The sequence below is a fragment of the Pelmatolapia mariae genome, linkage group LG23, assembly GCF_036321145.2.
Source record: "Pelmatolapia mariae isolate MD_Pm_ZW linkage group LG23, Pm_UMD_F_2, whole genome shotgun sequence".
Taxonomy (NCBI): domain Eukaryota; kingdom Metazoa; phylum Chordata; class Actinopteri; order Cichliformes; family Cichlidae; genus Pelmatolapia; species Pelmatolapia mariae.
This window is the reverse complement of record NC_086246.1, coordinates 11526202-11648097: the sequence shown is the minus strand read 5'-3', so window position 1 is coordinate 11648097 and position 121896 is coordinate 11526202. Positions and strand designations below refer to the sequence as shown.

General features: G+C 40.6%; 2 protein-coding genes and 1 long non-coding RNA gene across 3 annotated transcripts; 2 read left to right on the top strand and 1 right to left on the bottom strand.

The window, feature by feature from the left end:
- Nucleotides 1-687: 687 nt before the first annotated feature.
- Nucleotides 688-2944, top strand: LOC134621087 (uncharacterized). The gene is made up of 4 exons (XR_010092184.1): nucleotides 688-865; nucleotides 1686-1734; nucleotides 1903-1965; nucleotides 2363-2944. It is a non-coding gene; the product is annotated as an uncharacterized LOC134621087 (long non-coding RNA).
- Nucleotides 2945-17748: 14804 nt separating this feature from the next.
- On the bottom strand, nucleotides 17749-22948 carry LOC134621133 (carboxypeptidase O-like). Its single transcript, XM_063467571.1, has 8 exons — nucleotides 22883-22948; nucleotides 21158-21259; nucleotides 20973-21077; nucleotides 20367-20483; nucleotides 19982-20075; nucleotides 18832-19034; nucleotides 18107-18191; nucleotides 17749-18014 (listed from the first exon to the last, which is right to left on the bottom strand). Exons 1-8 carry the CDS (start codon nucleotides 22946-22948, stop codon nucleotides 17749-17751), a joined length of 1038 nt encoding a protein of 345 aa, XP_063323641.1.
- A 21850-nt stretch (nucleotides 22949-44798) lies between these two features.
- Nucleotides 44799-113123, top strand: LOC134620519 (cholecystokinin receptor-like). Its single transcript, XM_063466717.1, has 5 exons — nucleotides 44799-45204; nucleotides 62440-62688; nucleotides 96859-97120; nucleotides 108099-108226; nucleotides 110351-113123. Exons 1-5 carry the CDS (start codon nucleotides 45084-45086, stop codon nucleotides 110926-110928), a joined length of 1338 nt encoding a protein of 445 aa, XP_063322787.1. The 5' UTR covers nucleotides 44799-45083; the 3' UTR covers nucleotides 110929-113123.
- Nucleotides 113124-121896: the final 8773 nt, after the last annotated feature.

The following is a 121896-nucleotide window of genomic DNA, read 5'->3' as shown; positions in this document are numbered from 1 at the left end:
CCTTGAGTCTGTCTCTTTAAGAACAGGTTATAATGTGTCAGTCTGGCAGAGAGCTGCTTGAATGTCATTGTGTAATCAAGAAGTTTGAGAGTTAAGGTTTACTATACTGATGATAACTGGGAGAAGGTTAGATAAGACACAACGTCTCATAAGCAATCTGGAAACTGTAATGACGCTACAAACTGATAAAAAAAAGAGCAAAGGTCTTCAGAAATTTCACAATAAACCTTCAGAAAACGCAACAGTACATCAACAAGAATTTACAATGTTACCAGGGACTTCCTTCCACTCCCAAACAACACTGGACAGAAGAACATGCCTGTTCATATGTCTGGAAAAGTCCTGTCACACACTTTCAGTATCAGCTGATGCATCAACAGCTCCAGCGTCAGAGCTGGCTGATGTTTCACAGCTTTCTGATGATGCTACAGTTTTTATGTTTGATGTTTTATAGGTATTCAGTTATCTGCCTTGTTCACAAACATTAGGCAGCTTGTGTGTCTTCCATGTTCTGCACTGTAAAATGTAATATTGTGTTTAATTAAAACTATTAAATAGGCTGAACTCAATTTTTATCAATTTGTTATTAGAACTCAATTTAAATAAGTTACCAGTACTTTTTATGCAAAAATGCTGATAAACTCGATTAATTTGAGCTGTCCTAACTTAGAAAAAATAAGTAAGCTGGAAGTTTTGCTTCTCAGGGCGGAAGGATGAAAGATGTGTTTTGAAAATGCCACGTGACTACCGTCCCCCTCCCTCCCGGATCAGTCCGCATGTTCATGGCACCAGCATTTGTTATGGAATATATTGAGCAAACCTGGAGATATTATTGTTGTCATTGCTGTGGATCTTTACTGACTTGGTGAGTAAATGTTTACTCTTATTCAAACTGATTTTGTGGCTTCTCTTAGTTTAGCACCAGGTTTATAATCTTGCTAGCTAGTTAGTGTTAGCCTAGCGTTGCTGCTGCCGCTGGGCTCATGTTACTTAAAAATTAACACCACAGCCTTAAAAACCTTACATAAAACTATGTCGGTGATTTTTTTTGTTGATTGTTTGAAATAAATAAGTGAGATAAGAGCCCAGACAAAATTCTTTGGGAGGTGCAGCCGTTAGGGGTGGGATAGGTGTGGGGGGTGGATAACGGAGCTCTCCGAAAACGTGGAAGCACTTTTGCAAATATGTGATATTTTGATAAATTAAGTAGATATTTGAGCATTACTCAGCTACATTCTCGCCTGAAAATATCTTAAAAGGTTATTTTGTGACCCAGAAAGGGTAGTCTGGTGAAAAAGAGGATCGCATTTGTCGGCTGCGGTTGTCGGAGCCTGTGCGTACTTGTAAGCGCGGCAATGGCGGAGGAGCACTGCTGAAAAACGTATTACTTTTTCTGGGTCACAAAATAAACTTTTAAGATATTTTCAGGCGAGAATGTAGCTGTGTGAATTTCAAATATCTGCTCGATTTATCAAGACATCACATATTTGCAAAATGCTCCGACGTTTTCATGCTTTGTGGCAGCTTTAGAACATCTGTGGCATCTATTAATGTCAAATCTAGCCTTTATTTAACAACATAAGCAAATTCTATGTTACAATGATTGCACAGCCATTAAGGATCAAATCAGTTTCTGAAATATGTTCTGTTTTTTCTCCCTCTGCTTGCTTCTTACTGTCTTTGAGGCTCGGGACCAGCACTCCTGTTGTTGGACAGGAAGACATCAACTCAGTGGTAAGTGTTTTGTTTTTCCAATTTATTAGCAACTGTCAGTGACATTTATATTAATCAGGCTGAACTTTAATCATACTTTAGATCAACCTGTTTTACTTATTGTTTTGTTTGTGCTTTGGTTTGGGGAAGTTGTTTCTTTACTGATCTTTTCCTGTCTTCTGTTATTAGACTTGAGATATGACTGCACTATGCTGTTGCTGTGACTCCAGTTAATTCTACAAGACATGCTGTGTAAGTAAACAAACAACAACAGTTTGGTCTGCATTTCTTGAAAGATCACATCCCCCAAACTTAGTTTAGAGGGTCTACACTGTATATAGTGAAGTCTGCAAGTTTTCTAACAGCAAAATTTGTTTTGTGCCCAAATCATTTTGCACATCATTAGAATGAAAGTTATTGCCCATGTTTGCATAGACCTTTTTAAAATGATGCTTTCATGACAATATTGTGTGTTGTGTGGGGGTCACGGCTATCCAGACTGACAATTTGGGACATTGAATGTCACCTCTCCGGCGGGGAGGGAGCCTGAGATTGTCTAAATTGGAGTCTGTTTTATACCAAATGCAGGAAAAAATGTTTAAGAAAGCAATTAAGTTCATGTTCCAAAAATATGATTGTTTGCTTGCAGGACAACAGGAGAGATGAGTCCTCCGTCACAGATGGTGTGGTCAGTGAAGGTGGTCACCTGCAGGATCAAGCTCATTGCATCTCCAACCCACATCCACTGCCACTGTACTTAAGGGAAGTTAAAGACTTTCTTCTGCACCTACATTTGGATCACCTCGATCCATGATAGTCATTCAGGCAGTAATGCCTGGACTGGAAACAAGCCATCCTTAAAATATTACAACATTCCAGCTCATGTGTTGGAATGAAAAACGAATGTGTTGTTTAAATTAGAGACTGCACTTGTGACAGAACAATAAATATTTTATGTTGATTATATAAATAATGTAAGTACAAAACAAACTTGTGGTAGGCCTAAACTTATTTTCAGAATAATTACATCTGAGACTTTGTTTCGTTGTAACAGTGATGGCAATATAATTTTTATTCAGCAGAACAGTGTCCAGTATGTTGGCTGTTGTACTTTGTTGTGTTTGAAAATAAAAGTTGTGCTCATTTTAACATCATTACAAAAATTGTTGTTAATTATTTTTAATCATATTCATGGTACCACAAATTGTTTTTTCATTTAGTTGAACTTGAAATGTTTGTCAGTAGGTAAACAATTAGTATTGTCAGAAAGTCAGAAATATCAAGTTATTCTTAATACTGCAGACTTGCAATGTATAAGTTGTCCTAACAGTCATCCTAAGTAAGCTTTACTTAGTTTTTTTGAGGCAACGAGTTTCCATAATTTTTTTGAGTTCTGGGAACTAACACGGCTGTGTACATTTTGAGTACAGTGTACTCAAAATGAGTAAGTTGCCCTAACTTGGTCATCTTACGTAAACTTGATCCAATTGTTTTGAGTTCTGGGAACAAATGAGCTTGTACAGAGTACTCAAAATAAATACGTTGTCCTAACTTAGTCATTTTTAGCTAAGCTTTACTCAATTTTTTTGAGGCAACGAGTTTCCATAATTTTTTTGAGTTCTGGGAACTAATTAGATTTTACAGTGTGTGTCAGAACTGGCAAGTTCATGTACAACACTGGCTGTAGTCAGTCAGTATTAATAAGATAATATCTCTGCCAGTTTTTGCTTCAAATGGTTATGAGCTCTCTTCAGAGCTAAAACACTGTTTATAGCAAAGTCTGTATTTTGGGCAGCTCTGAGATCTTCTGAGATCGACTAGCTCTGGCTGTGAAACACTGCCCCCTTATGTCAGTGCATCTGAATTACAAGTGACAGCAGAGTTCCAGTTAAGCTTTCCTGTTTTATCTCTCCATAGCTTCTCTGATGCATACAGTGCCTTCCTATGGGAGTCCCTATTTTGCATTCTTGGATCTCGTTGACAGTAAATCTGGATTTGGTGCTCCAGGCCTGTATTCAACAACTTAAATGTACTTCAGTTTAATTAAACTACAACTGCATCCTCCAGCCGCTTCCAACTCCTTGTTGACCTGCTTTGTCTGCCTGATATTCTGTTGATGGAAAATAGAGCATAGACTAACCTGGGTTGGCACAGAACTTCCTTCAGATGCGGGATATAGAGTGTGGGGTGTTTCAAGGGATCCCATGCAGATGAAAACACGATCAACTGAGCAGTCTCTAAGTCAGAAGGCAATTTAAGAAAGCAACAAAATGCACTCACTTTGAAAAACAGTCAACTATGTTAAGCATGACAGTATTACCCACAGATGGTGGAAGTCTGGTCAAGAAATCCAGTACAATGTGGGTACAAGGGCGTCCAGGTGTTGGAAATGGATGCAGTAGACCAGGTGAAGGAGTTTTAGACCATTTTTTCTTGCACAGATGGTGGAAGCAGACAGATATTCTCTAACAAAATGCAAGCAAAAAGGTTAATGTTCAATTTTTACCGGGATGACAGGTGAATTTGGAATTTCCCATGTCAGTGATGATAAAATGAAACCGAGCAAAGAACAGAGCCCGTCTGGCCTGTTGGATGTTGAGCCTCTTCATTGCTTTCAGGTAGGTGAGGACCTTGTGATCAGTTTGCTCAGTGCCCTCTAGCCAATGCCACCATTCCTCCAGAACTTACGTGGCTACCAACAGTTCACTGTTTGGATGAGTCTGGTTAAGTGAGGATCAGAGCAGAAGCCAACAGTTCCTTAAGTCTCTTGAATGCCTTCTGAGCAGATTCGTCTGCCCTGATTGGACCAGTTGTTGGTGTAGCCTATGAAAGAGACAGTACTTTTGTACTTTTGCCACCTCTTCTTAGTCAGAATTATGTATGTACAAAGTTTTTTCTTGACCGCTGCCATCAGCCTCCGTCACATTCTTTCTCAGTTTTATACTTTATGCACATGTTTTCCAGAAGTAACACGGAAAAAATATTAAACATGGTGTGAAATATGTGTGCAAAACACACATATTAAGCAATAATGAGATGCAGAGTCTTCCTGGACCTCCAGAAAAGGACACAGAGTGGCCGATTAACTAGATTGTCCTTTACTCACAAATGAAGAAAGATCAGGTCAGGTCAGTCTGTCTCCTTGAGTTTCTAAATCATAATGTCAATGTTCCCCTCTAGGAGAGAGCTCTTTGAAATGCATTATTCAGTTCAGAAGTTAAAGAGTTAACTAGATGTTTAACTACACGGGTAAACATGTTGTCACTCTATGAGCATAACAGGGAGAAGGTTAGATAAGAAAATGCATTAGAAAAATCTGGAAACAGTGTAAGCTGATTAAAAAGAGAAAAGGTCTTTTCAGAAATTTCACAATTAACCTTTAGAAAGTAATCCACTCAATCATGTGATTCCACTGAAAAAAAAGAAAAACAAATGTTAAACACCCATCCATCCATCCATCCATCCATCCATCTTCTCTCACTTATCTGGGGCCAGGATGTGGGGGCAGCAGCCTGAGCAGAGAAGCCCAGACCTCTCTCTCCCCAACCACTTCCTCCAGCTCATCCGGGGAAACACCAAGGCTTTCCCAGGCCAGTCAGGAGATATAATCTCTCCAGTGTGTCCTGGATACCGCCCCGGACCCTCCCAGTCATTAGTATTTATTCACCAATGGAGCACCAAGACAGATGGGCTGGGTGTGTGGTCATGTCAGGGCTCTAGAGTGCGACCAATGCGACCAAATTTTTCCGTGGTGCGACTAAAAAAAACATTTGGTCGCACCGGTGCGACCAACTGTTACCAACATTTGGTCGCACCTGTTTGGGTAACAAAAAAAAATCTCTGCAACTCTCCATGTGGTCAACAACAGACACACATTATGCCCCTATCGTGGACTAAACCAATCAGAGATAGTCAGGGGCGGGACCTCTCTGATTGGCCGTGGTCCAGTGGAAAGTGCAGGTAGAAGAGGGAGGTGAGTAGCTTTAATAAGGCGATATCAATTCATTAACGGATTCCACACAAAGACGTAAACACAGCGCGGACCCGACGCATCAGAATCAGCTTTGTCTTTCTCGGCTTTCTCACCGGACGGCCCGCAGACGGACACGCTGTCGGAGCTTAGCGATTCTGATGCGTCGGGTCCGCGCTGTGTTTACGTCTTTTTGCGCTGATTCTGAGCTGCAGGTTTTGTCTCTCCAACCAAAATTCGCCGAGCCAAAAAGAAGCAGCAAACTACGCTTCACATTTGATTAATGTCGTCATGAATTCCCTCTGACTTTTGCTGTTTTGCTTCCACCACGATAAAAATTACACTTCCTACACAGCTCCCTGTGTGTACTTCAAGAACAGTTTCCCGTCTCAAATCTCTGTTTTCTGGATTATTCATTCGCTTATTACCCACCAGTCTACCGTTGTTTACAGCGCTGTCTTTTCTTTTTTCATGTAAATGACGTCCGACAAGAAAGCCTAATTTCTGCTGTTTAATACTGAAGAAATTTAAACTCCTTAAAATTATGCAAAATTGCAGAATATTGCAGAATATTTTTAAGGTTATCTGCTATAAAAAGCCAGACCAGGAAAATCTCCTTCATGTTTTTCTGTGTTTTATTCTCAGTTACTATGACACAAAGGCATCTGCTGTGATGTTCACAATTCTGATGAAGTCTCACAAGTGTCAGTACTGATAAATGATCAGAATTATAATATTTCTGACTGTCTGAGGCTAAACTGAATCGAATCAGGACTTTGAGAACCGGAATCGAATGGATTATAGAAATCAGTGATGATATCCAGCCCTAGTGAGCAGCCTAGGCCTGAGAGAAGTGGATGTAGGTGTGGGTAATAAGAAAAGATGAAAAGAACTGTTGATAACTTTTGTGTTAAGGACTGATCCGTCTGAAATTCATAGCCAGCTCTGACATGGTGCCATCAATCTTTGAATGCTGAAAAAGCAGCAGTGTATCCAGAAAACACACTTTATGCTGCAATAAATGCACTGCCCAAGTGTCCCCTCTCCCCACTGCCTTTCAGCAGCATGCAACAGCAAACAGGTCGTCAGAGGAGCCAAGATGATGATTAAGTTTAACATTTTCTACAATATTGACAAAGCACTTTAAGCACACGATTGTTAGTTAATAATTTAGAAATGAATATTGTCTGTATGGACTTCCCCCCAAAGAAAGTGCACATGTAAAACTGCGGTGTTAAGCGAAGCGGTTGAAAAATTTGAGTGCGCCTAACTTTTGTGCCGGTACGCCAAACTTTTGTGCCGGTACGCCTAAATTTTTTAAGTTAGGCGTACCGGTGCGCCCATGTCAAAAAGTTAGTCTAGAGCCCTGCATGTGATATAAGATTTATACATAAAGAGCGTAAATCTGGGGTGGAGTTTCAAGTTTTTCCTCATCTAATGTTACAAACGTCCACTTTAACGAACACACAAAAATGAAAGTTAAAAAAAAAAGTGAAAAAATAAGTGTAAAATAAAAAAAATGTTGTTAAAATATTGTTACATAAGAACATTATCCTGGGATGAAGATTAAGCTTCAGTGTTATTCAGCCTCACATTAGCAGGCACACACTGACAAACCACAGCAGCAACTGTGATAAAAAATATAAAACAGGTTCTAATACTTTCAAATACAGCAGAGTTCAGGTACAGTATACCACAGACATAAACAACCTTTTCCTCACGTCTGATATGAAGCTGGTCAAAATCTGCAGAGCTCAGATCAAACACAAGGCATTTATTGGCTTCATCCAATGAGGCTTTACATTTTCAAAGTAATGCCATTATTGAATCCCCGGGGTTCAGTATAACCTGAAAGCTCCACTGTAGAGTCCTCAATGTAGTGTTTGCATCCTGTTTTTAATTTATTTTTAGCAATGCAATGGAACATACTTGGTGTTTTGTTTTGATGCTCCTTTAAAGCGATTAAAAAATGAACTACTCTGGCTCTGATGCAGCTGCTTCTCTCTGTTTGTAGCCGCGAGCACTGTCCTGTCTTGGATCTGATTGGTTACATGTCATGAGTAATAGCCTATCAACACTGATGGCTAGTGCAGAGGAGGGGATTGCAGACTGAAGCAGCTCTGGTTAGTGAGCACAGCTGTTCTTTAAACCCTAAAATATTATGATTTCTTATGTAGATGACAGACATGGCTTACTTAACTCTCACAATAAAAAAAGCAGAATAATGCATTTTGTTGCAATATACAATTTATTAATGTAGCAATGATGCACATGAACAAAGGCATGTCAGTGTCAGGTGATCTGATTCTCTGAGTATCAGCCAGTAGGCAATGCAGAGCTTGGAGGGAGCCGTGATTTAGAACCCCACTGAACAGCCTCCAAATGTTTATCCTGCTCCCTCTGAAGGTGTTATGGCCTGGGTGGCCTTGACGGTCAAGTACAATGCTCCAGTCATATTCATTAACAGCACGTCTCCTCTGTAATCCATGCACTTGATAAGTGAGTTAAAATTTAGTGGCCTGGAAAATATTTTTAAGGCTAGAGTAACCTGTAAGAACCCTTTGAGTGATATTGTTATAATATACAGGCTTTTACCTTTACTGTCTATGTCCACAATTTAGAGTTTTTGAATGCAGGCTACTTTATTAAAGCAGTTTAGGGGGACCATAGCAAAAGCTGAATCAAATAATGATTATCACTGAAATTATCTACTCTGAGCTAACGCTGATATTGAGAGCAGTGAGAGAGCAGAGGGTGGGCCTGTCCAGGCCTGAAAATGCACATTGTGACAGAGAGTGCACTTGATGTGTTTTTGTTTAGTTTTATTCTTTTTGCTAAGCAGTTTGCTCAGGGTATGGCACACTTGGGCCAGGAGTCAGGTCTTTTTGCAGCTCCTCCACTGCACACACTCTCCCCGTCAGTCTCCCCCATATATATATCTATCTATCTACATATATATATATATATAGACTCTATATATATAGGGGGAGAGTCATTAGTCGCAGCACACACACTTGTCCCCTCTGCTGCCCCTTGAGTTCTCTGTACCACTCCTCCACTGCAGCAGGCCAGAGAAAATTTGTAATTGACCATTTTTTAAACTAAAATCACCATCTGAAGTTCAAAAGTTAAAGGTCTCTCAAACAGGGTCTCCTGAGTGTTTATAATTGTTATATTGTCATAAAGAAGTAAAGTTGCATAATGCTCACCAATGTGTTTTTTTTTTTATTCAATTTTAAGCCCGCTGAGATTAATTAGAGTAGGAATGCTGTATTTTCTTTATTCTGAGCTCTCTCTGTCTCAGTCTGTCTGCTGTGTGGTTATACACTGACAGTAAAATGCTTGCATGTTAACTACACCCCAGCAACCCGAGCCTTTCTTCCCGCGCCTTTGCTGACAAGTGCATCGTGTCTATTTGGGAGCTACTGCTCATAAGATGTAGAGACAAGACCTGTCTGAGCTCTGGCCTGTGTGCTCAAACTCAGTATGTGTGTCCCAGATAGAGAATCAAAGCTCACATCATGCTCTCTTTCTTCATTATGATAGATGAAAGCACTACTCTTGGATGAGAGAGGCAGGCAGTTCAGTTGGACTCAGACACAAGCCTCAGCATTTTAAAAACACTGTGTGTGTGCAAACACACGATACCTCAAGTCCAGTGATATGTCAAAGTTTGGCTCGTGCAGAGCTGAGAAAAAAGATTAATCTTGAGGATTAAAGCTGCATTAAGTTGGATGCTTAAAACACTCAGGGTATTTGGGACTCGTTTCAGGAGGCACATTCAGCCAAAGTTTGCACTGCCTGACAGTTTTCTGTCAAACATTTTATGGTCACTCCAACAGTTTATCTCAACCTTGGACTCTTTGCTTTATGTGGGGGAATAAATTTGGAGCGTACATGTGGGGAAGAAAAGCTGTGTCAACATCTGGGCAGCCTGCAAAAGCTGAGAAGACAGGCAAGTTTTTGATGCACATTCCTGGACGCCGTAGGGTTCTTATAGGTCAGATAGTTTTAGGAAGTCGAGTGCCTGCTCCAACTGCACTCACATTTGTGCAAGTATGTGTTTGTCCACATCCAAAGGTGGATGCACCAATAATTTGACCCCACTCATTCCTCATCACTGTCATCATCTTTATTTTGATGTACACTTGGAAAAGTGTCTGGTATGCTTTCATACTCTGTCCTTGGGCTCAAAATATAAAGGTTTCTATATCACTGCATGGTCCAAAGACTGGGGCCAAAACATGACAGACCACAAGTGAATAAATTTTAGTTTTTATTTGACAAAAGCTAAAACATCAACAGTGTTTCTGTAGCAGAATGCAATGATTTGCAAATCTCATGAACACACTTTATTGATGAAAGCACACAGAAAACATATGAAAGGTTCAAAATGCACCTTTTTAACACAAATATTGGCTCATTTAGAATTTGCTGTCATCAAATTTTCAGAAAATTGTCACAGGACTGTTTAACCTGTAGTGTCCCCTCTTCTTTGAAAATGTCTGTAAACATTTGTGAACCGAGGAGATCAGCTGCTTGACGTCTGAGAAGGAATGGGAAATAGGATGCCAGCTGCTCATCAGTCCTACAACATTCAGTCAGTTCAGTGTTAGCCAGTGGATAGAAGCTATTCCTTAATCTTGCAGTGCATGAATTTAGTAACCTATACCATTCCCCAGAGGGGAGAGGAGAGAACAGACTGTAACAGGGATATGTGGTGTCCTTCACGATGTTACAGGCTCTTCTGCTGCATCTGGACCAGTGGATGTCCTTCAGATGGGGCAGGGGGTGGGCAGTGTACCCCCATACCATCAGAGATACAGCCTTTTGAACAGAACATTGATAACAAGTTGGATGGACCCACTGCCCTTAAATCTAGAGAAGGTGGAATTCATGTTTTCTAAAAAGAATGTCAATTTATTTGTCTGTCCACAAAAATTGTTTTGCCTCTAAATGATCTTTGGTCCAGAGAAGAAGGAAGCATTTTTTGATCATGTTCACTTATGGTTTCTTCTTTAGATGATAGAACTTTAGCCAACATTTGCGGATATGTTTTTAATGCAGTGCCTCTCGAGGGCTCGGAGATCACAGACATCCAATATTGATTTGATTGATTGATTGATTGATTGATCATACTTTATTCATCCCGAGGGAAATTGGGTTAAGGCTGCCAGCCGTGCCAGCGCCGTCTTACCCTTCCGACCATACATACATTACACAAACATCACATGGGGAAGACAGGTCAGAGAGGTATAACATGGAAAAAGCACAACATGAGGAAAGATAAGGAGAAAAAAAATAACTCCCCCCAGACTGAGCTCCAATAGGGAGATCAGTTTGAGAACAGAAAAAAAACACCTCTGCACATAGCACATGAAAAAACTCTTAATACACCAAAGAAACACATGACAAGCAACAGGGGTGGGTAAAGGGTGAGAGACAGCCGATGTAGACAGTACATCCGGGCCTGCAGCCTATGCGCTGGTCTCCTTGATCCACCGTCAGCATCGGAATATATTTACAACTACAAGTTACATTTCTTTTAGCAATTATTGTTTTAATATCATAATTCCCACCCTCCTCCTTTATCCGGGCTTGGGACCGGCAAAATTGACCCAAAATAGGCACTCTGGCGGAGTTACTTTTTTTTTTGGCTTTTTTCTTTTTTCCTTTTTAAGTAGTTTTAAACCACACAGGAATAAGGGTAAAAGAAGAACATTTTAACCATAATGTTGTTAACAAACTACATTAGCAATCTAAATGGACCAAAAACAGACAGTAGAAATAAACAGTGGCAATGCGAAAAAATGCTGGGGACTAGTCTGGTCCTAATTCAGGCTGATTGGGTTTTTTTTTTGTTTTATGTTTTTGTTTCAGACATCCAGGCTGTGCTGGCTCACAGAAAGAGTGGCTCATCCTCATTTTTGTCAAGATTCTCTACTGCAGGTTCAGCAACTGTAGCACTTGACTTAAATGAGTATGCAGCTGATGTGCCAAAAAGCTGCAAAACATTGTCAGGCAGCTGGTGCTCATAGCAAGCCTCACCAGACAGCTTCAGTCCATATCGGATGTACAGGATGGAGTTAAGGCTCTGCAAGGACATCCGATTTCTAAGTTTGCTTTTTACCACACTCATCTGGCTGAATACTCTCTCAACTTCAGCATTTGAGTGTGGCAAGGACAACACAGACACAGCAGCCATGGCAAGTTCTTGAAATGGGTTGATATCAGCTGCATCCCTGTACTTCCAAATCTCACTCCAGAAGTCCATTGTGTTTTTTGTCTCATTCCATTTACTAAGATGGATGGTACGCCATTGATGGACAATCTTATCTATCGCTTCAGGGGAGAAGCCAAGGAGTTTAGCAATTTTTTCTATTTCTCCAGGGCTCTTGTTGTGCTTTAGAGTTTCCTCCACATTGAAAACTGACATGTACTGCAATGCTTCAATATTGTCCAGCAGTCTCACCCTCAACTCATTAGTAAGGGATATGGTAAAGGCTACACACTGCTTTCTGACATTTTTTTCATCCTCAGGCGCAAGGTGCAACTCAGCTGCTTTCGACTCAAAAAGGTTACCAAGGTATGGTTTGGAACTGATGTATCCCTCTATTGGCTCTTTGAGTACATCAACATTTGCCAGTGGATTCAGCACCCTGCTGCTCACAGACTTGATTAGGCTAACCAAGCTGTAAAGTAGTTTAAGAGGATCTACCTGTTCTCCTTCAAAAGCCTTGATGGCGGTCTGTATCTCTCCCAGCACTGACTTCAGAAAAGTCATGTACAAGATATTTTGAGGGTCATTGTACATGGAGTATAAAACTTCAGCCATGTAGCAGTATTCACTGGACTTGGTGACTGCAAAATGCAGCCTAAGCTCATCCCACTGGTCCAAAATGCGTGAAACCACAGGTTCAATGGAGAGCCAACGTGTGGCACACACCTTGGTTATCTGTAAAGGTTTCTCCCCACAGTTGATAGTCTCATAAATGGCCTTGTAGGCCTCCCTGCGCTTTGGAGACACTGAAAACCAGTTATAAGTCTCTCGTACCAAGTACTCCACACTACGGGGTATGGTGTCATTGGAAGCATGACTTACAGCAAGCTGCAGACAGTGGCATACACAGCGAATAAGAACAAGATCTTTGAGGCCATACTCCTCCTTCAGCACTTTATGGACCCCATTGTTAATCCCTGTCATCACAGATGCATTGTCGGTTCCTATCCCCAAGAGATTGTCTTTTTTAAGACAACACTTCTCAAGGAAACCCACAACAACACGAGCTATAGATCTGGCATCTCTTCCCTCGAACTCAACAAGCCCTAGAAAAGTGGACACAATTGTCTGCTTGGTGTCACTAAAGTACCTTATGACAACCCCCAGATACTTAGAAACACTTATATCTGTGGACTCATCGAGGAGGAGGCTGAAACGCTGATCACCCACATCTGCAACCAACTTTTTCAGAAAGTATGGTGCCAGAACACCATTAATCATTTCTGTGCACTTTGTCCTGTGCATTTTGAAATGGGTGGCAGCAGTGGAGTCTGAGAAAGCAGCTCTACATGCCTCTCCAATATGATCACATGCCAGCATGGAACAGTGTTCAGTGATAGCTAATGCCATGGTGGCTTCAGCCTTTTTTGAAGAGTCTGTTTTTTTAGTAAGAAACGGCAGTTTCATTTGGGTGGAACTGTTATAATGCTTTGCCTTTTGAGTATGTTTTTGTGTTAGCATGTGTTTTTTCACATCACTCAGTTTGGCATAGAAATCCGCCTTGCAATACAGGCAGTATGCACGTGTATCATCTCCAATAAACTGCTTCAACCAGCCCTTAAATTCAGGGTTTGATTCCCACTCTTTCCTGTATTTTTGAGTGTACAGTTTAGACTGAGACATGATGAGCTAGCTAGCTAGATGTTTAGCTTATGTCACAGAGAGGCACACACACGATGGAGGAAATGAGCAAGTGACTATGTTGGAATGATGTTTTAGTGTACTGATTTATTTTAGACAAAGAAAAGTGAACATTTACCGCTGCTCTCGCTTCGCTCATGCGCGATTCATTTGCAGTTTGTACGCGTAAGGGTGAACAACATCTGCTCTGACCGCTGCTGGGGGCAACTGCTGCGTGAGGACTATCCACCGCCTGTGAGCGCTTTGACTTGGGCGATGTGCCCACGGAAGCACCGGCTGCTTGTTGACAGTAAGAGCGATACGTGGTTTCATGTCAAAAAGTCGTCATAAGTCTCCAATAACACCAGCAAAAGTCGCCAGATTTGTCGCTAGTCGCTTTTTAGAAAAAAAGTCGCTAAGGGGATCTGAAAACTCGCTAAATATAGCGACAAAATCGCTAAGTTGGCAACACTGCCTGCAGTTCAAAAAAGCGCCCCTCCGACAGCCAAACCCATCTGTTCTCTGATTGGATTGTTACATTTGTGATTGACATGACTTTGACCAATCAGATGAAAGGAAGAAAAATAGGGTCAAAATTCGTACTTGTAACTTGCAGGGTTTTGTTTGGCTAAGTCCACACACAAATCTTTTTTACACACACACAAATCTTTTTTACACACACACATCTTTTTTACACATACAAATCTTTTTTACACATACAAATCTTTTTTACACACACACAAATCTTTTTTACACACACACAAATCTTTTTTACACACACAAATCTTTTTTACACATACAAATCTTTTTTACACACACACAAAATCTTTTTTACACATACAAATCCTGATTTACAAGTACAAAACTGATTTACAAGTACAAAATATTTATGACCACATTTTGAGCCCATACACTCCGCCTGGTCTCCATTTATTCCACCGTGCTCGAGATTTTAAAAAGAGAAGAAGAAGAAGGAAAAGAAAAGCAAACAGAACTCTGGGCCGCCTCCAAGTTTCCTAAACGCCCCTTCTCCGGCTGTTATGAAGGAAAAGGTGGCGGGCTGATCGGCTCAGTCACTCAGCGCAGGTGTGAAACCAGAAGCGAAGAGAGGATGGCTCTGCGGCCGGGGAACGGGACTGTGGCGGAGTGGGGGAACCTCAGCGTGGAAGTTAGCGACTACAACGTGAGCTACACGAACCGCTCTGTCCTCAGCAGACCCGCCAGAGCCAGAGGTAAGAGCACACAGTTTTCCACATCTGAATCATCCAGGCTGAGGTGTTAAATTGCTACAGATGGCACCAACACCTGGCCCCAGACCCGGTATAAACAGTGTTGGGAAGGTTACTTTTAAAATGTATTCCATTACAGAATACTGAATACATGCCCCAAAATGTATTCTGTAACGTATTCCGTTACGTTACTCAATGAGAGTAACGTATTCTGAATACTTTGGATTACTTAATATATTACCATGCTGTTTACAACTACGTGAATGTACTATTGCTGTGATTTATTACTGTTACTGAAGGTCCGCGGCTCCGAACCGTAGTAAAGGGACATCTGGCTAATACGGTGGGTTCCGTGTCGGGCTGGTAGCCGAAAACTAGCTTTACTTTGTTGTCTGGGTCAACTTTGCTAGCGAGAGACAGAGAGAGGCGCTGAAAGGCTGCTCCAACGGAACTTATTGTTTCGGAGGAAAACACGAACACAGTGTACAGTTGAGTCTCAATAGCTTACTTACAAATGGGCTCGTCAGGCACTCTTCTTGGCTGCAGTGGTTATTATTATATTTACATGCTTCCAGCTCCCGTTTTTGCTCCGTGACAGCTCGGACTTTCCTTTCTCTCGCTCCCTCGCTCACAGACACATAACGTGTATGGCAGTCCATTCTCCCTGCAGCACGGACTACACTGCCCATGAGGCTACATTCTTTAGGGCCATGCCTGTAGCATTCTGCCTTTTAGCTTAGCACAACAACAACAACAACAAAAGCGCTCTCTCACCCAGGAAACACGCAGAGAGAGAGCGTGTCACCCAGTAACCATGGCAACCGTAACGCTGCCGCCTGGAACAACAGAGCGTAGCTGTCAAACAAACCCAAACAGTCCTGACCCGCGACAATATGAAACAGGAAAGTACCGCCGTGTAATCCATTTATTTCAACAAAGTAACTGTATTCTGAATACCACCTTTTTAAACGGTAACTGTAACGGAATACAGTTACTCATATTTTGTATTCTAAATACGTAACGGCGGTACATGTATTCCGTTACTCCCCAACACTGGGTATAAACAGATAAGGTGTTACACCCTATTGTGTTTAATGTTATTATTATTATTATTAACTTCGTTCCTCTTCAATATTGATCTTTTCATAAAAACTAAATATGAGTGATTATTTTAAAAAAGCAGCTTTCATTTCTTGTTAATAGTGTTGTTTCCCTTCAGTTTACAAAATGATTAGTGACTAATTCCCTGGTTAAAAAATGCAATCAATAGACCTAATGTAATGTCCTAACTTAGATGATGCAGAACACTAAATAATGCACTTTTACCTACAGATTTTTACCTACAGATCATTATCCCCACAAAAGGCAAATGGTTTTTACCACAAAGCCATTTGCAATCAGGTTTTCTTTTTTTAATAAATTTTCCTCATGTGTGTAATTAATCACCCAGCTTCTCACTGTTTTCCATTTTTTTTCTCTCTCTGTCTGTATAATTAACCCACCTGTGACTAAATGTGTGATCAGACACTTACTGCCAGACAGCCAGTTGATGCCTGATTGTGAAACTGGAAACTGTTAGTGGGATTGGTGCTGATTGGTGCTTGGTGTTTGCATGCTTGTATGCTTTGGCTCTGATTCTAACTTACCTTCTGTTCCTTTCTGTGCAGGAAACCAGACCTCGTGAGAGAATTGTCTTGTGGAGAGTCAAAAAGAGGATGATCGCTAATGGAGATAGCGGTGACTGAAGCTCCAAGCAGAATGATTGTTGTGCATTTTGAGTCCACCAGCTTACATCAGACATGACACATTTTGAGCAAAAACTCTGTTGTTCAGTGGATAAACTATAATATTTAATCTTTAATTCCACACTATAAGAAGTTTAAGGGAAATGCATTTAAAAAGCTGAAGCGCTACAGTGCAGTCGATGCACACAGTACAAATACATTCTCTGAAGTCACACATTAAAGTGGGCCTTGTTTAATCTACAAAGTAGCTTCAGTTATTTAGTAACAATCAGTTTCATCAACTCAAAAATGGGAGAACATTTCAAATAAAGCCAAATTAGCTTTTACAGTGTAGATGTAGATTCATATTAATTAGTAACTGTCTTCAGCCATGGGTGGAGGTTTTGTTTGCACATTAGGAGGTTGGGCATTAAGCGAGGACCAGAGGGATGCTCACCCTGGAAACTTTATGCAGAGTTTTGACTCATTTGAATGCTTCATTTATCTTTTGTTTACTTTGTGTTAGAAAATGTATTTATGTAAAAGAAAACACAAAAATCTGCAGTCACTGTGCTGACGGTTATGTTATCTGTCCCTTGCATCACTCCTGAAATCTGTTTTCAGTACAGAATGTCTATTTTAATCATTTGTGCATTCCTTTAGACTTACATATGATATATGAAGGAGACAGAAAGAGCTTGGAGCCTCTTAATATACATAGATTAATTCTGTATCTTCTATATGTTATTTTATAAAACAATATCCATCAACAAGAATAATTACAGGCACACTTTTAAAACTGTTGTTGAATCAAATGTCCCTCTGTTGTCTGAAAATATCATGTAAATATCAATGTTGTTAAATAATAAAGTTTTATGTACTTTTATAAAGGGCATTCAAAACACTGAGATGGATACAGAAAAACGTCCTGATAGTCTTGGGAATATTTCAACACACCAAGTATTGGCAACTCATTAAAACTGCTATAACTTCTAATCATTTTCTTTAAACTATGTGAAAAAGCACAGTGGCTGAGGAGATGCTCTGCAACTACACTTCATGGATTATAAGAACTTTTGAGCACAAAGAGTTGTACATCAACTGCACTTTTTTTAGAAAGCAATGAAAGTTTAAAACTTTATTTCTGAAAAATTACTTGAAGAACTAAATATGAGTGCCACAAATTGCAGAATGACTGAAATCAAACAGCTCTCATCTCAGGGTGGCTCCAGTGACACCTGCTGCTAACAGTATGCCTGAAAGGGTCACAGCAGTGTTGGCTACAGCACCGTTAAACGTCTTGTCGTGGGCGTAGGTGATGATGTACAAAACTCCTCTGTAGGCCTCCTCGCATGTAGGCTGGATCTGATCCTCAGGAAGCTCAAACCTGTATGTCCCATTGTCTCTCAGCTCAAAGGTGTAGGTTAAAAGGATCCCCTGCATCCGAGCCCAGTCAGTGGCTGAACCAGCTATGGGGTCTGGAGAAAGAAAAGCAGCAGTTATATTTTTTAAAAAACACAGAGATACTGGCAATAAATTTAACTGGCTAGCAATTGATATATAAACCCACATAGTACATCGGGCGGGGTTCCTACAGTGTAGTTTGTTTGGTGAACCTTCCACATTGCTTCTGTTGCTCCCTGACCAACCATCATCTGAGGAATCACAAAGAACTTGTCATACAGTCAGTGAAATATGGATCCAGACAACCTTGTTCTTATTCTGTATGAAAAATGTAGTGGTGATATGGAGATTTCAGTAGGCAATAAATACAGATTTAAATGTTATCAGTTCCTTGAGTATCCCGTTGTCTTAGTAGTTTTCCATCTGTCTCTGTTGGTGCATTGTTATCCCTCCTGTGCTGTTTCCTCGTTAGTTTTTTTTCTGCTTCTGTGTTTTACTGGTGCTCCAGCATTCAGTCAGCTTTTTGGAATTTCTGGACTGCTCTGCACATACTTATTAATGGCACTGGTTATGTTTTCATCCTGCCTGCTGTGTTTTGGTCCGCATGCACACTCAAACATGATTGCACTAGGCCTTATGTATATTTTAAACTCTATAGTTTGTGTGGAATCTTGTTATCGTCATTATTGAACGTCCATTTACCTGTTTGCCATTCCACTTTTATCTATTACTCTTTTACTAGATGAATTAACAATAATTACTCATTCTGCTGGCTGTTTGCCTTTTTAATATAAATGCATGCACGATTAGTCATTGTCAGGCTATAAAGATGCATATGTGTGTGTATGTTAATTAAAAAAAATGCATCATTGCATTTGTTGGTATAAATACCAGTTCATCATAGTTGGGAGCGGTGTAGTTGGGGTGTCCATAGGGAATCAGGAGCATCTGGCCATAGGAATGGATGCTGAGGAAACACAGGAAGCTGTCCTTTCGGCTTCCTACAAAGTCAGTTACAGCCCTGATCTCGAGCTCGGACATAGCTTTGCTTCCAGGGTAGAATTTTGAGCAGCAGTTAAATGAAACCCCAATGGCTGTGAATAGAGGCCAAGGAGGATAATATGAAAGACATATAACAATAATACCTCTGTTTTCAAATTCTTTTAACAAAGGTTAACCTTTTTACATAGCGTGACCCGTTAGGTTGTAAAATTTGGCCAAAAGCTGCAGTTCCTCTAATAGCCACTAAAGGCTGCTTCCCAGTGAAACCTCATGTGTGACTCCTGTATTAAAATGTCCAGAACATTAAAAACCATATTGGCTTTTTCCACCTCCTTTTTTTTTTTTAAAGAGACAAGTAGTTAAACAGTGTCTCACCTACCTTAGATGAACAGCAATACACAACACATTACATTTTATTTATTTATTTTATGAGAAATAAGCCAAAATGCAGAAGCAGTGTGTAAAAAAAAAAAAACGAAGCATGCCTTACTGCTTCTGTGGAATTAGAAGGGTAACTAGCACCAAGGTCCTGCTATTCAAATTCACACTGATCATCAGCAAGTGCAAGCACCTCTAAAGAAGCAGAGGTTTTGGAAGTTTGCTGGAGCATTCATGTGTGTGTTAACAAAATGCTAAGATATAAGCTTAGAGAAGTAATTGTTCCTATCTATTGATATGAGAAAAGTTATAATGCCATTTCCACATAATTTGAAATCCATCATTACACAATGAGAAAGGTTATTCAAGTGGAAAACATTCATAAGTGTTGCCATCTTCCCAGAAGTAGTCATCTTAGCTAATTCACTACATGGTCAGGGAGGTGATGGTTTGAGTTGAGTCAGCCATACACGCCTGTATACCAAAGTATTCTACAGTGAAAATGAGACCTCTATCTGAAAGCTAAAGGTTGAATGAGATTGTGTCATGCAACAGGACAGTGATTCCAAGCACATCGGCAAATTAGTAAAAATAACTGAAAAAGAAAAGAATCAAGATGTTTCAATGGTACAGTCAAAGTAAGAACAGCTACATCACTCACTTCCCCAGTTGGCATCAAAGTTGCGGTTGAGATCGGTGCCATAGCAGCTGCAGTCCTCAGGACCTGGTGACCTGTTCTTCCTCCACAGTCGAGTCTGAGTGGAGCAAAATGTTCAGTCAGTCATACATAAAATGGCAGCACAACATTTTTGTAGATATTAAATGCTTCCTGTGATTGATGCTGTTTATTATTATTATTCCATGTGTCTTACTGTAAAAACATTAGATTATTTTGTACTTGAAGGTTTTTGAGCAATAATCATCCGACTATTTTCCTGTTCATCTGTGGTTTGAGATCCTGAGTGCACAACCCTTGAAATGTAATTGGATAACTATCTATCTATTTAATATTTAATTTAATATATCTATTAAACACGAGGACTGACTGTCTCATTTTCCCACGTGTAGATGTAGCCGTCTATATTGAGCACTGGAGTGACGTAGAAGTCCACGTTCTTCATCATCTCTTCCATTTTGGCATCTGTTTTGTATGTCTGCAGAATCTGTTTGGAACAGACGAACACACATCAGGGGCAGGCTGACACACTGGAGGACATTTAGTTATTAAATTATATTCATTTTGTCAGACAGGATGTTTTCTCCTCACAACAGAAGAAAAAAAAATCAGGACAACAAATGGAATAATAAGATTTGTTGTAAATCTCTTTTTTCCTCTTTCTTTTCCATCTCTCTTTTTGTGTGTGTGTGTTTTATTTTGTTTCACTCTTTAACGTCCACCACATCCACATTGGCGACCAAACTATACGTTCATATGTTAATTTTTTTCAAATATTTCAAAGAACATTTAAAAGTAGAAAGAAGCTTGGCCTGTTTGGAAAACCTGTAATACCAAAATGTATAAGACATTATTTGAAATGAAATTTTTATTGTTTCTAGAATAAATGTGGCTAACAAAATCCCCTAGCATTAACTTTACCCCTAGAAGGGTCCCATGAGTCCTGGTGGAGGTATATTGACAGCAGCTCTCTTACCTCTCTAACAAAGTACTGGCAGAAGGCTGGAGCGATCCATTCTCTGGCATGTATTCCACAGTCCATCCAGATAGCTTTCTTTTCCTTTCCAGTATTCAGGCCAATCTGGAGAACAAATATCAAACATCCGTGTGCATCAGTATCCATTTGGCATATGCCAGCTTGTGATCTGAAACTTTGTTTACCTTGAGCAAGCTAATATCCCTGCTTTCATAGGTCTTTCCATAATTCACAACGGTTACAACATCAGGGTGATCCTTTACCATCTGTTCCATCCAGCTAGTGATCTGCAAAGTGTAGTACCAACATTGACAGCATATGAAAACTCTACTAAATTTTCACTGGTTATTTATCCATGAATTTGCCCATCCATCATACATACATTTTGATTCAAGAGTTTATTTGAAACTTTTGGAGTGATCTTGACTAATAGTTCTGCAGACTTTCCAAAGGTCTTTCAAAGTTTCATTTGGACAATGGTTTCTTTTTTTACTCATTTTCAGTCTAAGCCACTATAAATTATTCAAGTATAACAAGATGCCTAACTCAAAGGGTAAACCAGTGTTGCATCTCTAGAATAAACAAATTAGCAAAGAACCAGTTTTAAACTAAACTTATGGAATGCTGAAGCCAAATAGTCATCAATCTATACAGAGGAGGTCAAGAGAGAGATACAACAGTCCTGGACTGTCTGAAAAATGTGAAGGAGCCTCTGTTGTGGTTTGGAGTTGTATTTCAGCCAGTGTTATTGGTAATCTTGACAGATTTGAATGAACATCTAAATGTAGAAAAGTACCATCAGAAAACTTATTTTTCAGCCCCAAAATAATCCCGAACACAGTGCCAATGCAGTTAAGCATACCTGGATAGACAAATACACAATAGAACACTATCAGTCATGGACTAGTGTCCGCAGACCCTGAAATTGAAACTTATATAAGCAGTGTGGAATCATCTTGATGGAATAAAAGACAACCAACATCCAAAGAAGAGCTTTAAATGTCTTTGGTGAAGCCTGGAGAACACACGGAAGCCTGTTTGTGTTTGTATATGCCATTTAGGAAGTTATTATATATACTATATTTAAAGTTTCAATATATTGAATGAAACTCGAATATATGGAATGAATCTTGAATATATTGAATGAAAGTCTGAATATATTGAATGAAAACTGATGTTCCAGCAGCTCTGGCGCCATCTTGTGTTTTAGATGTGTAATATTATAGCATGCGATGTTGCTGCAAGAAGTAGCTCTGTGAATAAGTTAGCAGGGAATCAGTATTCCTATGTAAAGAAAACATAAATCTATAGAAATGCTTGTAATGTACAAACTAATACGAGTAACAGGGTACAGTATGGTGCTGCAGACGATAAAATTTAGGTGCTGTTTAATCATAGAAGACTGAATGTACTGAACCTTTTGTTTACCTTACCTGCAGTGTTTAAGGAGGAATATGTGGAAAACTCAAGAATATAGTTTTAGTGCCAATTAAATTAAATAAATCACTGAGTGAAGTGCTAAACATGCAAAAATAAGAACTATGTAAAGCTGGACCTTCCCTAGCCTGCTCAACGGCCAGGTCTGGCCAAAGTTAAGAGAATTCATGGGGTCTGTGTATTACGGAGCCCCGCAGGGGACATGGGAGAAAAAAAATTACGATGAACTTTTGCGAGATCTCGCAAAACTAACTCGGGATCTCGCAAAACTTTTGCGAGATCTCGCAAAAGTTGAATTCCAACAATGGCGGCAGCTACTTAGTTGTAATATTACTCTTTCTGGGTCACAAAATAAACTTAAGATATTTTGAGGCGTGAATGTAGCTGTGTAAACGTCAAATATCTGCTCGGTTTACAAGACATCACATATTTGCAAAAGTGCTCCAACGTTTTCGGAGATGTCTGACACCCACCATCTCGAAGCTAACGGGAGGTCGAGACCTACTACAGCTGGGGGGAACACCGCTCTCCCGGGACATCGTGCCTCGACCTCCCGGTCGGCTTTGAGCTGGCGGCCTCCGAATGCGGCTAAAACTTTTGCGAGATCTCGCAAAAGTTTTGTGAGATCCCGAGTTTGTTTTGTGAGATCTCGCAAAACTTTTGCGAGATCCCGAGTTAGTTTTGCGAGATCTCGCAAAAGTTCATCGTAATTTTTTTTTCTCCCATGTCACTTGCGGGGCTCTGTAGTGTATTGCAGTCAATATTTTCAGTACCTTTAATTAGTTATAGGTACTGGGAATAAATCTGTACATCTGGTCTTCTGACAGAATATACTGATTTATTGACTAAATTTCATCACCAGTAGTACAACAGTGAACCCTGTTATTACTATTCTTCTTCTTATTATTATTTGAACCCTCCTTCCCTGTTTACTTATTCATGGGGGGGTGGGTACTTCTTGTAGCGACATAACATGCTATAATACACATCTAAAACACAGCATGGCACCAGAGCCTTTGTAGTTAGCTTTTATTCAATATATTCGGGTTTCATTCAATATATTCAGACTTTTATTGCGATATATACGTATATAGAAATAAAATGATATATATATATATATATATATATATATATATATATATATATATATATATATATATATATATATAATAAATATAAGTGTGTGTGTGTGTGTGTGTGTGTATCAGCCACCTCACCTCTGTCAAAGGGTGGTATTTATAGTGGTCGTACTGCACTCTGTTGCACATAAAAAACAAGAGAAACATGAGAAGCAGTGGAAGTGGATCATACCTAGGGATGGTTACCGGTATCCGGTGCCATTATGGCACCGGTTCTGACATAAACGGTAGTAACCAGACCGAAAAGCAGTGCAGATTTCGGTGCTTTTTTTTTCCTGAGATGTCATACACTTTGGATTCTAGCCAATCATTTTACCTTTCCAAGAATAGTAAGCGGGCCCAGGTACGTACGTTCTTTTAGAGCAGATCTACAGATTAAAAATGCCCAAGGCGAAGAGGTCAAAAGTCTGGCTGTACTTCACAGCAAAAGATGCAAACTCACCAGTCTGCAACAAGTGCTTTAAGGTGATACTGTGATACTGTGCAAAGGAGGTAACACCTCGAATCTGACGATGAACCTGGCGACGCATAGCGTTTTTTAAATGCCGAGAAATGCACCGTATTTGATAGCTTGCTGCGAGACCTCACATCGAGCACATCTACTGCGGGTATGGTGCCTCGGACCTGGAGTTAGCAACATCCCCCAAGACCCGAAGAGTAGAGTCCTGGCCCCTAGCCCTGCCAGTGTAGCAGAAATGATGACGGATGATGATGGCAGCAGCAGCCGTTCTTCTCTGGGCGAGTAGCTTAATGTTGTTCATGTTTAATTTACTATGAGTAGGCTAACCACGTTATTAAATTAATGCATGTAAGGTGAACTAGCAAACACCGTCATAGTTACATGCGGCTGTCTTCTTGTTTGATGGCAGATACTCCCTTCACCAAGGCTAAAATGACCAAAGAAAAAGTGGAAAACACCTAGACATGAGAGGTTTTTGGACAAAGTTTGTGTTTTTTCCATTGTTTAAGCACTGCTTCCAGCCAAGAGTGATACCATATATGCCCTATAGCTGCAGAAAAGGCTAACATTGTTATCTTTTTACAAAAAAAAAAATAGCTAAACATGAGAGGTTTTTGGACAAAGTTTGTCACGGGGTGCCGAGGCAGTCAAAAAAAGTCACTAGAAAGTCAAAAAAAACAAAACGTGCACGAAAAACACTGGCACACAAAGAACAGTTCACTAGTAAGTCAGGGTGCTGACAGTACGGACGGCAACGGCGGCGACAGAGAAACAGTTCAGGGGGCCGACCCGGAGGTCGCCGGCACAAAAGTTCATAAGTCAAACGGTCGGGGGGCCGACCAGGTTTGTGGCACAGGTGACAGAGCTGGTCTGGAGGCCGGCCGTGCGGAAAGCAACGGCGGCAACGACGTAGAAACAGTTCAGGGGGCCGGCCATGCGGAAGGCAACGGCAGCGACGTGGAAACAGTTCTGGGGGCCGACCATGCGGACGGCAACGGCGTTGTCGTTGGTGAAGGCGATGACTGAGCTGGTCCGGAGGCCGACCTTGCGGAAGGCAACGGTGGCGACTCAGGCGAAGGGGGTCTGGGGGCCGCCCATGATGGCGATAGCGCCTGACCAGTGGCCTGGAAAGTGGCCAGTTAACCGCAGACCGGACCAGGCGACGCTGATGGCGAAGCAGAAGTGGAGGCTGTTGCAGATGAGGATGAAGACTCGGAGGCTGCTGCAGACGAGGATGAAGACTCGGAGGCTGCTGCAGACGAGGATGAAGACTCGGAGGCTGCTGCAGACGAGGATGAAGACTCGGAGGCTGCTGCAGACGAGGATGAAGACTCGGAGGCTGGACCAGACGAGGCTGAAGACTCGGAGGCTGGACCAGGCGAGGCTGAAGACTCGGAGGCTGGACCAGGCGAGGCTGAAGACTCGGAGGCTGGACCAGGCGAGGCTGAAGACACTGAAGCTGGACCAGGCGAGGCTGAAGACACTGAAGCTGGACCAGATGAGCCGGAGACGGTGACGCTGCAGGCGGCGGCGTGGAAGACGGAGGCGCTGCAAGCGGCGGCGTGGAAGCCGGAGACGGAGGCGCTGCAGGCGGCGGCGTGGAAGCCGGAGACGGAGGCGCTGCAGGCGGCGGCGTGGAAGCCGGAGACGGAGGCGCTGCAGGCGGCGGCGTGGAAGCCGCAGGTGGTGGCGCAGCAGACTGGACGGATCCCTTGGACTCTCCAGCGACAACAGGAGACGAAGGCCGGAGCGGTCCCTCGGACCCTCCAGCGGAGACATGAGACGAAGGCCGGAGCGGTCCCTCGGACCCTCCAGCGGAGACACAAGATGAAGGCTGGACAGGCCCCTTGGACCCTCCAGCAGAAGCCATCACAAAGCCAGCAGGCACGGAGTCCTCTGGCAGACACGAAGGCAATGGGTGCTGTGCTGAGCACTGGCTCTGCCCAGACAGTGCTGACACGGAGTAGTTCTCTGAGGGCTGCTTAATCTTCAGGGGTCCAGAAACAGCTGGGGACTGAAACCTAGCTTCTGGGGAGGCCCTGGAGTGCATAACTGTGCCCGAAGCAGCTAAAGCGCGAGAAACTCCCTGATTGGAACTTAGATTTTCTCCCTGCATAGAGTGAATGTGTGAGACTGGTGACAGAATAAGTGACGGAGCTAGCGGTGACAGTGGAGCCAGAGCTACGGGTAGCGGGGACACTGGAGCTACGGGTAGCGGGGACACTGGAGCTACGGGTAGCGGGGACACTGGAGCTACGGGTAGCGGGGACACTGGAGCTACGGGTAGCGGGGACACTGGAGCTACGGGTAGCGGGGACACTGGAGACTGAGCTACGGGTAGCGGGGACACTGGAGACTGAGCTACGGGTAGCGGGGACACTGGAGACTGAGCTACGGGTAGCGGGGACACTGGAGACTGAGCTACGGGTAGCGGGGACACTGGAGACTGAGCTACGGGTAGCGGGGACACTGGAGACTGAGCTACGGGTAGCGGGGACACTGGAGCCTGAGCTACGGGTAGCGGGGACACTGGAGCTACGGGTAGCGGGGACACTGGAGCCTGAGCTACGGGTAGCGGGGACACTGGAGCCTGAGCTACGGGTAGCGGGGACACTGGAGCCTGAGCTACGGGTAGCGGGGACACTGGAGCCTGAGCTACGGGTAGCGGGGACACTGGAGCCTGAGCTACGGGTAGCGGTGACACAGGAGCCTGAGCTACGGGTAGCGGTGACACAGGAGCCTGAGCTACGGGTAGCGGTGACACAGGAGCCTGAGCTACAGGTCACACTGGAGGCACTGGAGCGTGAACTACAGGTGACCCTGGAGGCACTGGAGCGTGAACTACAGTTGACCCTGGAGGCACTGGAGACTGAACCGAGGGTGGCTGCTGGGCAGCTAACTGAGCTGGAGGTGGCTGCCGGGCAGCTAACTGAGCTGAAGATGGCTGCTGGGCAGCTAACTGAGCTGAAGATGGCTGTTGGACAGCTAACTGAGCTTGTGGCTGCTGCTGAGCAGATAATAAGCTGTTCACATTACTATCTGCAGCACAAAACACAGCCCCTGAATGAACAGTCCCACAGTTCGACACAGAAAAAGAGTCCTCACTCACCACAGCCGGCAATTTAGAAGTCCGAATGTCCGGCTGTGGGGTGGCGCGCCGGCGGCGCGATCGTCGTTTTCTCCCCGCAGACGGCTCAGACGGGCCGGGCAAAACCACATCCGGCGGGTGAGGCTGACGCAGCTGCTCCGGGGTGGCTGTGGTCTGTTGCTGCTGGACAAAGTCCTCCCGTGCTTCATACAAATTGGCCAATAAGTCCAAACATCCTCTGACCTGGCGGAGATAAGGATTTCCTTTGAGGATCACCTCAATAGCATTTATCCCCACAATCCTTGCTCTCATATTAGAGGTGTGGGTTATCCACTCGACCAGGCGTTGGACTCGCATCAGATCGCTCTCCCCGGGTAAGTCTGCTGGATCCATGTTGTGGCTGGTTCGTACTGTCACGGGGTGCCGAGGCAGGCCGTGTGAATTAGTAACGGACCCAAGATGCAGACTGCGTAGTAGTGAGCGAGCTTGCAGGGAGAATGACCAGGAAGACGGAGGAAAATACACAGAGTGACGGAGGGAAATAACACAGACGAACCAGCAACGAGGACGGGTAAACACACACTATAAATACACACACCAGTAATCAGGGGATGGGAAACAGGAGGGAAACACACCTGGGAGACATAACAGCTGACGAGGCAGGGGAAACGTAAATAGAACACACTGACATAAGACAGAGACCTTCAAAGTAAAACAGGAAACACATACACGTAATGACACAGACTCAGAGACGCGGACTAAACACAGAGACCTACTACACTAAGGGGATACACAAGCAGGGAAGACACGAAACAGAGGGAACACAACTAAACCCTAGGAAACCCAAAACAGTCATAATACAAAAACTATCAAAAGTAAAAGTACACAACCAAAAACACTGGGTCACCGACCCAGGACCATGACAAAGTTTGTGTTCTTGATTCTTTAAGCACCGGTTCGAGCACCGTTTAAGCACTGGCACCGTTTCAAAAGTACTGGTTTGGCACTGGTATTGGATAAAACCTAAACGATACCCATCCCTAATCATACCCAGTGTTGGGGAGCAACGGAATACATGTACCGCCGTTACGTATTTAAAATACGAAATATGAGTAACTGTATTCCGTTACAGTTACCGTTTAAAAAGGTGGTATTCAGAATACAGTTACTTTGTTGAAATAAATAAGATCCTGTTGAGACTTTTCAAAATAAACTGAATCACGTGAAAGAGCAGATTATTTACGGATGAGAAGTAAAAAAGAGCCGCCAGGTGTTAAAAAATAAACCTTAGACTCAAACGTTAGAACAAGCTTTTCCCCACAGCACGCCGTGTAATAAATACTCACAAAGAAAACGGCGTCCGTTACAACTTATGTCTAAAAATGTATAGTTTCATGCATCGGTTAAAACACTCGACTCCAGCTACATAACGCACAGCTGGAAACACTTCCCGCAAGACGAGCTGCCCGAGATTCACAGAATTTACAGAAAATGTTACATTTTTGTGATTTATATCGTTATCGGGACGATAGAATTCTTATATGGGGATATGAGATTTTGGTCATATCGCACAGCCCTATGTCATTGGACTTCATGGATTGATAAAGCTTGGGGAGAGAACAGGACTACGTCACCCACATTTGAGACATTACGAAACCAAACATAATTCAAAATAATTATATATATATATATATATATATATGTATATATATATGCTCTCATTCCTGTCAGCTCAGAACAGGAAACTGAAGCTACAGTTCAATATTGGACAGTAGAAGATTGGAAAAAGCATATTTCCACGATCGTGGCTCAAGAGTTGGCAGTTCGTCTTGTGATTGGAAGGTTGCCGGTTCAAGCCCCGGTTTGGACAGTCTTGGTCGTTGTGTCCTTGGGCAAGGCATTTCACCTACCGCCTACTGGTGTTGGCTAGAGGGGCCGATAGTGCGATATGGCAGCCTTGCTTCTGTCAGTCTGCCCCAGGGCAGATGTGGCTACAACTGTAGCTTGCCTCCAACAGTGGGTGAATGTGAGAGTGAATGAATAGTGGTATTGTAAAGCCCTTTAAGGGTCTCGAAAAGCGCTATATAAATGCAATCCATTATTATTAAGAACCTGAAAGTACAGTAACTGATATTTTGAAGGTAGTTCATCTATTTAGAAAAATTATCAAACTTATCTAATGAAGAAAACTCACCTCTCGATTGTTGCTGTGCCCACTGCTGACAGCAGCACCACAAAGCTCAGCCTTACAGAGATAAGCATTGTCTCTTTGTGAAAGTAAAAAGTCCTTGTGAGTAACAGTCGGCTATACTGATCGCAGGAAAGCCCTATAAAAAGACACACATTTGCCTTGAACACAGACCACTGTAAGCATGCTATCACTTGTTAATAATTGATCTGAACTAACAGTCCTTCATGTCCTTTAAAATGGAAAATAATGTATATGTAATCCATTTAAATCATCAACTGCATGAGACCATAGTCGAAAAAAACCTGTTAACTCCTGTGTAAACTTTTTGCTGCCATCAGCCGCTGTCACGTTCTTTCTCAGTTTTATACTTTATGCACATATTTTCCAGAAGTAACATGGAAAAAATATTAAACATGGAGTGAAATATGTGCACAAAACATTATGGAATAAAATGGACTTCACCCTCTTACAGAAGCAATAATGAGATGCAGAGAGTCTTCCTGATCCCCCAGAAAAGGACACAAAGTGACCGATTAACTAGTTATTCGTTTATTCACGAATGAACAATGATTGGTTTATATTTTAAGTTGAGTCTGTCTGTTGGAAAAGCTGGAATCAGCAATGACGCTGCAAGCTGATAAAAAAGAGCAAAGGTCTTTTCAGAAATGTCACAATGAACTTTTAAAAAACACAATTGTGAGTATTACACCACATTACCCTGTTAACAGGGATTTTCTTCCAGTCACAAACAGGACTGGACAGCAGTCAGTCTGTCAAGAACATGCAGGTTCATATATCTGTGGAAGTCCTACCTATCCACTGTGATGATGCTAACATTTTTATATTTACTGTTTTTGAGTTACTCAGTCAGTCTTTTGCCTACTGAAAACAAAACAGAGACTTCTAGCATAACTTCACCTACGTTCAGAGGTGCATGGAGAGGAAAAGGGTCTACAGAGGTCAATGCATTTTGGCCTGAGTAATGCAACTGTTGTGCAGGCAGCACTTTAAATACCAGATGTTTTTAAGAGAAAAAAAATCCTAATGGGAAAAAAATTGGAAAAAACAGAAGAATGTCATGGTTAGTGCTACGTGGCAGGCAGGAGGGAGGACCCAAATGAAGGACTCAGAAACAGCAGGTTGAACTTAAAGGGAACCCCGGCTATTAAGACATGTTTGCGCTAAAATATGTACTGTGCTTTCAATAACATATATGTGGTATTAAAATACACCAAATGTTTTCCCTTTAAGCACATTTTATATAAAACCGATTTACCAGTAGGCCGCCATTGTTATTTACTTCTCAATGCACTCTGGGCAGTGACGTCACACGGTTGCACCGCATAGAGTTCACAGTTAGCAGCGCACTGGAAATGGCTTCTGTTCAACCTTTCCAGTTTGAACCGAGCAATCCGAGAGAGAGAATGAAAATAGTAAATCAGTACTTAGTTTAGATGAAGATTAACACAATCCGTCACACGAGGACGCGAGAGTGAGGGAAAACTACTGGTGTCTATGCGGCTGCTTGCCAATGGCAACGGGGACTGAGAGCGTTTGTTGTAAAGAGCTCAATTTTATGGCAGCAGCTATCCATGGTATCGCATAACTGCATGATAAAAACAAGTTTATTATACAGTGAAATTACGATATCGTTATTTTTACAGATTCTCCATGCAACACAGTGCACCAAAACCTTGAAGCCGTCGTGCCAAACTAGGTATCCCCGACAGAATTTGTTTCCCCTGCATCGGGAGCATACACTGGCCTTTCGAAATCATGGACTAACAGTATCCCACGTTCGTGAGTTTTAGTTCATAAACACTTCTTATAATGACTAACTACTCCAGAAATTTTGGAGATGTTAGCTCTTTATACAGTAAAGTTACAGTGGGATACAAATAATATCAGGCTGATCATGCCACAAATTTGTTCCCCTGTCCAAAGACTTAACGCTCCTGAAATTTGGGAGGTTTTAGCTCAGTACAGTGCTGTACAGTTACAGAAGGATACAAATAATGATCAGTCAAAATGTCATTGGTTTATTTAAATAATCCTGTCCGATGTTGTGCCAAGGTCCCAACGCAGGGGAAACAAATTCTGTCGGGGATACATAATTTGGCACGACACCTGTCGCCACTGGCAAGCAGTAGCCGCATAGACACCAGTAGTTTCCCCTCACTCTCGCGTCCTCGTGTGACGGATTGTTTTCATCTTCATCTAAACTAAGTACTGATTGACTATTTTCATTCTCTCTCTCAGATTGCTCTGGTTCAAACTGGAAAGGTTGAACAGAAGCCATTTCCAGTGCGCTGCTAACTGTGAACTCGATGCGGTGCAACCGTATGACGTCACTGCCCAGAGTGCATTGAGAAGTAAATAACAATGGCGGCCTACTGGTAAATCGGTTTTATATAAAATGTGCTTAAAGGGAAAACATTTGGCGATACAGCTGCTGTATCGCTCATTGCCAACGCGCCAAACTGTGTTTAAAAGGTACCGCATCCGCATCTGCCAACGGAATGAGTTGCCACCAAAAAAAAACAAACACAAAATTACTCTCGCAAAGATAAAAAAAAAAAAAATACATATCTCTCCATAACAAAATGGAGCCCGAAAGAAAAAGAAATGTTTCTGCTGTGTGGGATCATTTTGATCTTTTAACTGCAAATAAGGTAATACTTTGTCTGTCTTTGTTTCAGTGTAATCTATCAGAATAGGAAAAACAGCAATGTGACTTGCAGTGTAAATTATTTATTTCATTTTATGCAGACTAAATGTCACATCTGTTCTGTGGAGCTTTCTTACACAAACAAAAGCACCTCCTCAGTGTTTAGGCATTACAGAGCCAAACATGAAAATGAGGAGACAAACACACTGAGAATGAACACAGGTCGGGCTATATTGACACTGAACAGCTTTATCATCATTTTGTTTTTATTAATATGTGTTTTATTATTTTGAAATCAAGCATCTAGGAAGACTGTTCTGGACCAGGCAGTCGTGAATTTTATTATAAAGGCCTGCCAACTCCTTAGTATTGTGGAGAGCGTCGGAGAGAAACATTCCAAGATCAGAGGATCCTTTAACGTACTGGGGGAATAGGAAGACATCTTATCCGAACCTTTTCGGATAAGATGTCTTAGGATAAGCTGGGAAAATGGTGTCAGAAAAACGCAATAGACTGAATGCGTAAACTTATTTTTCTGAATAGAAATTTATAATAAACTCTTGAGTCAATTACATTTAAATGGGTAATATTACATTCACAATACTTTCATTTTAATTTTCACTTAATGTCATTCACAATACATTTTAAAGATGTCTACAATATTTGCAATGTAAAAGATATAAAATGATTCCATGGAGTGTACAATACCTTACAGTGTATACAAGTATGACTAGGTATTTGAATCAGGGTCTGTTGAGTCTCAAGTAAGTTGCCTGCAATGATATTTAAGGTCCAGCAGGTGTCAGTATGGAGCAAAACAGCAACACTGTGTCGACACAGTATCGATACAGTTTGGGGAATGTGCTGAAACGCTTCACGAGGCCTCATCTACCCATCACTACTGCAAATCGAGCAGCATCACTGACTTTCAGCTTGTTGTGTTTGTGGATATATGACTGACTTTAATTATCCATAAAATCATCACATTCTCTGTAAGATTAAGGTCAACTATTGAACAGCGTATATTTTACAGTAAAGGCTTTAAAACCAAGTTAGTACAAACATCACTAATGTTTGTAACTTTGCCGACATGTGGCCAACAGTAATGTTTTAATGTTCTTCTTTATTAAACATTTGCACATAAATAAGTGACATAATATTCAGTACTTACTTTTAAAAGTTTACTCTTTCGCCGCTCCGCTTCAGCCGTTTTTTTCGGCAAAATTATCCACACCCACCGCCGCGCTATGAATTGTGGGATATATGGGACCACGAAGCGTACACCGGACCACGCTTGAAATTTGGGGAAATCGACGGCGCATTTGGAGTACACTTCGGATTGGGACAGCCGTCGTTGCGTCGCTGTGATGTAATAGGCCTCAAAATGCATACTCCGGAGCATGCGGCCGCTGGATTGGGACACAGCCAAAGACACGGCTTCACACAGAGACATGACTGACTCGGAACCAGACAGAACAAAGAGACAAAACCTAAGGACTAGAAATCACAGAACCATGAACCAAAAGACTAGTAATGATAACCAATGAAGAAATCAAAGCTTAATAATTGTACAAAAAATCAAAACACTGGGTCACCCACCCAGGAAAATTTTTTTTTAAACACCCAATCATCAGTATTTATTCCCCAAAGGAGCACCAACAAGGATGGGTTGGGTGGCAATTACAATTACATTTTTAATGGACAAATATCATCAGACACAAATAATTGTTGTTGTTAAAATATTATTGTTACATAAGAACATTATCCTGGGATTAAGAGCGAGCTTCAGTGTTATTCAGCCTCACATTAGCAGGCACACACTGACAAACCACAGCAGCACCTGTGGTAAAAACAAACAGCTTCTATTAGTTTAAAATACAGCAGAGTTCAGGTACAGTATACCACAGGCATAAACAACCTTTTCCTCATGTCTGGTATGAAGCTGGTCAACATCTGCAGAGCTCAGCTGGAACACAAGGCATTTATTGGCTTCATCCAATGAGGCTTTCCATTTTTAAAGTAATGCCATTATTGAATCCCCGGGGTTCAGTATAACCTGAAAGCTCTGCTGTAGAGTTCTCAATGTAGTGTTTGCATCCTGTTTTGGATTTATTTTTAGCAATGCAATGGAACATACTTGGTGTTTTGTTTTGATGCTCCTTTAAAGCAATTAAAAAATGAACTACTCTAGCCCTAATGCAGCTGCTTCTCTCTGTCTGTAGCCACAAGCACTGTCCTGTCTTGAATCTGATTGGTTACATGTCATTGGTAATAGCCTATCAACACTAATGGCTACACAGGGGTGCAAGGGAGGGGATTTGGAGACCGAAGCAGCTCTGGATGGTGAGCCAGGTTCTTTAAACCCTAAAATATTATGAATGTAGATGACAGACATGGCTTACTTAACTCTTACAATTTAAAAAAAAAAAAAAAAAAAAGCTGAATAACGGATTTTGCTGCATTTTACAATTTATTAATGTAGGAATAACACAAATGAACAAAGGCATGTCAGTGTCAAACTGAGGTGGAAGAGTTGGTCGCCTTCCAATCGGAAGGATAGAGGATCGATTTCCAGATTCTCCTCTCCATCCATGTGTCGAAGTATCCTTCTGCAACATCTTAAAACATAACGTTATATATGAAAGAATGTATGAATGTGTGCGTGATTTGGTGAATGAGACTTGTAGTAGAAAGTGCTTTGAGTGTGCAAAACTGAATAAAGATGCAATGTAAGGATCAGCCCATTTACCATATTTCACTCTCATTCTTCTTGAGACTAACCATCGATAATCCCGGAAAAGCTGTATCTGTCAAACTTGAAGTCAACATTTACAGGTGCTAGAAATCGTCAGAAGTGAACACATGGTGATTTACATTAGTCCGAACAGGAGTATCTCATCCCAGTGTTGGAGGAAACCAGCATGGAAAATCATGTGGAATGGTTCATAGATTATGATGTAAATGAAAGTGAGTTCAGTATTATGACCAGATGATCGATAAAAACCATGGCCATAAAAAGCATGAAAATGTGTGGTATTCAGCATTTGTGGCAAAGTGTTATTTCAAGCTATTGCATCATGTTTTGGTATGTGAAGAAAGTTTTTTTAAAATCATTTTGTCCTTGTAAAGTGAATGTTACGTTAACGATGTTGCTCAGTGCTTTGATCTCAGTGTTGTTCACTACATCACAAATGAGAATTTGGTGAAATTGTAAATATCATGCATGAAGATTATGCTGTGAAAATGAGAAACTAAACTTTGAACATAACCTGATTGACTTTAGCTGTTATTTCAACATGAGTATGTTATCAGCATTAAAAATAAAAACAACATGTGGTCTTCAGGCGCTGCTGCAGGGTAGGGGTGGTGCAGCGGGCTCAAGGGGCACTGCTAGGGAGGCTGAGGGGGCAGGTGGAAGTAATTTTCTTCCAGTCTTCAGTGACGCCGGGGACCTGAAGAGGGAGGTATGTTGAACGTTAGGTCTGCTGGACAGCTGGCCTAACTGAGAACGGGTGCCGAACGTGTGGGGTCTGGCTCAATCGCATAAATATTAACAATAAAATAAACTTAAGAATCACAAATAATAATAGTGCAGTTGATAATTTATGCTTTACAGTAAATCTAAATCTTAAATCTTACAAATCTAAAAGACAAAATGAAAACAAAACAAAAAATGACTAAATGTAACTTTGTTTCAGAGTTAATAATTGAGTAATTGAATAGATATTTACATTTTTTAAAAACTTTTTTTTCAAGCAATCTTTACTTTATATGTCAAATTTTGCAGATGACATATTAGCTGTTTGGCATTTTTGCGTGTGAGAACAGAATTTTCTATTTAACAATAACAACTTAGCAAAAGGTACATTAAATTTTGTTCACCTAATGATAAAATACTCTAAATGAACAGTTTTTCTGACTAAAATAAGACACATTATGAAATTATGGTCTGTTCTTTACACAAACAACTTATCATACATGCAGATTCTGACCAGCAGAGGTCGCTAAGATGCTTATTATAGAACACAGTTTCTATGACAAGCTTATATGTGATGAGGCAGAAGTGCTTTCAAACAACAACACCTGTGCACCCAGTACAGAATGATGCGCTCACCATCTGAAGTTCAAAAGTTAAAGGTCTCTCAAACAGGGTCTCCTGAGTGTTTATAATTGTTATATTGTCATAAAGAAGTAAAGTTGCATAATGCTCACCAATGTGTTTTTTTAATTCAATTTTAAGCCCGCTGAGATTAATTAGAGTAGGAATGCTGTATTTTCTTTATTCTGAGCTCTCTCTGTCTCAGTCTGTCTGCTGTGTGGTTATACACTGACAGCAAAATGCTTGCATGTTAACTACACCCCAGCAACCCGAGCCTTTCTTCCCGCGCCTTTGCTGACAAGTGCATCGTGTCTATTTGGGAGCTACTGCTCATAAGATGTAGAGACAAGACCTGTCTGAGCTCTGGCCTGTGTGCTCAAACTCAGTATGTGTGTCCCAGATAGAGAATCAAAGCTCACATCATGCTCTCTTTCTTCATTATGATAGATGAAAGCACTACTCTTGGATGAGAGAGGCAGGCAGTTCAGTTGGACTCAGACACAAGCCTCAGCATTTTAAAAACACTGTGTGTGTGCAAACACACGATACCTCAAGTCCAGTGATATGTCAAAGTTTGGCTCGTGCAGAGCTGAGAAAAAAGATTAATCTTGAGGATTAAAGCTGCATTAAGTTGGATGCTTAAAACACTCAGGGTATTTGGGACTCGTTTCAGGAGGCACATTCAGCCAAAGTTTGCACTGCCTGACAGTTTTCTGTCAAACATTTTATGGTCACTCCAACAGTTTATCTCAGCCTTGGACTCTTTGCTTTATGTGGGGGAATAAATTTGGAGCGTACATGTGGGGAAGAAAAGCTGTGTCAACATCTGGGCAGCCTGCAAAAGCTGAGAAGACAGGCAAGTTTTTGATGCACATTCCTGGACGCCGTAGGGTTCTTATAGGTCAGATAGTTTTAGGAAGTCAAGTGCCTGCTCGAGCTGCACTCGCATTTGTGCAAGTATGTGTTTGTCTCTAATTCTGTGAAACACTCGAGGGTTCATTACTTTAGCAATGGGCCCCCATTAGTATTTTTTTCCTGTTAGGGGAGATGGTTATTTACTTTGAGAGAAAACAAAGAAGGGAATCTCCCAGAAAAACAAAATGGTTTTATTTGCTTGAAAAGCAAAGACAAACAGCTAGTGAGAGTTTATAAAAAGGTAACATAGTCTGTACATAAACTTAATAAATTGCTGTCAGGACCACTTTAGTTAAAATAAGATTGTTTTTCCATTTGCAGTTATCCCTTCCCTGAACAGAGCAGGCATCTGTGACACTGGACACAACATTTATTAAAACAGAAATGGTAACTATTGGGCACAGACAGCAGCAAATGTACTGTATATCTTTCAGTACTTCTTTGTATTTGCTATATTTGTGAATGTTCAAAGGGGTATTTGCAGTGCTCCGTCTAACTGATGAAGTTTAAAGGTTTTGGTCTGTGTTTCTGGATAGAAGCCAGTCTCTGTCTGTTTTAAGTTAAGGTAATTATGATAAGAAGAATACCTTTGGGTGAAAAAGAATGTGTAGTAAAGAACATGTCAAACGCTTTTTGTGTTAATAACCTTTAAATACACACACCTAAGGCAATGCACACCTGTGCACCTATTAGATAGATGCTTTGTTACATGAGAGGGATTAAGTCGGTCGTTATTTGTCAGCTACATCGATGGAAGAAATAATACTGGCCATAATGAAATCAGTAATTATATCACTATGGAGGCCATATTAAAGAATTTTGATTAAATTCAATCCGAGGAGAGAATCTGAAACCCTTTAAGGATCCTGGAAGTGTAAGAGATTTTAGTTTTAGCTGGTGTCGTAGCTAGCTTTGGCAGCTAAGACACCTTCTCAGACCTGTGAATGTGAGAAGCAGAGTGCAGAGAATACATTTCACATCATCTATGACAGGGTTTCCTAACTGATCACTTGCCAGACAGCTATAAATAGATAATCAGTAGAAAAAAACTCGTTGTCATTTTGATTTGGTGTTAGGTGTTTAAACAGATTCCAAACATTGTCCACCAAAAACTGAAAGGGCTTAGATCTAAATGAACTTTTGGTTTTTATTGAGTTGACAGGATGTTTTCAGTATCATAATAGTGATTGTGAATTCCTGTGCTGATACCACACTGTAAGAAAAAGTCCTAATATAAAAGTATTTTACTGTGTATTTTACAGTTTTGTTCTGTTCTTCTAGAATATCATTAAATTAACATAAATAGACTATGATTTCACATTTCAAATGTAAATTAACGTAAAATCACTGTAATGTAATAAAACATATTTTTCTTGTTTTTTAAATGTATCTGTCTGTACATATGCATACTTAGATTGTTAAAATACGTTCACAAATGTATCATGATTTCACAAATATGTGTCCGTTATTTGAAAGATTGAACTGTTAAATTCAAATGTAATGCTATGGAAAAATATATGAAATGATTCTTATAAACTTTTGTAACATCAAATAATTATTACTATTATTGCTATTTAGGGCGATCGTGGCTCAAGAGTTGGCAGTTCGCCTTGTAATCAGAAGGTTGCCGGTTCGAGCCCCGGCTCGGACACGCTCGGTCGTTGTGTCCTTGGTCAAGACACTTCACCTACTGGTGATGGCCAGAGGGGCCGATGGTGCGATAAGGCAGCCTCGCCTCTGTCAGTCTGTCCCAGGGCATGCAATCCATTATTATTTAAGTTAACTGTATATTTCTGTACATTTAAGTATTATTATTCATATTGCCACATTCATTGACCTTGTTTATAGGTAATTTCATTGTTTAATCACGTTAAAATATTCCTAATTTAATGTTTAAAAGCACTTGAAAAAGGCAAAATCCCATGTAAAATTAGGGCAACAAACTGTATTGTCATTACTGAAAATAACCGTATTTTTATGAGAAAGTTATTTTCTGTTATTTTATGCTATTATTTTGGCGCCCCAGCTGCCGGAATATTAGTTTTTTTAGGATTTATTTTTTTTAACAGTGCAGTATTTACAACAATCTGTCCGATAGTCGATACTTTTTTCTTTTTCTTATTTTTGTTTTATCCGAGGGATACAAAGAAGTCGTCAGTGTAACAAAAATAATTAGAATGTTTTAAACTCTTTTAGCTTTTAAAGATTTTGCCTGCACAAAATTTGTGTAACATAACACATTTCGGTCACTGATCCTGGTAAATACCACTATATTTGCTGATATGCTGGTATCAACAAAGGCTATATTGGTCTATGCTGATATTTCTCTAAAATATCTTCGTGCATGCATTCTATGAAACATATATTTTGAACTTGCAAACATAACGGATCTACCAGCAGAAATAGCCAACAATCAACTGGAAAATGGTCAGCAGGAAGAGAAATGGTTCTAGGACTGATCCCTGTGGAACACCAGCTCACTCTTGGATCTAAAAGGTACCATTAACATTTATTTACTGAGTAATTAAATATGTTTAACTCATTTAAAAACAAGATTATGACATGCTTATATGACTACTGTTATGTACTGTACAGGAGGTTTTGAAGATTAGTTACATGGTTTTATTTAAACTGCTGTGAGTAGATCTGTAACTGGAGAGAAGTAAAGAAAAAAGAGCGCTCACAAATGCTGTTTTAATTGGCAACTAAAACCAAATGTTTTGACTATAACCTTTTCTACAAAGAATCCAAACACACTTAGATGCAAAGCAGGTGAAAACTGATTTAAGAAATACAAATGGCTGGAAATACTACATGCTCTCCTGCTATTCAGTAAACAATTTGCTCTGAAAGGGAACCCGTGGTCAAGAACTCATTATAGAGAAACCAGACAAGCTGTGGTTCAGTGAGTTTAACAATCTGTAAATGCTCTCCAAATAAGACCAATAAGGCTGGTAAGACCCAGCTGCTCAAATGCTGGATGCAGCTGTACAGTGGGCAGCAGATGTGAATGAGCCAGTAATTGCAGACCATGTTTACGTGGCTAAACATGAAAATACTTGGACAAATAAAACAGAAAAGAACCACATAATGAAGGTGGACGATGATCTCTGAAATTACTGTTAGTGGATCAGATTAGATCATCAAATAACAGTTACATGGGTAACTTTTAAATAGCTCTTTACAACAAACTCTCTGTTTTTGTTGGTATAAATGAGCAGTTGCACCAGTTTAACCCCACTCATTCCTCCTCATCACTGTCATCATCTTCATTTTGACGTACACTTACAGTAATGTCTGGTATGCTTTCATCTTTGGGCTTGTAAAGTAATCCATGCTTATGGATCATTTTATGGAAATGGTTTGGACCAAAACTGCTCAAATCATTTTGGATGCCTCAGTCTGAATTGTGACATAAACAATAACAGCCAATGATTGAAGGGATTTTAAAACTAAGACCTCCTCAGTGTTTCAATATCAGATTTAAATTTCAGGCGCTACGATAATATAAATTTTACAAGCTATACAGGGTTCCATTTTAATACATAACACTGATCCCACATAGCAAAAATACTGGCTCATTTACAATTTGATGGCAGCAACATGTCTCTGAAAGGTGGCAGAGGGCCATGTTTACCACCCTGTGGCATCCCCCCTTCTTTGAAGATGTCTGTAAACATCTGTGAATTGAAGAGACCAGCTGCTGGACTTCTGGGAGAGGAATGTGACTCAATTCTTGCTTTTGCAGCCATGCTGTTGTAATAGCTGTAGTATTTGGTTTGACAAAGAACTCATCTGGAGCATGTATTGCTCTAAAACCTATATATACCGTCCAGCATTGATAGTACCTTTCCAGTTGTGCAAACTGCCAATGCCAGGTTTTGATTTTTCTGACCACAGAACAGTTTTGCCTCAGTCCATTTTAAATGAGGAGGTTGGTTTAGAAAAGAAGGCAGCATGTGTAGATCATGTTCACTTATGGTTTCTTCTTCGCATGATAGAACTTTAGCAGGTGTTCTGGGAATCCATCCTACCTCAAAAAACATCCTACCCAATGTTTCTGTGCAGACGCGGCGCATGCGCACAACACCAAACCCAAATTAACTTCTTTTTCTCTCACCCAAGGTTATGGTTCTTAAGGTTATGGTTATGGTTAGGATTATGTTTAGGGGGTAGGGTTAGGGTTAGTTACAAGTCACCGTCAAACTATAATACGGGTAGGACGCTTTGTCAGAGTAGGATGGTTTCTCAGAACACCGGCATTTGTAGGTGGCACGTTGAACTGTGTTCACAGACTTCTGGAAGTGTTCTTAAGCCTATGATGTATGTGACAGGATCATGTCTGTTTTTAATGCAGTGCCACTTTAGGGCCTGAAGATCACAGACATTCAACACTGATTTTCAGCCTTGTTCCTTGCACACAAATATTTCTCCAGATTGCACAATTTCACAATTTGTAAATGGATTTCTTTTTAAATTGGTGTCTTTCTCCCCATCTTTACTTACCAGAAACTCTGCCTCTCTAAGTTTTTTTTGTTACACCCAGGCATGTTACTGATCCGATTAACATAGTTAGCTGCAAAATGTTCCTCCATTTGTTTCTTTTTAGTACCACTTACTTACCTTTTGTTGCCTTGTCCCACCTTTTTATGAGACTTTTTGCCGCCATCAAATTCAGAGTGACCTTTTTTTTCTTAAAATGGTACACTTTGTCAGTTTAAACATTTAATATATTTTCCATGTTCTATTTTTAATAAAATATGAGTTCATGCGATTTGCAAAATTTACATTTTAGACATGTTATGACCTGGCTCAAAAGCTGCAATATAAATATGGAGACACCAGAATTCCACAAAGAAGAGGTTTTATTTTAAATTACATAATAAGTTAGCTAAAACAGCTGGTACCACTAAGACAAAGACTGGTGTGCCTTCCCGAAAGCCTGCCTCAGGTATGCCTTTATCCACACCTCACCAGGTGTGGTCAATTAGCAACAGCTGAACACTCTTGCACTGCCGCTGCAAAGAGGTTAGGGGCTGCAAAGGGGTGTAACAGATAGCATACCAACTTTTTCAAATTGGGATTGTATTATGACATCATAATCATGCTTCATGCAAAGTTTGTTTCATCTTTTTTTTTTCAGCTTTAAGGAAGATTGGTCTATACTCGTTAATATTCACTACGGTGTTTTCAGCTACTTATGAAATCTTACAATAGGTGGAATGACAGAGGCCTGTTTGCATTTCTCAGGAGCTTGAGTGCTTTAGCTGAACTGCATTTTCTTTCAGTGTATTTTCACTCCACCAGTTTTACTAAAAGGAAGAGGAGGTTCTGACACTCCCATGTATCAAAAGGCAAATTCCCCATCTCATCAGACAGGCTGATCATGACCTGCGTGAAGACCTTTATCCAGTGAAAATCAATGCAGAGCAGCTGCCAAACTCTCAACACTGAAGGCTCCAGAGGAAGAGGAAGGGAGAGACTTTTGGCATTACTGTAATAAGCCGTTATCCTACAAAATGTGGAAAACCACCAACACATGTTAGCCAAGCTGGAGCACACACACACCGCCCACACATAGGAGCAGCACAAAAGCAATAAGAGTACTTGCAAAACCATCCCCAGGACTGACAGCAACCACATAACAAATCACAAACACAAATAGTGTAGCCTTCCTCCCCCACAGTGCAAACTAAGTCCCCCTCCTCCCCCGCTACCTCCAGACACTTTTCAAAGCATCATTTCTCAAGCAGCAGCACATGAACTAAACTAAACCCAGAGGTGCTTATAGCTTGTTCCTCATAAACAAAGCCATCATGCTGCCCATCAGGGGTCTCAGAGTGTCTCACCTTTCTCCTCCAGGTTAGCCAAACAGCTAAATGGAACATTTAAAGTTGTTCCACAGGCTACGAGAAATCACCGAGACACTCTTTCGCTTTAAACAATCATTTATAACAGCTAATATGTAACCAAGACAGTAACATGTTCTCATCGCAAACACAGGATGTGCAACATGTAATGTATATTTTATTGATCCCCGTGGGGAAATTCCTCTCTACATTTAACCCATTCACTCAGTGAAGCAGTGGGCAGCCATTGGGTGCCCAGGGAGCAGTGTGTAGGGACAGTACCTTGCTCAGGGGTACCTCAGGGTAGCCGTTCAGTAGATTTGAACCTCTGACCTTCCGATTATGGGGCCACCACTCTACCTACTGAGCTATCTGTTCTTTGGCACCTCTGCTTTACAACCAGTTCATTTAAGAAAAGGTGTCCTTTACTTCTACTGCTCGTGGCAGTACTGATTGACCCCGGTTGGTCAGGAAATCTTTGATCCAGGAGAATGTGGCGGGGGGACCTGAGGGTGGTCCAGTTTGGTGGTGAGGATGTCGGGATTATGGTGTTGAACTCTGAGTTGTAGTCCATGAAGTGCATCATGTAGCTCTTCCAGTTCTCCAGATGGCTCAGGAATCCTGCTTGGACCGATTTGCTCCAAGAGGAAGGTAGGCAGTCTCTGATATGGTGAGAAACTATTGAAACACCTCATGACTACAGACGTGAGGGATATAGGTCTGTAGTCATTGAGACTGTTTATTTCAGACCTTTTGGGGATGGGAATGACGGTGGAGGCCTGCCAGTTGGTCTGCCATGCTTTGACCACAGCCCCAGGGATGTGGACGACGCCTGGGCCTCTCCTGGGGTACACTGCTCTCAGTCTCCACAAACATTTTAACAATGAAAACACTCTTTTAAAATTATAATAACTAAGCAGACGCATGGTGTTTCCCCATTTTTTATTATACAGATGTACTTACGGGAGCTCATATCAAACAAGGCCATAGTTTGAAAGAGTGAAACAAGTGTATGTACAAGTGGTGCAGCTGAGCCAAACGCTGCCATGCTGGTTCACACCTGATGTTTAAACCTTCTGCCTATGAGGGACAGTAGATCAGGAAAAAAAAAACTTGTTTAAAGAGAAGGTGCTAAAACAGCTGGTTTCAGACAGAGGATGAGCTGGCATTGCTGCACCAAGACCCACATCTAAGAAAAATGGGCTGTGAATCATGCAAAGTTAATCTATAGAGTCCAGAAATGAAAATATAGCACTGGATGCAAGCCTAGCAGTACCTCCTCTACATGAGTCCTTTTGCTTTTTGGCCAAATCAAATGACAAATGTGAGAGACAGATGTGGGCGGATAGATCCAAATATCAGTAATCAGTATTGGTATCTGATTACTTTGTTTCTGTCCTCTAAGTTCAGCATGCAGCCCACTGATCTGTGTTCAACAAATTATTTTTCTGGAAAAGAAAAAAAAACCCTCAAACACACACTGTGAAAAATGTCTGAACCTTTTCAAATTATTGATGATTCATCTCACAAATCATGACATACTACTCTCCCCTACATAATCTGCCTATATAGCTGAAAATATCAATATCTGTATTGGCGATAGATGCTCATATTTACTTGGCATCAGATCAATACCAAGTGAATAAGTATGGCACAGAACTAGTGAGTGAGAAAGAAAATGATTGGTTTGGTCAGGTGGATTTATCACAAATTCTTAATAAATCTTGTTAAAATGGATGGAGATCCAACGTCACCCCAAGCCCTGCATGGACACCCCCATATAAACGGTGTCTCCACCACTGCTGCGGTGTCACAAATGAAGCTCTGGAGTTGATCGAGCTTGAAGTCAGTCCACCTACGGATGAGCAGCAGCCAGTTTGTGTAGAGATTTCTCCAAACTGTTGCAGTGACGGTGGTGTGAACAGAGAGAGAGAGAGGGGAAGAGAGTGTGAGAGCTCCTCAGTTGCCTTAGCAGCGCAGCCTCATTCCTCCACAGTCGGGCTTCAGTCCGCTGTACTGCGCGCTTCCCGGGGCTTCCCTCACGGCTCCCCATCAGTTAACCCTGTCACACTCCGCCTGATCTCCATTTATTCCACCGTGCTCGAGATTTTAAAAAGAGAAGAAGAAGGAAAAGAAAAGCAAACAGAACTCTGGGCCGCCTCCAAGTTTCCTAAACGCCCCTTCTCCGGCTGTTATGAAGGAAAAGGTGGCGGGCTGATCGGCTCAGTCACTCAGCGCAGGTGTGAAACCAGAAGCGAAGAGAGGATGGCTCTGCGGCCGGGGAACGGGACTGTGGCGGAGTGGGGGAACCTCAGCGTGGAAGTTAGCGACTACAATGTGAGCTACACGAACCGCTCCGTCCTCAGCAGACCCGCCAGAGCCAGAGGTAAGAGCACACAGTTTTCCACATCTGAATCATCCAGGCTGAGGTGTTAAACTGCTACAGATGGCACCAACACCTGGCCCCAGACCCGGTATAAACAGATAAGGTGTTACACCCTATTGTGTTTAACGCTATTATTATTATTATTATTATTATTATTATTATTATTATTATTATTATTATTATTAGTCTGATTTGGCTTAAATTGACAACCTTGTTCTTCCTCAATATTCATCTTTTTATACAAACTAAATGTGAGTGATTAAAAAAAAAAAACCAGCTTTCATTTCTTGTTAACAGTGTTGATTCCTTCCAAGTTACAAACAGACTAATGACTAATTCCTTGGTTACAAAATTGCAATCAATAGACCTGATGTAATATTCTCTCCTTACTCAGATATGTGGAACACCAAATGATGTTTTACCTACAGATCATTTTCCCCCACACTGTGTCAGATCTGTATTTTTAAAAGAAAGCCATTTGCAATCAGGAGTTGTGTTCTTTCTTCTTCTTCTTCTTCTTCTTCTTCTTCTTCTTCTTTTTTTTCAAATCAGCTCTCTTCATCCTCATTGTATGTAATCAATCACCCAGCTTCCCAATTTACTGCTGCTTCTCTCTGCATCAATAACGCCCCAATCAGAATGAGCAGCAGCAGCGGCGGCAGCCTTGTGCAGAGTGAAAAGCAGCTCTAATTCTGAGTGTTTGTTCTTCTCGCTTATAAGTCTCAAAGTGGGCAGGAGATTAAGCCCAACACCAGAGACGATAAGGCTCTCACAATAAGTCTATCAGGACACCAGTTGAGCACACAGGCTAATTTGGAAAATGAGGGTGAGAGGCTCTTTTTAATTTTTTTCCCACCCCCGCCTCTGCTGCAGTATCGAGAAAATTTCAAATCTTTCCTCTCTAAATAATTCACAGCCATTCCTCCTTGTGTGCTGCATTACTTTTATTGACCTTATATGTGAGGCAGGCATCAACATCAGTGGGGTGATCTACCCAGAGAGCAATCTAACACTGTGAGAATTGTGGTCACATTGCTACGTCCACCTCACATGGCTGGCTGGCATATATACTTCTTTTTATTTATCTTCATCCTTCAGGGTCTCCTCAGGCCATAAGACAGCGATGGTTATGAATGTGTATTGTTACTCTCAGATATGCACAGCTGGGCAGTAAATTAAAGCCCCACCCCGCCACTTGAATTCCTGATGCAAAAGGAACAGAAATGGTTTGTTTTGATGTTGGGGAGAAACAAAGAAATCAATTTAATGTTATAAATGGACCTTGATGATAGCTTCCAATAAACATAAAGTGTTAAAATTAAGGTTAAATTCCACATCAAAAGTAGTTTAGGTGAAATTCATTTAAAAAGTTACTGCAGTAGATGAACACAGTGCAAATATATTCTCTGAAGTCACACACTGAAGTGGGTTTCATTTACTCTACAAAGTAGCTTCAGTTATTTAGCAACAATCAGTTTCATCAACCTAAAAATGGGAGAACATTTCAAATAAAGCCACATTAGTTTTTACAGTGAACATGTAGATTCATATTAATTAGTAACTGTCTTCAGCCATGGGTGGAGGTTTTGTTTGCACATTAGGAGGTTGGGGATTAAGCGAGGACCAGAAAGATGCTCACCCTGGAAACTTTATGGAGAGTTTTGACTCATTTGAATGCTTCATTTATCTTTTGTTTACTTTGTTATTAATGTTATTTATGTAAAATAAAACAGAGAAATCTGCAGTCACTGTGCTGACGGTTATGTTTTTTGTCCCTTGCATCCCTCCTGAACTCCTGAAATCTATGTTTTCACTACAGAATAATCAGCAGATCATTTCCTCTCCCACTTGTTTCTCCTATAAGACATCATTGTATAGTGACAGATCCCAGTCACAGCTTTCTGTAGCCCAGAATGGGATCTTTAAATAAATTCTTTTGTCTAATGAACAGTCAGAAGTGATGGGCGGGTGGTTTATAGCTGTATTTCTAACAATTACAGGGTGCTGTATTCAGCTTTATATCACAACTGCAGCCTGCGTTGTTAAGCATTTCCTTTTCTCTTAGTTACTATAGAAGTCTTCAAGTAGTGAGGTTTACATGTCTGGGCTGGAATGGAAGTTTAAAGCATGAGCAAAAAGAGAGACGTGACACAAACTACTGTACAACGTGAAAGGAATGGGAGCATGCTGCTGTTCTAAAAAACTGGCGTACAGTAGATTTCACACTCACTCATTCAGGTCTGAACATGAATATACGATGAATGTATTTTTAGAAATTACATGGCGTAAGCTTTGCAGGGATCTCATTATTAAACTAAACATCTTGAAACGCACTTAGAAGGTGTATTTAATGTTTTGCTCTTTTTTAACTACAGAAGAACCAACAGATTTCAGTCAGGGCAGCTCAAAAGAAGACTTCTGTTGTTATCTGCAGTCATTTATGTGTCTCTGTCCTGGATTAGACATGCATGTGGATGTGCATAAATCAGCGAGTGCAGCAGAAAAGCTGCAGCACAGAACAGAGCAGGCGTTAGTGACAAGAGATGTGACAGTGATTGTGTCAAAGGCAGCAAAGAAGGAGAAGAAGGAGGCCCTCAGGTCGAGATGGGTTGCAAAGCGGCAGTTGAACAGAAACTGTGGGTAGGTTAATAGAGCTTAACCAGCCTACCCTATTTAAGTAACAGGCAGGATGTGAAGGACTTATGCTATACCTGATTTTTAAGCTTTAGTATCAACATAATCCAAATGTAGTTGTTTGTACATCTGTGGTTACACTGCAATGCAAAGCTGCCATTTATTAAGTCTCTAAGTTGATGGTTCTGACTAATATATATACAAATGCAGGCTCTAAATGAGGTAGAGTAGCATAATTTTAATCTCCATGTTTTAAATTGGATGCATAGGCCCAACTATGTGGCTGATATTGTTTTGGCATACAGCATCCTAGTATGAAAAGTCTTAATCTTTGATATTTTCACATGTGTTTCATAGATGTGTCTGCCTATGCTTTTGGTCTGCTATCTTAATTATGACTATTGTATCAAGAAATTCAGGATGTCCACACTGAGGTCAGTGGGAAGAATACATTGCTTTCATTCACTTGCACCTTTTTCTTTCTGATTTTGATTTCTTTGTATGGTTTTCTTTTAAATTTACATTCTGCAGATGACTGACATGTTTTTACCGCTTGTCTGAAGAGTTGCTTAACAGATTGAGCAGCTGTAAAACACCGACTGCACAGAACTAAAACAACATCTGACATGCATCATTTCAAAATAATCCTTCTGGACTCCTGAGAGCAGTTCAGTTCAGACACAGTGCTGCTTATGTGGAATATCTGTAGCTGCACCTTGGCTATGCTTAGACACTCTCCGCTCTCCAGATGATTCAAAGTGGCACTCTGCTGAGCTCACCCTGTCTTGCGATGAGTTATCTTGAAGTGGATCTCATGAGCATTAAATGAACACTTGTTTTTAGAAGGAATCCAACAAGTCGCCTTGGGCACTGAGCAAAAGTGGAAAAACCGGAGAGCGAGACAAGAGACGTGCTGCTGCAGAGTAAGCTGTGCACAGTATACACAGTAAAAGAGCTGGGAGTTTCTAACATTGTACCCATTTCTACAATGTTGTGTCTTGTGGAAGAAATTAGAATCTTGTTCCCTTGGGGTGTTTACATAGTGATGTTGTCTGTCATAACGCGATCGCAGTAATCAGAGCTAATAATTGGAACATTTTGAAGCAACCTGTTGAGGTGAAACAAATGGCATGCATGCACTGTGAGTATAAAGATTTGAAGCATCCTGATAATGAGAAGCTGCATCTTGATAAAATCCTCGTCTCTTAGTAAACAGTTCCTGCCTTTGCCCTCTCATCAGGTTACTCCATTAAAACAGCACATACAGATGAGAACAAAGTTATCAGGCCCCTTATGAATTAAAGCTTCTGTCAAAAATTTCTCAAGTGTTTTTTTCTGCACAGTGAGGGATTTTTAATATAGCATTTTAAAACATACTAGCTTCCATTAGAATTTTCTGTTTGCACACAAGAACAGCATTATTTTAGAAAAAGCAAAAATCATTCTCCCCCTTTTATTGAGCCATAACAAAAACCACCGCTGTGCAATGATGTGCTTTAACTTTGTAACTCTCAAAGCTTGTAAAATCAAGTTAAAACAGAGGTTCTTCTTCTCATTTACACATAGTATAAAAACTCAGCAAGGATTTGAGTTGTCTCTTGAGAAAGCATAATGCCAGAAAGAAAGCTGGAGACAGATATACAAAGTTATCAGAGCATTTCTGCGTGCCAAGACCTGGAGTGAGAAGTATGAAGAAATTCAAAGAGGGTCACAAAGTTTAGAGCAAGCCTGGCAAAAAGAAACTAGTGAGAGATGGGTATAAAGACCCCAGAAAAACTGCCAAGACACTAGTGAGTGACTTAGCCAAAGAAGGCAATCACTAGAACCCTGCACAGGATTGGATTGCAAAGCTACAGACCAAGACAAAGAAGTAGAGACACCTTCAAACCGCTAAGAACAACCTGGAGTAAAATTATGTATACTGAAAGTGTGTCCTTTGGTCACATAAGATGAAACTAGAGCTCTTTGGCCATAGAAATGCTGCTTATGTTTGGAGAAAGAAGGGAGAGGCATGCAACGTGAAGAACCGTCCCTGCAGTGAAACACGGTGTGAGCACTATGCTGTGAGAATGCTTCAGTGTTTCTGGAACTAGGAATCTTGTCAACGTGGAAGGAATCATGAGAAAAGAAGGATAAGTGAAATTTTTTTAAAGAAAACCTCCAGTAGTCTGTAGCAAAACTGATTCTGAGTCATCGCTTTGTCTTCCAACATGACAACGACCCAAAACATACATTGCTTCTGGAGAACTACCTCCAAAAGACCAAAGAGAATGTTATTGACTGGCCTGCAAAATGCTCTGGCTTTAATCCCTTTGAAAATCTTTGGGATGAACTGGAAACTAAGGTCCATGCAGGAAGACCATCAAGTCTGGAGGAGTCTGAGACTTGCCCTAGAAGACTGGACTGGGATTATTCAGGAGACATGTGTGCAGTGTTGGGGAGTAACGGAATACATGTACCGCCGTTACGTATTTAGAATACAAAATATGAGTAACTGTATTCCGTTACAGTTACCGTTTAAAAAGGTGGTATTCAGAATACAGTTACTTTGTTGAAATAAATGGATTACACGGCGGTACTTTCCTGTTTCATATTGTGGCGGGTCAGGATTGTTTGGGTTTGTTTGACAGCTGTTCTGTTATTCCAGGCGGCAGCGTTACGGTTGCCATGGTTACTGGGTGACACGCTCTCTCTCTGCGTGTTTCCTGGGTGAGAGAGCGCTTTTTGTTGTTGTTGTTGGTGTTGTTGTGCTAAGCTAAAAGGCAGAATGCTACAGGCATGGCCCTAAAGAATGTAGCCTCATGGGCAGTGTAGTCCGTGCTGCAGCGAGAATGGACTGCCATACACGTTATGTGTCTGTGAGTGAGGGAGGGAGAGAAAGGAAAAGTCCGAGCTGTCACGGAGCAAAAACGGGAGCTGGAAGCATGTAAATATAATAATAACCACTGCAGCCAAAAAGAGTGCCTGACGAGCCCATTTGTAAGTAAGCTATTGAGACTCAACTGTACACTGTGTTCGTGTTTTCCTCCGGAAAAAATAAGTTCCGTTGGAGCAGTCTTTCAACGCCTCTCTCTGTCTCTCGCTAGCAAAGTTGACCCAGACAACAAAGTAAAGCTATTTTTCGGCTACCAGCCCGACACGGAACCTGACGTATTAGCCAGAGGTCCCTTTACTACGGTTCGGAGCCGCGGACCTTCAGTAACAGTAATAAATCACAGCAATAGTACATTCACGTAGTTGTAAACAGCATGGTAATATATTAAGTAATCCAAAGTATTCAGAATACGTTACTCTCATTGAGTAACGTAACGGAATACGTTACAGAATACATTTTGGGGCATGTATTCAGTATTCTGTAATGGAATACATTTTAAAAGTAACCTTCCCAACACTGCATGTGTGAGACTTGTTGAAAACAACAACAAGTGCCTGCAGACTGTTATCCAGTAAAGGATACACTGTTAGCATCAAGGGGGCTAATAATGAGTTTTTTGGTTTTTGTGAAACAATTTTGTTTTTTTGCACAAAATATAATAATGTAAGGATCCAAAATAAAACTAGGATGTTTGGAAAAATTCCCTGCTCTATTTAAAAGAATTTGGGAAACGCTTAAAAAAATATGAAATTTTTAAGTGGGGCTAATAATTTTGTCCTCATCTGTATATCACAGATCTACATGTTGTATAGTGACACCAGGAGAGTATGAGCGCACTAATGAAGATCACATCAAACAGGAGCACGGTTTCAAAGCCTTCGAATAGCTGTATTGATCTGTAATGTTCTGTCTGCACTTTGGCTTTATTAACTCACGACAGCGGAAGAATGGAATGGAGCCCAAGCCACAGTCATATGACGTTACCCAATATCGGTTAGGCTCAGTGCATATAATGGGTGGTTAATGTCATTCTCAGTTAATCCTTTGTCATGTGACTCACCAGAGTGGTCTTAGAGACAAAAGAAAGAACGTTTACAACTGTGGGACATGAAAAAAGAAGTTTATTGAATCTAAAATATGAGCTTTAATATTTGATTGATTCTTACTTGGTGAACTTTAGGTTCCAATTAGTAGTTGGGCTGCATCGTGTCTCCTGGTGCCTCGCTGCTGGATCAGTTTACAGCGTGATTTATAGAATTTCAGTGGCAAACACCTTGACCGAATGTTTAATTCAACACAGAAATCCCTAAAGGGGAAGCTCTTGTAATAGCTATGAGTTGCTGGCTCCAATTAGAGAACACAGAAGCGAATGAGAACACCACTGAATTAGTTTCAGTAAATTGGGGGTCAAACAGGGAATTCCCCTACTTTTACCCCTACTGGCTAACACTTCATTGACAGGAATTTTACTCCATAGTGATCAGCAGGTTTTCTTAATGGGTCTTCAAACAGAAAGAGACTAGCAGTCCTGTAGCAAACACAAACCTTGGAATGCCAGTAAATTTCAGTCACTTTTAGTGATGACAGGCAACATATCTATTAGGGATGACCCTGAGCAGGCCCTGAGTTAAACGTTGGGTAAAATCTCACTATTAGATGTCAGTAGATTACAAATTGCAGTTAATTTAATTCTGGTTTTGTACCCCTCCCAATTCAAGTTCATAATCCCAGCTATGGTGGCTGCTGAAGGACAAACTGCTGTTTACCTCAGCTGTCAATATGACTGCAGCGTCTGTATCCCGAGTGCCACATCTATTGACTATAGAGAAAGCTGTACATTTTTGTGAAAGGAGTCCGATATGAGTCAATGTGCTCACTTCCGACTGATGACAGTGATACTGGGGTAACTGCTGTTGAGCGTTGTTAGCTGGCATTAGTAACACTTTCTTTGAAGTGGATATAATATTTTTTTACACAGACACTTAAATTCTCATACAATGTAAGAATGTTATCAAGCTGTTTATCAGAGGGAATGTGTGATTTTCAGGGCACTCAGCCTAACACTTAACAACGGGAGGGTTGCATGTCTAATCTGCTGACAATAAGCAATTGCAAAAGGAAGGAAAAGACATAACCACAAAGAGACAATGAAAATAAATGCAGAAATGTTAAATGGTCATATTTAGCTTGAAAGAGCTACTTGTGAAATTCAAACCTTCGAATTAAAATAATCTCCTAAGGTGTACTACATATGTGGCCGACTCTAACCACTTACATAAAATGTGATTAGGCAGAAGGCAACGCCCAGCTTGGCCACGGTCCAACGCAGGAACATGGTGGCTTCCATGAACAGCCTGCTCATGTGTATTTGTAATGGAATAGGTCCAGGTTTATAAGTAACTTGTACAATGTAAATAGTCTTATATAGTTTTAAAAAGCTATTTGTGATCTTTAAATTTAAACTAAAAGTAACTTATAAGACATACTACATATGTGGTCGGTCTCTAGCCACATACATAAAAAAAAGATTATGAGAATACATTAATTTGTAGTTACACAGTAAACAATGTATATTTGAGTACAACAATTTTTTTCTATTAAATAGCCTCAAAAATGATTTACTGTGCCTTAAAACTTATATGAAGTTTTATGCAATTAATTGACGTGCGTACAAGTCACTGAAGAGAATGAAACATACCATTCATTGATATATGGTTGGTAAATACATTAGACTGTTGACTAGCCAACAGGATCCTGGAATGTTGCCTAGCGACCAGCCATGTGCTATACAGTGATGCCTGATGAGCGGTTCTGTGGACAGGGCTTTAGATTCACCCAGAGCACAAAGAAACACGTATTCATATAGCACCACACAAATCAGTTTTTAAGAGCCTATTTACAAGAAGAGACAAAAAGAAAAGATTAAAACTAGCCTATATTTAAACACTTAGAATTTGGGTTTTAACTCAAGAAATGTTAATCAATCAAAGAAAGCTATATGAAGCAAGTAGGTCTCAAATGTAAAGTATGAGGAAATAAACTTATTCTCATTTTTTGAGCAGTTAGATGAGCAAACTAACAAGGAGTTTGGCTGCTTTTCACTAGCCAGAACAAGCAACCCATCCAGTACCACAGTGACTAAGAGATGCACCTTTCTAATAAGCTAGCTAGCCACTGAACATTAGCTGAAAATGTCAAACCTCCAAAGTCTCATTTTAAAAACAAAGTAATTTATTAAAGAGTTCATTCATCATTGGCTGCTGTGTAGTACTCAACATTTGTCTGCCTGTTAGTGGCTTTTCTTTAAATAGACACATACTGCTACTATGGATGTGCTGTTGCCATTAATTTTTTCTCACACTTTACATATTCCGCTGTAATGAATATTTCATCTGTGGGTTGGTTTGCTTGCATGATTCTAAGCAAAAACGTTCAATTAATGGCAATAAAACATGTTAGTGATGAAAAAAGGAATCAGTGGCATCAGAAGCAAATGAAAATATCAGAGACAGAGAGCATTGTGGGTAATTGAATAGATGCTGAGTTTGTTCTTGCACTACAAACAAGCTCCTTCCAACTTCTGAAAAAAAATCTAAGTAATGTAGGATCAATATTCCTCTCATGGGGAGCCGTAGTGGAAAGACTAATTGAGTTGAATTGTGCTGACAGTTACAGTAACTCACCTCATTACAGTGGTAAAATGCAATACGGCGACTGATTTCTGCACATTGAGCTAAATTACTGTGAAAGGATTCATCTGCTACCACTTTTTTAAAGCTAAGCATCGCAGTGTGGTAATGTGCAGTGCAGAGGTTAAATATGAAATCAGTCAGGCTTGTGTAAAGCTAAAACCCATCCACCAGATAATGTGCACCAAAATGCAGGGATCCATTTTTATCATTTCAGACAAGTCGAAAAGAGAATTACATACTTGTCGTTGGGTGAAATCAGTCCTGGAGATTCAGTGATTTTCTTCTGTCAGTAAAGGGAACCGTGGAGTGTCACAAGCACTCTGTCCTGATCCCTATCTCTTTAGTGAATCTTTTTGGGTACGAGACAGGCTGTCAACCCTTTGAAGCAACCTTTGCAATTTCAAGGTGGCAGATTAAAGAGACAGGAAGTCAGTGATGTAAGATGCTGACCTACTGGCTGTGTGGACACAATAAACGAGGCATTAGAAGGAAGCACTCTAAAGCATAAATGCCAAGTGTGCTTGTAGTAGTTTATTCAGTGTGGAGTGTTTACTAGTTAACAGCGAAATGACGCCAAAACACGGCCATTTTTGGTTATAAGGAAAAGGAAGTTTATATGTGATAACCAATAGGGCCTTGTGCCTGAAAGCCTATGAGACCAACATGGATCAATTTCAAAACAGCCTTTTCTTACATGAATTCAGTCAGTTTGTTTTTCATGCAGTCTTTAGTGTAGGAACACTATAAATGGGAAATTACAGCAAAGAATGCAGAAAGGCTCATCATTCCAGGCTAAGGTTACATAGATTGATCTGGTTGTATCTGACTTCCTGCCAAAATGATCAAATCGGATGGGTCGAGCAGATTTTCTTTGCACCGCATGAATGTAAGGGAACCGAATGCAAAACGACAGGGCCAAGAATCCTCTTCAGTTTCTCTAATGTTACAGTGAGCACAGAGCGCACCCTTATGATTTCATAATGTTGGCTCAAAGGGAACTCAGCATTTGAGACGCCACCATGCTGCTGCAGTTCAACAGACTTTGTATAATGAAAGTACAGTTACTTATAAAGAACACAGCGAAATAATGAGATGAGAGCCCTCACTACAACAAAGAAAAGAGGAAGAAGACAATTAACAAACCACATAAAAGGCCATCGGATTCTGGCTTTTCCCTGAATTAATATTAGTGAGCTAAACTAATAGAACCAAAACTGAAAACAGGACTGGCAGTATCTCCCAACTCAACTCATAATTAACAAACAAAACTGCAAAAGCTACGGAAAGAAAAAGCTGATGGCAGTGAGGAAAGAAGAGAGAGGGACCAAGATGCCAACTGCCAACCTGTGCATGTATGTCCTCAGTCAGATACCAGATACACTGTGATCAGATCCTTCGTAGGAATGTTAAAGAAGTATTATTGGGTTTTTATTACTGTCTGCTCACCAAAACTAATTTTGAACCCTTGGGTTTGCTTGCTAGCTTTTATTTTTCTCTACAACCTAATTAATCAGTGCAGTCAGTGACTGTATTACATGTTTTTAACACGGAAATGAAACTAAAATATAAAAACGAATTGTGTAATGTGTAATTGTGTAATTGTGTAATTCTACAGGTGTAGTCATAGAGTCTCTTTTGCATTTTGAGGGTATTTGTCAGAAAACAGGACACGAGATCAATGTTACTGGAGGTAAACTTATTTTTTTTTCAGTTGCTATAGATATTCTATTATATGTGTAGCTGTGCGCTCCATATTGATTTATTTATAGTGCATCAAAACTGATGTTGTTGGTGTGCTTCCCATGATGCCTTCAGGTTTTCAGAGCATTGCAATCACAAGCAGAGATGGAGTGTTGTTTGCGTGCAGTGCGAGCACTCCTCAATAAAGCTACGTGAACATGGCAGGATGTGAATTGTGCTATTTTAGTGAATGATACAAACATAACAGAGACCCACTTATTGCAGACCTTTACATGAGGGCTGCTGGTATTTCATATACGTGGCTAAACAGAAAAATGGAAACTAGGAACTACGGGTTGCACGCAGTAAGTAGAGGAGCTTATGTTAGTGCAGGAAAGATTAGTCCAGTAATTGATCAGCAGTAGACGTTAATTAACTAATTTAATGCTCAGTGAATGCGGTAAGTCATTCATCAAGCAGATCTGGCAAACCATTACTAAAAGCTCATTCGTGACCATGAAATAGGCTTTGGAAAAGAAAAAAATCTTAATTCAGGGTCCATTTACTGGATGTTTGCTGTTTAGCCCTAATGCAAACTGACTGGGTGAGGAATTGGACTGGTGTGTAACACAAGTCGTTTGAAGATGTCCTCTTGATTGGTGGAAAATTATTATTTTTTATTGATTTGTGAAAATCCACTCATCAAATTCAAGTAATCAAGTAATCAACTGAAATAACAAAATCTGTTGCTTTTTTTGAGTGTTGCAGATTGTTGCAAGTTCCATATTCATGTCTGTGGTTCTCAGGTTCACTTCCAAAGGGTTTTCTACCCCTTTGTAATTAGGAGAAACATCATATTTCGATAGAGATGACAGCCATTTCTAACAATTTGGACCATTTCATCATCTCACTGGGGCTTTCTACATGAATTGCAGCCTTACGGTGAGGTTGTGATTAAAAGGATAGTTCAAAACTGCTACAGCATTGCCTCTGCAGATTATTAGCATCCATTATTCATGAACTTTGTGGCGATTTATTCATGTATCGTGATGAGACCCAGCCCCATCACTCAAGTGAAAGGAGAAAAAAAATACTCCTCTCACTGCACAATCCACAGCCAATAAATGACAACGCTTTTAAATGGCTTGCTGTGCCTATGAAGTTGTGCTAATCCTCTCGTAAAGATAAGACAACGTGAAGTGATGTGATGAAACTTTAATGAACCCTGTGGGAAAACATAATTACAGTTTGCATTGCAGCAGCCAATAGGATGCAAATAGCGCAATATAAAGGTTAAAGAAACAGACCCAGCCCTGGGTCAAGACTTGAACATTTGAGAGGTGAACCCTGTCCTTTCATTCACATGTTTTTAGATGCCTTTTGATTTGTGCACAGCTGTCACGCTTGAGGGAGTCAAAGGAAGTAAAGTGAATTGTCCTGCAGATATAAGGCTCAAGGGAGCCAGTATACCGCTGGTGCTCAATGAAGACATAATTCCATTTTCATTTGGCTGGATCACGTAAAATCTAACACGATAGCGGCTGCTGAGCCAGTGACAGCTTACTGCTTGGAATTAATGATGAAAGCCTCACAATGTAGTGCTGATTCTGAATGTGAAAATCAAACACATGTTGCAATTATATCTTATTAGTTACTGAAAGTGTATGTCTTTAGCCCCCCGCCAGATTTATTTTAAACCCTGCTGATTTGTTAAGTCTGCCCTAACTAACAACGAAATGATCAGTCTATAATTTCAATGGTAGGTTTATCTGAACAGTGAGACACAGAACAATGACAAAAAATCCAGAAAAATGCATTTCAAAAAAGTTACAAACTTATTCACATTTTCATGAAGGAAATAAGTAGCTGATCCTCAATATCAATCAGCAAGATTTCTGGCTCACAGGTGTATTTTACGCAGGTATCTATCCAGATTCTAAACTCTGCACCATGTCCAAGCCCAAAGCACTTTCCAAGGATGTCAGTGACAAGACTGTGGACCTACACAAGGCTGGAATGGGCTACAAGACCATCGCCAAGCAGCTGGGTGAGAAGGTGACAATAATTGGTGCCATTATTCGCCAGTGGAAGATCTCATGATAATGAGATAATAAGAGCAGTGTGGAACCAGCCCAGAACTATTCAGGAGGAACTTGTCAATGATCTCAAGGCAGCTGGTACCATATTCACCAAGAAAACATTTGGGCACACACTACGCCGTGAAGGACTGAAATCCTGTAGTGCCTGCAAGGTCCCCCTGCTCAAGAAAGCACAGGCCCGTTTGGAGTTTGCCACTGAACATCTCAATGATTCAGAGGAGGACTGAGTGAAAGTGTTGTGGTCAGATGAGACCAACGTTGAGCTATTTGGCATCAACTCAACTTTGGAGGAGGAAGAATGCTGCCTATGACTCCAAGAACCCTGTCCCCACCGTCAAACATGGAGGTGGAAACAGTATGCTTTGCGGTGTTTTTCTGCTAAGGGGACAGGACAAATACACTGCATCAAAGGGAGGATGGATGGGTCCATGTACCGTCAAATCTTGGGTGAGAACCTCCTTCCCTCAGCCAGGGCATTGAAAATGGATTGTGGGTGGGTATTCCAGCATGACATGACACGGCCAAGGCTGAAGAAGAAGCTCAAGAAGAAGCATAATAAGGTTTCGGAGTGGCCTCCAGACCTTAATCCCATAGAAAATCTGTGGAGGAAGCTGAAGGTTCCAGTTGCCAAACATCAGCCATGAAACATTAATGACTTGGAGAGGATCTCCAAAGAGGAGTGGGACAAAATCTCCCCTGAGATGTGTGCAAAACTTGTGGCCAACTACAAGACACATCTGACCTCTGTGATTGCCAACAAAGGTTTTGTCACCAAGTGCTGAAGCACGTTTTGCAAAGGGGTCAAATACTTAATTCCTTCACGAAAATGCAAATTAATTTCTAAGTTTTTTGAAATGCATTTTTCTGGACTTTTTGGCTATTGTTTTGTCTCTCACTGTTCAAATAAACCTAACACTGAAATTATAGACTGATCATTTCTTTGTTAGCAGGTAAACTTACCAAATCAGCAGGGGTTCAAATAATTTTTTTCCCTGAGTATATGTTCCCCTGATGTGATGGGATCTGAATGCGTTAGCTTTGTGTCTGACTGAACACTTTAAAGCAGGGGTGTCCAACTCCAGGCTTCGAGGGCCGGTGTCCTGCAGGTTTTAGATATAACCCTGGGTCAACACACCTGAATCAAACGACTAGTTCATTCCCAGGCCTCTGGAGAACTTCAAGACATGTTGAGGAGGTAATTTAGCCATTTAAATCAGCTGTGTTGGATCAAGGACACATCTAAAACCTGCAGGACACCGGCCCTTGAGGCCTGGAGTTGGACACCCCTGCTTTAAAGGTCATGACAGCAATCACAACTATCCATGCCTCACCTGTCAAATCAAGTAAAAAATGCAATAAGATTAAAACAGTCCTCTGTGATCCAGAAGAAGGCTTCTTCCCTTTGACCCTGTGTCAGAGGGGCATAGCAACATCTGCAGCATCCGACATCCATACATTGCACAAATGATGAAAAGAATGGAATTTAACTCAACTCTACTCAGTTTTATTTATATAGCAGCAAATCACAACAACAGTTGCTCCAAGGTGCTTTATATTGTAAGGCAAAAACCCTAAAATATTAGAGACAAACCTTAACAATCAGATGAGACCTATGAGGCAGGACTTGTTGGAAGTAGGAAAAATGTCCCTTTTGAACTGGAAGAAAACTCTGGGCGAATCAGGTTTGGATGGAATAGAATGTTTAAAGGTATGCTTACCCTCCTGTAGTCAAAAAGTTGTTATTATGAGGAACATCAATGTAAAAGTAGCCCATGTGAGCATGGCAGAATGCTGTCACATCTCTGAAATGGGCAATCTTTGGCTAATTGAAACAGCTTCAAAAAGCAGAGGACTCTTCTTCATCAAAAGAATAATTCATACTTGCAGTTAAGGGGGACAGAATCTCTCACGTGGCAGAGGTGATCAGCATTAACCTGCAATGTCTTGGGTTCAAAGCCGGACCGTCTAATCACTCTGTACTTGTTATTGCAGACAAACTTTTTTCATAGTTTGCTTTAAAAATGTTATTTAATTTGTCTATTTATAGGGAGGACATTACTATGAATATGCCAGCCTGAATCAACTTTCATCTTCACTCCTTTGGCAAGATGTTCTCCAGCCAATTAAGCTTAGAGTAAAGTCACAGAAGCAGGATAAAAGCAGCGATACAAAGAGCTTTTTTTTCCTCACACTAAAAAGTAATGTCATGCTGCACACACTCATAAGGCACAATTTATCCCACAGTGTTTCATAAAATACTTGTAAATACACCCACACAGAGACAAGCACAGCTATTAGGCAAACAGCAGAGGACATGGGGCAAGTTGGTAATAAGATAGCAAAACAATAATGACAAAAGATCAAAAATACATCATTTTAATGTGCACACTGAAGTCACATAACAGTAGCAGCTGCGGTTCAACAGCTTGGGCAATAGGCTTTCAAGTGTGTAGTTAAATTAAATACTATCAAACAGCCTTATTATTAAAAGCATTGAGTCAAATTCTAAAAACTGGGTCATTTATGTGGGTCTTTAAGTTTTGCAAACATTGAAATTCAAAAAATGTGTTTGTGTGGGACAACAACAGTCACTTCAAAGTGTTTTAAATTGCAAGATAAAGACCCTAAAATATTAGAAAGAAACCCCCACAGTCAGATGGCGACAGTAGGAAGGAAAAACTCCCTTTTTAACAGGATTCGATAAGGGCTGTCTCAGTGTTCACTGTGTTCACAAAGATGCGTTTTAAGCCCCACAAACACGCGCTGTTTGTGTCCTGCTTCTACTCCTGATGAGCAATGCTTGCCTTAAAGGTGATGTGCTACATTCTGTGCGCAGGCTCTGCTGTAAACCTCCGGACTTCTCGCATGTCTCTGTGTTTAATCAGAGGACTCAGTCAGCACATGGCCAGCCCCGACCTTGTCCTGTCAGATACTCTCATTCTCAAACAGACTCGCTGTGACAGGCCGGTGTTAGTGAAGGGAGCATCCCAAAAACCCTCTGGCTGGGCCATCCAGCACCCACTGATGCTTAGCTGTATGGCAGCGCTGAAAGAAGGAAATCTTATGAAACACACTGTAGATGACTGTTTCATTATATTCTTTTTTTTAAGATCTCAGTGGATGCCACCACATGTCTGTATGATCAATTTGTATAATTAAACCAGTCTATGTTTTTGCTTAACCCTTTATCTGAGCCTTTGTAGTCACTATGCATTTTGCGTCTTTGTGTCGTTGTTTTCATAAGCATGTAGCCATTATCTTTGTTTTTGTAGTCATGACAATCTCAACTGATTTTTTTTTTAGTAACTTTGTTAGTGTTGTTCAGTTGTCATTTACCTTCTAATCAGTGACTTTGTGTCTATTTTCAGTCATTATGCATCAGTTTGTAGTCATTTATGTCTTTTTATGATTTTTTTGTCATTTGTATCTCTTTTTAGTCGCTTTTGCATCTCACTGTAGTCGTTTTGATGACTGTGGCCTGGAATTACATCTGGCTGTTGCTCAAATCTTGCTCCTCCCCCTGCCCCCACAAACAGAAAGGATATTGTTGTTGATGAAAAGAGAACTGTTTCATTTTGATCTTGTTTTTCCAGTTTGGGTTGTATTCCCAAGTGAGCCACCTTACATGGTCGGCTCGGTGCTTGTGATAATGTCTATCTTCATCTTTTTCTTGAAGATTACTACTAATGCTTTCATTTACAGGGTGAGGAGAGGAATATTGACATTAGCACAATTTAAGATGTTGATTAAGCCAAGTTATTCTGTCTTGTAATAGAGTTTGGTGTTGTTTATGGGCTCAGAGTCTTATTTCCCAGGGGAACAACCTGATCCAGGCTGTTGTCTTCATGTATTGATGCAACTATCTCCTTTTAAATTTTCTTATCTAGATGTTTTCTTTTTATTAATTCATTCAATTTAATACAAGGGTTGCGTGAATAATTCTAAAAAGTATTACTTGCATTTGCATGCAAATGAATAAAACTGCTTTTGGATTAATTTGGGTGTATAGATCCTGGTGAAAGACTTTTGTCAGCCAGCCAGTACAATTAATGCACCCGTGTTCATCTTATGCTGCTTTTATTTGCTTTTCCACTTCTTATTCTTTGTTTATTACTGTTACAAGTACAATTTCTTCTCTCCCAGGACTAAAGTAGCACAAAATACCTCCTCCTGGAAACTGATGGTTTTGTTACGAGAAGCTTACAATATTCCTCCCTATAACTGAAAATGCCCTGTGTCTCTTTGTGTCTATCAGAGATGGACTCCTTGCGTATTTTGCTCTACTCGCTCATCTTCCTGCTCAGCGTCTTCGGCAACCTCCTGATCATCGTGGTCCTGATGCTGAACAAGCGCATGCGGACGGTCACCAACTCCTTCCTGCTGTCACTGGCGGTCAGCGACCTGATGATGGCCATTTTCTGTATGCCCTTTACACTCATCCCCAACATGCTAGAGGACTTCATCTTTGGAGCCACCATGTGCAAGATTGTCACCTACTTAATGGGTGAGCATGAGACTTTTGATACCAAACCTGAGCTGAATTGTATACTTTTAGTATATGAGGCATTTAAAGAGATCCACTTCCTGTGCTGTTTTTCAAAGAAGGGATCATCTGACCTGTGTGTTTGCAGGGACTATTTTAGGGTCTTTATCTTACAATATAACATGCTCTGAGCAACTGTTTTTATAAACTGGTGCTACATAACTGAACTGCAAAGCTGCCCCATTATAAGAGCACAACACATCAAAAGCCATGATTGACAGTGAGGAGGATTGCTGTAGGAAGGGAAAAGGGATCACTGTCTTGTGTGCAGCAAACAACAGCAGCTAAGCACCAGTGCAGAAGTCTCACACTCTAAAGAAATGAGTAAAAACAAAACCCACTGTAGTCACTACAATAAATGCTACCTGTTCAATGGATTTAGCTGAATGGGAGATGTGACATTTATTTGCCTGTGATGATCATCTATCGGCAGAGCGGAGCTTGGAAACCAAACAAACCCTCTGAGAGTAACTTGAAAAAGAGTTTTACAAGATGGAAGCAAGCCATATGCTAGCAGAGTGTAATCAGAGGAAAAAAACCAAAGAAGCTGTTTTATGCAAATATGAATACAGGTAGTCCTTGGCTCTATACTCATTGCTCGTGCTCCAGAGTTGCTGGCAATTTTTTTGGAAGCTTCAGCCATTGTGTGCTACTTGGAAGGTCAGTGGTTTATTCCCCAGCTCCTCCAGGCTACATGTTGAAGTGTACTTCGGCAAAATAATAAACCCCAGACTTTATGAATGGGTGAATGTGGTTTGTAGTCTAAAAAGTGTTTGAGTGCTCAGTTAGAGTTGAAAGGCACTATAAGCACCAGTTCATTTACAATTCAGGTGCACTACAGAAAAGGAGCCTGATGTTAATGTGACAGCTGGTAATCAGGGGATGAAGTGGGCCGGGATGATCCTGAACGGCATCTGACACCTGTATTAAGAGTTATGAAATCAGCCAGTTTGTTGTATAATATTGGTATTCCTTCCGGGCAATCCCATGCACTCACTCGTCCAACAAATCAGAAAGTAATGTCACCCCACAGTCGCTGTGGTATAAACAATTCATGAATTTAGTTACTTTATGCAAATGAAAAGTTATTGATTTATTTATTTTTGCATGGAATAAGAAAAGTAAAAAGGCCACTTTTGTACATGTAACTGTTGTGTTCCTGCTCTGTGTCTGACAATGAATGGTAAAAGAAACACAGACCTCCAAGTCATTAACTTGTCTGCTCCAGCTCCTACAACCAAATACAAACAGGGTTAGCTTAACCCACCACAACTTCCAAGCCAGCAAGAATGATCTATTCATGCTAGCATAGACTGCGCCTATAACACGTATGTGGCAGACATGTACACATTTACAGCATCTAGCAAAGACAGGCACAGTGATGACAATAATTGAACTAAAAACACAATCAGAAACATCAGGGTGGCTAAATATAAATTATATGTGTGTTTTACAGTGTTGGTAAAGAAATGACACCAACCTCTCCCACAGGGGAATTGTAGAAAAGGGGAGAGGCCAAAGGGGTACCCTGTATTTATAGGGTTGCACCAAAGAAGAAGAATGAGGAGGGGCTCTAACTGATAATGAACATAACTACAGGCTTGGAGGTCCTAAAAATCAGGTATAAAAGGAACAGTTTGGGGTCTAGAACACATTTTGTGTAATTATAACAATATGTAATTTATGACCTGGTTACATACGGATTGGGCTCATTATTTAAGAAATCTTACACAACTAGCACAACCAGAATGAGGGAGAGTTTACATTAATGTGATTATTATCATGTTCTTTTTTTTAAATTAAATATATGAGATCCATTTGGTCATTGGGCTTTATGTGTTTTATTCTTCTAAAAGAGAAATCTGGCCTTCTTTTGTGACTCACAGCTGATTAGACACTGTGATCCTCCTGCCTAAAATTGCTTGATATTTAACAAGGGTCTGTCTCGCAAAGAGGCTTTTCTCTGGGCTTCTTTTTGCCCGTCAGAAGGTAACCATCACTCTGAAACTGCTCGAACAGTCACACGTCTTCAGGAGTGTGACTTAGCGATGAGCTGGCTCTCATCAGGCCAGAGTTGAGGTGCCACGTGAGGCCTGAGTCAGACTGAAAGCAAAAGAGAGTGCCAGGAAACTGAGATAGACTGCAGTACTTTGTCTCTTTGCTCCACTTTGAGCTTTTGAATGGTCGAGAAACGATATCGAACGGTCAGGATCGCAATCCTATTATTGTTTCAGAAATGCAACGCACCATCTGTGAGGACAGGCTTGCCGAATCTCCTTTTCAATTACTGGGCTCTCTCAGCTGTGATAAGGAGGAACAGAGCAGGAGGGGCAGCTGCTTTGGACTTAAAATACAAACTTTTTGTTTTTTTGATCACTTTTTTATAATTATATGCTTGTTTTAGTTAAGCTACAAAGTAGTTTCATAATGAATGAGTGAAATGATGAAGCACTGGACCACAGGAATTAGAATGGTGTCTTCTTCTGCAGATGTTGATCATTCTTTGCTGCATCTATGCAAAAAAAAAACAAAAAACTGTCAAAGCATTTCATTTTCTCCCTATGAAATGATTAAGATGTCTTAAAAGATGATGAGGGAACTCTTTTAGCAGGGTAATACATTTTGTCTGCCCGTGTTTGCAAAATATGAAGGAATCACTCTTGGTGAGATAACCTCAAATGATCTACAGAGTTACCACTAGTCTTTCTATTCTCTGGACTGGACATGGTTGCTAACATGTCACTATACCTAGTCAAAAAATATGTATTGTGTACACGTTTGTACACCCATCCTTCATAACACTGCTCATTCTAATGCACCGATCAGCCACAACATTAGAACCAGGTGAACTGAAAAACAGTGATCATCCTGATACAAATTCAGTTTTCTGCTGCTGATCAGTACAGCACAAGCTTTTTTTATTGAAAGGTGAAGACCATAAAATATAAGAGCATAACTGCAACAATCCAAAACTAGAGACAGTGGGAAAAACAAACTCCCTTTTAACAGGAAGAGACCTCCAGCAGTAAAGTAACTGCTGGCACACCAAGAGACCATCTCTTATTCATACACTATATCGCCAAAATTATTGTCTGTCTTCAAACTCACGTGAAATCGAGTTAAATCCCATTCTTAATCCATTGAGTTTAACATGATGCCACATCACCCTCTGCAGCTATAACAGCTTCAGCTCTTCTGGGAAGGCTTTCCACAAGGTTTGGGAGTATGTTTATGGGAATTTCTGGCCATTCTTCTAGAAGCAAATTTATGAGGTCAGACACTGATGTTGGACAAGAGTCTAGAGTCCAGTGGCAGCATGCTTTGTACCAGTTGGTCAGCTATGGAAACTCGTTCCATGAAACGCTCTACCCACTGTTCTTGAGCTAATCTGAACTCTACATGAAGTTTGAAGGTCTGTAGTGATTGACTCTGTAGAATGTTGGTGACCTCTGCTGACCCTGCTCTGTGAATTTACATGGCCTAGCACTTTGTGGCTGAGTTGCAGTCTTTCCCAATTTCTTCCAGTTTGTTATATTTCCACTAACAGTGGACTGTGAAATAGTTAACGGCAAGGAAATTTTATGACTCATGACAGTTTCATGACAGTATTCACTGAGCTCCTGAGAGCAATCCATTCTTTCACAACTGTTTGTAGGAGCAGCTTGCATGCCTAGATACTTTATTTTATACACCTGTGGCCATGGAAGTGATGGGAACACATGATTCAATGATTTGGATGGGTGATTTAATATTCATAGTGTAGCAGCATAACTACAGAGTAGTTTAAGGCCACCGGCTTCAAGTCCAACTATCTAAACTAATTAATCTTTATCAAAAGACTGATTTTAAAATTAGAACTGAGAGCTGGTTCCACAGGAGAAGAGTGTGATAGCTGAAAGCTCTGGCTCTCATTTTATGTTTGGAAACTCAAGGAAGTCTTTTATTGGATAATATGAACTTAATAAAAGATAACATTAATTCATCAGAACATTGTATTTGAAGGGATGATTTTTCATTTTTCAAGGAACTTTTACGACACCCCAACTCAGCACCTAATCTCTCCATTTAAATCGTGGTCTGATCGGATTATTGCCACAGACACATGACTGGACTGACAAGAAACCAAACTTCTGTCAGGCCAGTTCATATTTTATGCAGTACAATTGAAATCCCAGCAGTCATAGCCCTGGTCTCATCAGGCAGTGAGATCAGAAACTAGTGAAAGTTAGAAAATGGGGACAGATATTGAGAGAAAAGGAGAGGAAGGACCTGAGCTCAGTCTTGAAAAACAAAGTGTTATTCATGATTTCATGTTTAAAGAGTCCTATTAACAGGCAGCTTTCTTTTTGGCATTTCCTCTATCCCCCTATTATAGCTGCTTGTCATATTGAGAGCTGTAGTTTTGTTTTGTTTTTTGTTTTAAATCTTTGATTTTTCTGCCTTTTTTGGTTCATGTGTTTGACCTATGGTTGTATTGAATAATTTCTTAAACCAAGATTCTGAACCCTGCAATGTCTAAGAAGATGGCAAGTGCTCTGACCCTGTCCCTGTATTTAGGGAAGAATGGTTTTCAATTTACTGAGGGTTAGAATCCATTCATTTTCTATTCATCTCTGAGGCCCAGTGGCAGCAATCTAAGCAGAGCTGCCCATGCCTCCTTCTCCTCAATCACCCATCATTTAGGATAAACAAGCTGTTTTCAGGGCAATCGAAAGATATATCTCCAGAATGTCCTGCGTGTACCCTGGGGTCTCCTCCCTGCTGGACATCCTTGAAAAACCTCACCTAGGTGGTCTCCAGGAGGCATCCTAGTCAGCCGCCTCAGCTGGCTCCTTTCCCATGTGGAAGATTAGCAGCTCTACCCTGAGCTTCTCCCAAATGATCTCACGTCCTCCTCACAATGTTCATATACAAACATTAACATCTCCTGTCAAACTCCCCACGAGCATCTGATCCATTACTTCCATGAGCAACATCTTCTATCTAGCCCAGGGGTCGGCAACCCTGGGCAGGCGTGCCACAGCTCCGGGCCGGTGGTGATTTTTCTTTTTATGAGCCGATGTTTTTTTTTTGTTTGTTTTGTTTTTTTTGTTTTGTTGTGCTGACTTTTTACAGTCAGTTACAATAACTCGTACTGCGTGCTAGCTAGCATGGCAGAGTTTATATAGAGCTGCTGGGTGGGTGCTATGATGTTACTGATAGTGAACTTTATTTTATTCATAAGGTTAGTTAGCAGAGTTGCCAACCGTCCTGTAAAAAACGGAATCGCCCCGTATTCAGAGAAAATATTACGCGTTTTGTATTGAGCCGAAAAGGACCACAGTTTGTCCCGTACTTCAGCTATAATGGAAAAAGACACAAGACACGTCCCGTCTCTCTTGCTTGTTTATCGCCCACTTTGCGCCAGAAAGAGGAAACCAGCAGATGTAGCGCTAAACAACAGCAGCACGTTTAAGCTTGATCAGCTGTTGTTAGAATTTATTTAATATTAATTTCTAGTATCAGCTGATGTTTGCTGGAGCCACAGCTGTAAAAGCTGCTGGTCATGATGTCGGTTTGCATATCTGGTGAGAGGGAAACATGAAGATGAAACCAGGAGATGTCCTTACTGAATCGTCAGAGCTGAACAGGTGATGGAGAAACAGGTTTACCTTTTAGGTGACATGAATGAGTTGAAGGGAAGTTATGAACTGTTTCTGAGAGACAAATAACACCAGGATCCTTTTCTAAGTAGCTGACAGCTGGTAACTGTGCAGGGGCGGGTCTAGCAAAGTGTTGCCAGGGGTCCATGTAGGGCATTAACAGGGAAAGGGGGCACAAAGAAATACTTTTCTTTCTTATTGTCATTTAAAATGTCTGGCTGTTATTAAATAATTATCTGAATCTTACAACCAAGATGAGATCACATTAACATGGGTTTCCCTGTATTAACAAACATGCCATATTGACCCAGTTTATTTTTCTTATCATTATTGTGAGGAGACCATAAATAGCATTTGTATTTTCTGTTGTACAGTTCATTTGCTCTTATGGAGTTCTTGTTATGGATAAAAAGTGTCTTTTTTTGTTTCAAAATAGCTGATAACTATTCACTGATAGCTGCCAACATCTGCGAACAAATATAATTCTATAAAGTTGTTCTATATAGTGTGTAACTGTTAATATAGAGCGTTATTAAATTTATTGCTAATGCATCATATGGCACATTGACTTCTGAGGAAATTTTAAATGGCACCCATCATCAGAAAGGTTGCCGACCCCTGATCTAGCCAAAACCAATCAATAAACAGCATCACTGTGCCTATCCTCAGCTATCGATATTGTGACAAACCAATTTAAGGAACTCATCTAAGCTTTGCAATGTCATCTGTTAACACGCACCCACTAGACATATAATACACCATTCATCCTTCTACTTGCCCATTCATCTAAGCATCCACCGATCTGCCCCGGCTCGGTAATCATATGAATAATAGCCCCTGTGCTGTTTCCATGGCAGTTATGAGATTGATGTTGTAATATTCAGAGAGTATGCTTTCATGTACGAGCACAATCTTCAATCATATTTAGGCGTCCATGTTTGTGTCTTTGCTGTTGGCTGTGTGATGCAATTCCTCTGAGGTGCACTTTGCATTAATGCATTAGAGTTTGGGACGATCGTGGCTTACAGTAAACTTCTGAACAGAAACAGCTGTAAGGATATCTGGCACCTGTAACACACTAATTCCACTGGTACAGTTTTAAGACCTTTGCACTTCTTGAGGCCATCCTTCAGCAGAAAATTAGGTGTTACTAGAATAAACAGGCATGGTTTCACCTGAGGAATGCAAATCTTTTCTCCCAGGCTGAGGTGTGCAGAGAGATCTGCAACACCAAACTTCAGAGCTTCAAAAGCCAGTTATCAGGCTGTGAGTGTTGACTCGAGTCAGGTTTAATGAAAAAAAAAAAAAAGGATTAGAGCATCTTCATTTGGAGCAGAGCAGACAGTGCAGGGGGAAAATGTAAACATTTGGTTCGGTTAGTTGTCTGGTAATTAATTTGTCAGCACCTCATCCAGAATTGCAGCAGAAAATCCTCTCGTCAAACAAAATCCTCACAATTCTGCCAAGTTGCAGAGAGTGAAGCTTTGATCAGTGCATCTGAAAACTCTATCAAAAGAAGCAATAACTAAGACACATGAGACATGCACTTAGAAAAGAAAGAAAATATCTCCCTGTCGTTGGCTTTCATTTGAAAATGAAATTAGAATGACAACATTTTAATATGCTTGCAAATTATTTTAATGGTTTTATGAAATAGTTAAACATTTGTGGAAGTGCCGATGTAGGGCAGGACGCCTGCTACACCTGTGGCAGATATATTTCCTTCTCTTTTTTTTTTTCTTTTTTTTTTTTACACTTTATTTTTTATTGACAGTCCTGTATATTTTTTTACAAAACATTCAGACCCCCAACAAGCACAGAGCATCTAGGCTAACAAACAAAAAAAAGACATATCCCTTTATGGTACAGTCAGATCAAATAGGTGAACTACAGCAATGAAACATGGTATCAGAAATTATAATATTTTTCCATTTAAGTAAAGGTCCCATTTTTTCCCAGTATTTCTCAAATTTATCGGCAGCCAGTCTTAGTGAAAAAGTCAGTCTCTCCATTGTGTAAATTTCCTTGATAATGCCTATCCAGTCCAAGAATGATGGTTGATCCACGTTTAGCCATTTGCGAGTTATGGCTTTCTTTGCACCAGCCAATAATATCAATAAAAGATATTTGTCTGAATTCCTCAGTCCTTGTGGCAAATCACATAGATAAAACACAGTGAAATCAGGGGCCAAGTTCAAGCCCATCATGGTATTGATTTCTTTGATCACTACTAGCCAATAGGGGACAATCTTAGCACATTCCCAAAAAAATATGAAAATGTCCTGCAGATACACTTCCACAGTTCCTCCAACACTGAGCCTTGTCGGGGTCTTTACTTTGTTTACTCTTAGCATTAGGCGTGACAAAAAAAAACGCACTGTGTTTTTCCATGCAAATTCCCTCCATAGACCTGAGCTCGAGGTCATTACCACAGCCTTACATATATTGAACCAGTTGTCGTCATGTATTATTATTTCAGCCTCTTTTTCCCATCTAGTTTTGATATACGTTGTGTCATTATTCCTACATGTTTGTAAACATTTGTATAATCTGGATATCTGTTTCTTTGGTGCATTCCCCTTACAAGAGTCAAGGAAGATTTTAACCAAGCCAGTGTCCTCCTCTTCTAGAAATTTTATGTTTCTGTCGTAATGGTGCCTCAGCTGGAGGTATCTAAAGAAATCCTGTCTTTCCAAGTAAAAACTTCTCTGGAGTTGCTGGTAGTCTTTTAGTACATTTTTATCTGTAATCTTCCAGTAGCCTGTTATACCCTTATGTGACCACTGTATAAATCTCTTATCCATGTTTGCAGGTGCAAAATCCGAATCGTAAGCAGGCCATCGTAAAGTCCGGGCACTTTTTTCAGTTTTCTCATATTTGAGTATCCTATGCCATATCTCTATGGGCATTTTCATTAGTGCCGGGAGCAGGTCTGCATCTATATGTCTTTTAATGAGTGGTTGATCTCCAAGCAGTGATTGAAGCGGTGTCTCACAGTAGGATTGATCTATCTCCTTCCATTTAGCCTCACACATTGGATCACACCACCCAATCATCACTCGTAACTGTGCAGCCCTATAATAGTCCTCAAGACAGGGCAGAGGGAGTCCACCTTTGTCCATTTGCAGTTGTAACGTCTGAAATTTTATTCTTGGTTTTTGTTTGGCCCAAATAAAATTAGAGATCATCCTATTCCAATCGTTAAATTTCTTGGAGGGTACGTGTATAGACAGCGCCTGGAACAAATAGAGAAGCTTTGGCAAAAGATTCATTTTTATTATATCTATCCGATTATGCATATTCATTGGCAATAATGACCAGCGCTGTAGGTCTGCCTTAATTTCTGATGTCAGTGGGACATAATTGCATTCATAGAGGTCGGATAGATCTGTGGGTATATGGATTCCTAGATATTTTATAGAGGTGTTACTCCAGTTAAACTTGGCTATCTTTTGAATGTCTTGTGATGGGCGGTAATTATATAAGAGAATCTGAGTTTTCTGTAAATTTAATTTATATCCGGAATATATGCCAAATGTTTTCAATAATGAAAAAAGATTAGGCAGACTGATTTCCGGGTTAGTTAGCGTTATGAAAACATCGTCAGCATACAGACCAACTTTATACATTATATTGTTAATTAATATACCTCTAATGTCTTTAGATTGCCTGATAGCTTGCGCCAGGGGCTCAATGAATAGCGCAAAGAGAGTGGGACTGAGAGGGCATCCCTGACGGCAGCCTCTCTCTAGTTGTAGTGTATCGGTTAAATCACCATTAATTTTAATCCTGGCAGTGGGTGAGTTATATAGAGACTGTAAGCATCTGATGATTTGGCTGTTAAAACCGAATCTCTCTAAGGCCTGATAAAGATGATTCCAGCAGACAGAGTCAAATGCCTTTTCGGCATCAAAACTAACAGCTACTGATTCGATATTTTTCATTTTTTTTATTAGATGGAGAGCCCGCCTCACATTATCATGAGTTTGCCTATTTCGAACAAAACCTGTTTGATCTGTATCTGTTAGTTCTGAAGTTATAAATTCCAACCGTTTAGCTAATATTGTTGCAAATATCCTATAGTCGATATTCAAGACTGATACGGGTCTATAGGAACCACATTCTGTTCTATTTTTACCCAGTTTGGGAATTACTGAAATAACTGCTCGTTTCCAGGATGGTGGTATCTCACCCCCTGTAAGCACATGGTTAAAGCAATCCCTCAGCAGAGGGGTTACTAGATCTCTGAAGTGTTTATACCACTCTGCCGGGTAGCCATCCTCACCGGCCATCTTATTACCTTTCAATTTTGAAATGGCCTTGTTAATCTCCTCTGCAGTTATTGTTTGTGTTAATCTTTTATTTTGTTCTGTTCCTATCGATAGTAAATCAAGTGAGGAAAGAAATACATTAACAGAGGGCACATCTATCCTGTGTGGTTCTGCGTACAGTCGGGTATAATAGGTCACAAAAGATTCTTTTATGCTTTTCATGTCATGACATATCTTATCATTTGCTGGGTTTTTAATTTTCTGAATAAATCTGTCAGCCTGCTGTTTCCGTATCCTCCAAGCAAGGAGTCTCTTAGACTTGGGACCATTTTCATAATAATTCTGCTTAATGAATTTAGCCCTTTTCTCTATTTGGTCATCGTATAACCTATTTAATATCTGTTGTGTTTCTTTAATTTGTGATAAGGTGTCATCATTGTTACTTTTCATATGTTCTGATTCTAGGTGTTTCAGTCTCGTAGTAAGGTCTTTTAGATACTTCTCTTTTTCCTTTTTTTTATATGAGGACCACAAAATTAGCTTCCCTCTAAGAACTGCCTTCGCTGCATCCCATAAAATACTAGGAGAAACATCACCATTGTTATTGTAGTCCATGTATTCCTTAAATTCTTCTTTTACAAACTTTTCGAATTCTACATCATTTAGTAGACTAGTATTAAGCCTCCATAAAGACTCTTTGCGATCTGAATCCAAATGGAGTGTCAAGTACACCCCTGCATGGTCCGAAATATCTCTCACCCCTATATCACAATTTATAATTCTATGCTTATCAAAGTGTGACATAAAAAAATAGTCCAGTCTTGAATACATATGGTGGGAATGTGAATAAAAAGTATATTTCTTTTCCAGTGAGTGTGCATCCCTCCACACGTCAACCAACCCCAATTCCTTAAGCATTCTTTTAACATATACTGCTTCTGGTTGTAACAATTTAGTTTTGCTGGACGTGTCCAGAAACGGATTCAAGTGAATATTCCAATCTCCACCGCATATTAATATGCCTGATGTTTCTGTTGCAATTAATTCAGAAAGGGTCCTGATTAAATGTTTATCAGTCCCTGGTGGTCTGTACACGTTAAACAATGTAACTTCCTTGTGATCTATGTACCCTTTAACCAGTATATAACGCCCCTCCTTATCTCTGATTTGTGAGGAAAGTTGGAAATGTACTTTGTCAGACAATAAGATGGCCACTCCTCTAGAATGGTTTTTTATATACGAGGAATAATACACATTTTTAAACCCCATTTTACACAATTTTTTGTGCTCGATGGCAGAAAGATGTGTTTCTTGCCAGAAAATTATATCTTGTTTTTCTCGTTTCATTTTAGCAAGAGCTTTGTTTCTTTTAATGGGGTTATGTAAACCATTAACATTAAGTGTAATTACCTTATATTGTCTTCTGATCTCCATCAGCAAAAGGAAAATACACAATACCTGTAAATCTCTAGGTGCTCTGAAAAGAAAACGGGGGTCTGCGGAACAAAGGAACAACGTACCTGAACAAATAACATATATGACTTCCAATTATGAAGTGTACGTCCAACTTCAAAACAAAGAGGAGAGCCCCTCGTAGTGCTGCTTGGTGATCTCCGCTCATCATAGCAGCGCTCTTGGAGAAAGCTGGTGACATCCCAAACTGCGGTCAAACCTATCACTCTTATTTTACAGAAGAAAACTGCAGTCTTAGGTGCGGAAATTTTTTTTTTTAGGTGTTACTATCCATGCACTTGAATCTCTGGAGCTTTTCCTAGATGTATTTCATCCGTTCCTCCCGGGTCCGCTGCGGCGCCCCGCTCGCTCTTTCCCAGAAGGGCGTCCTCGGCTTGAGTACGGGGATGCTTGGGATTGGGTTGTCCACTCCCTTTTCCATCAACTTCCTCTTCTCCAGGTCATCGGATGCGTCTTGCGCGTTGTTGTAAATCATGGGCCCGTTTTCATAAAACACACGCAGTCTCGACAGATACAGTGTTTGGAAGCGGAGCCCCATCTCTTTTAAAATCCTCCTGATCGTGTTGTATGCTTTGCATTTCGCTAAAATGTCACTAGGATAGTCTTGGTCGAAATACACACGTCTCCCCTTCAGCAGTATTTCTTTTTTGGTCCACGCAGACCGGAGCACCAAGTCCTTGGTCTTGTATTCCAAAAAATGAATCACGACGGACCTGGGGTTGGAGCCCGGAGGTGGCTTGGGGCCGAGTGAGCGGTGGCACCGCTGTATGCCCAGATTGGTGTCGGGGAGGGACAGTTCCTTCTTTATAAAATTCTCCATGAATTTGAGCATGTTGTCCTAGAGCTGGGCGATAGAACGATAACGATATGTATTGCGAAATAACTTTTTCTCGATAGAAAAATTAAACTATTGCGATAGGCCTCATCTCTCTTGTCCTCTTAAAAAAAAAAAAAAGAACAGCCAATCCAAATTAAGTAGCGCAGAGCCGAACCAATCACAGCCACAGCGTCACGTCACGTGACTTGTTACGTACAGCACAAGTGCCAAGGCGCACATGTGTATTTGTTTTTGCAGCCGGGCTGCCCAGGTAATGGAGGAAATGAGTTTGCCGACTAGAGAAAAATCAACCGAGAGCGTGAGCGAAGGTTACCGAAGAAAAAAACCGATGATGGTTCCAATGCCGGAGAGATTGTCGAACGGAAGGGCCATAGAAGTTCCGTAGTGTGAAGGTATTTCGGCTATTTCAAGTCTGACAAAAAACAGAGTAGCGCGCACTGTAAATTGTGCCGAAAGCAAGTCTGGAAATACAATAAACCGGTGCATGCTCAATCTCTGACTGAAAGCGCTAATTCTTAGTACAAAGACTACGCTTACAAAATTATGAACATGGTAATAAATCCGGTCAATTTCTAGCAAACCAGCTAAAAATAAATAAAGAAAAAACAACTCTATGTGCTGTTCAAGACTCATCTGGGAATACAGTATATGACCCGAAACAAATAAACAACATCTTCAGGGATTTCTATAAAACGTTGTATTCACCACAAATAAACCCATCTAAAAAGGAAATTGATCAGTTTTTAGACAACATAACTCTCCCAAAATTATTAGACTCTCAAGCAATGGCATTGGATTCGCCACTGACACCAGGTGAACTCCAGGAAGCCCTGATAAGTATGCCCAATAATAAGGCTCCAGGTCCAGACGGCTTTCCTGCAGAATTCTACAAAGAATTCTGGACGATTTTAGCCCCAATTTTTTACAGAACGCTGTTGGAAATCAAAGAAAATGGCAGACTCCCATCAAATATGAATTCTGCAAACATTAATCTCCTGCTAAAACCAGGCAAAGACCCTGTATATCCCTCAAGCTATCGTCCAATATCCCTTATAAATGTAGACCTTAAAATAATCTGCAAAGCTCTCTCGAAGAGACTAGAGAAAATAACCCCCCTCTTAATTCATCCTGACCAAACTGGTTTCATAAAAGGTAGGCACTCATCAAGAAATACACGTAGATTACTTAATTTGATAGACTACTCATACAGTAAAAACCTTGAAACTACAATATTTTCTTTAGATGCAGAAAAAGCGTTTGACAGAGTTAACTGGAAATTTCTATTTGCAACTTTACACAAATTTGGTTTTGGATCTTCTTTCATCAGCTGGTTAAAAATATTATATAATTCCCCAACAGCTTGTGTCAGAACAAATGACCAGACATCCTCCAGCTTCTGTCTCCTGAGGGGCACCAGGCAGGGATGCCCACTCTCCCCTTCACTGTTTGCAATTTTTATTGAACCACTAGCAGCAGCAATTAGACAGAATTTAGTAATTAAGGGCATAAAATGCAAGAACGTGGAACATAAAATCAGCCTTTATGCGGATGATGTGCTACTCTTTCTCCAAAATTCACAAACCAATATCTCTGGGGTGATTGAATTGATAAACTCTTTTGCAAGAATATCAGATTACTCAATTAACTGGTCAAAATCTACAGTCCTTCCGATTAATTGCTCCTTCCATAATTCCTCTTCTACTCCACTGCAATCGGGAAATATAAAATATTTAGGTATTAATGTTTCTCCCAAGCTTGCAGATCTAACTAAATTAAACTATATCCCACTTTTAAAGAAAGTAGAAGGCGATCTGGCTAGGTGGAAATGTCTACCCATATCACTCATGGGAAGGGTTGCCGCTATAAAAATGATGGTCTTACCAAAAATAAGTTATTTATTCTCAATGATCCCAACTAAACCGCCACAAGATTGGTTCAGATCTCTAGATTCATATATGTCCAAATTCCTTTGGAAAAATAAGCCCCCACGTATAAGCTTAAAAACACTACAAAAGACCAAGGATAAAGGAGGATTAGAACTACCTAACTTTCAGCACTACTTCTTAGCCAACAGGCTCCAATTTATCTCAGGATGGCTAAAACATACCCTCTTAGATGAACCTTGGCTAGATGTAGAACAAGCACTTTGCAATAATCTAGAGATTTCAGATCTACCATTTATCAGCTCAAACATTCAACGACATGAATGCTTCAAAAGCGTCAACATTAGCTCCTCTCTGACAGCATGGTGGGAGTTTCTGAAGTTGACAGAGTCTTCATTAATCCCATGCAAACGTACACCTATCTGGAACAACCCTGACATATTACAAAACAATAATATGATAAACTTTTCAGATTGGAGTGGTAAAGGAATCAAATATTTAGAACATATACTAGAAGGAACAGAATTTATTTCATTTGACAGACTAGTTACACAATATGGGATCAACAAGAAAAGATTTTTAGAATATCAACAAATTAAATCCATAGTAAAAAAGAAATTTAAACCGGGTCAAGTTGAACTACAAACACCACCAAGTGTGGTTCAATTTCTTACTCTTAAAACCCCCAAATTACTATCCAAAATATACAGAATGCTTTCTAAAATAGATGAATCAATATCACTTCCTATTGCAAAATGGGAAGCGGATTTATCAGTTAACTTAGACCAAAACTTCTGGTCTCAGATTTGCTTAAAAACCTTTCATCTAATTAGAAATCCCAGTCTTCAATTAATTCAATACAAAATACTACATAGAGTGCACTATACAGGTCATCGGATGTTCAAGATGGGCTTTACGTCTACCAACAACTGCTCACACTGCCAAACCAATTCACCGGACAATTATATCCACGCTCTTTGGTTCTGTCCACCAGTTCAGAAGTTTTGGCGTGAGATATGTGAAGACTTATCGAAGTGTCTGAAATGTAACATTCCAACTTCTCCCTTAGTGTGTTTGTTGGGCAGCTTAGATAATGTCACTTCAGAAAAGAATATAGCCCACATGGTTTTCACTGCCCTATGCATAGCCAAGAAAACAGTCCTCATGAACTGGAAAAATAAAAATAATCTTAATTCTAACCAGTATAGAAATTATCTATTAGATTACATTAGTCTTGATACAGCCTCTGCCACCACATCAGATCAATTGCTCTGGGCTCCTTTGATCAGCTCCATCACCTAGTGGGGGTGGGGGGTCATAGTTTGGTCCCACCTTCACTGTTGTGATTGGTGTGGGGGTAGGGACAGGCTTAGGGCGTCGGGGGGTTCCCCAGGAGCATCTTCCTTGGGGGGCTCAACCCGGGGTAGCGGTCATAGCCAATTAAGGGCTCTGTTGGCTCTTAGGTGACGGTTTCCTCGTGGCTGCGTGCAGCGGGGCTAGGGGAGGGTCTGTGCTGACGGACGTGGGTTACTGACCTGGTAGCCTGGCTGCCCCTGGGTGGGTCCGGGACGGGCGTGAGGTTCTGGGGGCGCTCCGTCTCTGGGCTGGGGCCCTGGCCGGGCCTCGGGGGCTCGGGTCCTGGTTGGTGTGTTGCTGGGGTTGTGGGCGGGTGGGTATACGGGGGCCCAGTCCTGGCGCAGGGCGCCGCCGGTGCATCGAGCCACCTGGGGGACTCTTCAACTGGTGGGGGAGGTTGTCACATCTTGCAGGAGCTTTCCTCTCCTCAGGAATTCTCTCTGCAGGAGGGGGAGATACAGGAGAGGTGGAGGAAGATCTCAGCCTGGGCGTCTATTGTCTTGTGTAGTCTGGAAGATGAGTGGATGATGGGGTGGGTGCAGTTTTCTCTGTAGTGGGGTCGGGTGGGCTGTCCCGGGCTCTGTGGGGCCGGGCGGCGCTGCTGCACTGGGCCCTGGTCCGGATGGGCCTGGGCCCCCTTTCCCTGGCGGGTTGCAGAGCATGGGGGTGCCTACTGGGGTCAGCGGGGGAGCTGGCCCCAGGGAAGGGTCACTTGCCCCTCCCTTTCTTCCCTCCCCATCTCCAGCTGCCTCCCTCTTCCCGCTCCACCACAATCACCCACACATGCAGGGCCTTGGGGTAGGGGTGTGTCACCAGGGTGCAGAGGAGGCATCCCCCCCCTCTGTCCCCTTCTGGCTGCCTCTGCCTCAATTTTATCTCACAACTTAGACATTCACATTACTCACACTCTCATAACACATACATATAGGATCTTGGGGGTGGGCTCACAAAACGGACTCCAAATTACCATCAGGGTGTACACCTCACCCCTGGCGTCGTTGCCCACCTCTCAATTTTAAATACACGTAGACATTGAGGGCTATCAGGAGGGGCTATGCGCTTACCTGCTGCTCTCTGGCAGGTAGCTCCATGCCCTCCTGGGTTTTAATTGCACCTTAGAACACATATACATCAACACTACATATGAGCGGGTAGAGGGAGGTTTGGAGTCTTCTCACACCCCCGGTCTCTGCGGCCTGCTGGAGCGGGGGGGCTAGGAGGAGGAGTTGGCCGTCCGACTGGGGTCTGGTGTGTGGGGCCTCCCTGCTGCTGCGGAGTTGGGGCAGTCTGCTTCTCCCCACTGCAGGGAAAAGGGTAACACCACCTGGGTCTGGGTGCAGTTTCCCCCTCCAGGGGCAAGGGTACCTAGACCCGGTTCTTAGAGTACGCTTGGGGAGTGTGATTGTGTGTACAGCGTCTCTTTATGTCTGTCTCCACGTTGGTTGAGTGTGGAGTAATTGCCTATGAGAGCATGAGGGTGGGAATGGATGTTTGTATTTGAGTGTGCCTGTATGTCTGTGTCTATATGTCAGGTTGGGTATCAGACGCCACCTCTCTGGGGACATCTCAGGCCCTCCAAGGTTTGGAGGCCTATCTCCCCCCACCACTTCCCCTGCCGGTGGCAGACGCCCTCAGACATCGATGCGTTGGTGGTTCTTTGTGTCCGGGGGTGGGCGTCCGGGTACACACCGGCTCACTCCTTGGTGGCTGCTTATCGGTGCCTGGAACCTGGGGCTCGCTCGGGCCACTTCGGGGGTGGGGTGCCCTCGGCCTCTCGGCCCGGGGCTCGGTCACTCAGGCACAGCTGGCTGCCGGCGGAGCTCACGGGCACGTCACTGCAACCCCCCCTGGCTTCTGCTCCGCGGCTGCTGAGTGATCCCTCATCTGGGACTCTCCTCAGCTCTTTCTGGGACAGTGGCGCGGCTGCCCCTCTGTTGGTCTTCCTTGGTCTCTTGTGTTCTGGGGGCCTCTGGATGTCTGGAGTTTTGATCTCCTCCATACCTGCTTCATGCCCTGGAGGATGGGACTGTGGCCCCCCACACCCTCTAGCAGATCATTACATTAAGGAACCTTTTAAATACAAGCGCGCTCATGCTCACAGGTGTACACACAGGTGATCACACACACAAACTACACCCTTTTTGGCTCCTACCTCAAAGCACACTGTGCGCTGTCAATCTTACATGCTGCACAATAATGTTTAATATTAAGTATTTAGTGTTATATTCCCATATATCATTGTGATGTTGTTTATTCTATTACTCTCGTTTTCTTCTGCTTGTTTTCTTTTTTCTTTCTCAACAGGTGATCCAGGTGATCGATATATGTATTTTTTGTCTGCTTATTTTGTTGGTTTTTGTTTTTTGCCCTTTATCCCCGTCCCTCTTCTCCGCTGTTTTTTTTTTTGTTTTGTTTTTTCCCCCCTCTTTCTTTCTCCCTTTTCTTTTCCCCTGTCCCGTATCTAGCAAGTAAAAAAATAAATAAAAAAATAAAATAAAATAAACAATAAAAGGTAAATCAAATGGACCATTACGGCAAGGCTGGGATGGTCCATTTGGTAAAGTAAATCCGTTGGGCATCTTTCTTCGCCTTTAGACAATAATTCTGATGGCAAAAGAACCAAACGGGACAGGTTTAAAAAAAAAAAAAAAAAAAAAAAGCGCTAATTCGTCATTCGGCTTTTGTCAGACTAAAGTCACTGTTAAAACTGTTTGAAAAGCTAAGCTATACAACAAGGAGAGATTGAGAATTTCCTTTTAGTTCTCAGTTTATTTGATATTGACAAAAGTTAGTCAATTTTGTCTGTTCTTCTGTAAAACGAACTAAGATTTATTTTTAGAATTAATATTTTGTTTCTAAGTGGAATTGACAATTTAGTAGTCTGTTTTGTTTGTTCTATTTTGAAACTTAAACGCTTTAGCGGCTGCCTTTTGTGTAGTTTGCAATATTTGCCTTTATTTATCTGAAACTGAAGTCTCATGTTCCTTAAGTACATCTACCCTGTTGAACTTATTATGGGAAATAAATATTTTAATTAAAACAAGCTGCTAATTATTTCACATTTTACTTGTGAGCAACGGCACATTTAAATCTTACAAATATAGTTATTTGGCTTATATCGTGATATATATCGTTATCGCCTGAAATGAAAAAAACATATCGTGATATGAAAAAATCTTATATCGCCCAGCTCTATGTTGTCCCCTTCTTCCCCCTTTGGTATCCCGTGAACACGAGAGCGGGCTTCCAGGTCGGACAGACGTGTCTGGAGGTCTTCTTGTAACTGGAGAGTATGGCCGAGCACGTCTTTAAGGTCGACTGTGACCTCCTCCACCTCGGTTACTCTCTGTTCGACCTCCTCAATCCTGCTTGTTTCATGTCCGTGACAATTTCGTCGAGCCGTTGCCCCACTTCTTTCCTAAACTCCGACATTTCTGTTTTCACAAGTCCAGTCTTTTCCGCTATTTCACTTTTTAAATTATCCTGGACTTTTTTCAGCTCAGCAAGAATGTTAGCTTCAATTGCCTCCATAGCTCTGGGTAGCTTTAGCTTGCTAGCACCGTCAACTTCTTTCGGTGAAAAAACTCCTTCCTCCGCACTTTCTTGCCGAATTCCTCGTCTTTCTCTTGTTACCCCCTGGCATACTACTATGAATATTCTTAGTTGTGTTATAACATGTCAGTTTTCAAGGGGTAACCAGACCGCCCGGGAGCTGAAAGATTATGCTGCAACCAGCTTCCCCACCATCCGGAAGTCAGATATATTTCCTTCTTGTGTGGCATGCACTTGTGTCTCTGTAAATGAATTGATTGGGTGAAACTTTTTCCACAGTTATCACAGCAGTATGGTTTTTCTCCCGTGCGAGTACGCTGGTGTCTTTTCAAGTTACCTGACTGAGTGAACCTTTTTCCCGCACTCATCACAGGGGAATGGTTTTTCTCCTGTGTGGGTGTATTGATGACTTTTCAGAGGACTTAAGTGAGTGAAGGTCTTTCCGCACGCTTCACATAGGAATGTTTTTTTCCACTGTGCCCAAACTGATGTACCTAAAAATGAACTAACTGAGCAAAGCTCTGGCCACACTGATCACAAGAGTAGGGTTTTTGTCCAGTGTGCAGACGCTGATGGACCTTCAAACTTAATAATGTTTTGAACATTTTCCCACACTGCTCACAGAGGTATTGTTTGGTGTCAACTTTCGTGCGCAGATCCAGCTGTTCTTCAATTGAATCTACCCCCTTCTCATGGTGAGGTCTTCTTTGTATATTCCAGGTCTGTATATAAAGAAAAAGAAGAGATGGACAGAGTAACAACAATCTACAACCATATTTGATTTGATAGACTTCCTCCTTACAGAGACTGAGGTGTTGTGAAGAAAGTGGAAATGGGAAATTAATGGAGAGTTGTTGTGTTCTTCTTTCATAAACTCCTCCCGCCAGGTGAGGGAGGAAAAAAAGTGTGTAGTCAGAACATGTTTTGATGCAGTCAACATGCTCATTGCCCCAACAATATTTTGCATATTAATTATACATGTTTTTTCCCCATTTATATGTAACTTAAACAGGCTATTTACAAGTAAGCAAAGTAATCCTGTTCACACGTTACCAAATGCATACACAAACCCACTATTCAACAACTGAAACTCTGTGCTTCCCCATCTGATTCCATAATTGGAGTCAGCAGGGAAACTGCAATTTTAGTGAAAGGTAAGTAAAAATATATCCTGGCTGTACCTCTAATGCCCAAAATGCTAAATGCTAAATTAACTGTTCCCCTGGCCCCTTTGGGAACATTTTTATGTCACTGTGAAGTTGACCTTTCACCTTCACATAAGATAAGATAAGATAAGATAAGATAAGATAAGATAAGATAAACCTTTATTAGTCCCACACGTAGGAAATTTGTTTGGTCATAGCAGAAAGTGGACAGTACAAAGTTAAGAGCAGCAAAAATTAAGAAAAACAATAGAATAGAACAAGATAAAATAGAATAAAATACTATGTTGCATCAGAAAAATTGCACTTAGTGATATTGCACATAAGGGGGATAGGGGGATGGATAAACATAATTAGTGTGTGAATTTCAGAGTAAAAGCTGTTAGCAATAAAGAGAGAGTTTGGCAAATTTCAGTCAAGTTTATTACTGTGTATCACACTAGGGTTGGGCGATATGTAAAAATTTTCCAACCGACAATTGTCAGTCCAATAATCGACGATGAGCGATACATTTGCACATACGCAGACTTTTTGATGGGAATGTAATCATGCACGGACTGATTTGCGCGTTTACAACACAGAAGAAATCAATACATGGACAAACTAATTTCCCCCCAAAATTTAGGGCTGTCAGCATTGCGGCTTCGTAGCTTACCAAAGTCATACTAAAACATTTTGACAGATTTTTGAGTGCCGTGTACCACATAAAATCAGTTCGTGGTCAGTTAGCACAACCAGAACTCATGCATAAGGCACACTTTTGAGGAAATGAAAGGATTTTAAGCACCCCTTAAAGTCCGAAAAAAACGGTCAAAAGTCAAAATTAAAAGTCAAAATTAAAAATGCCTCAAAGGATTCAAACCGAACATCTCAATATCTGAACATCTTACCTTGGGCATGGGCATCTGACAGGTTCCGCCCTTGACTATCTCTGATTGGTTTAGACCACGATATGGGCATAATGTGTGTCTGTTGTTGATCACACAGAGACGTTCAGAGTTGCGGAGACATTTTTTTTTTTTTTTTTTTTACTCGAGCCGGCTGGTAGCACCGGTGCGACCTAGGATTTTTTTGGCGGCACATTGGCGGAATGTGCGGGTGTCGCCGTGCGCTACTGGATATTGTGGTAATTCCCTATGTAATTTCCCCTTTCTGCGCGTCTGTGCAGAGACAAGCATGTGACACACAAATCTATCAAAGCGCAGCAGCACGGAGTCGGTGCTGCGGCGCTTCAGCAGTGCGTTCATATAGCGATTGAAAATGTGACATCAAAACCGCAAGGGATTGTAGGTACGAGTGGCAAGTAGTAGTAGCGCATGCAGGCTTTCACAAGAAAACAGTCACACACTGATAAAAAGAAACACAAAGAATGGCAAGAAACTGTTGTATTATTAACTGCAATAGCCGGTCGCATGACAGCTACGGGAAGCCGACAGGTAAAGAGATCGGTTTTAATCAGATTACGTTGTGGAAGGGAAATTGTTCAAGCCATGTTTCTGAAGTAACAAAGAGCCGACGGATGGCCTGGATTGCAGCCATTCGAAGATCAAATATGACGTTCCAGCACACTCCAGCTCACATGTTAGCCTGCTCCAAGCATTCCCACAAAGGTAAGTCTTCTGTTGTAGTTATTACGTAATTTATCATAACATAATTGTTGATGTAGGTAGGTTACAAATAAGTCTTATATTGATTTGAATTGAATTCGTTGCGCTATGCTGCTTTGTTTACTGTGGCTTTGCGGGCTAATGTTTGTTGTGTTTTGTAGGAAAACCAGCCTACAAAATGCAGGAATGTGATCCAGACTGGGCACTCTCTATCAACCTGGGTCATACCGAGTTTAAAGCTGCTACCACAGCGAGATTTGATCGGTTAAGAGAGAGAGCGATATCAAAACAGCCACGAGAAGTCCTGCATATATGTGCCCAAGTGTTGTATTGAAGCAATCAAGTGATGAATAACAGTTTTCCAGTAGGTTGTTTTGATATGTTTTTTTGTTTTTTTTGCATTGTTGATTTGTTTTTCACCGGAGCAGCTAATAAAGCATAATGGAATACAATGTTGCCTCTTTCTTGTAAGACTCTATAATAGAATGAAACAATAATGCCAGTTATAAATAAAGACAAATTGAATGAATTACGAAACACTTATTTTATTTCTATTGGATCTGAAAATGTTGTGTAATACTACAACCTGAAAAGACAAATAGATTGCGTTTGCCTGTACACGAGATAAAGGAAATTTTTTTTACAACAGCTGTGAAATGGAATAGTCCAAATCACCAAAGTAAACTGGACCTGGGCTTGTTGCAGGGATCTGAAGTTACTAAACATTTTGTGTGTGTATGCACTCACACTTAGGACCATATAATAATAAATATGTGCGTGATGAAAGTTGGGCAGCACGCTAAAGTCTTCACTCCACTCTGTATGCTCGTATGGGTCTGACACTTTCACTCTTTTGATTTTTTCCTCATACTTTGTTTTTGCCTTTTCGTCAAGTCTGTCTTTGTACAGACCTGCTGTGTTCTCCTTCGTTTTGTACATAAGTGTTTTGGGGGCAAATAAAATGCAGGTATGGATTAAAACCGCAGAATTAATGATTACCGGTGCTGGAAATGCTACTGCTTGATGCAGTGTTTTGATTTTGCTGCCACACGTACCTACCTACAATGCAATGCGCGAAAGTCACGTGGTCTGTCGATCTCTATACTCTAAGCAGCACCTTCATGATTGGTTTAGGCCACGATGTGGGCATAATGTTGTCTGGTGTTGGCCACACAGAGACTTTAGGCTACGTTCACGCTCAATTCCGATTTTTTGATCAAATCCCATTTTTTTGTCTGCTTGTTGACACTACAAATAAAATGTGACAGCAAACGCGCTCTAGTGTGAACCCTCAAAGCGGCCCGCATGTGCAAAAGAAGAAGTCACACACAACGCGCTCTGTTTAGACCCAGACCAAACAGTATTGTTTGACTGATGGCCCTTAATATAAAGACTTGTTTCGAACTTTACGTTTCCCAATTTTGCTTTAAGTTATAAAGTTATTTTGTTATTTACATATGGCCTAATAATTATCCTTATTGCTGTTTTAGAGAGGAGCGGTGCTTCAAAGGATAGTTGCAGATTTCTGTCAGAATCTGCAAATTATACAGTACAAATAAAATGTTCACGTTTCTCCAACGTTGTCTTCCCAACAGTTTCACTAACATCTACACTGGATGGCCAGGAAGCGTTCGCGATGTCTTCTCGGGCGCTTCTCCGGTGCTGATAATCGGCGTCTGTCTTGTGTCAGTGACGTAAAAGACGGATTTAATGCGACATGACCATTCAAACAGCAGTCGCTTTCTAAAACATCAGATATGTATCGGATTCAGTACCACATACGAAAGTGACCCAGGTCGGATTTGAAAATATCGGATTTGTGCTGTTCACACTGTCATACCATGATCGGATATGTGCCGCATAGGGTCAAAAAAGTCGGATTTGATGCGCTTTTGCCTGCAGTGTGAACGTAGCCTTTCAGAGTTGCTGAGACTTTTTTGACTTTTTTTTTTTTTTACTCGAACAGCTGGTCCTAGGATTTTTTTTTCAGTCGCACCATTGAGAAATTAGGTCGCATTTGCAAATTCCAGCAGGATAACGACCACTGGTGTTTTTTCCTCCAAACTTTATTTATTTAAAATCATAAACACAACAAAATAATAACTAACAAATAAATCAAAAATGACATAAAAGAAATAAAACCCACTCAAACTCATTATTGAACAAAATCAGTTACATTTACATTTCATCTTTTCAGAATATCATACACACAGCAACTTGCACTCTAACAGATCAACAGATCATGCATTTATAACAGCTCTCCACACAGCCCTTTCGCTAGCATTTCATTTTCATTCATTTTCACTTTCATTAGCAGATGTAAGGATGTTGTTTGCTGATTTTAGCTCTGCATTCAACACCATAATCCCCCAAGAACTGGATCATAAACTGGTTTTCAAAATGATCAAACACTCAATCAGTTTCAGGAATGTAACTATTTAAATTCCAGGTCCTGCAGCATTTGACCTGCTGTTCTCTACAAATGCACCTGTTACACCTGGTCCAGGTGATAGAAAACCTCTTTTTAAGGCAAATGCACAACCAGCACACACCACTCCCTCCTCTAAGAGGAGCTAAGCTCCTGCGGGACTTCCAGATACAGACGGACAAATTAGTGATGGCCCAGACATAGTGGTGCTAGACAAACAGAAGAAGACAGCCACAGTGATAGACGTAGCGATACCAAATGACAGCAACATCAAGAAGAAGACACGACAAGCTGGAGAAGTACCAAGGGATCAGAGAAGAGCTCGAGAAGATGTGTAGGTTGAATATAATGGATGGGTGACTGGTCCCAGTGTTAATCAGAGCACTAGGTCTGGTGATCCCAAGCTAGGCGAATGGCTCCAGCAGATCCCAGGAACAACATCAGAGATCGCTGTTCAGAAGAGCGCAGTCCTAGGAACAGCTAAGATACTGCACAGATCCTCAAACTCCCAGGCCTCTGGTAGAGGACCCGAGCTTGAAGGATAAAGACCGCCCAAAGAGGGGATTTTTATATATATCTCTAATTAAAAGCCCCTCTGATATATATATGTACACATATATATATCTATATATATCTATATATATATCTATATCTATATATATACATATATTTGTGTCAAAGGACCCGGAACACACAGGTTTTCTGTGCTAGTGCAAGTCTTTATTTTGCTTGAACAGCAGTTTCTTCTGTGTGTCGGCACAGGTAACTCTGTGAGCATTTACTTCCCTAGCTGCTCGACTCACATTCCTCTCCTGTCTGTCTTCGTCGTCACTGTATATAGAGGAGAGAGAGTCATTAGTCCCAGCACGCACACCTGTGTCCTCACCTCGACGCCTGTGGATTAGGTTTGTTCCAACACTCGATCAGATTGGACTTTAACAATTTTGGAGGCAGTTGCAGTTTTTGTGGTGTGGCAGGTCATAGTTTCCTGCTGTGGAAAGCTGTGAGGGGGCGAGCTTAATTTGGAACAATGTCTGGTTGAGTTTTAGGTGATAAAATGCTGTTGATATGAACGTCAAGACCCAAGTTTTATAAATCCAAGCTGTCAATTAGTTTTTATGTTATGGCTGGTTGTGAACGGTACTGTCATAGGCTAAAATAAGCAAGCATAATAAGCCAAAAAGAGAGTTTCACACAGTTTTTCCAATTCTCTTTTGGGATGGGTGAGGGGACGACATGGACACAGTAAGGAGCTTTAACTCCATTATTTTGGGCTGCAGCTGGTAGTCCTTGTTTTACTTGTCAGCCTTGGTGAGCTTGGCTTACCCATTTTGCTATTTGCATAAACTCACAGCCAGTGTTGGGGAGTAACGGAATACATGTACCGCCGTTACGTATTTAAAATACAAAATATGAGTAACTGTATTCCGTTACAGTTACCGTTTAAAAAGGTGGTATTTAGAATACAGTTACTTTGTTGAAATAAATGGATTACCCTGCGGTACTTTCCTGTTTCATATTGTGGCGGGTCAGGATTGTTTGGGTTTGTTTGACAGCTACGTTCTGTTGTTCCAGGCGGCAGCGTTACGGTTGCCATGGTTACAGGGCGACGCTCTCTCTCTCTGCGACTGTAGCTGTGTCCAAATTCATGGGCTGCATCCTCCTGAGGACGCATTTGTAGACCGATTACGTCACAGCGACGCGCCGAAGGCTGTCCAAATTCGTAGACTCCTCCAAATGCAGCCGACAAATGCGTCCTCCTCCTTTTCCCCGAATTTGAAGGATGGGTCGGGTGTGTCCTTCGTGGCCCACCATATCCCAGAATTCATAGCGCGGCCCAGCCAAACTGCAGTTTCCGGCAATGGCGGCCGCTACTAAGTTTTAAAATTATTGTTATTAATCCTTCTGGGTCACAAAATAAACTTTTAACATATTTTCAGGCGAGAATGTGGGTGTGTAAACTTGAAATATCTGCTCGGTTTATCAAGATATCGCATATTTGCAAAAGTGCTTCGACGTTTTCGGAGACGTCTGTTACCCACCAGCTCGATAGCTAGCCGAGAGCTCGAGGGTCACTGAAGCCGCCAAAAACAGCACAACTCCCGGCACATCATTTTCAGATCACCGCCGACTTTCGCTACTCGGGTTAAACGTTATATATAAGTCACTTAGACAACCTAAAAATGTTATTGTTTGGCTTTTTTCAGTGTTTTATTTGTTCGTAAGTAAATCGGTTTGGCTGAGATTAAAGTTATTAGATTAGATTAGATAAAATAAAACTTTATTAATCCCCCGGGTGGGTTCCTCCTTGGTTTTTACACCACTGAATAAACGTCAAACAGAAAACTGATTAAACAGAAGTATGAGACGGTCGAGAATTTACGCCAGTGTCCTGGTATATTTAAATAGCAAGGAGCAGACGGCCGAGTTTATTAAACTCTACCGAGACAGCGGTGACGTTAATCAGAAGGCTAGACCGTCCAATTTCACAGCCGTTTACTTCCGGCCTACCCGACCGTCTGAGGACCCGGCCCACGTAGACCGTGAAGGCCGGGTCCTCAGGAGGATGCAGCCCATGAATTTGGACACAGCTTGTGTGTTTCCTGGGTGAGAGAGCGCCTTTTTGTTGTTGTGCTAAGCTAATAGGCAGAATGCTACAGGCATAGCTCTAAAGAATGTAGCCTCATGGGCAGTGTAGTCCGTGTTGCAGGGAGAATGGACTGCCATACCCGTTATGTGTCTGTGAGCAAGAGGAGGGAGAAAAATGATAGTGGAAAAGTACGAGCTGTCACCAAGCAAAAACGGGAGCTGGAAGCATGTAAATATAATAATAACCACTGCAGCCAAGAAGAGTGCCTGACGAGCCCAGTTGTAAGTACGCTATTAAGACTCGACTGTACACTGTGTTCGTGTTTTCCTCCGAAACAATAAGTTCCGTTGGAGCAGCCTTTCAACGCCTCTCTCTGTCTCTCGCAAGCAAAGTTGACCCACACAGCAAAGTAAAGCTATTTTTCGGCTACGAGCCCGACACGGAACCCACCGTATTAGTCCCTTTACTACGGTTCGGAGCCGCAGACCTTCAGTAATAGTAATAAATCACACAGCAATAGTACATTCACGTAGTTGTAAAAAGCATGATAATATATTAAGTAATCCAAAGTATTCAGAATACGTTACTCTCATTGAGTAACGTAACGGAATACGTTACAGAATACATTTTGGGGCATGTATTCTGTAATCTGTAATGGAATACATTTTAAAAGTAACCTTCCCAACACTGCTCGCAGCACAGATCCTCTTTGGAGTAGGGTCTCTGGCTGAATGATACCGAGCACAGCTAAAACCTGGCTAACAAGCCAGCTATTACGAAACCAAAATAAGCAGTGCTACCTGGTTAGGAGGGACTGAACTTTAAAAATAAGAAAGAGGGGGCCATTGTAGGTAGCTTTGTCCTGTCAAAAACCTGAAAAATGCTAAATGAAAAATACACCTCAGAGGCCAGCATTATACCTGGGCAGCCTGTGTGGGAGAACCCCTTCAGTATTGGTTGGAGTTTAATTTTAAGTTTAATTTTGTTTAGAGGTTTCATAAATCGGTCCATTGATGGTGCTGATCTCATCTCAGTGTTGATTTCTAGTGGCTGTAATAAAGCAGATGGTCTGATATTTTTTTATCTGAAATGTTGAAAGGGTTGAAGAATTAGGGCCAAACTTTCCGACTAAGAGCACATTAGTCTGGTCTGAATTTTCTTGTGCTGTCTGTGTAACAGTGTCATCAGTTTAAATCACTGAAGGATCAGTGCTGTACATCACCTGAAAGTGCATTTCCTGTCAGTATGGATCTACAGAGCCTCACGGTCATCAGTTACTATAAGTGTAGGGTTTAAAAACATCACTCATGTGAATTTGTGACTCTACAGGCCTCAGTAATGACTATAAACCTACTTATCTTCATTAATATGTCCTCAGAAAGCCCAAGTCCTCATGCAGTTTACAGGCTATATATGAAAGTGTCACTGCTGCAGTCATTCATTCCTAAAACCTGCATCTTCCATGTTTGTTGGCTTGGTTCCCAACCATGTGTTCATTTATAACTTACATCCACACACACACACACACACACACACACACACACACACACACACACACACACACACACACACACACACACACACAACATAATACAAACTTAATACATTTGACTTCAGATGATTTTTACTGCCCTTTCTTTTAATCCTGCTGTTTGTTTGCTTTCTAATGCACCTTTGAATGTGCTATATAAATAACACTTGCTTTTCTCCATCTACTCATCGCATTGTTTATTTGATTATACCTCTTCTTTGCCTTGCAGTGAAAGAATGAATATAACAACATTCCTCCCTTTCCGTGTTCCCTTTCTCTGCCATCAGTGTAAGCTGGTGCCGTGGCTGAGCTTCGCCGACTTCAAGCAATAACAAAAGAAAACCCCTGTGTGCGATTTGGTCTCTCTCCGTGTCTGTGCTTATCACTTGAAAGAGACATGTGGGCGTGAGAGACTTACAGTGTGAGACGACTTTCAGTGTTTGTGCTCTGTGTTAAGATTCGCATGTGCTGACTGTGCCACCCACCTCCTTCTGCACAGACATGCAGTGGACAGTGGACAACAATGATGGCAGTCAGGATTGTTTCATGGAAACAGGCTGGCACAGTCAGAGTCTCTTTGACAAAAAGTGTAACGGCATATTTAGCACTCTGGTAACAGGTCATACTGCTCTTCTTGATTAATAAAAAAAAAAAACCATGGACACAATACAGGGTACCCTGTAAACATACATTATGTTTGCACATTGTGCAGCATATGCAGTTTCTACATATTTTGGTAAACTGGCACCATTACAATTGTGATAAAATTGCCTGTTAGCAACTCTTTTTGTAATGCTCCTGTCCCTGTTGAATGAGCTCACTGACTGACCCAAAAGCAGACAAAAGAGCCACAGGCTGCCAGTAATTTCAAAGATTGTGTATTTAAACAGAAGGTCTTATACAGACGTGCTTAGAAAAACAGAAAACTTGAAGAAATCTAAAAGAGAAGTAGAGCAACCAAAAGGTGCAAGCCAGAATTAAACAAAGTGGAGACAAAAGGAATAGGAAACAGACAAAGACTGAGGAAACTGAGACACACTAAATACACACCATAGACAGAGAGAGGCAATAAAAACAGGTGAACTCACTCAAACACTGATGAGGGTGGGAAAAAGAACAAAAGAGGAAGGCAAAAGCAAAAAAAAAAAAACACAAAAAAAACCCCACAAGAACTAACCAACAACTAACAAGACTAAAAGGGTGAACCAAGTAAAGTCAACAGATAAAACAGATAAAAGAGTAGGGGAAAAACCATCAAAGAAACAAAATGAGAAAAACAGAGGACTTCTAACTAAAAGTGTAGTTTGTTACAAAAACCATGACATACACAAAATTAAGGATGCAGGAAGATGTTCTACAGTTATAATGTGAGTCTGACAGTATTAGCGATGGGCCGAATCAACAAGCTGTACTGCAGTTTTTGCAAAGCAACGCACATTTCTTACACTGCAGTATTTTTGCACACCCCACGGGAGAGGAGTACCTTATAGTCTGAATGCCCCCACTCGTGCTAAGCCAAAGTATTCAAATAATCATTGCATATTTATGATAATAATTTCACTATTCATTTAGTTTTCGAGGGTCATAAAAAATCAAGTTCAAGTATTAAAAGGAAGATTACATTTTGCTAGAGGAGCTTTGCATGATAAGATAAGATACCTTTATTAGTCCCACAAGGGGAAATTTCATGTTAAGGCTGCCGACCTATTGCACGCAATGGCGGCGCCATCTTACCCTCTGATCATACATACATTACACAAAAACATCACATGGGGAAGACAGGTCAGAGAGGTATAACAATGGAAAATGCACCACATGAGGAAAGATAAGGAGAAAAAAATAACTCCCCCTAGACTGAGCTCCAATAGGGAGATCAGTTTGAGAACAGAAAAAAAACCCACCTCTGCACATAGCACATGAAAAAAACCTCTTAATACACCAAAGAAACACATGACAAGCAACAGGGATGGGTAAAGGGTGAGAGACAGCCGATGTAGACAGTACATCCGGGCCTGCAGCATAAGCGCTGGTCTCCTTGATCCACCGTCAGCATCGGAAGGGAATAAGCGTCGAAGGCGTTTGGAGGGGGGAGGGGGGATGAGTGTACATCTGCATGTGTATATGTCTGTGTGCATGTGTGTGTATATGTCCAGAGTTCAGCTGAGACAGTGTCCTTCGCCCTGCCAGGCTAAGTAAACAGTCTTACAGCCAACCCAGGTGGCCTTGCATAGAATGGGAAGAACAGTCTAAACACAGTCGTTATCAGGGTGTTGTTGTTCAGCTCCAGCCTTGAGACCGCAGCTGGCGTCGAAGGGGTATCCGCATGAAGTGATGGTGTTTTTTACTTTAGTGCGAACAACTCATGTGAATTTCAAAGCTGTTCTAACAGTCCGACACTGGTCTCTCAACCTCCCGTTGGAGAGCCGTGAGCTTCTCCATGATGTTATCAACCTTACGCTCCGTGATGTTGTCATTCTTGTGCTCAAAGAGCCGATTCTGAGAACTCACGACCGCAGTGAGCTTCTCCAAGATGTGATCCAATTTGCGCTCAGAGGTGTTATTCCGAGCGAGCCCCTCCAGATGTAATCAGTATGCTGATTCAAAATATCCCCTTTATCTTATACCTTCTGCCCTGAAGTAGTTCAGCTCTTCTGTCCCGTGGTGAGGTGCTCCTTCTGGCACCTCGCTCCAACCAAGTCAGTATATCCAGTTCTGTTAAAGGTATTTACCCCCATCCTGATTTCTTAATAACTGATTCTTAATGGATTAATAAAGTATTCTGATTCTGACTGTGAATAAGCTCAGTGTTCATGATTCAACAATAAGAAGGAAACTGGGCAGACTGGGCATCCATGGGAGGGTTCTAAGGAGAAAACCACTGCTGACTTAAAAGAACACAAGAAAAAAGACAAAACCTTAATGATCCCTACAACTTTCGGGAAATTGTTCTATGGATTGATGAGACAAAAGTTGGATGGTTTGGAAGGTTTCTGTCCAAGGCCAAGTCAAAGACCGGACTTATGCTTCTCCACGACCTTCAACGGGCCTTTAATGCTCGACTTCTGCAAAGAAGAGTGGGCCAAAATTCCTCCACAGCGATGTGAAGGACTGATATTGGAAACGCCTGGTTGCAGTTCTTGCGGTAAAGGGCGGCAAAACCAGCTATTAGGTTTAGGAGGCAAGTACTTTTTCACACAGCAACAGTCAACTCAAGGTGCTTTATACTGTTAGGTAAAGACCCTACAATAATATTTTAAAAATGCATTTTGTATTTACTCAGAATATCTTTGTCTAGAGTTAAAATTTGTTTGATGATCTGTCAAATATACCAAGAAACTAGGAAATCAGGAAGGGGAAAATACATTTTTACTGCACTGGGTTTACTGATTTGGTTGGACTAATGATTGCCTGATTATCAAGGGGCAGCTTTGTTATCCCTTCAGGTTTCATGCAAGTGAAGCAGCAATCAAAAAGTTACCCGTCTTGCAAAGAGCTGAAATACTTTTTTTCTACAGCTCATGGAACAGAAAAGGCATTCAGACATCTTTTTGTGCAGCTGATGTTCTCTTTGTTGTTGAATATCTTTGCCAGTCAGCTCCTTTGTTCTGGTGGCGCAGGAATAAGATACAGCTCCTCCCTGCTCCCATCAGATCCACATCAAATCCAACACCAACTATCCTTGCTGTTCCCCCTTTTTTTTCTCTGGGGGTTTCAATCCTTGCATTTTCTACTCAATATATACTTAAATCCTTAATCTTTTACCTTTGATAAGATAGAAAAGCTTATCACAATAGAAAGGAACACAGTTTTGTTTTTTTTAATCACAGGTTTGCAGGAAAAGCCTGCACCAAAGGATGAAGGGAAACAGTTTCTGACCACCACTCAAAAGCTTAGTATTGTTTCTGTAAATTGAGTTGCACCGTGCTCACAGGAGAATGCAGAATGACTTCCTCCCGTGAGTGATAACGTAAAGCCCTGGTTTAGGCAGGATATGTTCTTCCGTCCTGGAGGAACAATGAATGGGGATTAATACGCTGCGTGACAGAAAAATGGAGGATTGAGGTTGCTGCCTCTCGTAGCGACAGAGGATCAGCGCAGGGAATTTATTCCTGCTTGTGACACACAGGTATGTGCGTGTGCTGTTTGTCTCATCTGGACTCACACTTCGAGCACAGACACACAACAAGTTACTTCATTCCCCCTCAGCTGATTATGGATATAAATACATGCAAATTCAACTTGGCCTTGGTTTGTGTCTGTGGCAGTAAGGATGGACCCGACCACATAGTTCACACTTTTGACACACTTTTATTCCCAGTTGCAGCTTTTCAGCCGCCAGCCACACATACACACAACAACAACAACAACAAACTCATCAGGTCCCAGCACGTTGAATATGGGAGGCCTCCCTCCCACCCCCACATGGGGGTCGCCTCCCTTTCTTTGTTGTGTCATAGGGTCTACCTTACAATATAAGGTGCCTTGAGGAGACCTGGGTTAGGCTTTGTGGTAAAGTTTGAGTTTAGCTGATTCTCACTCGTTACAAGACTTCATTTGAAATGTAACATCCTTTAGCCTTTTTTCCTGTTTCCCATGTGTCTAAAACGAAATGTGACCATAACCTGGATTTTAACACCAGCTATTTAAAACTCATACCAAAAACCTGTTAGACGTGTAAAGGTCCTTTCATTCCTAAGCTACAATTCTTGCTTACACTGGAATGCAGTCTGGGTAGCGATGTCACTCTCTAGGCAGTGAAGATGGCATCACTGTTAACACTGTTAACACTGTTATCACATAAATTATGCTCTGTATGCTTCACGTCTAAAGTGCATAGTGCATGCACATTTCTAAAAGTGTGCTTAAAGCCCACAAATTGAATTGGCTTTCTAGTCTGACTGATATCCAGATAGCAGAGACATTTAAACCTAATCTGGGCAATGTATGGCACTTAGTTACAGCATTGAAAAGTATCCTGTTGGATCTGTGGCTGAACTGCTGCCATCAGTCGGTTTTGGTCCATAGAAAAGTGGGCCACATTCATTGCTACTGTTGATGGAGCAGCCTGACATTTGTTTGACTTTGAACTGGGAGGCTCTTGTATTGCAAGGGTGTGTTCTTTCACATACTTTTCTCCTCTGTAAATAGTCACGGCTGCTTTTGACATGTTTAAACAGTTTGATCAATTTGTTTGTTAGTGTTAACTAAAAGATGAGCAAATATTAGACTTAAATGTATGTGCTTAGTACTGCTCTATTTCCAAAATGTGCCATCTGTACGTGGACATGTTTCTTGTCAACAGGTTGATATTTGTTATACTGAGTAATAGCGATGGCACAGTTTGTGAGATAATCCAAGGGGATAGGTTGTGTCATAAAAAATAATTCAGGTAATATTCTCTTTCTCATGTTTTCCTCTTGTGGACACAGGGGATCCAATTAAGCATAACAATACAAAATGTTAAATGCAATTTTAACATGATGTAGAGCGATTTTGCCAGGTGTGCCACTTAAAAGTCAGGAGCAAAGCATGTTTTCAGTCAAATGAATGAACAAATATGTCTGCCTTCTTTTTCACTTTATATGTTTATAGTTCAGTTCAGATATTTTTCAGTATCTCAGGGTGGCACCTGGAGAACCTTGTGAAGAGTCCAAACTGAAGGATAATCAAATGATTTATCTATTGAGGAGTACGAATGTAGAATGTAAATTTTGCAACAATGTGTCTCTTTGTGTACAAGAAGTGAGTCGACTGGCTTTGCAAATGTTTTCTTAGTCTCATTTATTTTCTCTTCCAGGAGTCTCCGTCAGCATCTCCACCTTCAGCCTGGTGGCCATTGCTATCGAAAGATACAGTGCCATCTGCAACCCACTGAAATCCCGTGCATGGCAGACCCGATCTCACGCCTATCGCGTCATCGCTGCTACCTGGGTGGTGTCATTGTTAATCATGGTGCCCTATCCGGTGTTTAGTACTCTCAAGTCTTTCCCAAGGCATAATGGTACTGTGGGCCGCATGTGCCGCTTGGACTGGCCCAATCCACAATCTGAGCAGGCCTGGTAAGTGCTTATTAACATGTTATGTTAAACTATTTGCTGCCAGAGAAAGAAATATAAAAGATAGGTGAAAAAAATCATGGTCTGTAATCAGTTTATCAGACATATCTTTATGTAAAGAAAAGAAATATCTGTGTGGGCTGGATGACTAGTTTGGAAATGACGACTGCCAGCTATTTTAAAGCAATAATATCTACCATTCTCAATAGATAAACTCTTGCCAGCGTCTGTGAAAAGCAAGACTTGCACATGCATTACAATTATTTGGTGTGATGTCTTCACAACCTTGACAGGGATAAGTGAGTAAAATATGAATGCAATGGAAATGGAATACAGTTTCCACGGCTTTGCTTCCAAAAGTGTGGAAATTCTTGGATTCTGACTTACATTAAGTGGAATTATGTAATTTGTGACCAAGAAGAAGTAACTAAAAGTTTCTTTTACTGAAAACGCTGCGTCCAGATAAACAGAATCAACTTTTTGGGATTTCCTTACATCAAGATATAAACTTAAACAAACAAGTTTTCGACTATAAATTGATGACATTTCAATACAATTTTCCTGTCAACTACAAATCCGCCTCCTGTCAGTATAATCTGGTCAACTATAGATCAAAGTCTTTTCAGTAGCTAATTATAACAGGACAACTTTGAATCAATATTTTTCCTATGGCATTACTATTACACTGTCAGGTTTCATCAATATTTTAACTTTGATTTGATATTTATTTAGCATTGAGATTTCAATCTTGACCATAATGATGATTTGGATGAAAAAAAAAAATTAATTTAATGTGATTTTGCTATTTGGGCAGAACCGTATTAGATTTTCTGATATGCTAGTTGTGCTTAGCAGAGATTGCACTGGACCTCACGCTCATTTATTACTTCTGAACGACTTCCATAAAATGTAACGACTATTGTATTCCCTGCTTGCATTTTGTTGGTAAGCTAGCATCTAAACTACTTTGTAGTATGTTTTTATATTTTCATATAAATAGCTTTTACCATCGGTGTGTTACTTACATCTAAAGTTATAACTACTGTGGAATTCATAACAATAGAATGACATTGCAAAAAAAAAAAAGAAACAGAGAAAATCATGGCCATGCTTTCAAGCTAGCTTGTTAACTGTCTTTTGGCAAGGCAGCTAACAAACATTAAACATGTCATCACCCACTGGTTTGTGAAGTTCTGTTCTGAAGCTTTGAGACTGGAGTTTTGTATTTCTGTACTGGCTTCGCTTTTTAGACCAGGAAGCTAAATTCATCTTTTATATAGTGTGAATAGAACAAGCTGCTTTGTTAGCTTGTTTGCTATTATAACAATTCTTTTTAACACTCGAGACACATTTCTATTATAAACTCCTGTTTTCTATCTTCAAACAATTCTTCTCCTATGAGCAAAGCCAGTGTTGTGCATAGTAAATTTCGATGGTGCCAATAAAGTACAGTGTTACATTTTTTGAACTTTTTTACAATTGAATCGCTTTTTGAAAAGTCCCCCTAGCTTGCTAACTGGATTGTTTTTTTTAGCTTGTTTGCAAATCTGACAGTACTTTAGCATTATTGTTTAAAGATAAAAATAAAAATAAAAAACTGTCAGGTCTAACTGTCTTTAAACATTTCTTCTTTCAAGCTGCAAGTGTTAATTTTAAACATGAAGTCAAACTGGACACGATAACTTTGTACAAATCTACTTTAACCCTGTGAACAGATTCACTGACTTTGAGGGTGCTTAAAATGAAATTAATTTGTTGATCAGTTTCACAGTTATAAAAGCGTTTGGTGGATTTTCTCTTTGGCCAGAAAGAAATGTGAGAGGGATGAAAAATTAACGATGGAGAAGGCTCTTAAATCCTTGTCATTTTAGAAATGAGCCCCCGGGCTGAAGTTGCTAAGGTGGCTATGGAGTGGGTGTTTGAAAAACGAATGAAATCAGTAGGTGAAAGTTTTATAAGACAAAATTAGTGAGCAGGCAGTTCCTGTTGAGAGCCAATATGAGATGGATCACTTTTGTAGCTTAGCAGGGGTTATACCAATAAATGGAGGCACTAGGAAAAAAAGGAAAAGACTACATTATTACACAAATATTCTGCAGATAATGTGTCTACCCTCAGTGTGATCATTTCACTGTCCTTTTAAATTAATGCAATAATTTCTTCTTTCCCTACTCTTTGCTGAGAAAGAGGGAAGAGCAAATCTTATGAGAAGGTCAAGAGAGAACCGATTATTGCCGTTACAGTCTAGATTGCTCCACGTTAGGAAATTCATCTATTCATCTATAGCTCTCTAAAGGCCAGTAAAACCAGCCTTCTTGTTGAAAAGCTCCCCCAAATAGATGGATACCACCTCAGAATAGACACATTAAATCCTCTTGGGATATACTACTCAGTGATTTTTATAGATCTGTCTGTGAAAACTTTGGATTCTGTAGGATGGTGCAATTAAAGTGAAGAAGAAGATGAACATGGCCAAAACTTGTACATCTCTTTTTCTCTCTTTTGACAGCCTTTTGTGGTGGAACACTGAAGAATTCTCTTTTCTCTGACTGTCTATCAAGCTCTTAAGCTTCACTGAGAAAGACGAGGCAGTGGGAGAGCAGTTAATTAGTCTGCTCAGTGAGGAGGTGGAGGAGGAAGGAGAAGACAATCAAGACTCAGATGTCAAAAGTTTCCATGTCACAGAGTACAAGCGCATTTCAAGTTTTAATTCATTGTCAGGGGTTAAAGCTTGCTAAGAGATAACACAATCTAGCTTTCACTAGATGAAATGGACACCTAATCACTGAAGCAGCCATTTTTAGGCTGAGATCAGAAATCATAAGCGAATGGCAGCAAAGCAAAAAGAGCCATAACGTGGTTAAACGTCAAAGTCAAGCAAAGTATATATTTGCACTTACACATCATGTTCACTGACAAAGTTGCAAAAAGTACTCTGAAACGATGACTAATGTTATTCATTATTCACTCCACGTTTTGATCTGAGCAGATAACATTTTGCATTAAAAAGGAAACTGTATGGAGTGTCTTTGACTCTATCGATTTTTCATTATCAGCATCGGACCTTCATTTAGGCCTAAAATACATCTAAATCGTATCTAAATTACAGCTGATCAACTATTCAAATCAGAGCTCTGATTTTCAGTAGATAAGAAAACGAGTGCAAGTTTTGGGTCTAAAACAGAAGCCTATGTTAGTGTTGCACATCTGCATTCCTTTTAATAGCTATCTGTAGGTGACTTAGGTGATTGGTAAATGGACTGGTTCTCACATTACATTACTTTTCTACTCTACTAGAGCACTCAAAGCATGTTATTCATAAAGGCACTCTTTTCTATACCTAAGTGCTTTCTATCTAACATTCAATGCAACTGCAAAAAAACTGTTGTTGTTCTGTTGTTGGCCTTTCAATTTAGCTCTTGCCACAGCCAGAATAAAAGTCACGAAAGAACAGATTTTCTCTATCGTGAAACTGTGTTAATAATAATGACAGCTCTTCACTATAGCCAGTGTAATATGTTGATCTTATTATCTTATTATTATCATTTTGCACTTCTTCCTCATGAAGGTGTGCGCTGTCACTCCCTTTCCTGTTCAAGCACTTCTTCAACCAGTTAGCATTCTACCAACGCAGAGCATTATCAATGGCAGGTTAAGCTCTGCACACAGGCATCACTCTGGGAGCCAAAAACTACATAGACTAATGTGGTACTATAAATTCTGCTGGAGGCTTCGCCGCAGGGCTTCACTTCCTACTCAGTGAAATTATGGTGGATTTTTTTTATGTACAATCTCTGCTTCTATCTCAGACTTAATAAAAATGCTGGATTTTACAATTTTATTTAAAGATGACTCTTGCAATTTAATTTGTTAATTCTGCTTTTCTTGTTTTAGTAGTTTTCAGATCCATAACCATACAGCTAAAATCCACAACCTTAGAGACAATTTGAAGATGTATTAAGTTTTCAACCTTATCGTCCCACTAAAATCTGAGATATAAATAAAGCTGAACAAATATCCTTTGTAGAGTTTTGAAGATCTGTGTTAACATAAACTACTGCTGGAAAGCTTGGGATCATTCTCAGATGTCCTCATTTTTGAAAGAAAAGCATATTTTTTTCTCTAATTTAAAATTAAATTGACCAAAATTGTTGTGAATGGAAAATAATGACTATGACACAGTGGAACAGTTGTTCACACTGTTGCCTCACAGCAAGGGTTTGAATCTGCCAGCTGGCCGGGCCTTTCTGTGTGGAGCGTCCATGCTCTCCCTGCACTTGCATGGGTTTTCTCCGCGTGCTTCCTCCCACAATCCAAAGACATCCATGTAACTGCTGATTCTACATCAGCTGTAGGTGTAAATGTGAGCATGAATGATTTCTTTGTGTCTGTGTTGGCCCTGTGACCAACCTGCAACCTGACTGGGACATACCCTGTGTCTTGCCCAGGGACAGCTGGGACACGCTCCAGCCACCCCCAACAACCCTGGATTGAGTAAGTGGCTAAGAAAACAGACAGATGTAATCAATCATCATAAAATCATTAATGGTTTAATGACTGAATGGTTTAATCTGTGTAGGCCTAGAAACACCCATCACTCCTTTTTTTCAGTGACACATTGGGTTCCCTAATGCTATTTGATCGTGTGAAAGACCAAATTGATCATAACTGCACAACTGAAAACTGTTGTGCTAATTAAAAAGCAATAAATTTGGCTTGTTAAGTATTCTGGAGCATCAGCCTCTGTGGGTTCGATTATAGTATATAAATGGGCAAAAATAAAGAGCCGTGAGATATGCGAAGTATTTTTGAAGGATATTCGCAAAGGGAAAACTGCCAAAAACAACCCTCAAGATGGTAATGATACCAGACATGTTTAGTGACTCCAACCTTTAAAACACTGCAAACTGTAAAGCACTCTTTGACTCTTGTCTGTGAAGTGCTATATGACTAAATATTGTGTGCTTACTTGAAAGGATTCATGCACTCAAATCAGTAATCATCATCAGCCTCATCATCGGTGCTGTGCATGTAGATAATGTGTCTGCAGCAGGTGTCTTTTGCCTAACACAGCATATTTCACTGTAACTGATGGTGAAGAAAATCCATACGCCATGTTATGAGTAAAAATCTGGGACTTCAGGACTTCAGCATTCTGGGGTAAGGTCAGTCTAAAGCGTCAGCTCTGATCACGTTGGCCTACATGTCATCACCGGGCGAGAATGCGTTTGAGGGAAAATGTTTGCTTTTAAACTATATTTTGCATCATTTACAAATATTAAATTAGCTTGACAATCATTGATCATTTATAACTGTGTGCTGCTTTGTAAATGCAACATTTAAACATTTCAAAAGGGCTCTTTGTTTCATTGTAAATCTGTTTTAGGATTTACTGCCAGGGTCTAGGATTGGCTCAAATAACTCTACAATTTATCTGTTTTGTTTTTTTAAAAATTGCCTCTAATTGCCTTCCCTGGAATCCAACTGAATGAGTCATTAATGCAAGCTGTTATTATGACCTCCATCCATCAAACCATCCAACCAATTCCTCAACCGCTTGAAACCTTTCCCAGCTGTCATTAGGCAAGAGATGGGGCACACGGGTCACCAGAGTGACCTGCAGTTACATTTTAGGAAAATGGTTTCTATTAATATTGAATTGCCTCGGTTATTGTCATTATAACATCAGAGTTTTTGGTTTCAAAACACCAAAATGGTGACAGAAAAACGCCACGCAGAGCAACTGAAAAGCAAGCGAGTTGAACCCTGAAACATGTAGGTTAGAATCTTCCTTTGTAGAGTCGGTTGTTTAGTTTAGTTGGAGAACTTTTGACTTGACTACATGCTGCTGTTACACGTGTTCGTTTCTGATAACCTTCAAGTTTTTGGCGCCGTGAACACCTGTAAACGGTAAATGGCCTGCATTTGTATAGTGCTTTACTCAGTCCCTAAGGACCCCAAAGCGCTTTACACTACATTCAGTCATTCACCCATTCACACACACATTCACACACTGGTGATGGCAAGCTACATTGTAGCCACAGCTGCCCTGGGGCGCACTGACAGAGGCGAGTGACACCTGTAGTCTGACTTAATCCAATCAGTGTTTTATTTTCTGAACAGTAACTGCTATGCTTTGCTCATTTACTTTCTGGTCTGAATAATAAAGCCTTTTACATTAAAAAAAAGAGCCTCCTGCTTTTTGGCGACCCTCCAGCAGGTGCACTATTAGCTGAGTTAGTGCTTTCCAGCTCTGACTGAACAGGACTGGAAATTAAAAGTGCAAAGGAAATGTATGACATATGCACCATCATTTTCTTTGATGATTAATGCGAGCCAAACGCATCTTTCCTGCTTGATAATCATGTTGCTTTCAGGTGATGTGGGAAAAGAGGTAGCTATGAATATTCAACATGTTTTTTCCCTCTGCTTCAGCTCTACCCATCTGGGTTCTCCCTTTGAGGCAAAACAAGCGCAGATCCACTACTGCTGTTTTTAAATGCTGTTTCCACACTCCCGCGTGGTCACTTCCACACAGCTTTTGTCTAACAGATTTTCCACAGTATTAAACTGCCAGCTGATAGATGCCTTTATTTATTTCTTTTTAATGAGACGTGCTGAGTTCAGAGAGTTGCCCAAGCAGACATTAGAATATCAGACAATGAATGAAACATGGCCTCTTCCTGTGTGCTGTCGCTTTTATGTGCTGACTGATGTGCACCGCAGACACCGGCGGTTAAGAAGAGCATTCTCTCATTACTACCAATCAAACGGGAGATCTGGCTGCATCTACGCAGCATCAGTCCAGTTTTATTACCTTGCTTGTGCGTGCTCTTGTTTTGCTTTACTTGTACACGCCACCTTCTCCTCTCTCTCTAATACACACATTCGTTCATTCAATTCACTAATACAGTCTCTGGTTTTCCAGTCCCAGGTGGGAAAACTCAGCAGCTTTCAAACAAAGCTCCAGAGCGTCGAAGGACTTCCACAGAATATGTGCGGAGGGGTTTCCGCAGTCAGATACTGTGACAGAGCTGACAGAGGCTCTAAGCCCTTTGAATCTTTTTGCACTACTCAGAAATTCCTCTGTCAACATTTTGCTCTACACTCAGTTCATAACTTTTTCTTTGATGTGCCACCAATCTAAGCACTGCAGAAAGCTGGGATTGGTATTCTTTGTCTGTGATTAGAAGACATTCGTATACCCAGCCTAAATCAGTTGAAAACATCCCCAATAATTAGATAATCTTTTAACTGTATTTGTAAATGTTATGTGCACATTTACGTACAAACCGGACACTCTGGGTTTAATAGTTTACAGCCTTTTTATCAGCAGCATAAGAGCCACACAGAAAGTTCTAATATTTAACTCTCACACATTGGTTTAAAGTGGAACACAATTAAAATCATTGGCGTTATTCAGTGGTTTGAGTGGAGATTCTTGCTATTAATCTCAAATGACCAAGTTATCTAACTGCAGCAAACAGCTGATGTGTACTAAATGCTCATTTACAACTACACGCTTCTACTTGGACAGCATTAGTAGCTTATTTATCTAATTGTCATTCGACTCATCAATGGTCTGAAACAAGCTGTTTAAGGTCACTTTACCCTTCACTTAAGACAGCTTTCCAGCTAGTTTGTGTTTAGCAGTACTGGGGTACTGAGTATTAGACATGCTTGAGACATAAGTGTGTTTGGGACTTTTTAATCCCATTGCAATTATAAACAAGTGTTAAACTGGGCTGAAATGATCCAGAATGGCATTCTGGCCCCTTCGATTAGTGAGCAATAGAATCTTGTAGACAGGTTAATAATGCGAATGACTGTCAAATGAATCCATTCTTACTTGTGCTGCAGACTCTTGTTGCTTCCCGCGGCAGTATGGAAACACTTGCACAGTAATAAGAAAATATTGTTAGCCCACGGGCTGCTTACATCTTCAGTGCATTCATTTGGCCTTCTCTTCCCAGTGATGCGTTTATGGTGCAGATGTAAAAAAATGTTTCAGTCATGCTATGATACTCAGCATCCAGATAAGAGCTACTGAAGAGAAGCAAGCATAAATGCATTTTTTTTTAGGTGCCAAGTCCTTTCCACTGGAACTTTTGAAACTGCTTGACAAACATGACCAAACACACAAACTGTGTCGGTGCAGTTTGTTGCACAGCGTGCCTGCTAGCGAATGTTGAGTTTCCCACTCTTAGTGTTGCGCACAGGAGAGGAAGATGAGAGGTTATTTTCAAAAGTTAGGACTGCTTACCATTACCATTGTTCGAATTTGTTTTAAAGTTTTTAAGTCAGATATTGAATCTATGCATGCTGTGCTGCTGAATTATGTTTTTGTGAAATGTTTTGCAGAACAAATTGAAGTAGGCCTAAAGTCGTTTTGTGATAATACTGTACTAGGCAGTTTGGTGCTGATTAGATTTACTCACCAAATTCTACCTTTTATCCTTATAGTATCTACAGGTTGGATCTCATCTTTACAGCTACAGTACCTCTCAGAACAGGCTCATCCATTCTCTGCCGCTTATCCAGCGCTAACACACAGACAATCATTCGCACTCGCATTCACACCTATGGGCAATTTGGAGTTTCCAATAAACTTATCCCCACTAACTGGATGTCTTTGGACTGTGGGAGGAAGCCCCGGCCTGAGAGTGGAATTGAACTCTTGTTGCTGTGAGGCAAACCACTGTGGCACTGTGCCACTGTATGTATATGTTGTTGTTTAAATATAGCAGTTGAAACAGTGTGAAAAAGTAGTTGCAGCCTTTTGTCACATTTAAATGTTTCAGATCATCAAATACATTTTTAATTCTAGACAAACATAGCCTGAGTAAATACAAAATCCAGTTTTTAAATTATGATTTCATTTATTAAGGAAAAAAAACCTATCCAAACCAAACTGATCCTAGGTGGTAAAGTAATTAACTTCCTGTTTAAGTCATAAATTAACTGCTATTAACCACTATTTTTTTGAAACCTGAATTCAGTTTCACTAGCCTCAGCCAGGCCCGATTTCTATTTAAACAGAACCTGTCTGACAAAGTGAAATAGGCTAAAAATGTCAAAAAGCAACACATCATGTCATAATCTAAAGAAACAGCTGAAGAGCATGCCACTGATATCTATCAGTGAGGAAAGGGAAAGACATCTCTAAGGCTTTGTTGAGCCATTTCTAAGTCCTGTGAACCACAGTCAGAGCTTTAATCCAAAAAGCGAAAACAATTCAAACATGGTGACCTTCCCAGGAGTCGTCGCCCTACCAAAATTACTCCAACTCCACGCTGATGACTTATCCAGGAGGTCAAAAAAGAACTCAGAACAACATCCAAAGAACTACATGCCTCACTTGCCTTAGTTAGGGTCATGATTCAATAATAAGAAAGAATCTGAGCAAAAATGGCATCCATGGGAGGGTTCTAAGGAGAAAAACACTGCTGACTGAAAAGAACTCAATCACATCTTTGAGGGGAAAAAACATCTGGGATACTCTGTGGACTGATGAGACACAAATTGAGCAGAACCAAAAATGAGCTTTTTGGGACGTTTGCATCATTTGGCATAAAACTCACACCAACAGTCAGATATGGTGGTGGCAGTGTGTTAGTGGGCCGGGGCTGCTTTCTTACTGGACTTGGTACAAATTAGTTATAATTGATTGAACCATGATTTGTGCTCTCTATCAGACAATGATATAAATGATTCTCCTGAAGGAGAATACCGAGCCATCAGTTCATGCCCTGAAGCTCAAGTGCACTTGTGTTATGCAGTGGGTCAGTGATCTGAAATACACCAGCAATGGTGTGAATGGTTTGAAAAACAAAATGAAGGTTTTGGAGTGGCCTAGTCAAAGTTGGAATAAAATGAGACTGAGATGCTTTGGAAATGATTTATATTTTAGTGTGGCTAATGTGCAAAAAACTAAGAAATAAAGAAGCAGGCAAATATCTTTTCACAGTGCTGGAGCTACGAAAAAAGACAGCTACCAAAAAGATTTAACTCAAATGTACTATATTTTATACCTGGCAGTATAGTGGTTGACAATGTTTTAGACACCACCCATGGCCATAAGAATGGATGGATAGGTTTTATAACTTTTATAATATTTGATATTTTTGCCTTTTACCTGTAGAAAATGTTGAGAAACAAAGAAATTTGTCTTTTGAACAAGTTTTTGCTGGGTGAGATGTGATCATAGTCTTTTTGTAAGCAAAGCAAACATTTTTCTAAGTAAAGCAAAACTAAACATATAAAATACATTTTTATGCAGATGACATAGTCCTGTATGGACAGGACTCTTCAGCGCCAACTTATCAAACTAAGGATTGTATTTTTCCAGTGTTTTTCAGACATGTCTTAAGATCCTCAAACTTGTACTGATTGATGACAAAACAAAAACAGTACTTTCTACACTATGATCTTCTAATCTACATATGTTGGGATATTGACACTGAAAAAAGCATGGTGCAAAGCCCTGTCGTGTCATGCATCTTAAAAAGGTGTTTAAGGAAAGAATTTGTAGTAATTATTATGCCAGTTGGTCTTCATGTACAGTAAGTAAGTTAAAGGCTGCGGCAAAAAAACCAAACAAAACAGTACTTGTGATATATGCAAACGCTATGCATAAAGAGTATCACCAGAGGTAAACAGCTCAAAAAACCAGAGTGTAAAGGCGGGTTACACTGCAGGGTGCTGAGGGGGGTCATGGTCTGCAGAGAGGAGCTGCAGAACTGAACTGAGATGCTGCAGTACATTTTGCTAAGAAGCAAAGGGGGTAAAGATAACTGTTGGGAGGAGCATCTGTAGGGCCTTTAGCCCATCTCCTGGATGTGCATGGCAATACAGAGGCAAAGAGAAAAACTGTTATGCTCACAAGCAAATTTTTCAGCTTGATTTCTTCAGCTTTGAGGACCGATTTAGTTGCAAATCTGTGATTTTTACACCCCTCTTATTCCATTCTGGCTGTTTTCAGGTACGTGCTGCTGCTGCTCATTCTGTTCTTTATCCCGGGAGTGGTGATGAGTATAGCCTATGGTCTGATCTCCAGAGAGCTCTACCGGGGCATTCAGTTTGAGCTGGGCCAGAGCAAGGAGGCCACTGGTGAGATCCATTATACATTTAATCCAATTGTGAAAGGATTGTTGTTTGCATTGATTTAACTTGTAGTGAAGATGAAAAATCACTTTCTCCAGACCCAAATGGGGCTGCCGTAAATTACATGTGGAAGGCAGGAAACGATCAGAAGGGTCAGTAAATGTTCCCCGACTATAAATGGCTAGTAAATATAAGACATATGCTATTGTGAAAATAAACATGTGCCTATTGGAGTTTTATTGTTATGCACTTAGATAGCACACTGTCATTTCCAGGCAACAGCAGCAAATAAATATTTCTACACACATACAAAGGGACATTTGTGTAATCTGCCTCAAGCAGAGAATGACATATTTTGTTGCTACCTGGAGGTTCTGCACCTGTTCCATCCAAAAATATACTCCACTGTCCTTGGAACCACTCGGGTTGTTGTCTTGCGGCTGATATTTTCCATTTAAACAGAAACAGAAAAAATATATCTGTTATAGCTGAAATGCGGTCACTTTAGGTCAATTATAACTGCTGCTATAACTGTGTGTATCAGCAGCACCAGTTTCCATGGAGTCCAGTCTTGAGTGTGATTCATCAAGGTGGGGAACATGTGAAACAGAATTCAGTAGTGATGGTAATTTATTACTAAAATAAAATTAGAAAATAGATCGTAGCAAAATAAACTTCCATCCTTGCATGGAATTCCACATGGAGTTTAATCGTGTAGAGTTGGGTTAGGGTTATTTTAAGCTACAGGATAATTATGCAATTTTCAGACACTAGCAGACAATGCGTTGCAAATCAGGTTTTACATTTTGGTTGGCATCACAGTCTTTTTGTTTAAATCTGTTTCATTCAGGTGTTCTAAAAAGGTGAAAGAGTGTAAGAATGGAAATGAACCTTTCAAAGCCATCGCCACATTGTTTCCACTGTAGAAGTGTGAACAAGCAGAAATGAAGGCTAAAGTGCTCCAAGCAATTTGTTACATTGTTACACTACTGAGAAATCTAATGTCATTAACACCCAACACTGCATGTGAAGTAAACCCAAACACACCTGCTAATCCATGATTAAGATCAGAGGAAAGCCTGGTTTCTGCCTGACGTCTCTTCCTGTTAAAAGGGAGTTTTTTCATCCCTGCCGTTGACTAGTTCTTGTTCACATGGGTTATACATACGGAGAGTGTTTGAGGGTAAGATTTAACAAAATAAGTATTTAAGATTAAGTTTAGAAATGTTATTTCATCCTTCCATCCATCCATCCATTTTCTTCCACTTATTCAATTCGGGGTTGCAGGGAGGGGTGGAGCCTATCCTAGCCACAATTTTATTCATTTTACAAATTACTTAGATTATTTCATTAAAGATCATGAGGTAGAATATATTTTAGAACCTACTAATAAACAAATAGTGAAATTAGTTCTCCAAACTCTGGACATACTGACGCTATGTGTCAAAATGTTGGTATGTTACGCTTTCAAAAACATGAGAACCGTTTGGAATGAATCCACACATGTACATTTATTTTACCTTCTTATCATGAATCACTTTGGAAAACACTATCTGATACGGTTAAGGTTAGGGTTAAGGTTTGGGTTAGGGCTGGAATACACGGCTGGAGCGTGTGTTACGTTGGTATGTGACGCGTTGGGAATGAGAATGCTCTGGTTTTCCATTCGTTTGTAATCCATTTTGTCAGGGCTCAATAACTAATCCATGACTCATACAGCCTTATACTCATACAGCCTGCATTAATTATTCATCTTCTTTCTAACTACAGTCTGCTAGCCGCTATGTTTATGATAAAAGGTAACTAATGTGGCTACCGGGTAATTGCTAATAGCTAAACAGCTAATGTTAACGTGTGCTGGCCAGGATAGCATTTATGGTAACTGTTTAATACTTAAATGTTGTTGAAATTTATTGATTTATTGACCCCTGAAATTCCCCCTAAAGGGTTTGTTCAGTGTTATGAAATGTAACCACTTCAGTTGTTAGTGAGGTGGGGTGTTTCTAACTGTCTGCAGCTGTGTCAGCTGGAGGAAGCCAAGATGTATTGTAATCATGTGTCACCTGTTTCTGTTAATGACACGTGATTTAAGGCGACTCAAACTTACGCATTCCCCCTGTACTTCTACAGCCCAGAAAAATGGTGTAGACAGACCTTTGACAGGGCCGAATGACGATGATGATGGCTGCTACATCCAGGTATCCAAAAAGCCCTCCTCTTCTGTGGAGCTTCCCACCCTCTCTGCCTCATCTAGCACCGTGCAGGTCAAGACTGAGCGCGCCCGCAGCAACACCTCCGAGGCTAAGCTGCAGGCTAAGAGGCGCGTCATCCGCATGCTGATGGTGATCGTAGCACTCTTCTTCATCTGCTGGATGCCCTTGTTCACAGTCAATACCTGGAAAGCCTTTGACATGAAGTCTGTCACCAAAGCCCTCTCGGGAGCACCCATCTCTTTCATCCACCTCCTGTCCTACACGTCGGCCTGTGTCAACCCCATCATTTACTGCTTCATGAACACACGTTTTCGCAAGGCTCTGCTGTCCACTTTTGCCTGCTGCGGTCGCAACCGTCTGTGCCGCAAATGCTGTTGGTGCATCGGGAGGGAAGGTGGGGAAGACGGCATCAACGCCACCTCCATGGGCGCATCGATGGCGACCTCAATGTCCAAGTTCAGCTACACCACTGTAAGCACCACCGGCACCTGCTAAGCCTCGAGGAGGGCCGGGTGGTCGCATCAGTGGCTGTGGTTACAGTGTATGTGCCATCTGTTTTATTTTTTCCCTGGTTTTTTTTTAATCTTCTGTTTTGTCGCTCTTCATCTTATTATGGTGTGAGTCATGTGCTGAGTAATATCCATGCCGTTGCTTAGAGGTCTTTTTCAAAGGTCTTCTTTAAATTCTTCGTGCATGGTTGCAGAATGTGAAGTGGAGAAAATACTGTTTCTTTTTTGGTGACATCCTTTTACTCCAGTTTAACTGGCAGCATCTGCTTTGTTGCATCCTGAAAAGAACATCAAGTGCCTGTGCTCTTTGTGTGGCTTTGTTTGTTCGCTAGCTGGGACGGACATTTTAGTGGGAAAACTATGTTGAAAATATAAATTCTGTGTACATATTATTCTGTCTTTAAGTTTACTTAAGGTGAACGTTTTGATGGAGACAGACTGCTAAATAATGAAGACCTGCTAACCTACAGCGAATGGAAGGATTTCGGTTCCATTTTTGTTCATCTTCAGTCATTCAGGGCATCTCTTTCTCTGGTGCCAGTATTATTATTACTATTATTTTATTTTTATATTCATTAATCATTGATCTTATCATTAATATTAATGGTAATTAATCACTAGCCTATTTATTTATGATTATTTTCCCACTTGATATTATGGCTTTTGAAGGAGTACTACCATATTTGGCCACAAGTAAAAGTTTTAATGGAAATGAAGTATAATATTGTTTTTTCCCCTTAGGATGACATAATTGATCATTAACCTCCTAAGACCCGAACTTTTTCATGGCATCCATTTATATTTTCTCTTTGCTATTTGGGCTCATTGGGACCTGATGAATGTAAAAACAAAGAATTACATGATTTTTTTTTTTGCCTGATTTTTGTTTCTGAGAAAAATGAGATCCACATACGAGGACATTCGCTTTAAATTTCGATAGAACAGTGGCAGTCTAACATCCTCGTAAGTGGATATCAGGCCCTTGTAGAGCAAAATTTAATATTTTGGTCTAGACAACAAAAAATGTGATGTCCACATATGTGGACGCCAGGTCGTAGGAGGTTAATTAATTATTGTCCTGTTTTGGGTAAACTGGGTAAATGTTTCCCCCCACTACACTTTCTTATACTACAGAAAGGAGAAAGGAACACAAGTTTTTAATCTTTCTATGTAATTAAAAACCTCAAAGTGTACAATAAATGGCCCAAAAATCCATATCTCTTCATATACTTACTAATGTGAGAGCTTTAATGAAAGAGGTGAGGACTGTTCATCCACTTATTCTGCTTGTTTGAGAACTGGTGGTAAGTGCATATCAGAAAATGTGAATCTGCCTGAAATCTCTGCAGCACAAAGTGCAACAGTTTAGTTGGGAATATCTAGCTAGTTTCTTCTTAAACTCACCAAATCAAAAGCAACTACTGTAGCGACTCAGCAGCAGTTTTAGAGGCTTTGCGGCACCTTAGAGGTCAACCATTCTCATGTTTAACTAAACTAAAGCTTTACATGTGTAATATATAACCAGCTGTTGAGAAGGTGAAACAGAGAGAAAACACAAATGTTTGGTGAAAACCTTGCTAATAGCTAGCAAGAATGCTATAATGTAAAGCTGATCCTTCAGGGAAAGAAAGGTATGAGATGGTCGGAGATAGTTGTTCAATGCAGAAGTTTACCTACCTGCTAAGAATGAAAGGGGACCTGTTATTCTTTGCCTTACTTTATGTCATATGTGTAATGTATTAATGGTTGTTGTTCATGTATAGCAAAGGATCAAATACTTGGGCAAACATACATAAAATTAATCGCTGAAAGCAGAATGCTCAAGCTGTAAACTGAAGAGAAAATGAATAATTTATATTAAAAAAATTGGCAGCTGACCCCCAAAAGGAACAAGAAGGGTTAGGAGCATAAAAAAAACATGAGATAAAATGCCCCACAATCTAGCTTGGACAATGCAAAGCTATATCTGTGCATGAGGATAACAAAAAAAGATTGGTAATTAGAGTAATAGGTCCCCTTAACAGAAACATGTTCAACGGGAAGCAGGAGAGGAGGGACGTGCAGAATGGGAAATGTTAATAGCTTGGAAAGTTTGCAAAGTGTGTTTATGTGTTGAAATTGCTCTAGAAACCTCTTCGTTCAGTGTTGTATTGTACATGCGGTCATGCTGTCATGTCCAGAACTGAAAATTAAATAAAAACTAAATGAAAAAATAAATGCCTCACAATTTCAAGGAGTGGAGTATTTTTCTTCTTTAAAATGTTTTTTATTTGCAGTAAATCTTAATTACCCCCCCCCCCCCAAAACAAACAAACAAACAAATAAACAAACAAACAAACAAACTTTGTTATCATTCAGTTAATAATGTTACAATATAAGAAATTGACAATCTGTACCAATATCATTGTAATTCCATCATTAGCAGTCGAAGGGCTATTCGGAGGCAGCATGAGAGAAGAAAAGGCAGGAGTGTAGCTGTGAGAGTGGGGACTTTAAATGTAGTCACTATGCCTGGTAAAGCAAGAGAGCTGGCTAATATGATGGAGAGAAGAAAGGTAGAGGTATATTGTGTGTGCAGTTGACCAGGTGGAAGGCAAGCCAAGCCAGGAGCACTGGAATTGGAATCAAATTGTTCTACAATGGTAGGAAGCAGAAAAAGCAAAATGCAGTAGGAGTAACCTTAAAGAAAGAGTATGTTAATTGTGTTGTTGAGGTGAAGGTTAGATAGGATAATGAGTTTGTAGCTGATAACCCAATGTTTGATGCTGATTGTTGAAGGGAGATAATAAAGGCTGGATGCCAGAAGAAAAGGAGGAATTCTGGTGTAAGTTGGGTGAAGTGGTAGAGATTGTCCCCAGGAAGAGAGACTGGTGATTGGAGTGAATTTCAGTAGACGTGTAGGGGACAAGGAGGTGTTTGATAGGTATGGTGTTAAGAATAAAATGTAAAACTCTGGGTGGTAGGTGAAAACAGCTCAAGTGAGGGAAACTGCCAAGAAGGTGTTTGGTGGAATAGGAATATAGGATAGGAATATGATAATAAATAAAAAAGTGGGATGGTCAAGGAGATGAAGAAAGTCTACAGGAATACTGGGAGGCATAGAGCAAAGAGGGAAGTAGCAAAGGAAAAGGCTCATATTGAGTTGTGTGTGAGGCTGGACACTAAAGAAGGAGAAAACAGCTTGTTGGCCAGGGAGAGAGACCAAAATAGAAAGAATGTGCAGCAGGTTAGAATGATTAGGGACAGAGACAAAAATCTCCTAACGAGTTAATGTGCTGAGAAGATGAAAGGAGTAGTTTGAGCAGCTGATGAATGAAGACAATGAGAGAGAGGAGCATGAATGGAAGGAAACTTGTGAATAATGAAGTGCAGCTAATTAGTAAGGAGGGAAATAAAGGTAGCTATGAAGGAAATGAATACTGGAAAGGCAGATGGTCCAGATGGCATACCAGTACCTGTTTAATAAAAGAAAACTAAAAAACCCACAACATTAAATACAATTTTGAAAAATAGAATTCAATCTTCCAGTTTAACTTTATATTAGCAGATGAATGACTCATTTTTATAGAGATTCTAACAGTTTCAATTCAGCCGTTTAGTTAGAAAACACAGCTTATTTTTAAACCTTCACACCTCCCACACAATTCTTACTGTGGAACATACTCAACTAAGCTTTACATATGAAACTAAACACAATACATTCTGTCTTCTTGAGTTTCTCAAGAAGTTGCCAATAATGACAGTTTTTCAATAATAAACCACTAGAGAGAAATTCATGACATTCAGATAAATATGTCATTTTTAAACATTTTCTATTTAACTTTGAACTTCCAAAGCAATTCTATACATCATTATAAGAAGAGTTGTTTGTTTTCAGATTATAGCCTACCTACCCAAACATGTGGTAAAAGACCACATACTGGAGAACACATGAGCAAAATGCTCGATATTAAACACTTCAAATTTACAGTGTTACGTTTTTCTGATGTCAGCTGAAATATCTTATATAATTAAAGCACTCAACAGTGGGCAGAAAATGAAATGAAGCATATTGAATATTCACCCACTTTGGAATCTTTGAAAACACAGATCATTTAAATAAACACAAGTGAAAGAAGAAACACAAAGTTCATACAAATAAAATTGGTAAGAATAACTGAACCAAATGACTAAAACCAGATTCGCAGCATACAATCCAAATATTGCAGTACAAATCAACACTCATCATTTCATCTGTGACCATTCTCCTCGGACCTCTGGCATCAACACAACAAAAGAATCCCCCAAAGAACTGCAGCTCACTCATATATTTTTCTTTTTTGGTCATTAGGTTGTTGTATGAGAAAATCCCAGTTGACGACCAGCCTGTGTGGCACCAATAGCCATGTCATGTTGAAAGATGCTCAGTTATATTTTCTTCCCAATTCAATGTCTAAATGCAGTGAGTTGGTCCAACAACTACCAAACAAAGTGGCCAATGTGTTGATATATAATATAAAATACGTAGAGCTTCATTTTGCAAATCAACTGACTTCAAAAATTAATCTGCTACATAATTGACTCAGGTGTATTTCTACATTTATGCACATTTTATGCATTTAGTCAGGTTTTTTTTTGTTTTTTTTTAGCTTTCCCAACACCAACAAAACTCAAGCTCTCTGGACAGTTTTGCACCATCACCCTGTGATTAAGGCAGATGAGATAGGCACATCTGACGACTCTGTGTTAAACATTTGCTGATATGTATTAAATAAGCCTGGTACATAAAATCTGGCTTTATTCTTGTGTTGATCTACCATGCAGCAGAGAAAACTGGTATCAACCAAGTTTAGTTAAGGAACTTAAATCAGTAGTCATTCTTGAAAATGTATTTTGGGTACTGATGCAAACATTAACATTAGGATGTGAATTAGCAGGAGAAGTGCAGATTTCACCTGCTTGAATCCTCCAACCTGCCCTTGCTACGAGCAACACTGAAAAGAGTTCCATTATCTCTGTGGTATGTTTTACGTACCTTCTGCGGCAGTGTTGCCAATTACAGTAAGCATTACCTAAGTACAAAGCTCTTGTTTTCAGGTTGAGACTAACAATGTGTTTCTCAGGGATCTTCTCCTGCAGTGTAAATTTCATATTTTTGCCTTTGAAAACTGATGAGAAATGCCTCCAAAAGCATGACAAATGCACATCATTCAGGTCTTTCATAACAAGTTTGATTTATGAAGCCTACACAAAGGAGCACAGACTGGAGTAATAAGAATCAAGAGAAATATATAATGTGATTAATACCTAATGTAATGGTAGCAAAGCAACCCATTCCAATGTGAGAATTCTTTAGCTGCTTGTTCAGATTTATCTTGAAACTCTCTTTTTCCATTTCACAGCTGCAGTGGGGCTGGAGCCTATCCTAGCTGTCAAAGGGCTAACACAGAGGTACAGATAACCATTCACACATATGGCCAGTTTAGAATCACCAGCTAACCTGACATGGATGTCTTTGGACCATGAGTAGAAGCTGGAGTACATGGACAGAACTCACTCGGGCATGGAGGGAACAGGGATTGGCCAAACAGGACAGAAAAAGGCCCCAGCCAGCTGGCAATTTCAAAGCAAGGACTCTCTTGATGTGAGGTCACAGTGTTAATCATCACACCACTGTGCCACCCAATTGTTCTTACATGTAAGTCTTTATAACCTGGTCTGCAGTGGGAGACCAGAATGCATTTTAAAGTTATATTATTAGTTTCGTTCAATTAATACACCTCGGTTCCTGACATTCTTAAAGAAAATAACCCTGCTTGACCTCTTAAGAGATTTATGTGCAAAGAAGTGTTGCCCAGGGCAAAAAAGCAGTTTTACATTATTATTCAATTCAATTTTATTCATATGGTGCCAAATCACAACAACAGTTGCCTCAAGGTGCTTTATATTGTGAGATAAAATAATACAGAGAAAACGGTGAAAACCCCAACAATCACATGACCCCCTATGAGCAAGCACTTTGGCGACAGTGGGAAGGAAAAACTCCCTTTTAACACAAAGAAACCTCCCGCAGAACCAGGTTCATGGAGACGTGCCTATCGGCCATGACCGGTTGGGGGTGAGGTTAGGAGGACAGGACAAAGACATGATATGGAAGAGAGCCAGAGATCAATAATAACTAATGATTAAATGCAGAATGGTTCATAAACCCATAGTGAGTGATACAGGTGAGTGAAGAAAACCAGTGCTGAAACGCATTAAGAAATCAACAACTGAATCAGTCTAGCTATGTGCATATATTGCATATCTACTGATGATTTATTGATTTCCTTCTCTGTGTAATAATTTATCTGACAACAGTAAACTCTGATACCATAAATGTATTTTTACCATTACCTAGCTACCTGGGGAAAAGAAACCATTTTTTTGACTCATTAAAGTGATATGATAAGACAGTTAGTGCAGTCAACAATAAAAATGTCCTGACAGCTGTGATATATGTCCAGACTCATCCCGGAGAAAAGCATAGTTTGTGATTTACTGTTGGATGTGTCAGCAACAATTAATAGTTATGAAAAATGTACAAATTTACAACTACAGCAGCAACTTTCCAAATTGGGGATGTTCATGAGGATCGTGTAGGTAATCATATGAAACTACATTCATACACTTCCACGCTCTTGACATATAGATTGGAGAAGCCAGGGATCGAACCACCAACCTTCCGAGTTCTAGATGACCCGCGCTACCTCCTGAGCTACAGCCACCTGATGGTAAACACGAGTAAACCCTCACTAGGTTTTGGATAAAGTGTACACTCACAAACCTGTCAAACCTGCATTTGAAACGTTGGCTACCATAACAGTATAGTATTGCAACATGGCATTTGGGTCTTCTAACTAAAATAGGAAAATAGGAACATAAATAGTGCCATCATTGTCAGGCCTGGCCCATATCTGGATGACATACCACTTACCATGCCACCAGTCAGTAAGGAGTGCCGGCTTGACACCAGATCCGGGCCAGACCTGTCTGCTATGTGGGATACAACGCCTTGAGACGACTGTTGTTGTGATTTGGCACTATATAAATAAAACTGAATTAAACTGAATTGAATTGAAATGCAGGACTCACAACACAGTAAACACTAACAGTAAAGACTGCAAATACAAACTAAGAAACACTGGAATTTGGCATGGAAATACACTACCATACACTAAGGTGAAACACACAACATAATGGCGAACATTACAAAGCACAAGGGAAAACTAAATCTAAATCTCAAGCATAAAATATCAAAAAGAAACCATAATGATTCCACAAAAACTCAAAACCCCCGGGTCCAAAATGGGACATGGCATTTAAGTTATAACTGCAGCAGTTAAAACAGAGACTTAGACTGTTGTCGTCCTTGTTCTCAGCTACTTGTGCTCCTCCAGCTCATTTGATGTCTCCCCGAATGAGTTGGAGAAATTAGCTTGGCCTAAGTGGTGTCCATGAGGCATCCTAGTAACATCCAACCACCTCAACTGGCTCTGTTGGATGAAGACGAAGCTTTACTGTGAGCCCTTCCAAATTAACCAAACTGCTCACCCGATATTGAAGAGAGAGCCCAGACAGCCTTCGAAGAAAGCTCATTTCCGCTGCTTATCTGTGATCTCATTCCTTCAGTTAGTAGCAAATGCTCATCACCAACAGGGCAGGAATGTAGATCAACCGGTAAATTAAACGTTTTGCCTTCATGCTCAGCTCTCTCTGCACCACAACAGATCAGTACAGCGTCTGCATCGCCGAGATACTTAAACTCCCCTAGCCGGGGAAGCAACTCAACCCAAACATGGACTTTAATTAGCCATTGAATCCTGCACATAATGCATAATCTGTGCATTTGTTTGACTAAAAATGTATAAATAAGCTGAACTTCTCCAGTTGTCTGAATGGAAGTTGCAGTTGCTGTTCATTAACAAACCACATTTCCACAAAATTTATTCATGAATTCAATCAGTTACATTAAATTATGTGTTGCTGTGAATAATTTAACACTGTGCTCAGTCCTAATTGTATCACTTGGCCTCACAGCATATAAACTGTATTTGTATTAAGCAGCATGATGTAATACCTTTGTCCTATATATGGTGCATGTTGACAGCTTAGTGCTGTCACATCCTGTCACTTTCAAGTGTGGCCCTTTTTTCATGTCGTCCCATTGCTTTGCAATCCCTGTCCCTGCATTCCCCCAGCCACCCACTCACCACCCAGCTTTTTATCCCTTTCGGTGCAGAGGCATATGAATACATGAATGACAATAGCGTATGGGTGACAGCTGAGATTTGCAGACACAAGCACTGTCCACGAGCAGTTTACAGGACGTGGCAGAGGTGGTTGTGAGTTCAGCAGGCAGACAATTGGCACACAAAAATCCCTGAGAGAGCTTTACGTGTAAACACTTGGTTTGGCGGCATCCACTTTGTGTGTGCTTTTGTAATTAAGGCAGGAGACAATGAGTGATTTCCATATATTTGCCAGTACTTGGCGCATTGGAGAACCTCGTGGATTTATTTCAATGCCCAAGCACTCTTTCCTCTTGCAGTACATTTGCATTTATGTGGATGAGATTGTGAGATTTAAAATTTATTGAAATGGAAAGAGATGTGTATTATAAATGAATATATATGAATAATGAAAGAAAGCATTTTAAATATATATTGTATTATAAGGTTTTAAGATTTACCTTGTGAAATACATTTTACTTTTTTGCCATATGACATATATCACTTTGGCTAACCTGTATTAATAAAAGTTCATCCTAAAGAAACTGAAATATTTTCCTAAATTTTAAAGGTTTTTGTTGATTTATCTATCTATATATATATATATATATATATATATATATATATATATATATATATGTGTGTGTGTGTGTGTGTGTGTGTGTGTGTGTGTGTGTGTGTGTTAATGGCGTGTATTATACCCATGTAGCACCCATTTCATCCCCCCCACAATAATACTTCACAATATTTCAGATTTCTTTTTCTTTCTGAGCTGTTCCTTGGTGGATTTGCTACCATGATTAGCATCGTTATCCTGTTGAAAGATCCATTTCCAGTTCAACTTCAGTTTTCAGACAGATAGCTTCTCATTATTTTCAAGCACTCTTTGACATGATCCAGAATTCATAGCTGACTCAGTGGCTGCTAGCTGGCCAGTCCCTCAGGTAGCAAAGCCACATCAAACAGTTTCATTTTCACCTCTGTGCTTCACAGTTCTTCACCCAAAAAACGGCCATATATTTCTACTGATCCATTTGTCCTGAGCATGCTATTTGCCTTCAAGGGCAAACTGTATTTTTTGTTGGACAGCAAAGGCTTTTTCGTGATATACCCCCCATGCAGGCCATATTTGTTAAAATCGGATTCTGACAGCAATAGTTGTAAGGGTTGTCTGCAAGTCCTGTGTTTTCTAGAGGCTTTTCTTGTATCAGACAGTCTGCATTAGGGCTGAAGACATCAGTTCCTGACAAATTATCTATCTGTGCCATTTATCGATCGAATGATTGATTTTTTTCCTAACGCCTTACAGAGCTTTAAAGGTCTTAGCATATATGTAACTCACACTTCTCTGTACACACTTCAAAGGAAAAAAGGACACCAAGGAGCTCCTTGGAGGGGATTTTAAACTTAAGAAGTTTATAGACATAAGCTAGTATATCATACAGTATAATGTCTAAATCAGCTACAGAAGTGGGAAGGAACCAAAAGATGACAGGCACATCTCAAGGCTTTCTTTTATGGTTGTTGAATGAACTATTCGTTGCCATTTTTACGATTAGCAAAAGCTAGAGAACATTATCTAAATGTCTAAATGCTGGAACAAAAACAACAGCATTAGCAACAAATCCATATAAAAGAGAGATGCTGACAGTGTGGTTAATTGATTGAAGTTTGAAGCCTTGAATTAGGCATTGTGGACATGACCATATATAGAAAATCGGGTCGAGCAGGAAGCTATTAGCTTATTGTAACACTGCATGGCTAGCTTGATTATCAAAATGTCACAGATATGACTGTAATATTGACACCCTTAATTATGTTACTTTAGGCCTCAACATGGTCATCAGTGGAGACTATGGACTACTATTTTTGGCCATTCCACCAAGCTTGATTCCTGTGCTAAAGATTATGGCTAACATGTTTCATTTTTTCCAAATCAAAAAACTCTTTTTCAGTTCTAGCTGACTAGCATGGAGTGTCAGGTACTTAGCCTTTGTGGAATCATCAAACCTTTAGTGCTGCCGAGGATGTCATGTTCCCCATGTTTCGCCGGCTGGCCCTGTGCTAGGCAATATGTTTTGTTTTGTATGTGCTCTCTCTCTCTCTCCTCTGCCTGGGCGGTGCTCATCACAAGCTCTCGCCTCTGGCCCACGCACCTGTTTCCAATCATTGCACCTGCTGCTGATCTCCTGTAATCCTGAGCCCTATTTAAGATGGCGGTTCTGTGCTACTCGTCACTGGATTGTTGAGTAATCTGCGTCAGTCTATCCGTCACTTGTAATCTGAATCCATGTGTTTGTTTCTGAACCTCTTGCTAACTGAGGTCTCTGTGTATATAGATCTTCCCTGGACCTGTTCCCATAAACCCGAGAGTCCCGTGAGCGAAGAGTGGTGAAGTGTGTGGAAGTCTGAGTGGCTGCAGAGGAGAGTGGAGAGGAATTCTGAGAAGAGAGGTGTGTGTGTGGACCTATCCCTCTTCCCCCCACTGACCCCGGAGCCCTGAAGCCCTCCCTGCACATTTTATATATCTGCTCTTGGTGTTTTCACTGTAAATAAAATCACTGTTTCCCTGCAAAGGATTCCTGGTTTGCACCTGAGTCCATTTGAGAAACATGACAGAGGTAATGTTAAATAGACAAACTTCAGCATTTTATTCTTGCAAGATAATGAAGAATAAGCTGAGTGCCTACAAGGATAGTGGGGAG

Bases quoted from the DNA above. Each gene is read 5' to 3' on its own strand.
- LOC134621133 (XM_063467571.1), bottom strand. From the start codon at position 22,948: ATGTCCCGGGAGAGCGGTGTTCCCCCCAGCTGTAGTAGGTCTCGACCT. The intron at 20,076-20,366 runs GTCAGTCCTCGT...TGCTCCACTCAG, and splicing joins ACACGTGGGAAAATGAGACA to ACTCGACTGTGGAGGAAGAA. The intron at 19,035-19,981 runs GTGAGTGATGTA...CTCTATTCACAG, and splicing joins CTTTGATGCCAACTGGGGAA to CCATTGGGGTTTCATTTAAC.
- LOC134620519 (XM_063466717.1), top strand. From the start codon at position 45,084: ATGGCTCTGCGGCCGGGGAACGGGACTGTGGCGGAGTGGGGGAACCTC. The intron at 45,205-62,439 runs GTAAGAGCACAC...TGTGTCTATCAG, and splicing joins CAGACCCGCCAGAGCCAGAG to AGATGGACTCCTTGCGTATT. The intron at 62,689-96,858 runs GTGAGCATGAGA...TTTCTCTTCCAG, and splicing joins GATTGTCACCTACTTAATGG to GAGTCTCCGTCAGCATCTCC.